This window comes from Hemicordylus capensis, chromosome 6 (genome assembly GCF_027244095.1).
Source record: "Hemicordylus capensis ecotype Gifberg chromosome 6, rHemCap1.1.pri, whole genome shotgun sequence".
Taxonomy (NCBI): domain Eukaryota; kingdom Metazoa; phylum Chordata; class Lepidosauria; order Squamata; family Cordylidae; genus Hemicordylus; species Hemicordylus capensis.
The window spans coordinates 28,919,012-29,020,464 of record NC_069662.1 but is presented as its reverse complement, the minus strand read 5'-3'; the positions used below and the strand labels follow the sequence as shown (position 1 = coordinate 29,020,464).

Below are 101,453 nucleotides of genomic sequence, written 5' to 3'. Positions count from 1 at the left end.
GTGACTCTTTCCCCCCTCCTTTGATATAATTCAGATTAACCACTGTTTACAGGTCAGAAGTGGCAAATTGTATCTGGACTTCTCAGTGTTACCATTTTGGGTTCCTTGACCTATCTCTTGGTAAAGAAAGGTGAGTGATGGTGATCTGAACCCATTCCAGCCCATGATTACTAAATTTTCAAAACAGCCTGAGAATTTAAGAACACGTGAAGATTTAAGCATTCAAGCTTTACTTCAAAATTGGGTTCACTTACATGTATGCGCATGTAGGCTGAGGACATCAGGCGGTCTCAAATCATTTGCCTGCTGTGTGGCAGCCATTTGTGTGGTCAGCATAGTATTAGTGACTATGCACATGGATGCGGCACATGAGTGGCGGCTATGTGCATGCTGCCACCACACTAGCTGCTGGGAACAGCAACACAGCCTCGTGCAGCCTTTTTGCACAGATAGCACTACAACAAGAACAGCAGTGGGGCAGTGCAGGAGCAGGTAGGATCTGCTTTCCTCATTCTAAAAGGTACTGCTTGCCCCACACCATCATGTTGTGGCTGCAGCCATCCAAATCATGTTGGCATCTCTCGAATGAGGCACAGAAACGATCTGGGCATCACCCTAATCCCAAACCAACTAGATTCCTTTGATATCCTGAGAAATCTTGCCTGTTGCCAAGTTCTTGCTTGCATCAGAACATCTGCCCTTCCTCTCCTTTCTGCTTTTCCCAAGTGCAATTTTCTGGTGGACAGGCATAGTTAATTTTATATCAAGCAGAAATGTACCCCCTACAAATTGCTGCCCAGAACTGGTCACCTACACTTGGTCAATGGTAAAGATTCTGGCAAGATGTTCATTTCCCAGGCAAATCTGAGTGTGCTGGAAGCTTGAACTACAGAACAACAGCATATGGAATATGATTTAGAAAACCTGATATCCTCAGACTATTACTCCAGTTTCCACCTACATAAGCATACATGTAAGAAAGGGGTAAAATAGGCCCCAGTGAGAGAATGAGCCCTTCTCATGATCATGTGAGAGGGCTCGTTTGCAGGCAGTGGGGAAGGCTGGGGAAGCCTGCCTTCTCCACAGACAATCTCTGAGGACTGTCTGGGCGTGGGGATCACACAGCCAGAAGGTCAGCTTCTACCCTAGGCAGCATGCAGGTGCAGTGGCCAGGACATGTCATCCCGGTCCTTAGAAATCCCACAATGCACCGTGTGAGTGCACATTGCATTGTGGGGATCCCCCCAGCGATGGCCAGAAGCCTGCTCCTGTGTCAGTGTCAGCTAGTGCAGACACACCAGCCTGGGTTCAGGGCATGTTTGTGCCCTTAACCTTGGCTAACCAGAGGGCTCTCTAGGTGGTTTTGGCACTGAGATGCCACTGGGAGCTGCGCAGCTCCCAGAGGTTCTCATGGGCAGCCATGCCTGGTCTTGGCTGCCTTAGCCTGGTCTTGGCTGCTCATGAGACGAGCCTCTTTAAAAGACAGGACTATGCAGGATGTGTGAGAGGGCTGCCAAGCTTCTAACCAGTAGGCTCCAGTGTGTATATGTTGCGGGGACCTTTCTGATAGTTATTTGACCACTGAAACACCTAAGTGAGCTTGTCAACATCTACTTGACATCCAGAGGAATCGAAATTAAATAGAATCTCCCGATCTCTCTTTGTTGCTTTGTGTCCCATCAAAATGCTTACATTCAGATTCTTGTAGATGCTCAGAAGAGTCTACTATTTTTTCTTAAACTGTTTACATCTCCAAATATTACTGTCTCATTTTGAAGCTCTTCATGCACTTTTAGGTACAGCATTTTGCATATCTTTGCCCCATTCCGTTTAGATGAAGATAGTCAGCTCTCATACTGTGGCTTCAAGCAAATATGAAAATGTTATCTAAAACCTATGTTGGACATCATGCTGGAGTAGATGAACAGAATTAGATTAGTTTAATAACACATAAATAATACCAATGATACTACTACTACTACTACTAGTAGTAGTAGTTGTAGATCAGGCTTGAACTCAGCTTTCTCTCTAGTATGGCCTTCTAGCCCAGGGTATCATGAAGCTTCCTTTTGGCTTTCTAAGGATAAGATCTAAAAAGCTACCCACAGTATCTGATGGATGACTGTATGTGTACTTAACTTCCTTGAAAAGCTGTAAGTTTAGGAAGCTCTTTCCCACACCATCTTAAATAGTGCTTTAGTTCTCTTTTTGAAAGACATAGGCAGCTCAAGATTTTCTTTCTTCTGTGTTACAGTTGCATCTCATCAGAGATCTCAAAGGGAGGAAGAAATGAATACTCAACCCATACCTTGCAGCTATGTGTAAGATTTGATTGTGAACTTTGCTGTTTATTCACTAGCAGGCTGATCTAAGACTAAATGATCAGTTCTTGGTTTAAATAGTTAAGGCTTAATTCTCCAGTTTAGTCATATGGCAAAGGCTGAACTGAAATTCTTCTAAAAGAACATTTCATTCAAATTCAGGAGCTTATAGAGGGGTCAAAAGGTTCGTTAACATTACCCCAGTTTTTGTAACTTTTTCACCACTGCTGTTTTTGTGGTGACAGAAGTGTTCCTCCTAACATCATGGCATAGTATCATTCTGAAGCCAATTGGATGAGGGCAGTGCTTCCTGCCATTGCTCCAAGGGGCCTTTGGGGAGAAATAATAGCTGCCAACTACTACAAAAAGTAGGTTTTACCCCTGTTTTGACTCCCCACCTCCCATATAAATAACCAGAATCATTTCCTCAATTGCATGCTCTGTGAATTGAGTGCAAAATGTGGGGAGCCATTTTGGTTTAGCCAAGGTTCTGGTAAGGAAATCTTTGTTCAAAGTGCCTTTTCCACACCAATCAGCTAATATTTGGAGAATGTGGGACTTCAAACAGGTATCCTGCATGGTAGGCTGCACCTGCCAAAATCCTCTTTTCTATTGCATCTGATTATCTTATTGTGCAGTATGTAACAATCTGACCTATTGTAGCAGACCCTTAGTTCCCAACAAACTGAGATCTGATCAAACGTGGCAAAGAAAACATAATGTATATGTAAAAGCTAAGTAGCAAATCCAGGCAAAAATAAATTCTTAGAACTGGGGCTGGTCTGGTTTGAACTCAAATGCGGTTGAACCGCAAATGAGGTTCAGTGTTGGCAAATGTAAAGTGATGCACATTGGGACAAAAAACCCCAACTTCAAGTATACGTTGATGCGAGCTGAGCTGTTGGTGACTGACCAGGAGAGGGATCTTGGGGTTGTGGTGGACAGCTCATTAAAAATGTCAATTCAATGTGCAGCAGCTGTGAAGAAGGCCAATTCCATGCTAGGGATCATTAGGAAGGGGATTGAAAATAAAACAGCTAATATTATAATGCCCTTATACAAAACGATGGTGCAGCCACACCTGGAGTACTGCGTACAATTCTGGTCACCACATCTAAAAAAGGACATTGTAGAACTGGAAAAGGTGCAAAAGAGGGCAACCAAGATGATCAGGGGCCTAGGGCACCTTTTCTTTGAGGCAAGGCTACAATACCTGGGGCTATTTAGTTTAGAAAAAAAAACTACTGTGGGGAGACATGAAAGAGGTCTATCAAATCATGCATGATGTGGAGAAAGTGGAAAGAGGGAAATTCTTCTCCCTCTCACATAACACTAGAACCAGGGATCATTCTATGAAATTGATTGCCAGGAAATTTAGGACCAGCAAATGGAAGTATTTTTTCGCAAAATGCATAATCAACTTGTGGAATTCTCTGCCACAAGATGTAGTGACAGCCAACAACCTGGATGGCTTTAAGAGGGGTTTAACTTCATGGAGGAGAGGTCTATCAACAGCTAGTAGGCAGAGGGCTATAGGCCTCAAAGGCAGGATGCCTCTGAGTACCCTGAGTTGCAGGGAAGTAACAGCAGGAGAGAGGGCATGTCCTCAACTCCTGCTTGTAGGGTTCTAGTGGCATCTGGTGGGCCACTGTGTGAAACAGGATGCTGGACTAGATGGGCCTTGTGCCAGATCCAGCAGGGCTGTTCTTATGTTCTACGTCTGACTGCCCAAACCAGACCATTCAATGTCAAGCCCGGCTCAAATAGAGCCAGCTCACACATGCTTAATGTGAATTGATTCTAAATGTTCCAGTATTTCTTTACTGGAAGGTAAGCACTAGTTAGGGAAGGAAATGGTTTAGACTGTCCAGAACAAGTTATTTTATATTAGGGCAAACTAACATGATATGGAAGTTCTTTGAGTCATCTGATGTTTTTATCTTTATTCTGTAGCAATTATGCTGCGAGGAAGGGAGATAATCAGAGAAGCAGTACTCAGAGGTAAACACTTTCTCCTCATGCTATTTTGCCATGCTATAGTCTTGAAGCTCTTGTTAGCTGTGGTTATTTATTTATTTTAATTGCAGGACACCATGATTTTTTTTGGTGTAGGCTAAGAGCAATAACGGGGAGGGAAATAGGTAATAAAACTGGATGGTGGGGAGAAGCTTAACCTCCGTTGCTTAGATCAAATCCCCACATGGCTCCTCTAAAGTAAAAAAATTCAAAAGCTTAGGTGATCCAATAACAAATCTCACTATCACAGGTTTGTAAATGTATGGATACAGAACTTGTTATCCAAGAAGGACTCTGAGCCCATTCTCACAACCAGCCCTACATCAGCTAGCCCAGTCCTAGCTAGGTAGGGCTGTTCATCTGGGGCCCTGGGATCATTCCCAATCCTCCCCTGCATAGCCCTTATTGGCTACCCAGGTTTAAAGTGAGGTCGGAGGACAAGTACATGCCTTCTACCTCACTCACTGATCGTCTGGGGCTTCGTGCTGCCAGCAACTGCTCCCAGGCTGCTGGCACCCATCTTAATGGGAGGCCAGCAGGAAGCTGGGGAAGCCAGGGGAAGGAGCAGCCAGGCAGCACAGTGCTTTCCCAGTGCACCACACTATTGTGGGATGCCTGGTGGCCCTGGTTTGTTCACCTCCCAGTTGCCACTGAGCTTTCCACTGCACCGCTCGTGTGGGCACACGGATGGCAGAGCCCTGGTAGGCAAATGGTCATCTGGGGAAAGGCAGGTAGGTTCCTGCCTCCCCGCCCCCCAAGTCCACAGGTTTGTGGTCATGTGAACAACCTCTCTGTTCTTTAGTTACAGAGGCTGTAAAGATGCACTAATGTAAATGCAATTGTTTCATGGTTTTTTCAGTGAAGAAGCTCCAGTCAATGATCCCAGCAACCTGGCCTCTGAAGAAAAAGTTCAGTGTAAGAGAATGTTCTCTGCTTTGGAATGAGGGCTGTGAAAAGATGGATCATAGAATATTATCTGTAGCAAAAATCTTGAAAGCATGTTCCTTTTTCTTGCTTTAAATAATTAAGTTGCTGGACCTCATGATTTTGAAGAAAACTCTGAAGATGTACTCACTTTCTGCTGAAAATGTAGGGTGAGTTAAGCTTCAGGTAATCAAGGAAACTGTGTTTGAAAACTCTGAGGCCAGGAGATTAGAATACTTCCTGCTTCTCAGATCTTTTATGCAAAATCTTCAAGAATTTTGTCATCAGTTATAATATATATATTTTATGAATACTCCTCCATTATAATTTTTCTATGAAAAATTAGGATATAGTGGGGCTATTCTCACGATCAGCAAAAATCGGGCTGGGAGAGCCTAGCCCGATTTTTGTTGATTTTGTAAACCACTGGGCTTGCAGGCGAGCCCGGTATCTTATAAGCAGCTAGCCCGCTTTTTTAGCCCTTCCCTAAGCCCAGGTTAGTGGAGCGAGTGCTCTACTAACCCGGGCTTCCCGATTGTGAGTAGCCACAGCGCGGCTCCATGGCATGGCTACTCATGAGTAGGCCCCCGGAGGGGAGGCAAAAAGCCACCTCCTGGCTCTGGGGGTCTCCCCAGTATGCCCTGTGCACTCACGCAGGGCATACTGGAGCTTTTGGGGGCCACGTGGCCCCTGAGCTCCCCAGCCCCCGCCGGTTCTGTCACAGAGCCAGCAGTCGTCTCACGGCTCTGTCACGGATCCAGCTGCCCAGGGCTCCCTCCCCGCTCATGTGTGGGGAGAGCAGGCTTAGCCCGCTCTCTCCGTGCACCCTGATAAATTGGGTCTCACCGATCGTGAGACCTGGCTCAGTATTATCTTAGTGCCACATGAGGAAAACCATATATTACAGCTAAAACCTTTTCTCCATTCTCTCCTGTGCATTAGATGTTTCCTTGGTTTTACTTCTGGGTACAATTGAAATAGACACATTTCATTGTCCATCACACAGAGAATTAGATCTTGGCATTATGTCAAGATGGAAAAGAGGGGATGAAAACCTAACTTTCATATGCTGAATCATAATTGAGGGTACTCAGACTGAAACTATGTTTCTGCTGTATGAAGGCTTCGTTGTACATCCAGATTCACAGCTCAACTTAGTTTTATCCCATGACAGAACCTAAATGGTCAGTGATACAGAAAACATAGGATGATCTGCAACTTTTACAGCTGGGTTCTGGAGTATGATCTATGGGCACATGATACAGCTACCTTACAGAAGCTTAGCAGGTCTTGGTGTGAATATTGCCTAGTGGAAAAGCCATGAATGTTATCTTTGAGGGTGGGGCCATAGCTCAGTAATAGAGCAAATGATTGGCATTCAGAAGGCCCCAGATTCACTCCCTGGCATCTCCAGGTATGTTTGGGAAAACTCCTGTCTGAAACCAGAGAAGCTGCTATCACTCATTGCAGACAATGAGGCTATTCCTAGGGGAGCCTAGATCGATTTTCGCCTGACCGTGAGAACCACCGGGGTTGCAGGCGAGCCTGGTGTCCTTCAGGCTCTTAACCCACCAAACTACCCCTCCCCTTAAACTGGGTTTGCAGAGCGAGCGCACCGCAAACCCATTTTTAAAAATCGTGAGTTGCCACAGCGTGGCTCCACGCTGCAACAACTCATGAGGAGACCCCTGGCTTGGGGGTCTCTCCAGCATGCCCTGCAAGCTTGCACAGGGCATGCTGGAGTTTCCAGGGGCTGTGCAGTCCCTGAACTCCCCAGCCCTCACCAGCTCTGTGACGGAGCCGGCAGTCGTTTGGGTGGCCACTGAGGCCACCCAGGGCTGCTGCCCTGCTCATCTGCAGGGAGAGTGGACTAAGCCTGCTCTCTCCGCTAAGCCCCTCATGGCTCTTCTCACTAATCGTGAGAAGAGCCTCTATAATGAGCTAGATGGACCTCTGTATAAGGCCGCTTCCCATGTTCTTATGTACACACCGGCATAATCACAGCTCAATTCTCAACCCACACACTGCATTAAATTACATGCATGAATTTCCAACACTGGGTTGGATAACTGGGTTGGATACCCTTATGGGGGAGCTGCTTGCATACCAGAACAACTAACACTACCATTTCTTTAGAAATGTACACCTCTCCATTATGATATGATATATAGGTTTGTAGAATTTCCCCATGAGAGCCTTAAAGATCCTTGATTGGCAAAAATTATCCCCTCTAATAAAAGCCTTGGTGTCCGTCCGTGGACAGACACCAAGGCGTGTGTTCGTGCCTCCCTGGCCTGTTCTGGGCATGCGCGGAGCGCATGCCCAGAACAGAGCAAGGGAGACACGACTGCCAGCACCCGGTGGCCATCTTGGGCAGCCAGAAGCCGGAGAAGCGGCGGAGCAGGGAGACCGGGGGGATGGAGCAGAGGCTGGCGGCGGCACGTAGGCCGATGGTGAAGGGCCCAGCCACGGAGGCCAGCCGTGGCCCGGCCGGAGACGGCCCGGCCAGAGACTGGGTCACGGGGGGGGACAGAGGTGGCGGCCGGCCCGGCCCGGCTGCGGAGGCCACAGGCGGCGGGCGGCCCAGAAAGGCAAGGCCGGCGGTGGTGGGGGGCCCTTGCCCGGCCAGGGAGACCGGCCACGGCATGGAGGCTGGAAGTGGTGGGAGGGGGAATGGCGGCGGCAGAGCCGCCGCCGAGGCCTGGCAGCGGCGCCGGAGCCAGCCAGGAGGGGAAAAAAACTGCTGCCGCGGCCGACACCACAAACCTATCACCCTCCCTCCAAACTGCCGAGTCCACCTTACCCCAGCCCGTGTCAGTCGGGCGAAGATAGTCCTTAATTTCAGAGGCAGAGAGGAGCTTGCAAATAGAGCTCCTCTCTGTGCAAAGGCTCTACCGGAACGGCCTCCGCTCCGCCCCCGGTCCCGGCCTCAGAAAGGTTACCCCCCCCCCCAAAAAAACCTATAAAGGCATGAGACAAGGCTAGCGCCCGTTATCATAACGGGCTTAAAAATACTAGTAGGTGATAATGTTTAACTTCATTTCATGAAAAGCTGGACCTGCTGATGACAAGAGATCAAGGTGCTGCTAAAGCAGTTTAACAATTTGAAAATTAAATTGTTGGTAGCAGACCAGATTGGTTGTCTGGTCAGTATGATATGCCAGTAACATGTTCTATGGTTTAACAATGTTATAAGAACCAAAATGGAGCTACACCTCTATGAGCCCAGATGCAAAACTATATAGATGTCCCCAGCTGAATCTTGTTTTTCTGCATCTTGCAGAAAAATCTGAATCTTGTTTTTCTAATGTGGTGAACCTTCTGTGTCATGCTTGCCTCCAAATAAAATAGACCATGATCTGGTAGAATGGACTTATTTAAAGAAATTGTGGGTTGTGAGAAGTAATGTTCTCACTATGTCTGCTGTGGTTCTTATGCCACATGACTTATTCAGGACACAATGACAACCACATCACTCTTTTGGAAAGTCCATCTACATGTAGACTTAGCGGAACAGCTGATAATTAATGTAATATGCACTCCTCCAGAGCTATTTTTATATGTCTTACTGATATAATTTCTCTCAACTGTTTGTGGTTTCCTCACTGAGCTTGTAATTCTCAAGAGTGCTTAATGCATTATTAGCTGATAATACTTCCACCCTTTCAGTGTTATGGGTGGAGTTAAAGATTCTAGTCTTGGTTAGAGCATTTTGGTCAGCAAATGTCCAAAAATATTGATAATTCTAGCTGAGTTTGGTCAATGACGATAAATATTGAGATAGTTTTCACTTGCATGTCCTTCCTCAAATTTGCCTGGAACTATCAACATTTACCTTACTTTTTTTTTTTTTTTTAATTGCAGTTTGAGTGTACAGCTAGAGATTTCTAATGAAATGACTAGCTCCTCATCAAACTTCAATTCTCAATGTTCTCTAGGGAAACACCAAAAGAGCCATGTAAATACTTATGGTTGCTTGAGCGTCTATGTGTGTTGTTGCTTGTGGTGGTCTTTTTCCCATAGTAGTTGTCATCTCCCTGTTTATGGCAAATGAGTCATGTGACAAGGCTATTTCATATTTGAGATACCTTCAAGGATCCCAAATGCTCTTTTCTTTGAAATCCATAATATCTTTTGAAGAGATCTGATTACCACATATAGTAATATCTTTCAGGTTTTTCCCCTTATAACTATTATATGGAGGGTGGGGTGAGTTGGTAATGTGATGTGCATATTGACTTGCAAACCAAGATTTCTTTATTTGCACAACAAATAAATTTAAATAAATTTGAAAATTGAAAAGCAAAGCAGTTTCAGTGTAAAAACACCATCTTCAGCTTCATAAGCTGTCATTTTTACACTGAAACTGTTAGCCTGTAACATCTTGTGATTTTATTTGTTGTGCAAATAAAGAGGTCTTGGTGGAAATCTATCTATCTATCTACACGCACACCACCAGGACATTTACTGAAAGATTAGACTAACTGTGAATTTTGTTCTCAGATGCCAGAATTGTAAAGCACCATGGAACTGAAGTGAGTAAATTTACCCAGGCAAATCCTGGGTATCTGTCTTCAGGATGCCTTGCTAGAGTTCAACATTTCACTTGGCCTATTTCTGAATGATGAAATGTGTCCCTAAGGAAGAGGGTAGTGAATTTTATGGCCTTTTAATCCACTCAGCAGAGGATCTAAAATAGGAACATAGGAAGCTGTCATATACTATAGGGGTGTGCAATTCGGGTTTTCGGTGATTCAGTTCGGACCCGAACCGAATCACCCCTGTTCTGTTCTGTGCCTGAACCGAATCACCCCTGTTCTGTTCTGTGCCCGAATATGGCCCATCCGAATCACCCCTGATTCGGTTCGGGTTCGGATTAAATCTGAATCCGAATCAATTCTGATTTAAAAACAAGTCCCAGGGGCAAAATAGTGGGGTGGGGTAGTAGTGGCCAATGGGTGGAGGCTACCACCCAAATTTCAGGGGGATTGGGCAAAGGGCTGATTTTTGGGGAATTTTTGAAGTTTTAGTGTCTTTGGGGCAGATCGGGGGCATAACGTGTGATCTGGGCCAAAAGAGAGGGGTGGGGTGGTAGTTCCTAATGGGTGGAGGCTACCACCCCAATTGCTGATGTTTGGTGCTGATGTTTGGTGAATTTCTGAAGTTGGTGAAGGGCTGATGTTTGGTGAATTTCTGAAGTTTACGCCTTTTAAAGGTTTTTCCCCATTAGGTAGAATGGGGGGTGTATCGCTTCACGTTGTGGGGAAAGGGGTGGACTAGAGTGGGGTGGGGTTGGTGGTAGTGCCGGGTAGGGGCAAGGAAGCTACCTGAATTTTTTCAAAGGATTTGGGCAGAAGGCAGATTTTTGGTGAATTGTTGAAGTTCACGCGTCTTTAAGGTTTAGATTCTATGATAGCAGATGAGAGTGGATTCATGGTGTGTCATTGAAAATCTCATTTACTATCACAGAATCCACACTCGGAACACCTCAGAAGCAACAAAACTCCAACAAATCAAATCACCAAAAATCAGCCCTCTGCCCAATCCCCCTGAAATTTGGGTGGTAGCCTCCACCCATTAGGCAATACCACCCCACCCCACTCTTCTGCCCCAGATCCCACTTTCTGCCCCAATCTGCCCCATAGACACTAAAACTCTCAGAAAATCACCAAAAATCATCCTTCTGCCCCAGATCCAACTTTCTGCCCCAATCTGCCCCATAGACACTAAAACTCTCAGAAAATCACCAAAAATCATCCTTCTGTCCCAGATCCAACTTTCTGCCACCAAGACACACACCAACACTTCAGGAATTCACCAAAGAGGTATCCACAGCAAGCATGATGATGTCACGCAGGTGCAGCAGTAGAGCAGAAGACGAGCTAGGCTGGACCTAAGTACAACAACAGTGCCCTGCCCTGACCCTCTTCCAAACTTTTTTGGTCCACCACAGTCAACAGAGAGGCACAGCCATCAACACGCATAGGATGAGGAGGATGCAAAACAACATTCTGCAAGCGGAGCAGCAAGGCTTGGCATGTTGCCCCCTCCTAGCGCCCACAAATCTTTGAAGAGTGATGCATGGATGATGATGGCAGACAACAATGGCAGCACGCATGTCTCGGCACATTTCTTTTCCGCAACCTGTGGCATGTGATCGCTGTGCAGTGCAGTTCACTGCACAACTATGTATAGGCAAGCAACCTTTAAATAAAATGCTGTCAACTCTCAAATATGACCCGATCTTCATTGAAGAAAAAAAAATCCCCCCCCCACACACAAACACAGTGAATTGCACCTGTCCTGTCCTTTGCCCGGCCCCACACCACACCACACCTGCAACAAAGCAAACTAGAATTGGCAGGCTTTTTCGGATTGCATTCCAATGCAGACTGGGGAGAAAGACTGTGCAATCACATGACACATTACTACTAGTATACCATTATTCCCTGTTTTTGCGGGTGTGCTTGCTCTGCGAGAGGGTTAGGGCTGAAAAATTGGCTGTTTCACCTCAGGTTGCAATGTGTGCTCTCTCTGTCTGCGTGAGACAGACATTTGTGTGAGGGCTGCACCAGCATCAAGCTCATCATTGGCGACACAGCTTTTCGGGTGGGGGGGGTGCATGTGTGTATGTGCTGCTGCTTCAGTCACAGTGCTCATCATGGGCAGAAAAAACAAGCAGCAGCAGAGCAGACAATGTCACTGACAACCTATAGTTAAGTAATCCAAGCCACATTTTTGAATTTGAACAGAGAAGAGCATGAAGATTAAGAACACCAGACCAGCAAACCAAAATCAGAAATAATCACATTACATTGAAAAATGCATCAGGCAGACATTTAGATTTCAGCTTCAATTCAATTGTTCATGGGAGGAAGCAATGAGAGTTTGAAGCAGGCAAGCAAGAGCTAGCAATTAGCAAACCCCCTCAGTGACAGTGTTCCCCCCCCACCCGTGTGTGGTTGTGTGTGTGTGTGTGTGTGTGTGTGTGTGTGTGTGTGTGAGAGAGAGAGAGAGAGAGAGAGAGAGAGAGAGAGAGAGATGTGATCCACAGGAGCGCACACCAATGCGCAGAGGTACTCTCCCCCAGGGATGTGTTCATCAATCCTGGTTGTGCCCCCCACACATGCACACGCAGCAGCAGCCTGTCTCTGAGGTGGTGGATGGATGGTGTGCTGCCTTCCGGTGCTCTTCAGGACTGGGCAAGTGGGTGCTCCTGCAAAAGGGAGGGGTCCACCACAGATTTCTTCTGCAGAGACAGCGACTACAGCTCCAATTGTTCCTAGTCTCGATGGTGGCCAGCCATCGCAACAGTGGGAAATGGGAGTTGTACTCTCTCTCTGCCACATCTGTGATAACCCCTCCCTGATGCAGGGAGCACTCACTTGCCCTAGCCCTGTGCCAGGACAGAAGCAGTCCACCATCCCAGGCTGACAGTGCAGCGGTGCCTGTGTGTGCATGCGTATCTGGATGTGCCAGCAGCACTAAGGGGCAGGGAGGGATGGACTGTGACACATCTTTTGGCTGGGGTGAACTGCCGTGGCATGGGAGGCACTGCGGGGGGGGGGTGACGTGAGTCACTCGCCCTCCATGGCCATCTTGGGGTAGCCCAGCAGGGGGAGGTTCGCCTTCAAGAAGACGAGCTGCTCGACCAACTCAGCATCCAGGTGTGAGCGCAGAGGAGTCACCACATCCCCTGCCATGGAGAACAACCTCTCGCTCGAGACACTGGTTGGCGGGCAAGAGAGGCACCGCACAGCAATGGTTGCCAAGTCCGGCCAGACTTTGTGACGCGTTGCCCAAAAGAGGAACGGCTCACTCTCCTCGTCTTCCGCCTCCTCCTCCAGGTACTGCAGAACAGTCTGCTCAGCACAGCTGGGGCGAGGGGCAGGCTCCTCCCGTCTCCACGGCAGGATACCAGAAAAGCCCCTGAACCACCAGGTGGTGGTTCGAGGTTGCACTGGCTGCTCTGCAGGTGCCACTGCCGGAGAAACCATGCCGCTGGACTGGGAAGAAGTGTGGGTGGTGGCAGTGCTGCTGCTGGAGATGGGATGCGCACTGCCAGGCTATGACCCATACCCCTCCTCCTGGCCGTCTGCTGCATCACCTAGCCCTAGCCTCCTATCCTCTTTATGCTTCACGTGTTCGACCAGGAGGCCCCTCCACTTGGGCAGCTCGCCAGGAGGCACAGTGTTGCCCTTCATCCTTGGGTCGCAGATGCATGCCAGGACATGCCATGCAGATGCACCCAAGGGCCTCTTGAGCCGCTCCACTACCCCAGTCCTCAACCGACCTGCCAGGGCAATCGCGACCCCAGTGGTCAGAGTGGTCTGGAGATCACTCATTGCCTTCTCCAGGAGAAGAGCAGCGGGCAAAGCCTGGCTCAGCATGGCGGTCTGAGTACACAAGTCGCTCATTGCGAATAGAACGGCTCGAGTACTGAGACCAGCTCGCGAATGATCTGCCAGTCATCATAGAGTGGCTTGCACATTTCCAAGCAACCATGCGTCCCCAGGCTGTGGAGAGCTCCCTCTTGCTCATGCATGCACCGGAGCAAGAGAAAAGTGGAGTTCCACCAGGTAGGAACATCCTGGGAGATTAGGTGTTCAGGCAGGCCCAGCTCAATCTGCCTGGCCTTGAGCTGGCACCTTGCCTTTTCACTCTGGTGGAAGTGGCCTGCTAACTTGCGGCAACGCTCCACAAGAGCAGCCACGGGAGCAGCAGGATCCTGAGCTGAACTAAGACCCTGCACACGCTGCCTGGGCTTCGACACCTCCTTGAGCCCAAGCGCATCCTGCACGGCCAGGTTCAAGGTGTGCGCAGCGCAAGCGATGTTCACACTGTAAACCTGCCTAGCTGCCTTGGTGATGTTAGCTGCGTTGTCTGTCACCATGAAGCCTCGGTGGAGGCTTGGCTCCCCAGCCAGCCAACCCCCCCACCTGTCGGTCCATGATGGCAGCCAACTCATCTGACGTGTGGCCTGTATCCATCGCCTCCACATGCCCAAGAAGGCGTGCATGCACGGGAGGAGCTGGATACAGCACCAGCAGAGCCAGATGTCCCCTCACCCCCATCCCCCCACCAATGGGCTGTCAGGGACATGAAGGCAGTGTGCAGCCCGCTGCGGCTAGTCCAGATATCCACAGTGAAATGCACACTGGTGCTGGGCCCAGCTGCACGCAACCGGGCCAACACAGCCTCCCTGCACGCACGGTACAAGGAGGGGACCACCCTCCTGCTGAAAGTGGACCTTGAGGGGATTTTGTAATCTGGAGAAAGCAGCTGGAGCAGATGGCGGAAGCCGACATTTTCAACAATGGAAAATGGTTGGTCATCCAAAGCAATCATCTCAGCAATGGCCCGAGTCATGAGATGAGGTTTTGGGCGATCAGACCGCTTCCCAAGAGATTGCACCCACTGTTGACGATCGGTCATTTTTTCCTGCCTGGGAGCCGGAGCCACTGGCCACTTGCTGCTGCTGTCACTACTAACACTGCTTCTGCTAGTTGAGGCACTGGGCCTACTGCCAGTTCCAGCAGAGGTCTCCACACCTGGGTGCTGCTGGCGCATGTGCGACCACGGACCCAAGGTAGTGAAGTGCATAGGGTCCTTGCCTCTGCTGACCAGTGCCTTGGAGGCAAATCAATGGAGGCAAAAAGGTGGGAAATTCAAAGAGACATTCCGAAAATGGAGGGAGAAGAAGAAGGCAAGGCTGCTGGCACCAAAATGGAGGCTGCTGGCACCAAAATGGAGGTCCGAATCACCCGAATTTTTTGGGTCCCAAACAGGGGTGATTCGGATTGGCCACGGAAAATATCGGGGGACATCGGGGGTGATTCGGCTCGGCGCAGAATCACCTGAAATTGCTCGTTTCGGGCACAGATTGATCTGTGCCCGAAATGTTTTGCACATCCCTAATATACTGTCAGTATATCTGCTCTTCTCAGTATCTGCTCTTCCTAGAGCAGCTCCATCCACTAAGTCTCCCATTCATATGCAACCAGGGTGGACCCTGCTTAGCTAAAGGGATAAATCATGCTTGCTACCACAAGACCAGCTCTCCTCTCCTAATTCCAGGCATGGAAGTGAGGGGTAATGCATAGTTAGAGAATGGACATCCTGGGGGTGAGAGGAAGTAGAGTCAGAAGAAAAATAATGGAAAGGACGGAAAGCCTGATCCCCAGACACTTTTGAAATGTTTGGTCATTTACCTGATTTATATAATTGGTGTCTTCCTCATGATTGTCTTCCATATGCTGCTATAATATTACTACTCATTAGGGATGTGTGAACTGGTCTGGTTCGAACCCTGCTGCAACCTGAACTTGGACAGTTCGAGTGGTCTGAGATTGAACTGGATGAGCCCCGCAAAAGGCAGGTGGAAGTCCAAGTTCAAACTGGACTGGCCCTGGTTTGAACTGGACCAGTTCAGGCATCCCACAACTCTAGCGGACCTGATACAATGCCCAGCCCTAATGGGGAAAGGCCCTCTTATCAGGGGTTTCCTTCTAACATTGAGTCTGTTCGCACATCCCAAAACTGGGTGGGACAAGTGTCCTACCCAGGTTTGAAAGTTGTGTTCTCTCCCAATTTTCAATTGTGTGGAAACAAACAATTAGGTAGGAGGAGTGAGAAGTGATTGTGTGGGAGGCAGGAGCTGGGTATGACAGCTTTTCTTCCTACCTTGGTCAAATACTGGGTATGGAAGCTTGGTAAGAAAACCCAGCTCCTGTCTCCAATCACTTGAATCAGTTTGAAGCAGACTCTGGGGAGAGGAGAAAGAGATCTGAGAAGATTGCAAACTTTTCTTTCCTTTCTTTTTTTAAAAAGAGCAATAAAAAACTTTTTCTTCAAACAAATAGGAAGAAGGGGAAATTTAATGGGTCTGGCATCTCTCTAGGGGAAAAGTACCAGGCTGTTCTTATGTTCCCTCCTCCTACCTAATTGTTTGCTCCCACACAAACAAAAATTGGGAGCACACGCATCTCCCAAACCTGGTTGCATTTTGGTTTGGGTTGCATTAACAACCTCATTGTATTTTGGAGGAGCAAGTCATCAGGGGAAGTTGTTCATGAAGTGGATCCAGAACTTGTAAAACATCCGTAAGATATTGCCTCATACTTGGTCAGAGCAATGATTTGACTACTTTGGTTGATTTCAGCTCTCCAGAATTTCAGGCATCTTTGTCAACTCTACTACTTGGGATATTTTACTGGGAGATGGCAAGATTTCATAGATACAAAACATGGTCATGCAGGTTTTGGTCATGCAGTTGCAGGGGAGCAACAGCAGGAGACAGGACAGGCCCTCACCTCTTGACTGTGGACTTCTTTGAAGGATCTGGTGGGTCACTGTTTGGAACAGAATGCTGGACTAGATGGGCCTTGAACCTGATCCAGCAGGACTGTTCTTAAGTTCTCTCTCACACACACATTAATCAAGAGTTCTTTAAGACCCACACAAAAAAACTTCAGTTACAGGAACTCGTTTCTTGATATCAACCTCTACGAGCAAGAAAAATCTGTCCATGAGTAATGGAACAGCTTGATATTGAGAGCAATCAGTAGCATAATCTCTTCCACAAACATTTCCTGCTGGTACCTCAGTCCAGGCCCATGTATTGCCCAACTTCCATCACAATCATCATAAACCCAACCCCATAAGCCTTGATGGCTGGGAATGTCAAGTATAGTTCTCATCAGTCAGCATTTCCCCCCAAATATTGAACTCATTTTACATCACTGAGGACCTGCCAGAAAACACTTGGGTGTGGAAGAGGATTCTGCAACATGTTCCAGGGCTTCTGTTCCATTTATACAAAACACTTATCTTTCCTGTTGCATTCTCTCTGTCATCACACTTTCCTGCAGTTGTACATTTTGAGGTAGATCAGTATTGGTGGGCTTCCTATAATGGAAGCTTGTTCAGTATATCTGCCCTTCTCACTGAGGAACCTCTGATAAGTTGCTAAGGATTTCAAGGGTTCCATGGGACACAGTTTGAAAACCTCTGCCATAAATGGTGAATATGGATTTCTGCTTCTCTGGATCAGGGCATTTGCTAGGTGGTGTTTGTAGGAATAATTAGCTGCAAATAATTCTTTTAAAAACCCTCAGGGTTAGCAGATAGGTGATCTTTCCTTTTTTCCCATTCTCAAGAGTGCACAAACACACTATGCAACCGTGACTCTACTGTAAAAGAAGCCTGCTTCAGATTTCAAACACAGCCTGATTCAGATGTCAAAAGCATGAAGATACAGGCTTCTCAGAATACGTGGTACTTGGGACTGCTGGAGGTAAATTTGGAGAGACACAAAAGGAGTTTGGACAATTTAAAGTCCTGGAAAGCTGAAGAAGACTATCTAAACTGATTCTCTTGTAATTTTGTTTAACAATTGAATAAATACACAGTGTACATTTTTTTTGTTAATTTTTGAATAACCATCCACTTATCTTAAAGGACTGAGTTGTGTTTGGTATGGAGAGCCCATTAAGACACAATTTTAATAGCACATCTGTCCTCTCATCATAAAGTCCATGACTACCTTCAATTTCCTTCAAAATTTTTTAGTAACAGAATGGCCTGGGTCATATGTAACACCAAACCAGAGTTAAACAGGGCAGAGGTTGCAACTGCAGTATGTCCAAACATGTGAAACCACAGTTTTATGGTAAAAACAACCTCATGCCACACTCCTCCTTGCAGATAAAAAACCTTCTACCACCTACAAGGTTGCCAAGTCTTGTGCAGCTGCTGTTAAAATCCATCAACAGCTAACCCCCAGCCCTTCTTTTTAGATGTTGTTACATGAGGCTTCTATGTTGATGTATTCCGTATGATTTATTTCTTATCTGAATGTAGTATCATCTCTTTGTATATATAACTGGTCATTGATCATAATAAAGCTATTCATTCAATCTCCTGTTTGCTTCCCAAACTCCCATTTGAACTTTCGGTTTGCACAAAGATTTGCTGTTGAGACCTGAGGTTTGGCAACTGATGCATTATGTCTGACTCCAGACACCACCATAACTGTGCTTTCATGCCAATTTCAAACTGCAATCATAGAGGTAGGCACAGACCCACCCAGGGATGTGACTCCTTTATGCACACTGTGGCTTTTGCACGCCACCTCTCAGAGACCCAGCCCCGCCTCTGCCATCCTACCCTTTGTCCCCCATTCTGCCTGGCAAGTGATGAACTTTAAAGAGTCATAACCCTCCAACTACTCCCAGCTGCAAGCCACTGTCAAGGGGGAATAGAGCCCCCCCCCCGCCAGATTCATGGAGGGTTAAAAGTTGGGGATGGTGTACAGTGGGGAAGCAGTATCACCTGCAGCTGCACATGTCTCACTGCCTCAGCCAAGCCGGCGGTCGTGTGTGCAGAGGCGTTCTTACCCTTGGACTTAGCAAGGCCCCAGGGAACAAGACTGAGAGGTACTTTTCCCACCTTCTCTTCTCTCCTTCCAAGCTTCCAACTCTCTCCTAAAATGCTGAAGAGACACACCAAAGAACAGAAACCCCTCCTCCCAAAAGAGAGGGAATCATCAACTCCCAATTTAAGTGGTTCCCTGTGGAAGACTGCAGCCAATCACAGGGTTTGGTGTATGGTCTGTCCCTAAAGTCGTCAACCCCGGCAACCAGGTTCAGACTCCATTAACCCCTTGATCACTACACTGCCTTGAAAAAAAAATTACACAGCATAAAAAATGTTATATACTGGACACTGGAAAATGTTAGAAGTTAGACATGATGGTCATTTTATATTTCAAATTTTTGTTGTGAAGTAAGAAAGGGTTGAAAGGAACAGAGAAGCATTGTCACATAGAGATATATAGGGTTGTACCCAAATAAACTGAATCCTGAATAAGCATTATTGAAATCAATGCAGACAACTTAGTAATGACTAATTTAAGTCCCATTTATTTTCAATGTGTCTTAAGAATCACATTCTTTGGATACAATTCATAGAATTGATCAGAAAGCAAAGGCAAAATGTGAATTAAGAAGTTATACTGTAGAAGGCGTATAAACACATGTTTTTTGTTTTTGTTTATCTAAGCAAGCTTCTTTCTGACCTTGCAGTTGTGTCCGTTAGATAGTAGGGATATGCAAAATGGTTCAACTTTGAGCTGGTTTGCTGACATTGACCTGGCCCAGCTCGAGAGCTCATGCAGTTGAGCCAAATCCACCCCCCTCCACCGACAAGGCTTGGGACCAATTTGGGGTTTCTATGAAATATTTTTTTTTTTTACTTACCACCTCCAGTGGCCTATGATGGTGCTATTGCAGCCATAGGGGGTCTCTGGCAGTTCCACCTCCCTCCGCCAGCCTCCCCCGTCTTAAAAGGACCAAGGCTGATTCGGCATCAGGTCGAGCCCCAAACCCTGGGCTGATCCAGGGCCAGTTCAATTTTTTAAAATAGCAGACATACCACCTCCAATGCTTCATGGGAGTGCTGCAGCAGCAATGGGGGGTCTCCAGTGGTTCCCCCTCCCCACTGGCCTTCCCCCATTTCCCATGGGCCATTCCATCCTCTCTGAGCTCCTGACAACCATTTTGGAGGCTGCTGCATGTACGCATGGGCCATTTGTGTGGCTGGGTCATGACCTGGCCATGCAAATGGCCCGTGTGCATGTGCGGCAGCCTCCAATATGGCCACAGTAAGCTTAGAGAAAGCTAGAATTGCCCAAACATGGGCCAGAATGGCCCATGGGAGACTGAGGGAAGCCAATAGGGGGAGGGGGAACTGCCGGAGACCCCTCCATGGCTGCAGCAGTCCTCCCAAGGCCTCAGAGGTGGTAAATCTGTCATTAAAAAACACACCATCCCTGGCACCCCCGAACAGGGCCTGAACTGGTTCAAATTTGAGCCAAACTTGGCCCCTCATTCAGGTTGCAAAAACCAAACATGCCTGGTTAAGTTTGAGCCCCATTCAGACTTAAACCTAACTGGGCAAACCAGTTTTGTGCACACCCCTATTAGATAAACTGGTTTTGTGCACACCCCTATTAGGAACGGCAACCCCACTCTTCTGGAGTTGCTGGAAATTGGAGTTCCCCTCTCCCACGATTGCCCACGCCAGCAGATCTGCATATGCTGCAATGCTGGGCCAGACCCAGGAATTTTGAATGCCTTTAAAAGTCCATCCACACACCTGGTGTTTTCCTGGTTTGTGTACGTGGCCAGGCTCTGACACATGAATTGTCAAAATCTCCTCAGGGTTTGTGCAAGGCTTCAAAGGGAAGTGGGGAGGGTTTCAGAGATTCTATTCTATCTTTTACCATAGGGATTTGGGGGGTCCACTCAAATGGGGCCCCCTTTGTTTGATTAGCAGAACTCATGCACTCCAAAGGGAGATCTAGGTCTCATAGCCCATGGCCCTCCTTAGTAGGACCCTCTTATGTGGGGACAAGCCCAATGACAGCAAGCTGCCAGTGGAGCGCCTCCCCTCCAGATCCTTTGCCTCCCTCATCTACATATCCCCTCCTAGGAAGTCATCATGTTCCCTTACATTTCCTAAACAGGGAAAAAGTGCCCCCTAGGCCACCCCCGCCCGATATCATCCTTGTGTGGGACTGCTTTGGTGCAGGAATCTTTGGGGGGCAATGGTGCCATTGCTGTCAGAAGAAGCATTGGCGTGGCATGGCATTTAAAGGGATTTAAATGCCCTTTCCATGCTGAGGGTGGGCATAGCACTCCCGAAATGCACTATTGTGCTTGGCATGCCTCCTTCGAGCTTTGTGGCCAATCATGACCACTTTACTGACATGCTGATGCTTTGCTCACTGTCTGGCCATGGAGTTTGCTCAGATAAGCCTCAGCAGCTGGGCAGCAGGGAGGGGCTCCTCTCTTCGGGAAGTGGGGGTTGCTGCACCATGGTTGGATGAACATATATGGTGTGATTTACAGTTTGAAACTGAAACCGCAGGTTCTCCAACCTCCAGTTTCATGTTATGTCTGAACCCAGCCAGCCAGTAGCCATTACGTACTACTAGTTATTGATAGTCTTGTCATCCATTAATTTGTCTAAGCCCCACTTAAAGCTACTCAAGCTGGTAGCCATCACTACATTCCTTGGAGTATGCTTGGTCCAGCCAGAAGTAGAGGCCCCTGGTGTTAAAGGAGATGCCTATACTGACCAAAATATCACTATGTTCCTTCCAGGTCCAGGAATGGTGCAGGATTGCTGAGAGCTAAATGTCAGGGAAGCAGATATCCCAAAATGTGGCCTAGAAATCTTGTACTCCTTCTCACCCAGCTATTCACTGTTCTCAGAATATTGCTGGAGAAATGGTAGAGGAGATCTCTTAGTGAGATGGTGTGAAACCTCAGTACTCCAAAGTCCATGAGTACTGCAACCCTCCTAGGAATTAAACAGCATGGTTGTGGTATATGGACTAGATGCCTCCCCGCTTCACGTGAACTTCCTCTTCAGTAGTTGCTCTTTGCACATTCTAATCTCGTAGTAGCTAAAGTTCAACTCAGAAATGTTATGAAAGGGTGCGGCCTTTGGGCAGTCACCCTGGACAGCTTCCATGAACTGCTAGTTTCCTTCTGAAGAGGTTTGAAATCAGCCCCTCCCCTCTGAACACAGTTGAAGCAAACATAGTTCTCACATCAATTCAAGCAGCCCCCGCCCCCACTCACTCCAACAGAATGAGTAAGCTCAGGCCTCATTCACACATCTCCTTATCCACGAGGAGAATGTGAGAGAGCAATTTTTCACAAAGAGCAATACATGCAGTTCACATTTCATGGTTCACTGTTTCCCTCCTACATGGCTTCATTTTCAGTTAATCATTAAGTGGTAAAACCAGCAGTAAGAATATTCTACCTTCCTCTCACTCTCAGAGATACCAGCCAGGATACAAAGCCACCTCACGCATGAAAATGAGAGTTGCCCCACCGTTCAGTGGTACGATTTCCCTCGATTTACATATTTGTTTGTTGTTGTTGTTGTTGTTTTTAAAAAACAGGATCATGTCAAAGAAAATAATTAAAGGGGTGGGGAAAACTTTATCAAAAGTATATGAAGGAACAATGAGTGACACAAAAGTAACTTTTGTGGTAGAGGGACCAGAATCTTAATTTGCCCTAACACATTTTCCATAGAAATTGTGCCTATAGAGTTGTAGATATTCAGTGTTGATGCACAGGTGCTTATTTCCTGCACAGGTATTTTCTCCTACTCACAGAAGACTGCCATTCACTTGTTGCCATTTCTGCTAATGATGACTTACTCAGCAGCAGGTAAGTGCTCTGTTTTTAGTTCCCTTCTAATTGCTTGGGAGATGGGATTCCCCCCCCCCGGACTGGTACCTTTAATCGGTTTAGTAGGCGCACTAACTAATTAAAGATCTAATTGAGAAATCAAAGAGGCTAGTTTCAGTCAGTGAGGCCTGCACTTTAAGGGCATGCTTGCTTCTATTTTCAGAGTTTTAAAAATTAAAATGTATGATGATAGATAAAGAAAATATTTAAAATGGCCCTCCCATTGAACTAATGCAAGTTTTTGCTCATGAAAACTGTTTCATACTTCCTTCAGTATCTCAAAAAGGCACCCGTGCTGAGGTTTTGACATTATACAAATATGCTGAAATTTAACCAGCTAGTTAGTCCATTCTTTGTTTAGCCATTTAGAATGTGTTTATTTGTTTTATTTTTTTTAAATTTTATCCTGTTGTATGCTCGTACTTAATCACCTATTTCTGTGCATGCAGTTTTTTTGAGCATGATCGGAACTGATTGCTTTTTCTGATAATTGCTACTTCCACTGTCCTTCAGAAGGCATGCACTGTCCTTCAGATGTGAGGTTGAGGGCACAACCCACTTGCGGGGCTTGATCCACCAGATCAATCCTGAATGTAACTTCAAATTTAGCCAGTCAGTACAATTTATGCAAATTGGCATTGGGGCACAATACATCTTGGCGTTTGTACTTTACACTGAGTTCATTTCCTCTGTCCCCAGGGAGCAGAAGAGGACCTTTGATTGTGCTTGATGGATATGAAGACAGTGCGATCAAACTCATCTGCACATCTGGAGAGAGTCAATCTCCTGAGTTCCAGCTATCATGGATGGATGGCAAAGGACAGGAACTTCCTGCTACTCCAGCCACCCTGGAAAGTGCCAGCATGGCAAGTTCTGTTCTTCTAAATTCAGGTTCTGGAAATGCTGTCTCCTGTAGAGTCATCAATAAATCCACAAGTACATCAATGGGAGCAACTTATCTTGTTGTTGCAGGTAAATGAAAAACGACATTAGAAAGAAAGAAACTGACCTCAGATATGCAGAATGTACAGAGGTTGCCAAACCTCCACATCCAAATGCAGGGAACTCCAGTTCCATAAGGAGAGCGACCGAAGGTTTGCTTTTCAAAACTCCAATTTGAACCCTTGGGTTGTAGTAAGTTTTGTTGCCATAGCCAGAGGTCGAACACTGCCTGTGTTACATCCAAATGCAGAACTGCAAGCTGCGTTCCTTGTAACTGGATTTGGGGGAGGAAGTTCCTCCCTCTCTCCAGCCGTGATTTGCTGTGCAGGTTGTCCTTCATGCAGTAAGGAAGCCTGCACAGCCAGTTCACCCTCCTCTCTGCAGTCTCCCTAACTGCAGGCTCCCTGCTCACCATTATTATGTCCAAATTCAGACAGGAGAGCAGGGCGCAGTGTCTGGAGCAGCTCCATGTTATGTGCAAATTCAGCCTTGTTCTGAAAAAAGAGCACTTTTCCCTGTATATTTATAAATTATATCAATTTAAATAAACTTCTCATGTCACTGGATTTGTTGCACAGAACACTTACCATCCCTCCATGCATGTCAATTTGAGTATGATCCAAATGTGGTTGAACTAGTCTGTGAATCCGAGAGATTTGGAATATCCCCTCTGATGGTGATTACAGCTTCTCTACAACATCTCACAGAACCTTTTTGGAGTTCTGTGCCCCTTATTGCGCCTTTACTGCCATTTAAACCTTGTAATAACCATATTAAAAGAATTATGTTCATGCAGCATTTTAAAAATGGCAGTCCTATAGAAGACAACAGGGCACTTCCTTATATCTTCCTAAGAATAAGAGGTGCAGAAAAGTGAGGGCCATGATGGATCGGCGAGGTGAGGGAAGGGCACTGAGCTATGTGTAAAGCAGAGACTGGAGGATTGGACCAGTGGCCAAAGATCATGAGGCAGAGCAAGCTCCAAACTTGAAACTCAAAGGTCTGAATCTAAATCCTGCCCCCTAAGCAGTGATTTTCTTGTTCTCCATCTCTTTTCTCCAAAATCTTGCAGTCTCTTTCTTTCCGTTCTTTAGCATCAATATGTAAAACAGGAAAAGGGACTATTATGTTATCTTTGATTTATTTACAGATATCTTCTTCCCTTCTGTCTCTGCACTGATGGTTTCTTTCTTCATGATTGCCATACTTAGCATCGCTCTCACCATTGCCACCATTTATAAAATAAAAAGTAAGTGTCATCACTTAAATGTGTTCTAGAAACACATACATGTGTGTTAAATGGATCCATTTTTATTGACATTCTCCTCCTGACTTTCAACATGCTAATTTTTCAATGACTGGATATGTGTTAGTGTATGCAAATGACCACAGGTAGAATAAGGCAATAAAGAATTTGAGGATATGCTAGAACTGTTCCAATTTTCTATTATCTACAGTGGCAGCTTCATGCACTAACTGTACCCCTAAGATGTTTTAAGTACACCACCTAAAAATGTGGAAATGAGATAAAACACATGTATCATAAAGGTAAACTCTTCAGAGAGCCAGAATTGGCTGATTTTCCTGTCAAGTATGTGTTCGGAAAAATAGTGGTTTGCCAGCAGGGTATACAATATGGATTATAGATCATTTGGCTATGCCCTTTAACTACAATTTTTTTTGGAGAAAGATTTATTGCTAATCATTTAAAAAAAAAAAAAGACAGGATTCACTTTGACATGATCCTAAAATAATTCTGTGTGTGTGTGTGTGTGTGTGACACACACACACACACACACACACACACACACACACACACGAAGAAGTATTGAAGGATGATTTAGAGATAGTTATTTATTGCCTAATTGCAGCAAAAGTATAAATAGCCATCACACAGAAAAAAACGAGGCTCCCAGCAGGCCCGAATTTAGGGTGGGGCGACCGGGGTGCTAGCCCTGAGGCCTGCGTTTGGAGGGGCCCTGCTGTGCCAGCAAGTGGCGGGCAGCCTCACAGACTGCCCGCATGCCTGGCTCCTGGCAGCGGCCACTGTGGCTGCCTGCCACCACCATGTGTGCTAGCCTGGGGGGCGGGGGGGGGGAAGCAAACCCCTCACCCCCTGCACCTGATGCAGGGCGTGCGACTTTGCTCTAAAATAGGGTGTGTGGCCCCATTTCAGAGTGAGGCCACACCCCCTGTTGCATCTGATGTCAGATGCTGCTGATGTCAGATGCAGGGGGTAGGCCCATTCTCCCCGAGTCCCACACCCGCCAAGGGACAGCTCTGGCTCCCAGGAAGGATAGTTTGGCTAAATTATATCTGGAAAATTATATTTATGATCACACATATATCACAAGAACTCCAAGGGAAATAAAACAGTGACAAAATCAATTATATTTATTCAGTATTGGAATAGGGCGGGGGGACACTACAAGATTGTTTGTATCCATATGAATTATTTTCTGTGATAGAATGTGTGTCATAGTTATGATTCAATAATTATTATGAGTATCTATGCATCTAATCTTCTTTAAAATATATATCCTTAAAATGAGTTTTGCTGCAGGGGCATAGCAAGGTTGAAGTGGGCCTGGGACAAGAAATGAAGATAGGCCCCTGTACCCCCTGGTTTATTCTTTTCTCTCTTCCCCCAGTGTCTATACTGCAGAAGGACTATATGGACATGGTGAAAACCAAAAGGTTCTCAGCATATCCATTCTCTAGCTCCTATGCAAATAATATCACACACTTCTACACTCAGATCAGGAGCCAGCAGCTTGCCAATGAGTCGGGGAGGTGGGAGGGGAGAGTTAGCTGTTTCTAAGGCAACAGGCCCCCATCCCTCATGAGCCCTTGGACATTTGTTTAATTCGACACCCCTGATTTGCTGCCACATGATGCTTGAGATGGTCACATATTGTTCCCTTATACACAAAACCTACAAACAGAAAGTGTATTAATACAATGCTCCTTTTATTATTTCAGAAGATCGTCAGAAGGTAGCTCACACAGGTTAGTTACAGTATCATCTTAGGGGATGTCTTATGGGGTGACATAAGTGAGGAGTATAAGAAGCCGCAGCAGCTAGGGAAAAGTGTGCCATGATATGGTATAGGACAGACTACAGCTGTTCAGTTCTTAACTGTGCTGGGGATCTTAGAAGGATAGCATATTTATAAAGTGTTAAGTGGCTTTAGGCATGACATAATCTGTGCTGGCCCTATCCAACCCCAGCATAGCATCCCTCCCGTGGCTGTTGTTGGTGGCTTTCTGATGTTTCTTTTTTAGACTGTGAGCTCTTTGGGGACAGGCAGCCATTTAATTAATTAATTAATTAATTAATTTCTGTACGTAAACTGTTTTGGGAACTTTGGTTGAAAAGCGGTATATAAATACTCATCATATTCGTATTCATATAACAGAATATAGTACATTATCTTATGGTTGCTAATATGCAAAAATGTGCATGCTAATCTGTACCTTTCTATGTGCAGATAATGATTATAAAGTCATAGAAGAAGGTATGGATGGATGTTTCTTTTTGACTGTATCAAAATTACATGTAAAAAAAACTTGAATCCCTTTACTGCACAGATTTCTAGACCTGTACCCTGTTCCACTAATGATCTTCAGTGCATGTATACAGGAAGTATAGACCAATTATGTAGCATCTAATAATTAGAAGAAAAACATATCCTCTTTGTGTGAACTATTTTCTGTGCATGTATACAGCATGTATACATCTTTCAGTGCATATATACAGGAAGTATAGACCAGTTATGTAGCATCTAATAATTAGAAGAAAAGCATATCCTCTTTGTGTGAACTATTTTCTGGTGTCTGTCATGGAGATCTCCCTCATGCCAGTTCCTTTATTTCAGCTTGCAGTGAGGCTGTTCACACGCACAGTTAAGAGCAGGCTAAGGCAGCCAAGCCTGCTCTGGCTGCTCAAGTCATTTAAGAGGCGTGAAATCTCTTAAATGAGGTTAAATCCATTTCCCTGCTCATGTGCAGTGCCGGGCACACACCCGTCATTGCTAGTATAGCCATAATGCACTGCACATTCATGCAGTGCATTATAGGAGTTCTGAGGGCCAGAAGGATGTATCCCATCCCCCTACCCTCTGTGCTGCCAGGGGCTGCTGGTGACCATCGGAGGGGGGTGATCCACCCACCCAGGGAGCAACGAGGGATCATCTGCATGAAAGGTAAGTTTGAGCAGCCTTCCCCACCCCTCTCCACCAAGCCCTTCTCACTGATCATGAGAAAGGGTTCAGCATCTATTGAGCTTCTGTTCTCACACAGGATGTCCTGCCCTAGTTCCTGGGTATCAGCCTTCTTGCCTCAACATGATGTTTAGTCATAAAGTATTAGCCAGCCTAGAATAGTGATATCTAGGACCCAAGGATATGAATGTGAAAGTTTAGCACCTACTTACATCTCCCTCGTATTCATTAAATCAATGAATGTGATTTAAAATGCTAACTTTGGGGTTTATTGTGCCATTAAGTGTATAATTGGTTTATTTTTAATCACTAAAACATGGCCGGTGGGCTGACAGCCAGATTATGTTACCCATGTGTAATTCAATAGAAATTAATGGGGCAATATAGTCATGACCAGCTTGTCCCATTAATTTCAATTGAACTGCTTATGAGTAATTTAGTTTGAATCAGCCATAGTCTATTTTCCTAATATACTCTCTTATCTGTGTACCTTCTTACACCATATAAACAATGTAAATCTTATTTCTTGCAGAAAATGCACACCTTCAAAATACTTTAGGTAAGACTGGCTTTCAGTTGCTCCAGATATAATGATCCATTAGTTAGAGTTAGTTTGACTCCATATGAATTGAAAGGCATGGAATTCTCAGAAACAGAGGTATCACTGTCATTTTCACAACTATAGTTGCTATCTTAAAGGGGTCATATTCACACATAGTTCTTTGAATGAAATACAATTCAATCACCAGATGGTGTTGTGGCTAATTCTACCATTTGTTTTCTCTTTCAGACAAAGAAAAAACTGAATCTGATAATGGTAATTCCATAGTCCTAGCTGGGATAAAGACAAATTAAAGTTAGTGGGGTTTTTTAGATCCTACCCTGAGCTATTGCTACTTTGGTTCAAACCTGAGTTTGTGTTGTAATACAGGAACAGATATACTGTAGTTGGCTAATCACTAAGCAAAAGAGAATAGGGATGTGCATGGACCACAGGTGCCATTTGTGTGGTCAGCAACACCATGCTGATCACATAAATGGTGCCCGCACATGTGTGGATGCCATGTGTGTGCTGGAGCTGCATGGACGTTATTGGGACATGCGATGCCCCAGCACCAAGTTGCATAGGGCAGCAGAGAGCATCCTTTTTCTTAAAGTCCCCGGTCCCCCTGCCCAAAAAGTGCTCAAACTGCAGTTTGAACCATGGTTTGTACAAATCCCTAGAAGAGAAAAAATTAATTAAGTGACCTACCCCAGCAGCCAGGAGATAGGAAGGGGGGGAAACCTTGGTTACCGCTCCTGTTCAATGCAGGGTTATAATAGGAAGTCCAAGTCCTTAGAATGAGTGGAGAATATTTTGATACCTTCAAAGCAAGTCTGCCCTAAGATCTGCTTGTTTAATCTCTACCCAGTTATATAATTCTGCCAGCTTTACATTTTATCATGCAAACCCCGCCACCTCGAAAAACACCTTTATTCTCCAAAGTTCTGAAGTGCAAATTGTAAGGGGAGGGGGGACCATTAACTGCTTGTATTTTCTATATTGATTAATTTTGTTCATTTGCAGCTTTCATAGAAAAACAGACAAATTTAGGTAAGGGAATGATTTTTGGTATAATATTCAGCTCTGGATGAGTGATTGGGGTAATATTGACTAATTCTTGGGTTCATCTTGCAGATGTTTTCACACATGCAACAAATTGGCTCATTTTTCAGTCAGTTAATACTGCCAAGACTATACTGGCTACAGAGTGCTTTTGCTTTCTGCTACAAACTCAGTCCCACGTGTGCATTTTCACATGTGATGCATGACATGTGAAAGAGGGAATCTATTTTTTAGAATCATAGAAAAAGCCCTAAGGTTATGTCCAAACTAGATGTTTTTCCTAAGGGATGTCTGATAGCTGGTGCAGTCTGCCCCTCATTCCCAGCAGTGTCCTTGACAAGGGGTCTACTTCCACCTTGTTTTTGCAAGCAAGAATATAGCAAGCAGCAAGAATTATGTCTGGACAATTACCACAAGAAATATTGCTTCCTTCCCTCATCCGCAAGGCTTATCGAAGGAACTACTTTTGAGAAAGCACCTCACTAGGGCATTTACTTGCAAGACACTAGTGTAACAAAATTGCTAAAAGACTGAGCTAGAATCAGGAATTCATTTTGAATCTCACTTCTGCCATAAATTCACTAGATGGCCATGGGCAAGCCACTCCTCAGCGCACACACACACACACACACACACACACACACACACACACACACACACACACACACAACTGTAATACTGGGATAATAACCTTGTTTACTTTGCAGGACTCTTGTAAGAGTTACCGCAAGCTAATACATGTGAACCATTTTGAATACACACACACCAGCAAGGAAATCTAGATTCTGGATCAATCCAGGAACAGTAAAGTCATAGCTTTCTACTTCACAGGCTACATTATTTCATAGGAACATAGGAAGCTGCCATCTCTCAGCCCTGTCTTAGAGATGCCAGGGTGGGAACTTGGAACCTTCTGCATGGCATCTCCAAGATAGGGCTGAGAAAGACTCTTGCCTGCAATCTTGGAGAAGCCACTGCCAGTCTATTTAGACAATATGAGCTATATGGACCAATGGTCTGACTCAGTATATGAAAGCTACCCATGTGGATGAAATAATGTAGCCTGTGAAGATTATTTCCTATGAAATAATGTAGCCTGCGAAGAAGAAAGCTGTGTCTTTACAATTCCTGGATTGATCCAGAATGTAGATTTCCGTGTGTGCGTGCAGTCATTCTTACAAGAGTCCTGTAAAGTAAACAAAGATTATTAACCCAGTATTACAGTTGCTGTGTGTGTGTGTGTGTGTGTGTGTGTGTGTGGTGTGTTAGGGTGTGCATGGAACTGGCTGGCCCAGTTGGGTTTGAGTCCGAGCTAGACCCATACCAGACCGGGCCCCAGATGAAACTGGAGTTCCAGTTTCCAGCACTGAAGCAGCTAAAACCTTCCTAGTTGATTTGCACCTTTTTCGTCCTGAGAACTGTCACATTTGTAGAGATAGTCCCAATTCTCTAGAGGTGGCACCAACTCTTCATGCTAATATGAAAAATCCTACGAAACACACTAGACTCACTGAAGTTATCCCTCAGTTTTCAGAAATGCTGACGTAAAAACTCCCTGATACACCCAGTCAGAGTGACAGTTGAACAACTGTTCAACTGTCACTCAAGCTTGAAAATCCCACCTTCTGGGCTCCTCTCTTTGCATACAACTTTCCAAAGATGACTTACTTACAGAGCACACATAAATGCACAGTGCATCAAAGGAACTACTTTTGAGAAACCACCTCACTATGGCATTTACTTGCAAGACACTGGTGTAACAAAATTGATAAAAGACTGAGCTACGAATCAGAAATTGATTTGAATCTCACTTCTGCAATAAATTTATTAGATAGCCATGGCCGGCCACTCCTCAGCACACATACACACACACACGATGTGCGAGCAGGTTTGGAACCGAACTGGTTAGAAGTCACACTGGTTCAGTTTGAAGGCTTGGGGTTGAGTCAAACTTGACCCTGGACCAACACTCCACCCCTGGCCTGTTCTGGATGGGTGGGTTGAGGACCTTTTTTTTAAAACTTACCCCCTTGGGGGGCTTCTCCAAGGCAGCAGGGGTGTTGTCCATGGAGGTTTCCCCTCCCACTGCCGGCCTTCCTTCTCTCAAAAATGGCCCCATTTGGGCATTCTTTGGCCTTTCTCCCAGTGTGGTGGCCATTTTGGATGCTGCTGCGCCTGCGCAATGAGCCTCTATGTGGCCTGGGCATGTAGCCAGGTGATTCAGACACTCCCACCCCTGATATGGGGAAGGCACTCTGGCATATCAGGAGTGGGGAGGAAGGATATGCACAGTCATAGCACATAATTGTCTGTGATGGGCCACACAAAGTATCTTCTGACCCTTGGTCAGTATCACACCATTCACATGTAATTTGCTGCCATACCATTTCATCAGAAGTCTTCTGTATAAAAATTAATGACAAAATAATGTCTTCCATTTCAGAGAAAGACACAGCTGAACTGGGTGAGTTACATAGCCCCATTAGGAATCAAGCAGGTTGCATACTTCACAAGTTAACTGCTAATACAATGAGAATATCATGATTATCTGTTCTTTTACATTGCAGACTTCAGACGGGCATCTTCCAACCCAGGTATGGTTAATCTGTGAATATAGCACTTCTAGTAGCTGTCACTTTAAAGACTCTCAACCCAATTCAGGACTTCATAATTAATTAATTAATTAATTAATTAATTAATTAATATATTTGTATACCTCCCAAAACACAAGTCTCTGGGCGATTCACAACAAAACAATAAAAACAAATTAAAAATAATCAAACTATTAAAACAGTATCTAATTAAAAGCCTGGGTGAACAAATGTGTCTTGACTGCCCTTTTAAAAGTTGTAAGAGATGGGGAGGCTCTTATTTCAGCAGGGGGCGCATTCCAAAGTCTTGGGGCAGCAGTGAAGAAGGCCCGTCCCCGAATAGCCACCAGACGAGCTGGTGGCAACTGCAGAAGAACCTCTCCTGATGCATTCCAATATATGCATTCCAATAGGCACATGGAGCTTATGCAGAGATGACTTTCCCATTCACTGTAAATCAGTGAGGGTGTGGAGCTTCCTTTCAGTGGAAAGAGAATGTCCTTATAGTTCAGGGACATCTGTATGTTACCCACTAACAACACATCAAATAGTCTGGTCAGAGTGTTACTTCAGTAGCAGATGCTGGGTTTAGGCAGCTGTTTTCATGTGAGCCTCCACACTGCAGTAGTGGGGCTGCTAGCACTGTGCATGTGTGTGTGTGTGTGTTTAACATTATGTACACACCGTTAGTGAGGAAGTCTGCCTCTGTCTCCATATGGTGCTCACATTATATCGAATTCCAAAAATAGCTCCCCGCCTTCTGATCATGGAAGCAACTATCATGGAAGCAACTGTCATCACACTTACATCTGACTCTTTAGACAAACTCCATAACCATGGAGGGCATGGCAGCATGAGGCTTCTTGGTGCACAGTTGGGATGCTCTACATGAGTATAGCAACCTTCCTCCCATTTTGCACCCTTCCTCCCCTCCTCTGAAGAGGTCTGATGTGGTGGGCTGTTCGAGTGCAGTGGTTCATCAGGTGAATTTTGCCATACCACTCAAGGGAACATACATTAGTCATTCAGTGGGATAATGAAAATGGGCCAGTTAGAATGGTGGCAATAGTCACCATGTGGAACAATGACAGAAGATACCTCTATGTGGATGTTAGAATATGCAGGCTTGCTCTTATTTATGTTCAGTTTCTCCATTCCTTTTCAAAGTTATTGTTAGTTTGAATACTATGATGTCCCCTCTTCCAATGTCAATATTGTTTCTGTCTGCTCTTTAGTCCATGTCACTCTAGATCTTAACTGCAAACATGCCAAACTCGACATCAAAGATGAATGCAAAATCAGACTGAACCCAGCACACTCAAGAAAGAAGGATCTCAAAGAAACTCTGATTGTAGTGGCAAAGGAGGGATACTCTTCTGGAAAGCGGTACTGGGAGGTGGAAGTGGGAGACAAACCTGAATGGGAGATTGGCGTTCTTACCGAGGCTGCAAAGAACAAACTAACCATGGAGAAACTGGAAAAGCCATTAGAGGAGGAGTTTGTGGGTATGCGATGGTACCAGAATCAGTACCACTGTATTGGAGGGAACAGCCTTACTGACAATCAGAATGAACAATGTAAAGTTGTAGGTGTTTTTCTGGACTTGCAAGAGGAAATGCTCTCTTTTTATAATGTCCAGCTGATGTTCCCTATTAGGTCAATCCCTATAGAGTTCTCTAAGAAAATGTATCCATTCTTCAATCCAGGTTATGATGAGAAATACTTGGGGGTCTGCCAAGTAAAATACCTCTGAAAATAGTATTTGATTTCTACCGCAGAAGTAAAAAACTCTCTCTCTCTCTCTCTCTCTCACACACACGGCTTGCCTGAAAGTTCTTAAAGCTGCCACACAAGTAAGACATTATATTCACACAGAATGTGGAAGAAAAGTTATGTCACATCCGAGACTCTCAGGGGAAGTGACCTAACACCAAAGAATCTTCTGGTTTCACTTTTAAAAAGCAAGTACAATTACTTTCTAAATACTTAAAATAATTTAAAAATGCATGGGCATGCAGACAGAAGGTGGCTTTATAAGAAGGTGGATTTTAAAAACTCAGCCATGATTGGGGGTGGGGGAAAACAAATTTCCACCACCATTTGGAGCTTCAAAATGCTCTGATGTTTTCCAAACTGGTTCAGAAAAGTCCAACCTGAAGTGGATTGTGCAAGATTGGGGTTCGGACTCTCTCCAAACCACTTCAATTTGGATAAAATTGGGCCATGTCTAATTTCACTGATCCGATTTTCCACAGGCCTAACCAGTAGCGTTCAGTTTCTGATGTTCCATTTTCACTTGCATGTCCTCATCTGATGTTCCAGCAATTGAGTGGTGAACATTCATGAGGGAACAAGCCCTAAGTGACTGATGATGAGACAAGGATCCTGGAAATAGAAATCAGAGTGGGCAAATGCCGTTGCCGGGTTTAAGATTTGAGGCAGAAGAAGGCAGAGAAAATCAAAAGGATAGAGAACTCAAGGCAAAACTGATTTTGTTTAATCCACACAAGTTGATAACAGGATAGGGTCAGAAACTGTGGCCCTCCAGCTGTTGTCGGTCTACAAGTTTCACCATCCCCAGTCACAGTAGATAGTACCCAGCGATGTTGCAAGTTAATGTTGCAATAAGCAGTACATGCCAAAGACTCAAAAACCCAGGGGACAAGAAGGTTCCTGAAGTAATGCAGTTCATGAACACAGTCTAGGACCACTGATGTGCATGTTTCCAATTATCTTTATCATAAAAGAGATTTTAGCACATTACATGAAATGTGAAATGACCCAATTAGTATTTTTCACTCTTGGAGAATAGATCTCTATTTCTATCTGTGGAGTCTCTGAATTATGGAGCATGGATTTACTTGCTTCTACTCTCCATTTTGACATCTGCCTAACTTTCCCAGATCATAGTAATACTATATAACTGTGATCTTTGCTATTTTTCAAAAAGGGGCTAATTGCAGCAGGTGGGGGGGGAGTTTCAATGAGAGAGCTATTTCTAGTGTGCTGACCTCTACACAGTACTGGTCTTTTGTTAATGCTGAGGGGGGTCCATTAAGAGAGAAGGAGGCCTCTCTTAGGAGCTCTGTGGGGAAAGTGCTGGGAAGGGCTACACTTCCCAGCACTCTCTGAATGCCTTCTGATATGGTGCAAGGAGTCAAGAGGACTGGCACTGGACTAAGAACAATATTAAATGATGGGAATGGTCACTTCTGTGTGGTGCCAGGGGGGCTGTGCAGAATATTCAGCTGAAGCTGAAGCTGAAGCTTTGCACAGGCCCAATAAACAATTAGGGAACTTCACTTAGGATAGATGGGAGCAGTCACTGGCTCCCAGGCCTAACAATGAAGGACACTGCTGTATAGTCAAAAATCTGGATGGGCCTTGTAGGCCATCTAATTCAATTCACTTGTTGCACTGTTGTTTCATTGGAATGTAATAGGTAGAATTTGGAGTTTAAAAATGGCAGCTATAAAAACTGAATACCACGATGGGTATATATATTTCTTCTTTCAATAAAGTGTTTTTGTATACTTTTTCTTCTGATTGCAATGTTTTCCCCCACCCCCTCAGTGATACTATTATCAGAAAGAATGTTTACCACATATAGCGACCCTGGGGCAGCTATACCACTGGTGGCAGGGAATCGATGAAGATATGGCCAATGGGCCATAACAGGTGAAGGGAATTCAGAAATATAATTATTGTTGACCCTTCCAGCAGCCCTACCTACTCTTTGACCTTGGAGAGCAATGCCAACCACCCAGAGGTGCTCTAAGGACCGGACCTCGGGGATCTGGCCCAGTCCTATTGGGGGAGCCTCCAAACCCCCAGCAACTGTGCACGCCGCTGCCACACACTGTGCATTGTGGCGGCGGTGGCCATCTGCGCAGACAGGCCACCGCCGCCACAGTGTGGGGCTGGGCTGGGCCGGGTGCCAGCCACCTCTCAGCAGCTGAGGGGGTGGGTGGCTGCCGGGGGGGGTAGTGCATTCCTTCTCCCCCAGAGGGAGCTTCATGCTGGGCCTGTGCTCGGCCCAGCATCTCTTTCTAACTGAGAGACGTGCCTGCACAGTTAGAAACAGATCTTCGCAAGCCTGTAATGTCACAGGCTTGCAACAATTTCTTTCTAACTGCACAGGCACACCTCGCAGTTAGAAAGAGATGCTGGGCTGAGCACAGGCCCAGAAGAGAAGAGAAGAAACTTTATTACAATCATAGACCAGACAATACAACAAAAAATGTAACATAAGACTCAAACATGTAATACAAACAATGTAGCAAAACCTAGCCACATTGAAAGTGATCTCTTTGCAAAAGTTAGATAATAAAAACTCAGCGTGAAGCTTTGACAGCTGCCACTGCTGCCAGGTGGGGGGAGAAGGACTGTGCTACCCCCCCCCCAGCAGCCACCCCCTCAACAGCAGCTGTAATTTTAAAAAATGGTCTATAAGAACACCATCTCCTATACCAGGATCCCTGTCAGGGATTTGGCCTATATTGAATGTGTGTACCTAAGTCTAGGAACCAGGAATAGACTGGGACTTCTGCTGCTGAACCAATCACCCCACTGCCCAGTGGAGTCCCAAACTGAGCTGATGGAACTGGTTGCATTGGGGTGGCCCAGGCTGTTGGTGGTGGGGGAATTCAATGTTCATTTTTGGACCGGGTTGTTGGGAGCAGTTCAAGAGTTCATAGCAGCCATGACGACTGTGGGCCTATCACAATTGGTCTCTGGACCGACATATGATGCTGGTCACATCCTTGATTTGGTCTTTTGCTCTGATCAGGGTGGTGTTCCATGGGTGGGGACTCATGTCATCTCCCTGTTGTCATGGACGGATCACTATATGGTTAAGGTAGAATTTACAGCCATGACCCACTTCTGCAGGGGTGAAGAACCTATTAGATTGGTCCTCCCAAGGAGGTTATTGGATCCAATAGGATTCCAAGAAGCCTTGGAAGGTTTTAGGGTTGGCTCTGCTAGTGATTCTGTCAGTGCTCTGGTGCAAACATGGAATAATGAACTCACTAGAACAGTAGACACAATCACTCCTCAGCATCCTTTCAGAATTGCTTTAAAGACAGCCCCATGGTATTCGGATGAACTACGGGAGCTGAAGTGGCGAGTTAGATGACTAGAGCACAAATGGAAGAAGACTCGGCACAAGTCTGATCAGGAACAACACAGAGCACATTTGAAGATCTATGCTATAGCAGTGCAGGTGGAAAAGAAGCAGTTCTTTTCTGCCCACATTGCTTCCACAAATTCACATCCAGCTGAGTTGTCTAGGATTGTGAGGAGGCTACTATGTATCGCCTCCCTTTGGAATTTAAATTTGGAACCATCGGTCACTCACTGTGACATTTTTAATGACTTTTGTGGATAAAATCTCTCATATTCAGGCTGAGCTGGATTCCACAGTTACTGCAGAGTCCACTGTGGAGGTGTCCAGCAACTCCTCTTATGGGATTAGAGTGGAACATTTTCAGTTTGTGACTCCTGAGAAAGTGGACAAAGCTTCGGACTGTGTGTCCTGCAACATGTTCTCTTGATCTTTGCCCAACTTGGCTTATCTCATTCGATAATCATATTATCAGAGATGGTCTGGTAAATATTATAAATGCTTCTCTGAGGGGAAGGGCAGGATGCTTCCTTGTCTTAAGGAGGCTATTATTAGACCACTTTTGAAGAAAGCTGCACTGGATCCCATGGAGTTAGCTAATTACAGACCTGCTTCTAATATTCCATTTTTGGGGAAGGTGACTGAGCAGATGGTGGCCTCCAAGCTCCAGGCAATTTTGGATAATGCAGATTATCTAGACCCATTTTAAACTGGCTTTCGTGTGGGCTATGGGGTCGAGACTGCCTTGGTCAGCCTGTAGGATGATCTCCAACTGGTTATTTACAGAGGGAGTGTGGCTTTGCTGATCCTTCTGGATTTCCTGCGGCCTTAGATACCATCGACCATGGTAACCTTCTGGACTGCGTCAGGGAGGTGGGATTGAGTAGCACTGTTTTACAGTGGTTCCGTTCCTACCTCTCGGGTAGATTCCAGATGGTATTGCTCTCAGGTAGATTCCAGATGTTGTTGCAGATTGTTGTATTGCAAGGCAAAAACTAAAGTGTGGAGTTCCACAAGGCTCCATACTGTCTCCAGTGCTCTTTAACACCTACAAGAAACTGCTGGGAGAGATCATCAGGAGGTTTGGTGCAGGGTGTAATCAATATTCTGATGACCCCCAGATCTACTTCTCCATGTCGACCTCATCAGGAAATGGCTTATCTTCCCTAAATGCCTACCTGGAGGTGATAATGTGATGGATGAGGGATAAAAAAACTGAAGTTGAATCCAAATAAGACGGAGGTAATGACTGTGGGGAATCGGGACCCGAAAGATGGTTTAGTTCTGGATGGGGTTACACTCCTCCTAAAAGATCAGGTACATAGCTTGGGAGGGCTCCTGAACCCAAAGCTCTCCCTGGTTTCTCAGGTTGAGGCATTGTCCAGGAGCGCTTTTTATCTGCTTCGGCTGATACATCACCGACGTCCATTTCGAGAGGTAAATGACCTTAAAACAGTGGTAAATATGCTAGTAACCTCCAGGCTTGGCTATGGTATTGCACTCTATATGGGGCTGCCTTTGTATGTAGTCCAGAAACGACAATTGGTACAGAATGTGGCAGCCAAATTGGTCTCTGGGGCAACATTAAGGGACTACACACCAGTTTTAAAAGAACTGCACTAGCTGACGATATGTTTCCGGGTGAAATGCAAAGTGCTGGTTATTACCTATAAATTCTGTAATGGCTTGGGTCTGGTGTATTTAAGAGAGTGCCTCCTTTGTCATAAACCCTGCTACCTGTTACAATCTTCTGGAGAGGTCTGGTTACAGTTGCCACCAGCTTGTTTGGTGACGACCCAGGACCGGGCTTTCTCTGTGGCTGCCCCAGGGCTTTGGAATATGATCCCAGCTGAAATAAGAGCATCTCCTTCTCTGTTTGTTTTCAGGAAGACCCTCAAGACCCTCCTGTTTTTGCAGGCTTTTAATTATAGTTTTAATAATTTAATAATTTGTTTTAATAACTTTTATACTATTGTTTTTATTGTGTCTCATGTATTTTAATCTGTGACTTTTAAATATTATTTTAAATTTTGTACACTGCCTAGCTATGTACATATCAGGTGGTATAAAAATATGATGGATAGATAGATAGATAGATAGATAGATAGATAGATAGATAGATAGATAAACTGACTTGGAGTTGATGTATCGGGGTTGCCTTGACCCAATAAGGAGGTTCGTTCCTGGGCAGATGGAGTCAATAATCAGCCCAGATGAGAGGACTTATAATCAAAGCTTTATTTACTCTTAAGTAGTAAAGGTATTGTTTGGCTCATGCACAAAACAAGACAAAGGACCATTACAAAAAGCAATGCATTTATATTCTCAGAAAAACAGCTGCGTAGCAAACCTGTCACCATGACTGGCTGAGATTTCTGCCGTATCTGCCTCTCTGCTATCTTTCTCCTTCAACACTCGCAGGTTGCTTTGACTCTAAGGGAAGGGAAAGTTTCCCAACAGCATTATTAACTGCTGACAGGGACCTTCTACAAAATCCTTGAGACCAGTTAAGCAGGCTGGCATTATATCAAGCTATGCACTTCTGTGTTTGATTTGCTATACATCAGAGTTAAACTTCAGGTTAGAATTAACAAGGGGCTTCCGCAAATACAGCAGCCCTATGTCAAGCATTAACATACTTCCACTACACAGTGCTTCCTATTGGGCTGTCATTTCACATACTCAAGTAATCATGATAGTTTTGGAAGGGGAAGCCCTTCCCAAACTAGCATGATTGCTGGAGTATGTGAAATGCCAGGCCAATGGGAAGCACTGTGTAGTGGAAGCATGTTAATGGTTGTAGTGCGGTATCCCCCAGCTGGGCAATATCTCATGAAAATATATTGCCATTAGGGTCACACTAAACATTTTTGTGGATTCTTTGTGCAACTTTTCCCTGTCTTTTTTTTTAAAAAACAAGTCCTCATAGCTTTGCTTCCACAGGAAGAGAATCAGCTGGAAATGGTTGAATGTTAAAAAAAAAAACATTCTAAAGAGCATTTATGGGATTTCTATATTGCCTTAGATACCATGCAGCATTCCACTCTTCCATCAGCAATGCATGCACACTGGGTCCATGAGAGAAGAGAGCCTGCCGATGCTGTTTGCAAAAATAGAGAGCCTTCCTGGCTTTTAAGAATCACATCCGCACTGTAGGACACATCTCCCATAGTTTCCGATTGTGGATGTTGTGATTCTTAAAGCTAAATCACCTCATTTAAGAATGGTGTGATTCTTAAAGCCTGGTTAAGGAGAGATCTCTTCTCTTTGCCCCCCACATTTGCAAGAAGCATCAGCCGGCTCTCCTCACGCATGAAATCAGTGCGCACACTCCACTGATGGAAGAGCAATATGCTGCATTGTATCTTAGCCATTGTTTACATCTGTGAGAGTTCACCTCAGAATGTCTATCAGCTCTCTCACTGTTTCCCCCATTTTCTTGAATGCGGAACAGCAAATAAAAGAATTTGTGGGATTTAAAAGCTCCTCTCTTATTTCCGAATGGCTTTTATGCCTGTCCCAAAGTTCTTCTCTGAGCCTGGCTTTACAGAACTATAGTGATAAATATACAGGGTTCGCAACAAGAGGAAACATGTAAACAAAAATAACAAGTGGTGACCAATGACCATTTGCAGAATTAGTTTCTTTATATATTTGGCCTATGCCCACCTGACAATGTGTCCACTGTCATACAAAACAGTTGCACATTCACAAAAAACCTGGTCATAGAGAAAGTTTACTCATCTGTATTGCAGCTGGTGAAGAAATGGGTGAGGAGATTGTAATGAAGCTGGTGAGGAATTTTTTTTCTGGTAGCAACATAGACGCACATAAATGACCAAATGACAAAACATTTGTACATAAAAAATGACCAAACGAGCAAGCAAATATACAATAAAATATCTCATTAAAGAAAGAGCAACCCCAGTTTCAGTCAGGCACAGTCCTCATTCAAGCAGGTCATGACTCAAAGTGGAACTTGTAACTGCCTTCACGGTAGCATATTTTTCCTCCCTGTCCCCCTTTCCCCTCAAAGCTGGGGAAAAAAAATCTTACTTTAAGGGAGTGGATAGCAGGTGGTAGAGGACTTGCCACAGAGGCCTCTCCTTACAAGGACATGCAGAGCATCATTTCCTCTGGAGGTGGGGATCATACAGCTTGAGAACCCTGAAAGCTTTTGAGTGTGATGTAAACACTCATAAAGCCTACCTATTTTCAGACTGAGCAGTGGAATCCATGTGCATCCCTATTCCCTATCAGGATTGAGATTGTGCTATAAAATGTCTGTCTGTAAGGATGATTTTAAAACAATGTAAATAATGGAATCAAAAAAGGGGAAAAAACAGTTAAATATTTGAAGTATGTTTAGTATCTATTTTATTGTCACCTTGTGTATCCTGGGATTCAATATTCTGTCCACTTTTCTTTGGTGAAAAAACAAAACAAAACTCACAATGATTCTTTCTACCTAAAATTATTGGAACGGACAATGACACTGACAGGAACGATCTCCAGTACACTCTGATCTTTGTCTTCTGCAGCTTTGCCAAAGCTGAAAAATGGGAATAATTTCTCTTCCGACTGAATGGGGATAGAATTCATATGGAACATTAACTCTGCATTATAAAACGAGATAGTTCTTGCATCCTGTTGGTCCAAGAACATGCCAATCACTAGACAGGATACGTCCTTCTTTTCAATCTTATCCTTGCCTGAAAATAAGCCTCCTCTGCAGCTTCTCAGAGTCCAGAATTCTTCTCCAAGGGAATCCACAGACATTTCCTTTTTGGCTTTGTCCCTAGCAGCCTGAGTCAGCACTCCCAGCTCCCAGTCCAACCTGTCACCCACCTTCACCTCCCAGTAGTGTTTCCCAGCAGCATAACCCTCCTTCCCCATCACAAAAGGAGCAGTTACAGGTTGCCCTGCTGTAGGTGGCTTAAGTTGGGCTACCCTATTATTTTCACTGATGGTGACTTCAGGATGTTTATAATCTGGATCCAAAATGACAGAAGCTATTGGGAAGCAGAGGGAGAAAACAACAACAATCAAGGATTAGTGCTTTTCTAACACATTCAAGGCCATTCATCACCGGCAAAATCCTCCTATGACTAAGAGACCACTGCTAAATATAGTAGAAGAAATTGAAAAGGATGGGGTAAAATAATTACTGTAGTATGGATGTATAGTAATTTGCTTTTCAGATTTTCTGTTTGCATCACAACAATGCTTTCAAAAGAATGGATGATTATAGGCAATACATCTATGCAAGCAATTCACATCATTTTCATTCACTGGGAGTCACAGTTTTGCCTCAGTAGTGTGGCAAGGGATAGGACATTGGCATAAACTCAAGCAATAAATTTGCCAGATGACATCCACAGAATTGTAGATCTTTTCTGTTGAATCAACTCTTATTTTCCAAAATAAGTTGAGGTTGAGCTTTCAAACCAGATAGAGGCTGACCCCCATGCAAGAGTGCATCACCCCAGTAGTGTTGCATGCATGTAAACTGCACAAAGAATGTTACACAAGAGTGCACCCATTGGAAATAATGAGCTTACTCTTGTGCAACATCATTTATACAATTTTTGCATTTTCAAATTTGTGTGTACTCAACTTTACTGGACTGATATATCCTTTTGTGGCATGTGAATCTGCATTCATTGGCTACAAGTGTTAGAAGCAGAGTTTGAAAAAGAAAAAAGAAAAAGTAAGTCCAACCTTGTTTCACATCTGAAAGAATTGAAAATGGGTTCAAACATGGGCATTCACCACTCAGCCACTGCACTATCAAGTGTTGCTTGCATGAGTGAAAAACTACCACTGATTAAAACCTGTAGACTGAAGATTTCATATCCCTTGGCATGAACTCAAATGCTACACATTTCCACGGGGACCATTCTCATATCCAGCTTCTTCTCAGCAATCCTAGACACAATTCCCTGGGAGTTGGTCCCACTGAAGTCAATGGGACTCAGAAGTATAGACATGTATAGGTCAACAATGACATACTGAGCAAATTACACGCATGTGCAAAAGTGCATTAGACCTAATCAGCCCTAGTAGCCTATTGAGAAATGGCATTGCCTAACTCCTTACCTGCAAGACTCTGAGCTCTTCTAAAATCTACAAAAAGAAAAGAAAATCTATCAGGTGCAGAGAAAAGTAAAATAGACAAACATATATCAAACCACAAAGAGATCACAATTTTAATGAATTGATTGGATTCATTTCAACCCAATAATGCAGATAAAACTGTCCCCCCACTCCAGTACAGAAAAATATTTATCTCATCAAAAGCAGTGGGGCTTACCCAGCTCATCTGTGAGTCGAGCTGAAATGGAAGAATATTTCATTTAAGTAAGTATAGTATAACTGCATTATAGCATGGGTTCTGAAACCTGGGTGCTCAGATGTTGCTGGATTACAGCTCCTAACTTGCCCAGTGTTGAGCCTGCCTTCCCGCAACGCCAGCTTACCTCAAAGGAGGAAGTGAGGGCAAGAGCATGGGGAGGTCAGGCAGGAGGCTGAACAGGAGGCCAGGTGAGGCAGGTGGCATTCCTGGGCTGGCCAGAGAAAGAGTGGGCAGCCAGGAGGCCCAGGTGGCACCTGGTGATGGTGTCAGCAGCATGACCCAGCTGATGGAGGCTGGAGTTGCCAATGGGAAGGACCCAGGATCGGGAGAGGGAAATGAGAAGGAGACTGAACTGGGGGACTTAATAACATCTATGACAAGTGAAAACAGGAAGGGAGGGGCTGGAATGCTAGGCTTGCAAAGAAGCCGTAAAAGGAGCCAGCCCATGATGAGGGGCAGAGGAAAAGAGTGGGCTGTAGTCTCCCAGTAGCCAGCCCCTGACATAAGTTGCCAAAGGAGGAGGAGGAGGAGATGGGTGCCAATAACCCCCTCCCCTTTTCACTGCGGTTTGGCTTGGTATTGTATGGCTTGGTATTGTATGCCAACATACAATAGTTACAATAGTTTTTCACCAAGACATTTAAAAACATATTCAAGTTCTCAACCACATGCCCTTGTGCCAAGTATTGTACTCTCATTGCTAGAACTATACATCAGGCCCTCAGTATCCACAGATTCCGTATCTGCAATTTCACATATCTGTGATTGGATCTTAGAGACCGGGTTTCATTATGTGTGGGTAGAAAAAAAAGAAAAAAAGCATTATGGGTTTTTTGAGGGGGTGGCATTGCTGGAGAGCTGGAGAATAAGGTTTTGTCCTTTTCTTCTCTTATTTCTGCCCCCTTGCTTTTTCAGCCCCTTTTTTGGTTAGGAATCTAACCGAATTCCCATCGACTCAAGGTTTCATTATTTTCAGTTTTCATATTTGCACCTATAGGCATGAACGGAACCCCTGCAAATAATGAGGCACACCTGTATGTGCATGCCTTCTAATCTTTGTCTCCAACCCTTGCTCCCTGATCTAAATCCATATATAAAATCTTGTCTTACCAGAACGTTTTTGCAGATCAGCAACAGCTATAAAACAATGATTTGAATTAGCAAAATGAAAAATTAAGAAAAAATATAAGAAATTAATTACGAGGTGCAGACTAGGGATGTGCAAAATATTTCGAGAATGAAACATTGCAACTCAAAATGGGCTATTTGAAGTGTTTCATGCTCAAAAGTAAATGCCCTCTAAATAAAGGGCCCGTTTTGAGCTCGGGACCATTTCAAACCAAAGGATACATTTCAATCAAAACATTTTGATGTTTCAATGGCCATTTTGGAGGCCTGTTCCCTCCTTGTTGATTGGTTTTCTGGCAATGGCTTCTGATTGGATTGCAATCTACTTGCTTCTTGGTTGGACTGTTATACAAATCCAGTGTTGTCACATGCCACTCTGCCTCCATTGACTTGGCGGGAGGTAGGAGGAACACAAAAGGAGGGAATTTCAAAATGTTTTCAAAGGACCCTTATATTACGTCTCTTTTGAACCAGGAGAGGAAGAAGGGAGGTTTGATTTTGTGGTTTTCTTTTCTCAGCACTGAGTGTAATATGCTGTGATATTGCTGCTATAACTATCTGGTTTTGCTGGAACTCAGATTGACAAAGGCAGAACTTGGTTCCTGCCTTTCTTGAGTTGTGGTTTATTTCGTTTGTGAGAATAGTGTGGTGGTATGAAATGGACAGTGGCAGCTCTGTATATGTAGTGTAATATTTCTTGGTGACTGTTCTGATGGGCTTCTTGTCTGGCCTTGAGACTAAGTTGTGCTTCACTCACTATAGGGATGTGTGAGCTACTCCAGTCTCAAGGTCGAGCCCACTCAGCTTGAAGGCCCACCCTCAAACCAAACTGGAGGGGGTCCAGTCTAAGGGGAAATCGTGCCAAGTCTGGCTTGAAAACTTGCCTCCCAAGCCAGCTCATGGGCTCGACATGTATACTTGTAAAGGAGAATCCAGCAAGGATTTCCCTTTACAAGTAAAGGGCTAAATGTGGGGTGGGGGGGCGTGAGGAAAAAGGTAGTCTTTCTTTAACCTTTAAAAACAAGTCATCGGGGGGGGGGCAACAGTTGTGGTGGGGCTCCTTTCACACAGCCCCTTTGGCCTCCCAAATGACCGGCCAGCCACGTGGCCCATTTTGGGCCTCTGTGCATATGCAACCACTATTACAGTGACCTGCTCATGCAAAGCAACCATCTGCATCACCACACAAATTATGTGGTGATACAAATGGCCTCTGTGCATGTGCTGAGGTCAGTGTAATGGTGGCCATGTGTGTACAAGGCCTGAAACAGGCCACAGCATGGCCATCTTGTCATTTGAGAGGTCAGCAGGAAGGTGAAAGGAAACCCCACTAATGGCTCCTTTGTTGCCACAGCCACCAGCGGTGGCTTGTTTTTAAAGGTAAAAGAAAGACTAAGACTACCTTTTTCCTTGCCCGCCCCCCTGCATTTAGCCTTTGACTTGTAAAAGGGAATCCATGCCGGCATTTGGACTGGACCGGGACTTGGATCGATCAAGATTTACTTGATCAATCAGACTGGACCGATCAAGCCTAAGCTGCCTGAAGTGGCTCAAATCCAGTCCAGATTTGAGTTAAACCAGGCAAACCAGTTCTGTGCACATGCCTAACTCACTGCTCTGGTCTGCCCTGCAATCTTCATTGCAAGCTGTACTCAGTCAAAAAGTGGCTGAAGCTGCTGTAGTTGAGCTAATGGCTATGCTTGCTGCTAAGCTAAGGGTGCTGCTTTGGCAGCTGCTGCAATGCTAGGAAGTAAGGAGTCATAATTGTGTGAGAGAGATCAACATGTGCCAATGATGATACTGCAGTGCAAGCACTGTGGATTCTGGCAGTGGATTCTGGGTCAGTGGTTTTTTTGTTTTGTTTTTGCCATTTTTAGACTGTGTTTGAAATGTGTGTTCTGTGTTGGGAGGGACAGATTCCCATTACTGTGTGCTTGTGCTTCTGCAGTGTTTCTCAAGGCAGGGTAGCAAAATACATTGTAAACTGCAATACAAAGCTTCTGTGTGCACTCTGTGAGTGCAGCTTAATCCAGCTATAGAGAACAATCAGAAAACACGGAACAGCCCTTTGTTCCCTATGGGTAGCTCCAAAGGACACCAAAGTGAGTTGTGTGGTAGGGCATGATGGTGCTACCTACCACCCAAACAACAAAAGAAATGGGCAAGTGGGTGATTTTTAACAACCTTTCCCCCAAATCTCCATAGAGGGGTTTTGAGGAAAGGTTAACAATTTGATAAATATTGCCTGCTTGCTCATTTTTTTGTGTGTTGGGTGGTAGGTAGTACCATCAATCATGCCCTACCATCCAACACACTTTGGTGTCCTTAGGACCTATCCATGGGGAACAATGGGGTGTTTCATGTTTCCCCATATTTCCCTATGGCTGAAATACTTGAAACATTTCGAGTTTCTTTTGTCAAAACAGACAGTTCAACTGCTGTTTCAACCATTTTGTGTTTTTTTTCAAGCTTGAAAACAAACACAAAATCCATTTCATGCACATCCCCAGTGCGGACTTGGGGAAGTGTGGGGGGCAACTGACAGGAAATCAGGCTTGACCATGCGGGGCTACACTCCACTACACACTCCAGTTGGTCCCAGGCATCTGATTTCCCAAGTACATGGATCATCTTGCTTTCAGTCTATGATGAGGAAATGTTTTTCATGTTGCTGTTTTGTGCACGGAAAACCAGTCTGGCCATATGGCAGACCTAAGGACACTATTGAATTTTGCCAGAGCTGGGCTTTGTCAGCAAATGAATTGGATGCTCTGGCCATGGCAAAATGGGGCTATTTTCCTAAATATCAGAATTTATTGTGTTGTCAACTGTTACCCATGCAATACATATGGGGGGGAGGGGAACTGTGCTTTAACTGTTAAGGTTCTACTTTTTAAAAGTATTTAAAGTTAGCTGAAAAGTACAATCCTGGAAAGAGACTGAAAACTCACCCTATGGGATTCATCCAACTTTGCTACCAGGTAATGAGGAGGTTGCAGCTCTGATTTGGGAGGGATAATGTTGGGGTGTGGAATTGAGGAACTCAATGTGAGGTAGTGGCAGCTCTGATATGGGCAGATACTGGAGTGGGGCTGGGTTTCTCTACTACCATCTCTAGTTATCCTGGGGGTTAGGGTTGGAGTTTTGTGGGGGAGTAGAAGGCAAGGAACAGACAGCTTCTTTGCAAGGGAGTGTTTAATTAGTTACACTGAAAGACTAAGGAAGCTGTGATTCTCGAGTCTCTCCCATGTTTCTAAAAGGAAAATACGCTGAGCTGGGAGTGCCAAGAAGATGAAGATAGGAACAGAGCAGGAGTGGGCTGGCTAACAAGTGAGCAGAGGGCCAAGTGCCTTTTACTTCTTTGGTGCTGGGACTTTGATCATATGGTACTGCAGCTCAAGAGAGATCAGGCAGGTCTGTAGCACCATTTAAATAAAGGCAGATGTACCACCCCACAACTACCACCACCCACTACACCTGCCAAGAAAGATTCCATCTGCCTTGGAGTCCCTGCTCTTTAATCCTGGGTGTGCGGAGGGTAGGGATGTGCATGGAACCATCCAGCCCAGTTTGGTTTGAATCTAGATTGGATATGAGCTGTCCCCAGGTGGCTTGGTTTGGCCTCGAACAAGCCCAGGCCCAATCCTGTCTGGCTGTAGAACCGGCTCGGGCTTGACAGCCATACTTGTAAGGAAGATTCCCCCTTTAAAGGTAAAGGTATGTGGGGAGGGGATAATTCACCCTTTTACCTTTCAAAACACAGTGCTGTGAGGCGGGATGGGGGCGGGGACAGCCGAAGAGGCTGGGGGATGGGGCAGTGAGGGTGGTGAGAGCTCCTTCCAGATCCCCTCCTGTCTCACAAATGACATCACGGATTGGTCTGCAGCCCATTTTTGGCCTTTCTCCGCACTTGCACATGCACAAAGAAGCCCAAACTGACTGCAGACTGGCCTGTGCTGTCATTGTGGAGGCAAAAGAGGAGCTGGAAAGAGCTCTTGCTGCACTCGCTGCCCACATCCGCAGCCTCTTTGGTCATTCCCACCTCCATCCCGCCGTGCAGCATGGTGTTTTGAAAGGCAGATGGGGGAACGTTCCCCTTGCCCCTTCATCACAGTCCTCGCTGTTCTCCCTAAAACTGCTTAGGCCGCTGCCCCCATCTTGCCATGCAGCAGCGTGTTTTTGAAGGTGAAAGGGGGAACTTTCCACTACCCACCACTGCACAGCCCTTTACTTGTAAAGAGGAATCCTTGCCGGATTCCCCTTTATAAGTATGGCCCTCAAGCCAGCAAGCAAGCGGGGGGCTTGGCTTGGCTTGCCCCCATACTGAGCCCCACCCCTGGTTCGGCTCAAGGGTGAGCCTTTGAGCCCAGCTTGCTCAAGTGCAAACCAGCTCAAGGGTGAGCTGGTTCACACATCCCTAGCAGAGGGAGGACACTCTGCACTTAGTAGTAATGCAAGAAACACAGTTTGGCGGTTAATGGTGGAAGAAAGGAAAAGGCAAAGAATAACGAACAATGGTGCCAACACATGTGCAGAATACCCTTTTCTTTCTACCAATATCAACTGCAGACTGTGTTTCTAGCATTGCTGTTCACTGCAGAGTGTCCTCCCTCCATACATCCAGGGTTATCAAGCAGGGACTCCAAGGCAGATGGAATCTTTCTTGGCAAGAGTGATGGCTGGTGGGGTGCTTATATGCCTATCTTAATTTAAGTGATGCCACAGATCTGCCTAATATTTCAGGAGCTGAAGTACCATTAAATCAGGGTCCCACCACCAACAACAATAAAAGGCACTTTATGTGCACTTGTTAGCCAGTCCCCCCCCCCGCTTCCTTTTCTTGGTCCTCCCAGCTATTTTCCCTTTACAAACATGGGAGAGACTCAGGAAACACAGCTCCCTTGGCCTTTCAGGCAGAGGTGAATATTATCTATGGGCGGCATTCACCTTATATTTCTCAGTCAGCCATCTTGTATCTGCCTCCATTTGGTGTGCCTACTGCCTCCCTCTGTTGTTCCTTTCTGCTCTTACCCAGAGCCTGCTGCTGCTTCAAGAGTTGTGAGGATGGGCAACAGTAGCACAGAACAAATGAAAAGCCCCAGATCTTTCAAAATATTAATAAGGCAAGAGCTAATAAGCATGTAAACTTTTGTTTTTGCAAAGTAGGTGGGCCTAGTTCTTGCCTATAAAACAATCAGAGAGGGACTAGGCTGATTGACTCCTCAGGCAGCCAATCAGAATGCCGAGAGGGTGGGGAAGTCAGCTACTCAGAAGAATCACCACTTTGTTTAGAGAGCAGGTAGGCTGGCTAACTGATGGTAAGTCTGATCTTTTGCTGGCTTTTCTGTTTGTGCTAGTTTCGAGGGGAGGAATGCAACCTCTGCTTTCTCTCCCTTGCTCTCTGATCTGATCTGTATGCAAAGCAATATGGCCTATTCTGAAAGACTAGGCTAATTAGATTAGAAACTGGCATAAGAAGCCAGAAAGTTATTTTAAGGCAGATGCATGGACTTCTGAGTCCAAATTGCTTATCAAATAATTGAAGAAGTGGCTTTCCATGGGGATGTGGTGTATATAGAAAAGAAACAGATTTCTATAGGAAGGAAAATAATTTTAAAAATCCATTTGCTATGCAGAAAGCTATCCAGATTTTTCCTCTGGATTGTGGCCAGTATCTGTAACATTAATATTTCCACTGGGGGAATTAAGGAAGTGATCTCTATACAAAACATGTGTTGCTCACCAGGATGAACACCCAGGCTATGTGGTGGGCACCCAAAATGGGCAGAGAGTTGCACGCAGCTGTTCAGCAGGCATGGACTAGGGAGAGGAGGTCCCCGTGCATCTTTGACTCCCATGGTGTCCTCTAAGTTATAAGTTATGTTATAGGAGATGGTTCATAACTGCAGTAAGCATCAGTGGAAAAACATGTGGTTTTTCTATTAATGATGTCTGCATTTTTTAAATAGGCAGGCAGAGCTGCCCTTGTAACTTCACAATGCATTTGTTCTCCATAATTGCAGCTGGTCACTGCTTTACCTGTGGCTTATATAGATTTTTTTATTTTTACAATTTATAGCTTGTGCTTCCTCTAAGAAGTCCAAAGTGGTGCACATGGTTACATTTATCCTCCCAACAGCCTTCTGAGGAAGGTTATGCTGAGAGATAAGTGACTGTCCCAGAGTCAGCCAGTGAGTTCCATGGCTGAATGGGGATTTGAACTTGAATTGATATGTTTCTGGGCAAAATACAAGGTGTTGGTTATAACCTATAAAGCCCTAAACAGCTTGGGCCCTGGGTTTTTAAGAGAATGTCTTCTTCGTCATGAACCCCACCGCCCACTGAGATCATCTGGAGAGGTCCGTCTGCATTTGCCCCCGTCTCATCTGGTGGACACACAGGGATGAGCCTTCTCCATTGCTGCCCCAAGGCTTTGGAATGAGCTCCCTAGTGAAATAAGAGCCTCCCCATCTCTGACAGCTTTAAAAAAGTATTTAAAGACGCATCTGTTCACCCAGGTTTTTAATTTATATTGTTTTAATGCTTTTTTTAAAAATAGGGGCTTAGCTGCCCTAGCCAGGTCATGGCTGCTCATGAGAACAGCCTTGCTGTCTGTTCCTTGCCTTTTGCTGCCTCCACACTTCAACCCCACCCCCAGCATCACTAGAGACACTGGTAGAGAAAGAGTTCCTCAGCCACCCTCCAGTATCTCCCCAAATCAGAGCTGCCACTGCCTCACACACCAAAGTATCAGTATCAGAGAAAGAAAGAGTACCTCAGTTCTCCTACCCCAGCAGTATCCCACTCTAATCAGAGCTGCAACCTCATTACTCAGTAGTAAAGTTAGAGGAATCTCTCTCTCTCTCTCTCTCTCTCTCTCACACACACACACACACACACACACACACACACACACACACATCATGATTTTGGGGCCTGTTAGTTGGCAGCAAAAACAGCTGAGGAAACTCAGCAGAATCTGTTGCAGTATCTCAACCACAGAGCAGAAAAAATGTGATGTTATCATCACATGAGTCAACGAGGTGCATTATCAATCTCCACTGTCGCTAGGCTAACTTTTAGGTATATTTTCTTGAAAGATTTTGTTTCACTACCTAAAATTATGTGACTGAATGCAGTTATGGGACTGATACAGAAATCTGAGAGTTAGGGGTGGGGAAACCCATTGTTCCAAATGTGCCAGGGCTTTGCCAGTTATTTTTTGTGAGAGTTTTCTAAGACAAAGTATGACATCATGATGATGATTTGTTGATAGTCATGCTACCCTTAATATGCCTTATTACACTGACATTTATGAGACCCTGTGAAGAAAGGCCTGTTTTAGATATAAGAATCTCTTCCTTTGATAACCAGTACTACTGACAGCATGTTAACAGTTTACAGTGACTGCTAATTTAACAGGCCAGTTTGCCTGTGGCATCTTTGACTAGCATATTAATAACCCAGAAACCTTGGAATAGGTAATGCCATATTTAGCATGGACAGATGGAGTTTTCTCTGTAAATATAGGAAACACTCACACTTTTCCTCTGATCTTTTAAATTTGTGTTAGCCAACTCATATCTAGTACAAGTTCAAGGGAGATCATAGCTACATATGCTAAACATGTAGGTTTCCCCCTATGTATGTAAAATCTACCTCAGAAGTATGTTTAAGTATGTTAAAAACTAATGTAAAGTAGTAGGTTATAATTCAGCCAAAATATCTGAATTTTGTAGCTAATTATTCTAATAAAGGATACACACCTGTTTGGGATGTTGTTCTCCCTATATCTACAATAATAAATATACAAGAAGAAAACTATGTATCAGAATTATTAGCATTCCCTCACATATATTTAAACTTTCTGGAATAGATTGTTACCACAATCTGTTAATAGGAAACATTGTACCACCCTCTAGTGAACTTCAATGGCCTGGTCTGTTTCCAGAGATAGCAGAGAGACTGAAATGCGTAAATCATTCAAAACAATTATACATTACTTGCACATGATGTGCAAACTGGCATAAGGTCAAGCCCGTTTGCCATTGAACCACGATGACTTGAGGGTTCGCCCTCGAGCCAGATTGGGCTCGGTTTGGCACAGATCTGGTCTGGGGTTCGAAAAGTTTTTTTAAAGAAGTTATATTTCACTGCTGGGCCCAGTGTAATTTTGCCACCTCTGAAGGGTGCTGCCACAGCTGTGGGGGGATTTCTGAAGCTCCTCCTCCCCCCACCGGCCTCCCCTCAGTCTTCTGGGCCAATTTGCCCTATTTGGGGGCCTTTCCAGCCCTCTCCAGGCTCATTGTGGCCATTTTGAAAGCCAGCACACATGCACATGGGCTATTTGCATGCCCAGGTCATGACCTGGGCATTCAAAGTGCCCATGCACATGCACGGTGTCCCTCAAAATGGCCACCACAAGCCGGGAGAGGGCCAGAAAGGCCCAAATATGGGCCAAATCAGCCCAGAAAAGACCGGTGGAGGCTGGCATGGAGAGTGGGGAGTTTCAGAGATCTGCCAATGGCTGCAGCAGCACCACTCGGAGGTGGCAAAATTACTCTGGGTCCGGCCGTGAGATATAAAAAATTTTTTAGAAAACTTTTCGAACCCCACACCTGCTTGAACTCAAACTGAACCAGGTGTGGGGATGCACAAAATTGAACCTGCCTGGTCTAATTCAAGTCCGGTCTGGACTCAAACCAAACCAGGCAAGCCGGTTTTGTTAACACCCCTACCTTTTAGTATGTTTGTAACTATTGCAAGTGATCTAGTCATGTAAGCAATGCAAGATATCAGCTGGAAGGTTGTGCGGTTCATCTGTGAAGCAATTTTCATTACTGGAGTTTGCTGTATCTTAAATCTGTGAAGAAAACTTAGCATTCAAGGGGACAGGTTCATGTGTGGATTGGTAACTGGTTGAAGGACACTAAACAGAGGGTAACAATAAACTGACAGTTCTCTAAATGGAGGAAAGTAAGAAATGGGGTCCCCCAGGAATCTGTCCTGGCACCGGTACTTTTTAATTTATTTATGAATAATCTAGAAGTTAGGGGTAAGCTGTGAGATGGCCAAATTTGAAGATGACACCAAACTATTTAGGGTAGTGAAAGCCAAAACAGATTTTGAGGAGCTCCAAAAGGATCTCCCTAAACTGGGAGAGTGGGCAACAAGATGGCAAATGTGGTTCAGTGTAAGCAAGTGTTTAGTGATGCATATTGGGGCAAAAAACCCAACTTCACATATATGGTGATGGGATCTGAGCTGTCTGTGACTGACCAGGAGAAAGTCATGGTGGACAGCTAGTTGATAGTGTCAGCTCAGTGAACAGCAGCTGTGAAGAAGGCTAATTCTATGTTAGGGATCATAGGAAGGGGATTGAAAATTAAAAAGGCTAATATTATAATACCCTTATAGAAATCTATGGTGCAGCCACATTTGGAGTACTATGTGCAGTTCTGGTCAGTACATGTAATCACCTCTTTTTCAAAGTAAAGAGCCCCAAATGCTGTAGCCTTGCCTCATAAGGAAGGTGCTTTAGTCCCTGATTATCTTGGTTGCCCACTTCTGTACCTTTTCCAGTTCTAAAATAACCTTCTTGAGATACGGTGACCAAAACTGTATGCAGTACTCCAAATGTGGTTGCACCATAGATTTGTATATGGGCATTATGAAATTAACATTTTATTTTCAGCCCCTTTCCTAATGATCCCTAGCATGGAATTTGCCTTTTTCACAGCTGCCGTGCACTGAGTCAACACTTTCAATGAGTTGTCCACCACGACCCCAAGATCTCTCTCCTTGTCAGTCACTGACAGCTCAGACCCCATCAGTGTATATGTGAAGTGGGGGGTTGTCCCAGTATGCATCTCTTTAACTTGCTTACATTGAACTGCATCTGCCATCTTATTGCCCACTCCCCCAGTTTGGAGAGATCTTTTTGCAGCTTCTTACAATGTCTTATGGATTTCACTACCATAAATAGTTTAGTGTCATCTGCACATTTGGCCACTTTGCTGCTTACCCCAACTTTTAGATCATTTATGAACAATTGAAAGAGCACTGATCCCAGTACATATCCCTGGATAACGCCACTTCCTAATTCCCTCCATTGTGAAAATTATTCCAACCCTCTGTTTCCTCTCCTTCAGCCAGTTACTAAACCACACATGAACCTGGCTCCTTTATCCCATGACTGCCAAGCTTACTCAAGAGCCTTTGATGGGGAACTTTGTCAAAAGGTTTTTGGAAGTACAAGTAAACTATGTTAACCCAGATCACCTTTATCCACATGTCTGTTGACACTCTCAAAGAACTCCAAAAGATTAGTGAAGCAAAACTTGCCCTTGCAGAAGCCATACTGTTTCTCCTTCAGCAAGGCCTTTTCTTCTTTAACAATTTTGTCCTTAAGTATGCTTTCCATCGATTTACCTAGTACTGAAGTTAAGCTAACCGGCCTGTAATTTCCCAGACCCCCCACCTCCAGATCCCTTTTTGAAAATCAGAGTTACACTGGCTGCTTGTTCAGTCCTCTGGTACAGAACCTGATTGTAGGAACAAGTTATATATTTTGCTAGGAGATCAGCAATTTGACATCTGAGTTCCTTCAGAACTCTTGGGTGGATGCCATCTGGACCTTGCTATTTGTTAATTTTTAGTTTTTCAAGACAGTTTAGAACATCTTCCCTTGTCACCTCAAATTGGCCCAGTTCTTCAGCCTCTAAACCTCAATTCCAGAGAGGATATATGGTCAGTATCCTCTGCCGTGAAGATAGATGCAAAGAACTCAATCAGTTTCTCTGCAATCTCCTTATCCTCCTTAATAATCCCTTTCATGCCCTCATTATCTAAGGGGCCAACTGAATCACCACTTTAAAAAGGTGCTCAGTCAGAAAGAGTAGAATATAATATATAAATATATATATTTATATTCAGAATGTATTCGTTATGTTCTTAACATTCTAACTATTCTTCTAACCTCCCTACTAGAATGTCAAACATGTCATAAATTACCAGTTAAAACTGTATGCAAGAACAATTTGGCATAGTAAAATGAAAAGCCTGCACTGGCTGACATAAGGCTCCAGGAGCCATGCACCGAAGAGGCATTGCCATCATGCACCCAAGAGGGATGCCGGCTCAGGGGCTCAGTCACTCACAGCAACCTATCTGTGCTTTGAGCAATGGCAGGGGAGGCTCCATTCCAATGACACTGCACATTATTGCTGGAAATGATGAGAGACAGGCACTGCAACGATGATGCACAGCAGAGCCAGAGAGCTCACATCCCTCTTGAGTGTGTGGCTTGTGCAGTATGCCAGCCACTGTTAAGAATTTGATGCATGTCTTCAGCAGAAAATTGTACTTGCAAATTCTTGCAAATGTAGAAGAAACTCGTGCATGTATATAATTGAAAAGATGTGGTGAAGAGGGAAATAATTTCATCTTACCTATTGCATGGTTTAGGTGTTCTTGTTCTGAAAACAGGTATAGTGAAATGTTATCAGGCAGAATTATATAGCAATAAGTAGTCCTACAGTTGATCACCCTTGCCCTATATATATATATATACATAAGTGTGATGGATCTAAAAGTGACCTGCTCAAAAATAGCATCAACAGTATTCTATGCATGGCAAGGAAAAAAATCCATCCTGCCACTCTGCCTGGCAGCTATAATCCTATGATTAAGCATTAGTACGAAATATGCAACACATATCATTGCATTGATATAACTGGCTGTATGGAGGATGAATGGTCTTTAGGTTTCTCAAGGTGATTTGTTCCTTGCCATACACCATCATAGCCCAATTCTGCTCTTCTGAGCTACAGCTTTAGATGTAGTCTGGTAACCTTACCGGTTGTCAAAGCTGGTATATCCACATCATCAAATTATGGCAATACCTTTTGTCCACAACACTAATGATATGTAGGGACTCTTCTGCAACAATTCCACTGATGGTTCAATAAAAAAATAGAGATCTCTGCTGTGTGCACAATCCAATGGAGCATCCGGAATTTTTTAAAATTCTGGATTTTCCAGCAATCTCCACTTAACAAAGCACCAACCTGACATGAAACTGAGATTCTGCAATCCATGAGCTGAAGTTGGTTTGTTAATCTCAGCTTCATGTTGGATTGGTACTTTGCCAAATGGAGATCACTGAAAAACCCAGAGCTCACATGACATACTCTATGGCAGTGTTTCTCAAACTTTTTGGAGTCAAGGACCGCTAAATTCTTCGTGCAGAGTTTCAAGGACCGCTACATTCTTCATGCGCAGTTTCCCGGACCAGCAGTTAGTAAAGGGGTTTCAAGTCTGTCTATCTATCTATCTGACTTCTATACTGCCCAAAACTTGCATCTCTGGGCTGTTTAGAATGAAAATAATATAAGCATTAAAATAATTAAATTTGGAATCTTTTGCAAACATGGAATATTAGGGATTCTTAACCTTGGGTCCCTCAGTTAAAACTCCCATAACCCCCAACAACAATGGCATTTGGCCATTATGGCTGGGGATTATGGGAGTAGAAGTCCACCAACGTCTGGGTACCCAAGGTTGAGAACCCCTGAATCTAAAAGCCTGGGTGAACAAATTTGTCTCCAGTATGTCTTCAGTATGTGCGGGGTGGTGGTGGAGGTGCTTCTGCTTACTCAGTGGAGACGGGATGTTGGGCCATTAGAATAATTCAAAAGCTACATGGGTCCAATGAAAACAACATACAAGCAAGCCCCACTGATGCAAGAGGGAAACAGTGTTCCCTCTCAAGGCGCCTCGACCACAACAGGCAGCTGGGTTTCAATCAACCAACCTTTGGCTGCAAACAATGAGCATGCAAGAACCAGCAGCCCTTCAAGTGGCGCCCACTGCCATACCTTTTCCTCCATGCCCCCGCACCGCATACAGTTTGAAGCTGTAAAGATAGGGAATAAGATAGCTGTAGGAAGATCTCAGCAGCACGTGGAGGCAAGGCACAAGAAGGGTCCCATGCCTCTGTGATACTCTTCCTCTTCCGTGCCATGTGCAAAATTGAGGAAGTGAGTGCCTTGATTTCAGTTGGGGGGGGGGTTGACTCCCAGTCAGGGACCGGCACTCAACCCTTCGGGGACCGGCAGCGGTCCAGGGACCGGTGGTTGAGAAACACTGCTCTATGGGAGCATGGAGGTGCAGGGATCTCTGGTTTGTTTGTTTGTGCCAAACCAACTTTGAAGTCCTTGTGTGAAGAGCCCCTCATTTATTTTAAAATTTCTCTCCAACATCCAAATCCGCAAGGTGCTCTAACATAGCAGATTGGGTGCCTCCTCATATTTTAGGTTAAGTGGCTTGTGGAACTGCCATATTGATATATATTTCTCTTAGGCTTACCAGTCGCTAATCCCAAGTGTGGCAGCTCTTGCAAGAGTTTGCACGCAGCTGCCGGATGGCAATGGGGATGGGCGGAGGGGGAGAAAATGGCAGTGGTGGCAGACTGCCAGCTGGCGGGTGGGCAGGCAAGATAATGGTGGAGGGAGGGGGGAGAAAACTGCAGCAGTGGCGGGAGGGAGGGAGGATGAGAAAACAGCAGTGGGGTGGGCGGGGGGAGAACTAGAGGCACAGATGTTCTGCACCTGGCCCAGCTAGTATTGTTTTAAAATCCAAACAATTACTCCAATATATTCTAATTTAATCCATTTGGCCATATTTGAATTAATAGCTGTTGAGGATCTACACACAATCTGTGTGTAGAGCTAAGTAGGGGTCTGCAGGGAGAGTGGACCTAGCCCACTCTCCTTGCAGACAATCAATCATTCAGCCCTGGGTGGCCGGATCGGCCACCCACACGACTACCGGCTCCATCATGGAGCCAGTGGGGGCTGCAGGGAGAGGGGGCCATGCAGCCCCCAGAAGTCCCAGGATGCCCCACACGAGTGTGTAGGGCATCCTGGGGAAGCTCCCGAGACTGGGAGGCTTGTTTTAGCCTCCAGGCAGGGGTCTCCTCATGTTTCACTGTGCCACGAAGCCGCCCTGCGGCGGCACACAATCAACTAAATGGGGTTAGCGGAGTGCTCGCTCCGCCAACCCTGTTTAAGGGGAGGGCTTCTTTGGCAGCCTAGCCACCAGAGAACCTCCAGGCTTGCCTGCAAGCCCAGTGGTTCTCACAATGGGGGGAAACTGGGCTGGGCTTCTTCAGCCCGGTTTTCCCCCATCGTGAGAATAGCCTCTATATCTAGGCACACCATTTTCACTATTAATTATTGTGATTTTAAAAGAACCCCAAACCATCTGGAACTGGAACATAAGCCTTCTCACTCACCTGGCAAGCCATGGGAGAAAAGAAAATTGCCAATTCTTGCATAACAAGTAGGATGCAAGCATGAAAAGGAGTATCCTACCAAGGGGCTCAAAAGCACTTCTAGGTAGATAGTCCAACCTATCTGAACTCAAACTGGTTTTCTTGGATTTCACAGAATCATAGAAATTCAGAGTCAACTGAGGGCTGACTGGATGGGTGAGCTCCAGGGATGTGCAATTTGATTCTCGTGAATTGATTCATACCAAATCAGGGCAGTTTGCTGATAAAACCATGGATCAAATTGCCCCGTAAATGAATGGTCTGATTTAATGTCAAATCAAATCATTTTGCAGCCATCTTGCTGGACGGTTTGTTTGATTAGTTGATTAGTTTTCTGGCACTGGCTTCTGATTCACTTGAGATCTCTTTGCTTCTTGGTTGGCTTGTTGTCATTTAAATCAAGTGTTGGCATGGGCTGGAGGGAGAGAGAGGAGAGAAGGGGGAACACCAGTGGAGGGAATTTCAAAATGTATTCAAAGGGACTGGGAGGCAGAGAGTGAGCCCTTATGAAGAAGAGGATACATCAGGACAGAAAGAAGGAAGGTTTGATTCTGTGGTTTTCTTTTCTCAGCACTGAGTATATGCTGTGCTACCTATTGCTGCTACAACTATCTGGTTTTGCTGGATCTCTAATTGACAAAGGCGGACCAAAAAGGGAGGCAATTTCAAAATATATTCAAGGGGACTAGGAGGAAGAGAGAGCCAAAATATATTCAAGGGGGAAGGAGGAAGAAATCAATGATGTTTCAATTTTGTGGTTTCTTTTCTTTTCTCAGCGCTGAGTATAATGCTGTGCTATTGCCTGCTGCTGGACTTGAATTGCCCCATTGCTCCCCATGGGTAAGTCCTAGAGACACCAAAGTGTGTTGGGTGATACGGCATGGTGGATGCTACCTACCACCCAACCCACAAAAGAAATGTGCAAATAGGCGGTTTAAAATATTTTTTAACCTTAACCCCCATGGGATCCTATGGTTTTGGGGGGAAAGTTTAAAAAATATATTAATCACCCACATGCCCATTTCTTTTGTCTGTTGGGTGTTAGGTAGCACCCACCATGCCCTACCACCCAACCCACTTTGGAGTCCTTAGGACCTACCAATGGGGAAGAATGTGGTGATTCGAGTTCCCATTGTTGCCTGTGGGTGTATCATGAATTTTTTGGGAATTTATTGTTTGCTTGGTCGAACTGGCTGGCAATGGCCAGCTGGTTCAATTACTTGATTAGAGGTTTTGTGATTCAATTTGAGGTCATATCGAATCACAAAAATCAATTTCTGCATACTTCTAGTCAGCTTTCTGTTCTTTTCCTAAGTGTTTGCACCATCTTTCCACTCCTTTGATCTATCGCCTCTGTCCCCTGCCTCATTTGTCCCATCACTCAGGCCTATGGCTCCTTCCCTGCTTCCTTTCAGTCCTGTACAGTTTTTTTTAATTGCTGTGCCCATGTTAGTGAGAACTGCATAGTTCCTATCTATAGCACTCCATTCAGGATGCTGTTTCTTAGACATTTCTTCCTCATTTATGCTTGAGAGTTAAGAGGGAGAAGACTGAAGTATTGGTTTCTGGTTTCACAACTGTCCAAAGATGCACATATGACTTAGAATTTGCAAAATGTTTTTTTGGTTGTTGATGTCATGATTCTCATACACTGACTATTGAGAGTTTGTTTCTTAAGCCTATGCCTCCCTCTGACGTGGTAAATCTATGTCTGAACAGTACCATGTTTGGCTTCCGTGGGAAGGGATGCTCACAAACCACCTTTCTACATGATGGGAAATTTTTGTATATAGGAGCCCCCACCTGCTGCCTGAAATGGTACAGCTCAGACACAGGCTGTCAACCTTAGTGAGAACTAGGCCTTACTGTATGGGGCTGTCTCACACTGGTAAAAGGTTCTAGGTCACCCAACCCAAACACAGGAGGTTACTTCCCAATCTTCTCAGCTCTCTGACATTACCTCTCCTGCCTGCACTGGTGAAATGGTCAGCTCAGGAGGAATAATACAGATCTGTGCACAGCTTCAACATTATTATAACATAATATAAAAACACATTTACCCGCTTTTATTGCATTCTTCTTCTCTACTGCAAAGAAAAAATGAATTCCAATTTTATTCATTGCTTTACTGAAAATATTAGGTTGATAAAACATGTTCTATCAAATGTGCTACCTTCGAAAACAGCTACTGCACATTTAATGCCTCACCCCCCTCAAAAATATCTAGGGCAGTTTATTCATCTCTGATGGTTCACAACATTGTGTATTTCCCTGGCTCTTGGTAGAGAAGCTGGTAGTTGTGAGATGGTGGCAAAGCAACACACAGCTCTGCAACATCAAGATACATGATACAGTAAATACTCTCCACCTTAGATTTTAATCTTCTTTTCTTCAATGTTAGTGTTATAAACCCAGAAAATTCATAGCCAGTCATGAGCCCAATGATTTTTCCTGACATATCTAGTTTATACCACTCTATTACCAATAGCATACATTTCTAAGGTAAGCTAGAGTTACATACTGAACTAGACTAGTCTGGAGTAGGGATGTGCAGAATGTTTCACAGTCAAAATGTTCTGACTTGAAACAAGCTGTTTCAAGTGTTTTGAGCTTGAAACAGAATGCCCTTCAAATAATGGGCCTGATTCAAGCTTGGAACAGAATGACCTTTGCTGCTGCTGTGTGCCTGGATTGAATCACATCAGTTATTTTATTTTATTTTATTGCATAGCCTGGTGTTCTCTCTGATGCCCAGCCTGACAAGATCTCTCTGTTTCCCTCCTCTCCCTCCCCCAGCTTTGACTTTTTTTTATTTTTGGGGTGTCTGGGTTCCCACCTGGCACTGGGGTGTGTGCACAAAACCGGTTGCCTGGTTCGTTTCGAGTTCAGACCTTACTCAAACCAGACATATTTGGTTTTGTGCACCCCCAAACACCCTGTTTCAGTATGGGGAAGGGAGGCGTATTTAAAAAACAAACAAAACCTTTTTTGGTAATAAAACTCACCAACTCCTGTTCTGGCGGCTTCTCTGTGGCTGGCGGGGGGGGGGTCCCCCTCCCCCTGCCAGCCTCCATTTAGTTACAAATAGCCCAGTTCAGGTGGTTTTGGACTGTTCTAGGCCTCACCTCCATGGCACATGCCCAATGGGCCTCTGCATGGCCAGGTCATTTTTTTAAAAAGAACCCCATGAACCCAGGGTTGTTTGGTCTGAGATTGGGCTGAACAAGGGCCAGTTGGGGGGTGGTTCAATATGGAACCATTGAACTGGCCATGTTCAATGTCAAATGGGTTCGAATTTGAACCAGTTTGCACATCCCTACTTGACAGCCACCTGCTGTATCCCTCACTCCATCACAGTGTCTGCTCGGCCCAAGTGCTCTTGAGAGCAGCACCGGGCCAAACTCCAGCAGAAGATGCCGGAAGGTAAGCAGACCACTCCCCACTTCAGTCAGGTTAGAGTTCTTTAAATAGGGACCTGTTTGCAGAAATTAGGTACTAGGACTGGATTAGGATTAGGTAGGACTGTAGGACAGGAGGGGTGGGTAAACCTAGGAGATGCCACAGTAATCCCCTTTCCCTTCCCTTCCCTTTGACCTACCCCATTGTTCCTCACTCCCCACCAACCTCCCAAACCCGGCCACCAAAAAAATAAAGACTGCTTCTTTATTTGGGGGCATTTAATTTGCTGTTACATCCCTCAGGATCCTATGGGGGTTTGGGGAAAAGGTTAGCAATGTGTTTAAAATCATCCACTTGAGCATTTCTTTTGTGGGTTGGGTGGTAGTTAGCACCCATCATGCCCTACCATACAATCCACTTTGGTGTCCTTAGGAGCTACCCATGAAGAACAATAGGGTTTTTCATGTTCCCCGTTCTTCCCTACGGCCAGAACACTCAAAACATTTTGAGTTTGTTCCATCAAAGCTGGCTGTTTCGGTGGAACAAACTCAAAACACTTCAGCCATCTACGGTTGATGTGAGGTCAAAACAAAATGTGAAATCTGTTTTCTGCACATCCCTAGTCTGGAGTAGTGGTATCTGCTTGAAAGGAAGGATGCCTTCTTTACAATTGCCATTTTAAGTAGGGTTGTGCAATTTGGATTTTCGGTGATTCGGTTCGGGACCCGAACCGAATCACCCCTGTTCTGTTTTGTGCCTGAATATGGGCCACCCGAATCACCCTTGATTCGGTTCGGATTTGGATTTAACCCGAATCTGAATCGATTCGGGGGGAAAGGGCCCAGGGACAAAATTTTGTGGTGGGGTGGTAGTGCTCGATGGGTGGAAGCTACCACCCCAATTTCAGGGGGATTGGGCAAAGGGCTGATTTTTGGGGAATATTATGAAGTTTTAGTGACTTTGGGGCAGTTTGGTGGCATAGCATGGGATCTGGGCAAAAAGAGTGGGGTGTGGTATAGTGCCTAATGGGTGCAGACTACCACCCCAATTTCAGGGGGATTGGGCAAAGGGGTGATTTTTGGGGAATTTCTGAAGTTTTCATTACTTAGGCAGAAAGTGGGGCCTGGGGCAGAAGAGTGGGGTGGGGTGGTAGTGCCTAATGGGTGGAGGCTACCACCCCAATTTAAGGGGGATTGGACAAAGGGGTGATTTTTTGGGAATTTTTAAAATTTTGGTGTCTTTGGGGCAGATTGGGGGCAGAAAGTGGATCTGCCCCAAAAGAGTGGGATGGGCTGGCAGATAGTGCCTAATGGGTGGAGGCTACCACCCGTCCCCAATTTCAGAGAGATTGGCCAGAGGGCTGGATTTTGTTGATTTTCTGAGGTTTTTCTTCATAAAGTGCAGTGTGGTAGATTGATTCATTCAATATTCATAGTAAGTGAGAGTGTGAAAAAGTGAAAGTGGGATCATGAGAGTTCTTTAATTGAAAAAAATCTCATTTGCTATCATTGAATGAGAATTCACACCTCAGAAATTTTTCTGAAGGGATGTTATTCCCTTATTTTCTGAGGTGTGAATTCTCATTCAATGATAGCAAATGAGATTTTTTTCAATTAAAGAACTCTCATGACCCCACTTTCACTTTTTCACACTCTCACTTACTATGAATATGATGAATGAATCAATCTACCACACTGCACTTTATGAAGAAAAACCTCAGAAAATCAACAAAATCCAGTCCTCTGGCCAATCACTCTGAAATTGGGGATGGGTGGTAGCCTCCACCCATTAGGCACTATCTACCAGCCCACCCCACTCTTTTGGGGCAGATCCACTTTCTGCCCCCAATCTGCCCCAAAGACACCAAAACTTCAAAAATTCCCAAAAAATCAGCCCTCTGCCCAATCCCCATTAAATTGGGGTGTTAGCTGCCACCCAATAGGCACTTCAACTCCACCCCACCCTTTTGGGGCAGATACACTTTCTGCCCCCAAACTGCCCCAAAGACACAAAAACTTCAAAATTTTCCCCAAAATCACCCCTTTGTCCAATCCCCCTTAAACTGGGGTGGTAGCCTCCACCCATTAGGCATTACCACCCCACCCCACTCTTCTGCCCCAGGTCCCACTTTCTGCCCCAAAATGCCCCAAAGACACAAAAACTTCAGAAATTCCCCCCAAATCACCCCTTTGCCCAATCCCCCTGAAATTGGGGTGGTGGCCTGCACCCATTAGGCACTACCACCCCACCCCACTCCTGTTGCCCAGATCCCATTCTATGCCCCCAAACTGCCCCAAAGTCACTAAAACTTCAAAAAAAAAACACCCCAAATCGGCCATGAGCCGAATCACCCGAATTTTTCAGCCCTGAAATTCGGGTGATTTGGCTTGGCCCCGAAAAATATCGGGGGACATCGGGGGTGATTCTGTTCGGCCCCGAATCACCCGAAATTGCTCATTTCGGGCACAGATTGATCTGTGCCCGAAATATTTTGCACATCCCTAATTTTCAGTGTATGTTCAAGAGAGAAACACCTTTCTCCTGCATGGTGCAATTCACAACTCTTTCCCCCATTCCCTGGGATGTCTCAGCGTACCCCAGGTTAGCAGATTCTGGAAGCTTAAGGTCTTCTGCTTTTTCCTTGTGCCAGAAGCCTTGCTGTCTTGGCCTCCACCCTGCAGCAAAAGGCCTTTGCCTCCATCCTAAAGAAGGGCATCAGCAACCTCACTCTCCTCACACACCAGCTTCACAGACCTGCCCAGGAGAGCCATATGATTGTGATTCTATCCCTTTTACTCTCTTATCCTTCATCTCTGTCCTCTGCTTCTTTATACTAGGATCCTCTCAAGTTTGTATCCATTGGCATTTGGTACTATAAGGACCAGCATCCTGTAGTTGGGATCTCTGTAATTAGTTCTCTGACCCAAGTACCACTATTGACTTGTAAAATTCTGTTCTTTAATAAACCTAGCCCCTGTTTCCCAAATAAAAACTGCCCTGATTCCATTTCTCCCTTCTGGGTACCCTAAGATTGAAACTGTCTTTACCCATAGTCAGCATTATTCCCAATGACCATATCGTTGCGCTACTGCATTTGTGCACTTGAGCAAGAGTGCTCGCGCACAACTGCACAACATGCTATGATGCACACATAATGTTGTGCAGTAAGTCAGCCATGGCTGATCTATCAGGGAATTGGTTTTTGACCCTTTATACCTCTCCTGTGATGTGACATCCTTTTTGTAACATCCTGATGTTATAAATCAACCTGTGATGTTATATCCTTTCCCTTGAACCTAATTTCATGTATAAAATATCATTTTCAATTACTCACCAGATTGAGACACTGTTTGATAGCTCTCTGAAACAAAGTACAGCGAATTATGAAAAATAAGACTAGCCTCAATAGTTTACAATAATTATCAGAATTTAGCTACGACTAAAATTCAATGATTATTCTTGTCAAGGACTCTTGAGTTGGAACCAAGAACTTTATGGCTTGTGGCTTCTTCAGGCACCAAAGATAATGGGTAAATGGAACATCAGCTCCTGCAGTTGGCAGACAGTATGAAATCTTTGGATTCGTCAGGTCTGGTATGGAACAGGACCTTCTTCTACTATGCTATGTGGTCCACATTAAGCCACTTAATATGAGAAGCTTATTCAATTTGATTTCCATGACTTCTCAGCTACATATTAGGGTAATTCTCTGATTATCTGGGTGTGTTTTTTTAAGTATTTAAGTTCAAGACGATCATGTTGTTTAAGTTTCTCTATCATTTCATGTTGACAGTTTTCTAAGTTTACAAAAATAACATATTTAGCATACTTACGTATTAGTGCATACACCAAAAAAGCAGTAAGAGACAGGCTATGCAATAAAATTATTATGAAGGGAGGAAGCCAAGGGGAAGTAGAAGGATAAAAATCATCTGAAATGAGACATGAAAACTCAGTTACATTTTCTTATTTCTGCAGAAAAAAATCTTCAAACTGAAGCACAAATTTAACCAGAGCTACCTCACATTTGCAGGAGCTGCCTCAGGGGCGTATCTAGGGGTAAGGCAGGCAGGGCACGTGCCCCAGGCGCCACTTGAAGGGGGTGCCATTTTGTAAAATTAAAAAAAATTTTTTTAAAAAGCTGCTGGAAACAAAATGGCCACCGTGCATGCTCAAATGGCCTCTGTGAGGCCCTAGGTCATGCCAGGCTTTGCAGAGGCCATTTGAGCATGCGCGGTGGCCATTTTGTTTTCAGTGGCAATTTTAAAAAAAGATTATTTTTTAAAATGGCCACTGCACATGCTCAAATGGTCCCTGCGAGGCCCTTGAGGCCAGCGGGGTGAGAGGGAACCTCTGCATCCCCCAGCCTTTAGGAAGCCCCCCAAAGGGGCTACGGGTTTTATATACAATTCAAACGAATACCATAAAACCAACACAGACTCAGGGTGGCAGAGGATTAAATGGACACAACACTCTGCCCAGGTAGTTAATGACTGGTGTAACTCAGACTCAGGGATGAGGATACGTGATTTTTTTAATGGGACATCTGGAAATTGTGGAATGTCCCCCAGGCAAATCTGTAGGCTACACACTAGTAGACTACTCAGGGATGATCTCTAATTATGAATCTCTAACTTTCCATCTCAAGCCCTTATTGGCGAAACAGAGTGTGAGGAGTGTGGACAGGCAGGCAAAAAATAACAAGAAATGGTTTGACCAGGAGTGCATTCTTGCTAAAAGAGCCTTAGTCCAACTTTCAAAATGCCTTAAATATAACTTTTCATCACATTTAAAGCAATAAATGGCACAGTGTAAAAGAGAATATAAATCTCTCTTAAGATCTAAACACGAAGCAGCCATGAAAGAGTGCTGGGCAGCAGTTATAAATGCTGTTAAAAACGACTCGGCTGGCTTTTGGCGGTTAACCATGCCACATGCTTACCCTTACAGACACATTCCCATCTCGGCTGATTAGTGGGAGAACCATTTTGCGGCACTGTATAGTGAACCAATACCTTCCCTGCCATTGGACATCTCTTTGTCTTCCTTGTCACATTGGCCCTCGGTCACAACTCATGAAGTTAAATGTTTAATCACACAATTAAAGAGAGGGAAATCACCGGGTAATGATTTCATTTCCCCAGATTTTTTGTTATCTAATATAGATTGGTGGGCCCCAATTTTGGCAGCCTTGTTCACATACATAGACCACACGGCCCATATCCCTAAAGATTGGGGGCTTGCGGTTGTCGTCCCGATACATAAAAAAGGAGCATGGGACGACCCTATGAACTATAGACCTATAAGTCTGCTTAGCGTAATTAGCAAACTTTACGCAAAACATCTGTGTGTCAAACTTTGTGAATGGATGGACCAAGAGGGCATCTTAGAACAGGAACAAGCAGGATTTAGACCAGGTAGGTCGGTGATGGACCACTGCATTGTGCTGCAACATTTAATCGAAAAATATGTGCATAAAAGGAAAACTCCACTTTATGCTGCTTTCATTGATTTTCAGATGGCTTTTGACTCTGTTTCAAGAAACATCCTCTGGGCAAAATTACTCCAAACATCAATTGATAGGAGGGTATTGTTATTAATCCACAGACTTCATGAAAATTCAACTCTCTATGTACGCCTTGACAATATGGGTCATCTCTCAAAGGAAATATCCACAAAAAAGGGAGTTAGACAGGGCTGCATATTAGCTCCTTTTTTATTTAATTTTTATGTGAATGACTTAATCCAGTGACTACAAGTTACGGATATACATGCTCCCAAACTGGCTGATAAATATCTATCAATTCTTATGTACGCCGATGATGCGGTGATCCTGTCCCAAACCAGAATAGGTTTAAAGAAAGCTTTGGGAGTGTTGGCCGATTACTGTAAAGAAGTAAAGATAGCAATAAATTACAACAAAACAAAGATTCTTCATTTCAGCACAAGAAATCATAGCTTCAACTGGTCAATTGATGGCCGTAGGATAGACCAGGTAAAGCAATTTAAATACCTAGGGGTAGTTTTCCAGTTTAATGGCCATAAAACTGCCCATATGAGATCTGCTGTAGATAAGGCCAAACGAAGTATCACAGCTATACTAAGATTTTATCGGTCTTAAGGGGGTTATTACATCCCAGCTGCTATCAAACTTTACATGGCTAAAGTAGTCCCCCAACTTCTTTATGGGACACAATTGGGGTCATATTCCAATTTTGACAAACTCGAGAAAATCCAAAAAGGTTTTCTGAGAATGCTATTTGGCGTACCCAATTGTGTGCCCAACGTGGCAGTTCACCGGGAGGCGGGTCTACTCAAATTGGAATCCAGGGCATGGCTAGTAAGAATATTTTATTGGATTAAACTCCACCTTTATCCAATGGGACTAATCCCTAAATTCTTATCGGCTGAGGTACAATCATCCTGGAGTAGGGACATAACAGATAAACTTAGTCAAAGCGGACTATCTCCCGTCCTACTGCTGGAGGCCGGCGAAAATACAGCGTAGACTGGTGAGACAGAGACTGATAGATATAGATATACAAACTGAGAAGGCCAATTTACCGTTTTTCTATAAATCAATTTATGCCAAGGCGGACCTTACTCCTGCAATATATTTATTCACAATCACCTTAAGAAAATTTAGATGGGCCTTCTCTAGGGCCAGGTTTAATGTTTTCCTATCGGCTTTACTCTATGGGAAATATGAAAAACTACCTTTTGAAGAAAGGAAATGTCCTTGCGACCAAGCGGTTGAAACATTGGCCCATATTTTATTGAAATGCCCTATATATCAGGACATAAGGCACCAACTAATTGGCCCATTACTAAAAGATCTGAATGGAAAAGATGATGACCAGATGGTAATGTTTCTATTAAATGACAAGGATACAGCAATCTCGGCCGCAGTAGCTAAGTTTTGTTATGTGGCCTTAAGATTACGGCCCTTAAAGAAATAGAGTTTTTGAGGCTTTGGAGAAACTATAATATATATATAAGTACTCCATTATAAATGATTAATTGGTTTTATATTTTAATGTTTTATATTTGCTGAAAGTGTGTTTTAGTTTTTCATGTAAATGTATTGTACTATTTGGTCAAAGACCGTAAATAAATAAATACAAATACACTGTACACATATTCAGATTGGCACTATGTACAGAGAATCAGGGCTTGTGAATACTGAGCTGACACTTATGAGCTAGGATTGTATTCATTTGCTCTTACTTTGCTTCTTGTGATAAGTAAGTTAAATGTGATGTCTTAATAATATGGCTATTAATGGTGAGCTTGTCTTTGAATCAGTGTGAAATCCTTAATATTAAGGCCCACTGGGAGTTTCTTGCTCTCTTTCTCTCATTTTAACTGTCTTTCTGAAAGACTAGAATATATTCCAAACAGTGACACAGTTTACTCTGCATATCCTTTAATTATTTACAGAGTATCTGGGAAAATTCAAATTCTCCATTGATTTTAAAAACTTATGTAATGATGATGTTACAATGCATAGTAGAGAATTAGACAGGCACCTCTGTTTAGTTTTCCAAGTACACCTCCACATAGTATTTGGGTATTTCATGAGCCCCAGCATACTGAAATTTGTAGTTTTCCAGCATTTTTTGGTCTGGCTAAGTCCACTGCTAAATAGTTTTTGAAATATTAAAAGATTAACGAGCTTGACTTGTATTTTTAGACTGATATTATGGTAAAGTTATCTGAAAGATGGGTGTCAGATGCTTGGACAGGGGGCGCAATTTCAGTGTTTGCCCTAGGCGCTATTTTCCCTAGATACGCCTCTGCCTTCCCCTCACACCAATCACTGCACACACACCACTTCCTGAATGCACTGGCTGTCAAACTCCTGCAGTATCCCACATGTGGTATAATGGTTCATGTGTGCAGTTGCACAGGAGTGCTGTTGTCCAAATGCTGGGAATGGTGCTGACACAGTATGAGGGTATATCACTGGAAATAATGGCCTGCCATTACATGACTGCATATGCACAATTTCCTGCATTTGGACAGCACTGCTCTTGTGCAACTGTATGCACATCATGTTACATTGCAGGCTGCATACTGCACAGTATCTCAGCCAGTGACCTGGGGGGACTCCAGCAGGAATGAGCAGAAGTGAGAAGAATTGCACTGCTCCAACTATGTCCTCCTACTTTTTAGATGAGCAATGGATATGGTGCAGGGGTCAGAAGAGACATGTCCAGAGTACTCTAGCCATGCCTCCTACTAATGACTGCCTTGATGAGGTGCTTCTGGGCAGAGCTAAAATCTGGGTAAACCCTTCAGCCAAGAAGTCTCTTCCAAAGTACCAAAATGGACAGACCCTGAAAGCATCTCTCCATAGCAGCGGTCCCCAACCTTAGTTCCCCAGATGTTGGACTACATCACCCATCATCCCCAGTCACAATCCACTGCGGCTGGGGATGATGCAAGTTGTAGTCCAACAACATTTGGGGAAATAAGGTTGGGAATCCCTGCTTTAGAGCACTTATTCTCAAAGCATAATGAGGCGTCAGAAACACTTCTCGGCAATCATTCTCTGTCTTTACCTGTTGAACAGATTTCCCATGTATACTAAAGGCACATATACTGAGGGTTGGATTGATCTAGCATCCTGGAAAGTATAATTATTACAGCCAAGCTATGAAAACAAGCAAAGCTTTAAAAACTTTATTGCTAGTTGGATGCAACACTTTGTCCCATTTCTACTCACCAGAGATCAAGATTCTGGATTCACTCTCGGTCTGCAATATACTGTTGATGATTTTACAAGAGACTTCATTGTCAGCTCCTTGCTCTGTCGTAAAGGAACTGGAAACACTGAAGGTCCCTCCCGGTTCCTGCTGTATGTTTGTAGCCTCTGCTTTCTCAGTTTGGGGTTTCCCTTTGCTGTCCAGCCAGAGAACTTGCGGCTTGGGATACCAACCACTAGAACTGCAGGTGAGACCAATTCCCTGGCCCTTATACAGTTCCAAGGCAATAGCAGGCTCTGCTCCATTAGCTGCACAAGAACAACAATTTGGTATTCATTGTCCCAGGTAAAACAGAACTCGTCTGGGGTATCCCAGCTTAAACTACATCACTGGCAGGGGCGTAAAGAGGCTGGAGTGGGCCCAGAGACATAATTTTAAAATGGGCCCCTCACTGATACACACACACTCACTTCATATGTGACTTGCCTCTGGGGGGCCCCTAGAGGCGTGGGGGCCCCCAGGCAGCCGCCTCCCCTTGCCTAATGGTAGTTATGCCCCTGATCACTGGAAACAAAACATCATCTGTTGATTCTTACAGGACACCTTATGCACTGAGGTGGAGTTTAAAAGCTGGCTTCTATATTGCATTTAAAAAAATACAGCAACATGGTTTCTCTGAGCACCATCTATGCTAAGGTATACTAGACATATCTTTCTACTGCGTAGTAAATCTTATATCTATTTCCAACAACATAATCACAATCCTTATGGATCGAGAACCCAGATACCTGTGGACAAGTGGGAAGTCGCAGCAGACTCATGGTGACCTGCAGATACATCGGTTTCACAAACATCTGAAGAAGAAGAAACCCTAATGGGGCCAAGCCCCCACTGCTCCTATATTAGTAAATGAGACAGAATGCTCATGAGCTCAGACAGTTGACAAGCAGGTGGGCTGAGCGAAAGGAACTTAGTGGCGAGAAGAGAGGAAATGAGGGCTTCATTCCCTGGCTGAGAAGCCTACTATTCAGAGAGTCTTAAAACCATTAGAATTATATAGCATTGACTCTTAGCACCACATTAACCTCTTTTGACTACCAGAGACGTGAGAAGTCTTCCAAGGCAGTCAAGAGTTGTAGCATTCAGATGTAATGACAAACTGGAGTTAAACGTGGCTGATGTTGAAACTCTGTTATGTCCAAATGTGCAAAACTGCAGTTATGGTCTAAAAGCGACCTCTGGTTTGCCTCACCAAATTCCCAATTGACCCTTTTGTTATCTCTAAGGTTCACTGCTGAGACCTGAGGTTTTGCTGCTGAAGCATTATGTTCGACTCCACATGCAGGCACAACTGCAGTTTTGCTCCGATTTTCAAACTAAAACCATGGAGGCCTGTGGCACAGAAACGCCCGAGAATGTGTGCTTTTGGCACTCCTCGCTGGTAACCTCTTGGAAAACTAGCCCTGCCCCCCCCCATAAGCTATGCAGCTAAGGAGCTGCCTGTCAACAAGGACGCCACCATGCCCCATCCCAGACTTGTCAGCCTATCAAGCTGCACAGTTCTTGGTGTCATCCACTATTCCCACTCTGCCCTTTTCTCACCCATCCACCCCGGCAAGTGGTAGGACAAGGGCACAGGATGGGCACGAAGTGCTTTGTTCCCTGGGAAGGGAGCAACAGTGGCGTATGTTCACAATCACAAACACTGCAAGTGGCAACATAGGCAGGGCACCCGATCATAGTTCCGTTAGGGGAGCAAAAGGTGGTTGTTGGTGGTGGTTGGTGGTGGTGAGCTCCCCAGGGTCAGGTATAAAAGGCAGACCCAAGCAGGTAACCTCTAGCAGCAAAGTTCTATTTTTTTCATATAGGATGGGAATAGGGGCCTTGCCACTTTCCTGGGTGGGGATATTTGCTCCCTTGTCTTGCTCATGAGAAGAACCATCTGTGAAGACTAAGTGCAAATGCATTGGATGGCCATCACCATACTGGCGACCTAGCCCATTATCACATGGACTCTCTTATGAGAGTGGCAGACTAAGGGGAGCGAGGGAGGATGCTCTACACAGGAAAGCCACGGGAACAGGTACTTGGGTGAGCGCTGTCCTGATCTTGGTGACTGCCACAAATCTGCTGTCAAACCCTGCACCCTGCCAGCCCACATGCCCATGAGGGGATGTGAGCCCCTGTCTGCAGCTCCAAGAGCAAGCCCAATGTCCAGGGCCCATTGGGAACCAAGGCTCTCCTCTTCTGGGATTAGCCACTCTGGTAGATCTGCATACATCACCATGCCAGATCCAGCCCAGGAACTTTGAATGGTTTTAAGGTCTGTGCCCAACCCTTGTGTCTACAACATCCATGTAAGTGTGTATGCCCAGGAAAAGGGCCCCATTATTGCAGGGATTGCCACCATGAGCAGGGCACCCCCTCTCTGGCCATGGAGCAAATATTGGGGGACACACTATGTAGGTTTGAGAGGCTGCTGAAGGGCTGCTACAAGCAAGGATTTTGGAGCAGCCAAGTTCTATCTTTTCCACAGAAAGTTTGGGGAAGGGGGCACTAGCCCCCCCCCCTTGGGGGAAAGTGTGTGGTCCCTAGGCTTACTCAAGAGCAAGGCTGGGCAGCTGGATCAGCAATGCTCTACCTTTTAAAAGGAGTCTTCCTTTGTGATGAGGTTGGTTACAGACCCAGGGTGAACAGCGCCCGCTAAGGAGAGTGCCAGGCCATGGGGACACCATCACACAAATCACGAGAAGAACCATCAGAGGGGAAGGGAGAAAGAACTGCTGAACACAATCACCAATATTATGTGATGACAAAACATCCCCTTTTCTCATGGACATGAGAGTGTCAGGCTAGGGATGTGCACAAAACTAATTTGCCTGATTTGGTTTGAGTCCAAACTTGATTCAAACAGAATCAGGCATGTTCCATTTTGCCCTACCCCACCCCCAAACAGACCCACCGGCTTTGCTCAAATTCAAGCTGGTTTGGGGGTTCTCACCACCTTTGCGAGCGCTGCCATGGTGGGAAGTTTTCTGGCAGTTCCCTTCCCGCCCCCTGGCCTACCCTGGACTCAAAATATCCTGGCTCAGACCATTTTCATCCCATCCTGGGCCTCTCTGCACTGGTGGTGGACATTTTGGAGGCTGCTGCACATGAACACTGGCCATCTGCATGACCTCCAAAATGGCCGCTGCCAGTGCAGAGAGGCCCAGAACAGGCTGAAAATGGACCAAACTGGTCCATTTTGAAATTTGAGTAGTCTGGCTGGGGGAGGGGAACCACCAGAGATCCCACATAGCTGCAGCAGTGCCCCAAGGGGTGGTGAGTGCTTAAAAACATTTTTTTAAAAAAATTAGAACCCCCAAGCTGACCCTGAGCTGGCTGGGCAGGGATCTGGCTCAACCTTGAGCTGAACCGGGCCCTGTCTGACTCCATCAGGGCCCTCAAGCTGGACCTGTTTGATGGTGAACCAGCTCAAGGTTGATCCGGTTTGCACATCCCTATGTCAGGCCATTGGGTCTCTAAATAGAGCACACTTGCTTTGTGTATGGCAACCATCAAGAGGAGTGCCCCTGAGACAGCTTTCCATGTTTTGGGTGCCATGGCCAAGCTGCTGCAAAAGCCAGCCAGGGGCGTAGCTAGGGGAGAAGGGGCCTGTGTTCATCCCTCTCTCTGGGGGCCCCCCACAGTGAGGGAGATAATGAAGAAAATAGGCAGGGATGGAGCTAGAGGGCCCTCAGGAGCTGGGGCCCCATGTTCTTTGAACCCTTGCACTCAATTATAGCTATGCCCCTGCAGCCAGCCCTCCAGCCCATGTGGAGATTTGCACCCCTTCCTGCTTCTCCTCTGCCAAGGGCAGCTGGAAGCTGGGGCTTCCCTCTCCCGCTGATCTCTGTGCTGGGAGATCTACATACGGCACCACATTGGGCCAGACCGGACCCAGAAACTTTGAAAGGTTTTTAAGCTCCATGCCGTCCATGCAAATCTTTTTCTTTTCCCGGGGGTGGTGGCGGCGGCGGCGGAGTGGGTCTATTTTCAGGATTTGAAAGGCAGTCTGCAGTTGGTCAGTAGAGGTAACCTGAAATCATTCTTCAAGGATTTGGCCACCCGACACACTGGCCAGGCATGAGAGTGAAAGGCCATAAGGATATCTCCCAGATAACTCATAAGAAGTAGGGATGTGCTTTTCATTTCGGATACAAAATGTTTTGTGCACAAAACAGGCCGTTTCGGCTGTTTTGTAGCCAAAACAAAACACCCAATGCTCAAAACAGAAAATTTTGTAGCCAAAACAAAACGTCCCTGTTTCGGATACAAAACGTTTTGTTGTTTCAGCTGTTTTGGAATTCCATTTTGCAATCGCAAAAAGTCTTTCTCCTTCAGTCTCCATTTTGAGTTTTGACATCTGTTTGAATTTCCAGCCCTTCCAGCCCGCAGATTGGCCAGCAAAAGCATGGGCTGATCTGCTGGCAAATGCCTCCTTATTCCTTTTAAGCAAATTTAAGGTTGAATTTTACCCTCATTGGCTAGTGGGGCAGTGTGCATTTACCCTCATTGCCCAGTGGAGCAGTGTGCATTTCATTGTTGTTGTTTCACACTGTTGTGTGTAGATCAGTTGCATTTTGGGCGGGAGGGATGAGGATGTGCATGACCTTTGGAAATCTGCCTGATTTTTTCCAAAGCTCTGCTGTTGTTGATGTGTGATGTTGATGTTATTTGGGGTGGATTCGGGGCAGAAAGGGGGCTTTGGGGGCAGAAGAGTGGTTCAGGTGGTAGTGCCCCAATGGGTGCCTGCTACCACCCAGATTCCAAAGGAATTGGGAAAAGGGCTGATTTTTAAAGAATTTCTGAAGTTGACATGTCTTTGGGGCAGATTCGGGGCAGAAAGGGGGCCTGAGGGGCAAAACAGTGGGTTGAGTGGCAGTGCCCCAAGGGGTGCCTGCCACAACCCAGATTCCAAAGGAATAGGGCAAAGGGCTGATTTCTTAGGAATTGTTGAAGTTAATGCTTTAAGGTCCCCCCCCCAGGGAATAAAGGAGGTTTCCTTTTTCCTGTGTGTATTGCACACAGGGTGCCAACCACCCCCATGGGCTGCTGACCCATGGGGTGCTGGGTTCTGTTGTTTCTGAGGTGTTCTGAGTATAGATTCTCTGGAAGCATGAGATTTTCAATGGCAAACCATGAATCCACTCTCACATGCTACCAGAGAATCTGAATCTACACTCAAACATCTCAGAAACAACAGAACCCAGTACCCCATGGGTTAGCAACTCATGGGGGTGGTTGGCACCCTATGTGCTCTACACCACCACTTGCTCTGGGCCACCCTGGTGCCCCCCCAAGTGCAGTTATGGGGCAGGAATTATGGAGGTCCATCATTCCATATGGGGAAGAACTTTACAGACGAGCAAACTCCATTACATCTTTAAAAATCAGCCCTCTGCCCAATTCCTTTGAAATAATTCTGGCAGCTTCCCTGCCCCCACTGGGCACTACCACCCACCCTACTCTGCTCTGGGCCACCCCTTCTCCCCAACATGAAGCTATGCTTTGGCTGAAACCTCCATTCTTCCCTATGGGTAAAATCCTATACTTCAAAAATTCACCAAAAACCAGCCCTTTGCCCAATTCCCCTAAAATGTGGGTAGTAGTTTCCACCCATTGGGCACTACCACCCCCACCCACTAGTTTTTCCCCAGGGCCATTTTTCAAAATCCAAAACGTTTTGGATTCGGATTTTGCAATTTCGAACAAAGAACAAAATTAGGGTGTTTCGGATTGGCTGATTTCGAACAAAGAACAAAATGGGGGTGTTTCAGATTCGGACCAAAACAAAACAGGGGGAAAAACAAAATGCACAACCCTAATAAGAAGGACCATCAGAGGGCAGGAGAGAGAATTGCCTGGAGAAATCAGAACTGATGTCAGATGGCAAAACATCTCCTAAACACTTCCTTGAGAGTGTCAGGCCTTCCTTGAGAGTGTCAGGCCACGGGGACGCGAAATAGAGCCAGGTTGTTGTGTGCAGGGGAGCCGCAGGAAGAGGTACCCTGGAGACTGTTTTACTTGTCTAGAGGTACTGCAAACAAGCTGCTGTGAAACCATGCCCCCTGCCTGACCACTTGCCCATGTGTACATGTGCACCCTTGCCAATGCCCCAGAACAGCCACCCTGCTGCCCAGGGATGGCTAGAGAACGTGGACTTCCTTCTCCTGTGATTCTCTGTGCCCACAGATCTGCATACAGTGTGGCACTGGACCAGGACCTTGGATTCTGAATGGTTTTAAAGGTCCATACCTCTCTCCTCCACACACACTTCCGGCCAATGACACGTGGAATGTCTAGATGTCCTTTGGGTGCACAAAAGTCTCCACAGGGAATGAGGGTGGGGAGGTTTAGGTGAATCTGTCCACAGGGAATAAAGTTGGGGATGTTTAGGGGGATCTGTTCTATTGTTTACATAGAGGGTTGAGGGCCCCACTCAAGTAAGGCCCCCATTGGGTGCACTGGTGGGTGTGGGCTGGCTCTACTGAGTTCACAGTCTGTGGGTGTGGAATCTCCCTTTGATGGGCGCAGCCTTTCCCCAGTAGACTGGCCATCTCATGAGAGGGCTAGCCCACTTGACAATATGCCAGAAAGCCGGTTTTGGTTGGTTCTGTATGGACTGCTTTGCTGGGGTTACCCCTTGTGACGTCTTCCCTGGTTATGATGGGAAAGACCCCTCCCCCAGCATCATTTGCCCTCCCTCATCTACATTCCATACAAGTAAGTGTGAATGTTCCCCTCCCCTCCCTTAAAGAAAGTTGAAACCTACCCCCCCGCAGCAACAAAACTACCCAAAAATGCATGCATGCATACATGGTAATTTCAGGAGTGGCACTACTTTGGGGTGTAGCAGTGCCATCGATGGCAGAAGAAGAGCTGGCATTGCAGGCATTTAAAAGGGTTGAAATGCCCTTTCTTTGCCAAGGGTCTGCAGAGAACTCCGAAAATGTGATCGCACTAGATATACCCCCTTCAAGATTGTGACCAATTGCAGCCGCTGATGTGGTGATGCTTTACTCTCAGTCTGGCTGTGGAGCTCAATGGAATCTGCCTTGGAGGCTGAGCAGAAGGGAGGGTCTCCCCTCTCCTGCAACTGGAGTTTGGCAGGCTGCAGTTAGGCGAACATTGCAGCACGATCTGGAGTTAAGAACTGAAACCTTGGTCACATTTAACTCTGGTTTTCTGTTATCTGAATGCAGCCAGACAGTTAAATTAGTCAGTCATTGAAGACTAGTGCCTGTTTGGGTATGTTGTTCTATCTCTCTCTCTCTCTCAGTATGTGATGGACTAGTTTATTAATAAGTCTTTATTGGGTTTTTTAACTCAACCTAGTGTCTTCAATAATATCTTGTGCTAAATGTCTTTACCACCAGAGCATACTCTGCTGTGTGAGGATTTTAATATTTCTCCTCACATCCTTCAACAAAAATCAATACACACTATAGTGCAAAAGTACTCTGGTGCTTAGGCTGGAGGTGGTGATATAATTTGGGAAGGGGAATTAATCCCTCTCTCCATGCTATAATAATCATGTTAGGACTGCCCCCACTCTCCTCTCCCCCACATTGTAACATTTTGTGGGAAGATGACTGTTGAGCCCCTGAGTCTTTGTAGGCCTCTGACATGTTGCTCTCACACTGCTGGATTAATTTAAGGATAGCAGAAAGTCAGCTCACCTGTCAAATTCAGCTCAACAACCGCCTCATCATACCAGTCTCCAAGAGAGACCATGCAGATGTATTTTCCTTGGTCAGAGATCTGGCTGTTCTTCAGCTTCAGGGACATGTTCCCTCTATTAAGCTCATTATAGAAGAGGTCTGCTCGATCCTGATATCTCCCATCTTGCATATCCTCCTTGTTTTTTCCACCATAGGACTTCACACTGATTTTTTCTGATGATTTCATAAACATCCAGTGGATATCTATGCTGATGCTTTCAGATATAGTCTTAGTTGTTAGTTGGCATGGTAGGATTACTTCTTCTCCAAGGAATCCAATGGTGGGGTTTTGGGGTGGGATGATTGAAAACTGACCTATAAGGAGTAGCAATTCATTTCATGTGATGAAGACTCATGACCTCTGCAGAGTTAACTGATTTGTAGCTAACGTCCTCCTTAAGTTTCCAATTTACAAGGTTGTTGTTTTTTAATTGCCAGTCGGGAACAATGGTTCTTAATGTGGGGTCCAACAGATGTTTCTGAACTACAACTTTCAGCATCCCCTACCACAATTTACTGTGGCTGAGGATGAAACAGCCACAATACGAACCACTTCTCTAGAAGAGTTTTGGTGATGGCAGTAAAATAAGAGGAAGAAAATAGGGACAACTACAGGTGAAACTCGGAAAATTAGAATATCGTGCAAAAGTCCATTAATTTCAGTAATGCAAATTAAAAGGTGAAACTGATATATGAGACAGACGCATTACATGCAAAGCGAGATAAGTCAAGCCTTAATTTGTTATAATTGTGATGATCATGGCGTACAGCTCATGAAAACCCCAAATCCACAATCCCAGAAAATTAGAATACTACATGGAACCAAGAAGACAAGGATTGTAGAATAGAACAATATCGGACCTCCAAAAAGTATACAGTGTACTGTGCTTGATTGGCCAGCAAACTCGCCTGACCTGACCCCATAGATAATCTATGGGGCATTGCCAAGAGAAGGATGAGAGACATGAGACCAAACAATGCAGAAGAGCTGAAGGCCGCTAATGAAGCATCCTGGTCTTCCATAATACCTCATCAGTGCCACAGGCTGATAGCATCCATGCCACGCCGCATTGAGGCAGTAATTGCTGGAAAAGGGGCCCAAACCAAGTACTGAATACATATGCATGCTTATACTTTTCAGAGGTCCGATATTGTTCTATTCTACAATCCTTGTCTTCTTGGTTCCATGTAATATTCTAATTTTCTGGGATTGTGGATTTGGGGTTTTCATGAGCTGTACGCCATGATCATCACAATTATAACAAATTAAGGCTTGACTTATCTCGCTTTGCATGTAATGTGTCTGTTTCATATATCAGTTTCACCTTTTAATTTGCATTACTGAAATTAATGGACTTTTGCACGATATTCTAATTTTCCGAGTTTCACCTGTAGATTTGGCCCAAGCACTGAACACTGGTGTGCAGATATCTGAAGGTTTGCTTGAGTTTAATTATGCAAATCTTTATTGTCCTGGATCCAAGATTGTATTTGCAACTTGCCATAAAGCCATCATTCACCTTTTTCCACAGGCTGAAATCTCCACTATCTGAGAAAGGTTTTTGAGGGGTGGGCGTGGGTAAAGCAATAAATATAAAACAACGCTGCAAAGTAACAACTGGGATGCAGGATTCTAATAAATAAGCTCTCTGCATACATAGAGAAAGGGTTACCATAATGGGTAGAAGCCTCTCTGATATTTTTCAAGCTCACCCGATAAGCCAGTGGATGAGCAATAATAACTAGGCAAATATTTAAATTGTATAGCATCTACAAATATGTAAGACTTATTTTCTTCCCTGCTTTAAGGAATTTCTCTGTTCTCCCTACTAAACTACTAGAGATGGAGCCAGTTGATGGGCGGGGGGGCGGTGGACATCCTAACCAAGGAAGTGCTGCTGCAGCAGGGTGGCATTCCAGAATAAGGCTGAACTGGCAGAGGGGGAATGCTCTCCCCTTCCTTCTGTAGCTGCCTACACTACCTTAAAATACATCCCTGAGGCTCAAGGACATATTTTCAGGTGGTGCAAGCAGCTACAGAAGGAAGGGGAAATCATCCTCCATGTGAACTGACATAGCCTTAGTCTTGAAAGCAAGACTTGCTGCACCAGCACTTAATCAGAATGTTGGCCAAGGAATTCCAGTCTTTTACACAAACAGACTTTAAAAGATGGATTGCCTCACTTTGCTGGGTTCTCACAAATATGTTACCTTAGAATTGCTCAAGGTCATGGGTTGCCTATAGTAGCATACCTGCATGTACCACATGAAACATCTGCAGCACCATCAAGATCCAAACAGCAGTTGATGAGGAGCACATGGGTCAAGGGGTCAGAAGATCAGGGATACACTAGCAGAACTGCAATAAGGAAGAAGAAAACATGCCACAATACAAGATCAGTTGGTTACCATGTGGCAACTATTCTAATGGTGATATTATCTTGGTATAAGCAACTACTGGTGTTTTTGTGTATTAATCTTCATGTAATGCTGCTTGTGTGTTGTTTCTGTTATTAGTACTTTCAGGCAACAACTTATGTTGAGTTCTTAAATGATTCCAGAAGCAACAGTAAAGTCATACCTTTATTAAGACCAACTTAATTATCACGAAATATTGAGCAAGCTTTCAAGATCTCCAGAATTCTTCAGGCATGATGTTAAGCAAAAAAGTGAGAAAATATGTCCTTGGGCATGGAGAAAAGTCCCAGGTCTGTAATTGTAAGATGGAGTCAAGGAGGTCTTAAGAAGAATTACCATAAGTTAGTTTGTGTTGGCTGCAAAAAAGATTTAAGGCTGCATCAAAGGCTACTTGAAGAAAAAAACCAATAGACTTTCTCATTTTGAAAATGTAAATGGCAGGAGTTATGGCAGCTCTCTCTTTATAGTGTTAATTGGGAAGTCCTTTCTAAGAAATAGGGTAGCAGTAAAGAAAAATATAGTAGTCCTTGTATTAGAAATGCTGAAGTTTGATTTTAGGTAGTCCATGACAAGATAATTGAAATTTTTAGTCTTTAGTGCTCCCCGCCCCGCCCCCCCACCGCCAAGGGAAAAAAAAATTAGATCCACTGAAATTTACAGGGGATACTGTGATATTTTCAGGTCACCGTACATCACCTTAGTGCATAAGAAACTGACCAGTCACATGTCTACTGATATTTGGTTCATTCATTTTTTTCTTTTGTAGCCCACTGGAGGAGATGCATAAGCACTGCCAAACTCAAGATTGCCCTGACATTTGTAGAGAGCCTGAGATTCTGTCAAACAACAAAAGGTATTATCTCAAACATTCTAAAATCTAAATGGTATTCCAATTACTTTTGAGGGGAAAGGCTGACATCCTGACTAAAGGTACTAGAGAAAGTCCTATTGAAATTTAGTAATCATTTTGTCAGGAAGTCAACCAAAGATTATGGGGATTCCATGGAATTTCTAATTACAACTCTTCTCAGAATAAAATATGAAGAATTGTGCTAGGTGTCTCAAACTGTAGGTTTTGTTATATGAGGACTGAAACAGGAATGCCTGTAGTTAATATGAGGATGCATTTGTCATTCTTCAATTACTGTGTTAAACTAAATGATTATACATTCCTGGAGCTTGTGTACTCAGGAGCATCTAAACTGACTTCTTGGCACCAGAAGGTTGTTCACATAATTTTCTGAAGCCTGTTTCAATCAAATGACAAGAGCAACTGTTTCTCAGGGGTTTAAAACTAGACCAAAAATATGTGATTTACCAATGGAATTTGGCATCCTTGAATGGAATGAAGATTTCTCCTTTGTACAGCATGATGGAATATATCAAAATGAACTGGAAGAAGACTACTTATTTATTATTTATATGATGGACATATTTTTATACTGCCCCAAATTTACCTCTCTGGGCAGTTTACAATAAAACACTACAACAATTTATTTTAAAATAATGTTAAAACTATTAAAATAGAATTTAATTAAAAGCCTGGGTGAACAACTGCATCTTTAAAGACTTTTTAGAAGTTTCCAGAGATGGGGAGGTTCTTATTTCAGCAGGAAGCAAATGCAGATGGAACTCTCCTGATGATCTCAGTGGGCAGTGGGGTTCATGACGAAGAAGATGTTCTCTTAAATTTCCAGGGCCCAAGCTGTTTAGGGCTTTATAGGTTATAACTAACACCTTGTATTTTGCCCAGAAACATATAGGCAGCCAGTGTAGCCCCTTCAATATGGGAATAATATGGTCTCTCCTAGATGACTCAGAGACCAACCTGGCTGCCACATTTTGGACCAACTGCAGTTTCCGGACTACATACAAGGGCAGCCCCACATAGAGTGCATTGCAGCAATCCAGTCTGGAGGTTACCAGAAGATGTACCGCTGTTTTGAGGTTGTTCATTTCAAGAAATGGACGCAGCTGGCGTAAAAGCCGAAGCTGATAGAAGGCACCTCTGGCCACTGCCTCAACCTGGGAGACCAGGGAGATGCTTGGATCCAGAAGCACCCCCAGATTGCATACCTGTTCCTTCTGGGGAAGTCTGACCCCATCCAGAACAGGCAGATGAAACTCATCTCCCAAGTTCTGACCCACACAATGAGTAGCTCCATCTTATATGGATTAAGTCCCAGTTTGTTATCCCTCATCCAGCCCTTTATTGTCTCCAGGCAGGCATTCAGGGAGGTTATGCCTTCTCCCGATGATGTTGGCATGGAGAAATAGACTTGGTTGTCATCAGCATACTGATAGCACCCTATGCCAAATCCCCAGTTTCATGTAGATGTTAAACAACATTGGAGACAATATGGAGCCCTGAGGGACACCATACAGAAGTTCAGATTTTGAAGAACAACAGTCTCCAAGGGACACCATCTGGAACCTGCCCAAGAGGTAGTAGCAGAACCACTGCAAAGCAGTTCCTCCCACTCCCAACCCCCTCAGATGCTCCAGAAGGATACTATGATCGATAGTATCAAAAGTCACTGAGAGGTCCAAAAGGACCAACAGAGCCATCCTCTTTCAATTCCCAATTGGAGATCATCAATCAGGCCAACCAAGGCAATCTCCAACCCATAGCACTCCTGAAAGCCAGTCTGAAATGGGTCTAGATCAGGGTTTCTCAACGTGTGGGTCCCCAGATGTTACTGGACTTCAACTCCCATAATCCCCAGCCCAGTGGCCTTTGGTTGGGAATTATGGGAGTTGAAGTCCAATTACATCTGGGGACCCACACGTTGAGAATCCCTGGTCTAGATAATCAGTTTCCTCCAAGACTGTCTGGAGCTGGAAGGCCATCACCCTCTCAATTACCTTGACCAGCCACGGAAGGTTGGAGATAGACCTGTAGTTGCTGAACTCTGAGGGATCCAAGGCAGGCTTCTTCAAAAGAGGTCTAATAATGCCTCCTTATGACAAGGAGGCATCTTGCCCTCCCTCAAAGAAGCATTTATAATCTCTACCAGGCCTTCTACAACAACCCTCAGCCATTAAACTGCCCTGAGCCAATTTTGGAAGGGCAGTATATAAATCAAATAAATAAATAATAAACCCCCATGCCAGATAGTATAAGCCATGTTGGGCAAGGGTCAAGAGAACAGGTGGTAGGCCGCATCTTTCCAAACAGCTCATCCACATCCATAGGAGTCACAAACTGGATTTGATACAACCTAACTACACAAGAGGAGTCTCTGGACACCTCCACATCAGACAGTGCAGTAATTGTGGAGACTGAGTCTAAATCAGCCCGAATATGACAGATTTTCCCCACAAAGAATTTGTTAAATGCATCACAGCAGGTAATTGTTCCAGATTCTGATAAAGGGAGGAGGGGAACATACAGGTGAAACTTGGAAAATTAGAATATCATGCAAAAGTCCATTAATTTCAGTAATGCAAATTAAAAGGTGAAACTGATATATGAGACAGACGCATTACATGCAAAGCGAGATAAGTCAAGCCTTAATTTGTTATAATTGTGATGATCATGGCGTACAGCTCATGAAAACCCCAAATCCACAATCCCAGAAAATTAGAATATTACATGGAACCAAGAAGACAAGGATTGTAGAATAGAACAATATCGGACCTCTGAAAAGTATAAGCATGCATATGTATTCAGTACTTGGTTTGGGCCCCTTTTGCAGCAATTACTGCCTCAATGCAGCGTGGCATGGATGCTATCAGCCTGTGGCACTGATGAGGTATTATGGAAGACCAGGATGCTTCATTAGCGGCCTTCAGCTCTTCTGCATTGTTTGGTCTCATGTCTCTCATCCTTCTCTCGGCAATGCCCCATAGATTCTCTATAGGGTCAGGTCAGGCGGGTTTGCTGGCCAATCAAGCACAGTACACTGCATACTTTTCAGAGGTCCGATATTGTTCTATTCTACAATCCTTGTCTTCTTGGTTCCATGTAGTATTCTAATTTTCTGGGATTGTGGATTTGGGGTTTTCATGAGCTGTACGCCATGATCATCACAATTATAACAAATTAAAGCTTGACTTATCTCGCTTTGCATGTAATGCGTCTGTCTCATATATCAGTTTCACCTTTTAATTTGCATTACTGAAATTAATGGACTTTTGCACGATATTCTAATTTTCCGAGTTTCACCTGTACTACCCCTCTCACAATCCTGAACGACTCCATCCGATGTGTACTTGCAGATGCAATATGGGCAGAAAGGAATCACTTCTTTGCCACACATGTTGCTGAAGCATAGATCTTCAGATGTGCTCCCTTTTGCAATCTGTCAGATTCGAGCTGAGTCTTTCTCCACTTGTGCTCCAGTCATGTACCTTGCCACTTCAGTGCCCATAATTCTTCTGTATACCAATTTTGAAGTGGGTCAGAGAAGATGCTTAGGAGCAATCATGTCTTCTGCCCTGGTGAGTCTGCTGTTCCAATTCCCCACTAGGGCATCAACTGGATCACCAGCAGAGCCAACGCTAAATCCCTCCAAGGCTTCTTGGAATCCTATTGGATCCAATAAACTTCTTAGGCGGATCATCCTAATAGGCCCCTGACTCCTGGGAAGGTGGGAAGTGATTGTGAGTCTAACCTTAACCAGGTGGTGGTCCATCCATGACAATAGGGAAATCACAGGAGTCCCCACCCACAGAACACCACCCTGATCAGAGTGAACAACCAAATCAAGCATGTGACCAGCAATGTGCATTGGTCCCAAATCTCTTGGGATAGGGCCATAGTTGTCATGGCCACTATGAACTCCTGAGCCACCCCAGACAGATTGATCCTGAAATGAACATTGAAATCCACCACTAATACACGCCTGAGGGACTCCAAGTTGTCCAACACCAAGCCCAAGACCAAGTCTTTCAGCTCAGTTAGGGACTCTGTTGGGTAGCGGGGCAATCGGTACACCAACAGAAGTCCCAGTCTATCCCTGGTCCCCAAAATTAAGTACATGCATTCGATATAGTCTGACACTTCAACAGGGATCCCAGTAAGGGAGATGTTATTCCTATAGTCCACAGCCACTCAACCTCCCGGCCCATGGTCCCTAACCCACTACTCCTCAACAGAGTACCTAGGAGGGAGAAGCTGGGACCAAACCTGGCCACCAGCCTCCCCCAACCAGGTGGGAAGTGATTGTGAGTCCAACCTGGTAATACATACCCGGTCAGCTCCTTCATCCAGAATCAATGGTTGGTTTCTGATTTGTTTGGGAGCAACCTGGCATTACAAAGGAGCAAGGTAAGGTTCCAATGGTGGTGGTAACTGCTCCTCAAAGAACTGGAAGGGGAAACAGCTATTAGATTTGTGATTCCCCTTCCCCTGTAATGGCCTGCTGACCAGCCAACATTACTTCTTCTGTGCCCCACCACCACCGGAATTGTTGCCCCATAATTAATGGATATGCCCCGTCTCCCCATCTCCATACAACTATAGACACATTAAATGTGTCTCACCCAAGGGATGATTAAAACAGAAGCTGAAGTATTATATACGTACCCACTCACCCACACAAGGTTCTTGGGCCAGGAAACCTGGCCCTCGATAGCCCCAAAGTGGCTCCTCCAAAGGGGTGATGCCCCTTTGGTGTCACTCCGCTGGTGGTGACCCCACCACCACAAGCAGTATGCTTTTATATGCCCAGAGATGGCCACTCTGGGGAAATGGTATGCAGGGATTCTAAGTCATGCCTGGGCCCCAATCCTGCACAGATTCCCCACAGAGCAGCCACAGCCAGAGGCCCCAGTCCCACAGGTCAAGAAGGGGCTGGCAGTTGGTCTCTCCCTCTCCTTCTCCTGCAGGCAACAGAGAGCCAATACCAGTCTCTCACCCTGGGGGCTGTCCAGGAAACAGGTGGTCTCTCCTTCTGAAGCAGGGCTACTTAATCAAAATGGGTAAACTCCATTTGAGGAAAACCTTTAATTTTTGCAGATTTCTGTAAGGACTACTTCTCAGCTTAAACATCCACATCCTGGAACATGCAATGAATAAAATCTATTGTTTTCTGTAGATAGGAATATAGCAATTACTTAGCTCATGAAGACTGTGCTAAACCTTTTTTTTTTTAAAGTACGCACATGGCCAGCATACATTCTCATTTGTAAACTTATTACATAACTATACAGTGCAACATATAGACCTCCTCACAGCTAATGGTCAGAACAAATCAGCTGAAACTGAACCAAACAAAAACACCATTTCTAACATAAAATGGAAACTGTAAGGTGCTACCATTTTATACTTGTTAGGAGCATAGCAAAATTAGAGGGGGCTCTGAGACAAGAAGCAAAGATGGGCCCCTTGCCTTCCTCTCCCCCACGCTCCCAGTGCCTTTGCTGCAAAGGAACTGTAAGGCCAGGGTGAAAAACAGAGCTCTTGGCATTCCCTTTCTCTCACTCGTATGCAAATGGTATCACACATTCTGCAAGCACTCAGTCATATTCACACACATACACTTGCATGCACACATCCCCCTGGTTCAGAAATATTTGTTTAACATATATACCTACTACAATATCCTCATATATTCATACAACACTAACAATGAAGAACAAGCTGTCAGCCAGTTGGTGGGGCCCCCACCTCAGGGACACAGTGACTTTATCCCCCACCATTCAATTATGGCTACACCCCTGGCAATCAGAGCTGCAATAATCAGTAACTAAGCCTGAGCTGTTATGAATGACCTCTGTTATATTTCCCTCAGTGAATTAGGATTAATAATATACATTTATTAGGAAAGCCATTCCTGAAATCTAGTATCAAAGCATGTTTGCAGTTGTGGCTTGATTACTTCCACGTTGGTACAAAGTAATTATGTTTTCTGAATGGAGGAATGGGGGCATTCTCCTTTAATCAAACCACAAATTCAAGTAAATTTTTCCTTATATGGAAAAAAGACCTCTAACCGGCTTTATATATCTATATATCTATCTATATATCTATATTTATAGCTCCTTACCTGCTCGGAAAGTTCTGATACTTTAGCTGCTGCTGCTGCTGCTTCCTCTGTCCTCTGAGAGACCTTTGTCCTTTTACAAGAATATACAGCAGGTTAGGTTTGTACTTTCATTTTCCATCTCTCCATAGAGAGATCGGCAGGAGTCTGCAGGATGCTCTGGAGCTCATTGCTGTGCAGTTCCACATCTTTGACTCTGAAGAACAAAAGTGTGTCTCACACACCCATTTTGTTTGTGCTCTAAATATATTCTCCAGGTTGGTGCAGCATTATAGCTAAGGAATGGTTCACATATGGCCTAAGTACATAGATTATCAGTGTGGTCTATTACATGAGTAATCCCAAAATTCATGACTTTGCCCTCTATGTGCATATAAAATTTAATGAGACCAGGACCTATACAAGTAGGTCTTACTTGCATGATCACTGAAAAATGATTTACAGTGCAAAAGCATATACACACATTCCCTGGTCCTCATTACAGTTTACATGCTTAGTAGGAGAGGATACATGAACCATCAGTGAAGGCTTGTAGTTTGCAAACATATGTTATAATATCTTGTTGTGACTCTAATCTTTTTCTAGCTCTATGAGGTATAATTCCCTATGGATATCAATGGGGGAGTTTTTCCTGTGTTTTCTGGGACATTAATGAATTGTTCTAGAGTTCTGGCTTTTTTAGGTAGTCTGGGCAAGGTCTGAAACCTACCTGCAAAAATAGCATGCTTCTACCTTTCTTGGTTTGGTCTGGGAGATTCATGTCAGTGAATTAGTGGGGGCTTGCAGTTTGCAAGCATATTAACATCTTATCTCTCTGTCACTCTGGTCTTGCTATCTCTATGTGGTCTCGTTCCCCATGCTTTCCAATGGGTGCATTTTCCCAGAATTTCCAGGAAAGTAATGAATTTATCTGGGATTTGCCCCCCCCCCCTTTTTTGGTCATCTGCGCAAAGTCTGGAATCTACCTACAAAAATGGCATGTTTCTATATTTTGTGGTTTGGTCTGGGAGTTTCTTCTCAATGAGTGAGTCAGTTAGTCAGTGAGGCCCAAGCAGGTTTATATTGTAGATGTGCTTAAGTGTTTCTACTCCACCTTCTCATTTGTCAGTTCTCAAGGCAACCTTAATCTGTCATCTGCAATATATTGATAATGCCTGTCTGCTGTGCATGGATGTCATAAATATTCCTGATCTAATACATGAAAAGTCAACTGAACACTTTAAAAATCACTTTATTTTTTGGAGGAGTTAGACTTTCTTTATCTGCAGGTGATTTTATCTAGGACAACATGGGTTATTTTTCTGAGACTTACTAGTCAAGAGCACAATATATGTGCCTTATTCAGACATTACTATCTGTGTTCAGTTGTCTGTACACATGCACATGTTTTTGTGAAAATGTCTATATATGCATTCATTTTATAAGTAAATCTGGGTGCAGGTCCCTCAGTTGCATGGTACAGATAGTAAACAACAACAAATATTTATATACCACTTTTCAACAAAAGCTTCCAAAACAGTTTACACAGAGAAATAATAAATAAATAATTTTGAAAAAAACTGCTGTACCTGTGTTCAACAGAAGTGTGAATTACTGTACATGCATACAGATCTGGTGTGCACACTGTGTGGTGTTTTTGGTTAATCCATTCCTCGATCCAGGCCAGCTTTTAAATGGGCTTTAGTTACTTGTATTCCAGTCCTGGAGTTGAGGCAGGGCTAATTAACAGCCAGCCGTAAGAGCACTGAAGTAAGACTGCAGTTGCCTCTCTGTACCTAATATCTATTTCATTAAACTGTTAATATTCGTGATTCAACCACTGCCTTGACCTTGTACACCACAACTCTTTCCCTTGAATTCTACACACTGTACACAGCTTGTATGTGTGTTGAACGTAACATGAATCGGGCTACTGCTTGTGAACTAAAATGCATTCTCCCACCTCAGTAAACTGGCCCATGAAGGGTTGCTCTCACCATCATTACATAAGGCCACAGTGGTCAATGAAAGCAACCTTCATGCAGTCACCATTCTGAGAAGCAGCAGGTTATGGAAAAAATGGGACATTATACAGAGGGAGGGCCTTATTCCCCAATAAAACTATAGAATAACTGTGTACTGTTAGTACAAGGAAGTAGGCAACGTTTTGCCGAAAGAAAGACTCTGTGCCAGAAAGTCAAGTAGGAAGGCGGGCCAATGTAGTATATTAATTTGAACTAAAGAATCAACCATTGACAGAAGATCTCTAATCATGTGGGTGTGACACCCTCTGTGTAGCAGATTCATAAAGTGTAGGGACACAAAGGAACTGAAGGTCTTACTAAAGCAATTATCTCAGTATTTTGTCATCATACATTCTATCCAAACAGCTCACATTATCCATGCTACAATTTGTCCCACATAGAAAGAATGAAAAAGTTATCCAGAGGTGTTTTTTTAGGAAAAGAAGAAACATATCTCACGGATATATCCTCTGTGATAAGGCAGTTAGGAATGAGTTAACTGAAAAAATTCCCTCCCGACAGCAAGTTGCTAAGCAACAATTGTCAATGATTAACTGTCTGGGCTGATCAAGGAGAGAGCAGGAACTTTTTTAAAAATTTATGATTTTATTGCAAGCCATAAGGCTTCAGATATACCAAAGAGAGAGAGAGTGCTGATACCGTGGAGATAACAAAGAGCCTGAACACCATGTTGCGCTGAAACAGAAAATAAATTTTATTTACACTTCCAAACCTTTCCCCTTTCCCCACACAGTGCCATATACTGAACTCCTGTATATACAAATATTAACACATCACCCTTTCTAAGAAAATGGGATAGCAATTCAACAAAGCTTCCTAAACTTACTTTTCCCCATTTGAATGAAAATAAAAAATACTCTAAAGTCGTGTGAGAACAAGGTAGACTATCTGAAACCTCGGCTTCCTGTCAGGAATTATTCTGCCCTATTGAGAGTTTGTCACTAAGCCTGAGTATCCCGTGGGCTTCCAGATAGTCTTTTAGAAATCCTGGAGGTTGACTCTTCCTGTCTGGATACCTGCTCATAAAGGAAGGGACTGAAGCATCAGCTGGGGGTATGTCCTGGGTAATATTGTCTGCAGACTGTGCTTCAGTGATGTCTTCTGGAATCACTATTGAATCTCCTGTCAATAGGGAAGTGCAAAACAATTCTGGTACAAAATGATTTGTACCTGAATCTGGCCGATTTGGGTGATTTGTAGACAAAACAAATCACCCCTGTCCTCAATTGCCCAGATTTGGGTACCAAAAAAAATCACCCCTGATTCGGACCCTCAAAAATTGGAGATTTGGACCTAAATTTCGTGGCCAAAATAGGTTAGGTGGTAGTGCCCAATGGCTGGAAGCTACCTCCCAAATTTCAAAGAAATAGGGCAAAGGGGTGATGTTTAAAGAATTTTTGAAGTTGGTGCATCTTTAAGCTTTTTCCCATAGGGAATAATGGATATTTCAGCAGCCTTATTTATAACTATAGTTTGTCATTGAATCCTACCATTTCCTACCAAAGAATCTACTCTCAGAACACCTCAGAAACAACAAAACCCAGGGCCCCGTGGACTCATATTGGGGGTGGTTGGCACCCTATGTGCACTAAACCACAACCCTCTCTGGGCCACCCTGGTGTCCCCCAAGTGTAGTTATGGGGCTGCTGAAATCCCCATTATTCCCTATGGGGGAAAAGCTTAAAGATGCACAAACTTTAGAAATACTTTAAATATCACCCCTTTCACCAATTTATTTGAAATCTGGGTAGTAGCAGGCACCCATTGGGGTACTACCACCTGACCCACTCTTCTGCCCCTGAAACCCCTTTTCTGCCCCAAATCTGCCCCAAAGACATGTCAACTTCAATTATTCTTTAAAAATCACCCCTTTGCCCAATTCCTTTGAAATCTGTGTGGTAGCTTCCTTGCACCCATTGGGCACTACTATTCACTACAACCCACTCTGAGCCACCCTGGTGCCCCCCCCCGGGAGTAATAACTAAGGTTGCTGAAATCCCCATACCCACGATACACACCCAGAGGATTGGGGTAAGGGAAGCGCATGCTCCTCTAACCTTTTTTAATGGGGGGGGGCATTTAAGCAGGCTGGCTGCCGGGAACTGCATGGCTCCAGTTGCAGCACATAACCTGCCGAAGCCAGGCTAGGTCATGAGAATAGCCTTAAACTATCGTCCAAACTGACTCTTAGTCAGTAGCACACAATTCACATAAAATTTGCTGCCATACGATTTCATCAGAAGACTTCTGTATAAGTGTCATGATTCCTACCCAAGCGAGAGGAGCAGTGAGGGGGAGTTCACTGGGGTGAATCTTTGGCTGCAAGTGATTCTCAGTAGGCTGCTACCATCTAGTTTATTTTGATGTCGGATGAAGCACTCTTTCCACATAAGATTCCTGGGGGAGGTTAAAATGGCAAAACCCTTCCAAAAAAGGCATCCAAAGGTGTGTGACTAAGGCAGACCCAAAATGAAGAGTAGCACTGTAGCAAATAGCGAATGGCAGATTCAAGCCCAGCCTTTGTCTCAGAGCAAGTCTACATGAGGAAAAGAAAAATGCTGATTAATTCCCTCCATGTTTGCTCAACTAAGACTGTTCCTTTAAAACTTAACTATTTCTTGGTAATCGCTGCCACCACACCCTAATTACAGAGTTTAACTCCTCCCTGGATTTGGGTGAGTGTCCAAGGAGACTCAAAATACAAAAACCTCCCACTTGCAGCCTACACGTGGTGAGAAAACTTGGTGGGTTGCTGAACAATTAACCTTGAGGCATGTCTGCACCCGAGTAAAACTGGTTTTCCTGAGTTAAAAATCTACTCAGAGGCAGGTGAAATTACAAAGAATAAGAAGAGAAAACTTTATTCAAAAGACTACAGACTGCATCAGTCTGAGGCTCTAGCTGCTTCAGTTACAGGTAACAGAGACACTCAGTACTTGCAAGAATACTTCAAAAAGCACTCCAGTTGACAGTGGGAGTGGTACACTTTAAAATCATGGTTACCCAGTTGCAAAGATAATTCAAGGAGCATCCCCAATTGTAAGGACTCTTTATAGGGAACAGACACTTCTACAGATCCCTAGTTGGAAGAAAGGGCTCAGGCTAGCATTGTTCTTAGTTTGTTACATTACAGATAAAAGCACAATAAGCCACATGTAAGGATTTGCAGTAGCACCAAAAAAGAAAAGAAAAGAAATCTAACGTGAGTAAGCTAACAAACTGTTCCCTCGCTAAACCCTTCAGAAGCCCAGAAGCCCTGGCTTCCTTCCCCCTTGAAACTCACCCCAAGCTCCAGGAGAGAATTCAAGCTTCCTGCAATCCTATGTCCCAAGGATCTGCAGATGTCCTTCCATGAGATAGTTCTTCAGGCTAGCTTTTGCCATGAGGCACAAACTCCATTGCTCCCCACTAAGCCTTCCGCCCATTCTCCCTCATCTCCTGCCTCGCTCCAACTCAGAACAAATAACTCCTTCACTTCCTGCCACAAGACCCTCTATGTCCTGGTCACTGTGTGCTGAGTGGCTGATCCCTAGAGGTCACTGCCTGATGGACAGGACAGGGTTCACATCTAGTTCACTCTTTAGGGGGAAAGGAAAGCTGTTCCTGACTGATCACAACAAGCACACCTCAGTAACAGGGATTTATTATGAAATCAAAAGAAAAAGGTATGCAATAAGAACAATTGCCTTTTCGTAAAACTGATTGTAAGAGAGAGTTTTCATTAAATTAGGCAACTCAGATTCCAAGTAATACAGGGCAGGGGGAACTTTCCTAATGAATCTAACTGTACTGATCCTTATTACTCACAGGCTGCGGCCTTCTGAAATCCCCAGCAGCTGACTGCTGCTTCCTCAGGGCCCTCCATGGACAGACTAACAGACAAGCCAAAGCTTCTGCTGATGGCTGAGCCTGAAATCCCCACCCAATCCTCTAGATTGCTCCATTGGAGTTGAACTTCCCGGGCTTTTTTCCTGTTTAGGAGAGGCCCACCCTTCCAGCAGTTGCTCTAAGCCTAGTCCTCCCCCCAATCATTATTATCACTACAATAATAATTGACAGAATAATGTCTTCCATTTCAGAGAAAGACACAGATGAACTGGCTGAGTCACAAAGCTCCATTTAGAATTAAGGAGGCTGCATTCTTCAAAAGTAAACTGCTAAACCACTGAGAATCTCATGATCATCTATTGTTTTACTCTGCAGACTTCAGGTGGGCATTTTCCAACCCAGGTATGGTTAATTTGTGAATGTAGCACATCTAGCAGCTGTCACATTATAGACTCTCACTACAGTCCAGGACTTCATATGCATTCCAGTAAGCACATGGAGCTTACGTGGAGATGACTTCCCCATTCACTGTAAATCAGGGAGGGTGTGGAGCTGTCTTCCAGTGGAAAGAGAATGTCCTTGTAGTTGGGGGACATCTGTATGCTCCCCACCAACACAGCAAATAGTTTGGTCAGAGTAACCCAATAGCACATATTGGTTTTAGGCAGCTGTTTTCATGTAGGCATCTATGAGGCAGTAGTGGGCCTGCCATCACTGTACATGTGTTGTTGTTTTTCCAGTTTATGTTCACACCATTAGTTGGGATGTCTGCCACTGTCTCCATATGATGCTCATTTTAAATTGAATTCCACATAATGGCAGCTAACCGTAGCCCTCTTCAGACATGCAAAAACAAAGAAAAAGAGAAAAAAAGCATGCTGTACTCATGTACAGTGTCCTAAGAGTGCTGCAGCAATGCCCACCCAGGTGCTGACACACTGAAAAGCCTCGGCTGTCATGCATCCATGCTTATAGAGTTTTTCTGAAAAGGCAAATATTGTAACTGTGATGGCAGTGGCTTCCTTGATCAGAAGCCTGGGTCTCTCAGCCTTCTGATCAAGGAAGCAACTGTCAACTGATCAAGGAAGCAACTGTCAACTGATCAAGGAAGCAACTGTCACCACACTTACAGTGCTCGACTCTTCAGACAAACTCTGTTTGGACACTACAGGAATTTGCATTACAATGCCACTGAAGAAGGCCTGATGTAGGCTGAAACGTGTTTGGCAAAAGCGAATACATTTGTGGGCTATTATGAATGCCAGTGTTCTATAAGACTCAGAACCTGTTGGACCATCAAATTCAAGTACCATTGGATCTTTCTTATATCTACACTGAGCTTATATCTACTTATATCTACTTATATCTACACTTATTTATTGAGAAACTTGTCATATGAAAGAGTGATTTGCAAGTTCCCAATTGTTTTATATTGATATTGGTGGTTCTGATGGTAAAAATTTGTGTTATTTCATAGATATGTGTTTTTATTAGGTGATATGTATTGTTAATATTTATGGGTCGTAAGAGTATATATATTTATTAAATATCCATTTGTTCCATCCCATGTTTTTATGAATACTAGATATTTTTACTATTTGTAGCTTTGATAGTTTTCACCATCTTCCATGAATATATATATTTTTAAATTGTAGTTTTTAGGTTCTTTGATAGTGGTGGGTTCTTCTGGTTGGTTTTGTGTTTTTGGTTGGACTCACCTTGGTTCTTTTCATTCCTTTGAAGAAAAATAATGTCACTTCCGAGAATCTAAGCAGAAGTGATGTAACACCAAAGAATATTCCACTTCTGCTTTTAATAGTAAGTAAAATTATTCACTAAATACTTTTAAACACAATTTTTAAAATGCACCCCTAGAGGTTCTCATGGCAAGCAGAGGGAAGTCAGAAAGTGGCTTTTTAAAAACTCAGCCCCGATCAGGGGCGGGGCTGGGGAAAAGCAGATTTCCACCAGAATTTGGAGATTCATAGTGCTCTGACATTTTCCGAACTGGTTCAGAGAAGTCTGACCTGAACTGGGCTGTGCAATTTTGGGTTCGGACTCTCTCCAACCCCCTCCAATTTGGATAAAATTGAACCATGTCCAGTTTCACTGATCCAAATTTCCACTGGCCTGATCAGTAGGACTTGATGGCACCTAATCAATCAATCAATCAATCAATCAATCAATCAATCAATCAGTAGTGTTTGGTTTCTGATGTCCCATTTACACTTGCATGTCATCATCTGATGTTCCAGCAATCAAGTGGTGAACATGCATGAGGGAACAAGCCCTAAGTGACAGATGATGAGACAAGGATCCTGCAAATAGAAATCAGAGTGGGCAAATGCTGGGATTATAGGATATGAGGCAGAAGAAGACAGAGAAAGTCAAAAGCATAGAGAAACTGAGACAAAACTGAATTTGTTTCAGCTACAGAAGTTGATAAGAGGATGGGGTTTGAAATGTGGTCATCCAGCTGTTGTTGGACTACAAGACTCACCAACCCCAGTCACAAAAGACAGTAGCAAGGGACGTTGGAAGTTGTAGGCCAACATCTGCAGGAAGGTGCTGTGGCTGGCCACCCTGACTAAACTTGGCTTGTCACTGCAAGCCCAAAGGGCAAAACTCAGACAACTGTCTAACTCTGCCATATTGATAGATCAATTGATGCCAGGACTGTGAATGAATCATGCTGAGTACAAGCAAGGCTCTAGGTCTTGGGAGAAACAATGGGGGATAAGTTTGTCCACCCTTGTCCTGGCTTTGCAATGTTTATGCATCTCTTCCTTGCCAAATGTAATCATGATATTTGCTTTTGAAACTGCATTTGCCAAGAGTAAGCCTATTAAGGTCTTAGAAATAACACACATAGATAATAGCACTAGGGGTGTGCAATTTGGGTTTTCGGTGATTCGGTTCAGAAATCACCCCCGTTCTGTTCTGTGCCTGGATATGGGCTACACGAATCACCCCTGATTCGGTTCAGATTCAGATTAAATCTGAATCTGAATTGATTCGGGTTAGAAAAATGGGTCCCAGGGGCAAAATAGTGGGGTGGGGTGGTAGTGCCCAATGGGTGGAGGCTTCCACCCAAATTTCAGGGGCATTGGGCAAAGGGCTGATTTTTGGGGAATTTTTGAAGTTTTAGTGTCTTTGGGGCAGTTCAGGGGCATAGCGTGGGATCTGGGCCAAAAGAGTGGGGTGGAGTGGTAGTGCCTAATGGATGGAGGCTACCACCCCAATTTCAGAGTGATTGGGCAGAGGGCTGATTTTTGGGGAATTGTTGACGTTTATGCGTCTTTAAGGTTTTTCTCCATAAAGAAGCATGGAGGTGTCAGCAAATGTATAGCTTCACGCGGGGGGCAAAGGGGTGGCCTAGAGCAGTGTGGGGTTGGTGGTAGTGCCAGGTAGGGGCAAGGAAGCTACCTGAATTTTTTCAAAGGATTTGGGCAGAGGGCTGATTTTTGGTAAATTGTTGAAGATTACGCGTCTTTAAGCTTTTTCCTCATAAGGTATACATGGAGCTTTCAGCAGCCCCATAAGTGCACTTGTGGGGTGCTGGGGTGGCCCAGAGCGAGTGGTGGTGTAGTGCACATAGGGTGCCAAACACCCCCATGGGTTTCTAACCCATGGGGTACAGGGTTCTGTTGTTTCTGAGGTATTCTGAGTGTGGATTCTATGATAGCAAATTAGAGTGGATTCATGGTGTTTCATTGAAACTCACTCTGGGCCACCCCAGCACCCTCCAAGTGCACTTATGGGGCTGCTGAAAGCTCCATTATTATACCTTATGAGGAAAAACCTTAAAGACGCGTAAACATTAACAATTCCCCCAAAATCAGACCTCTGCCCAAATCCTTTGAAAAAATTCAGGTAGCTTCCTTGCCCCTACCTGGCACTACCACCAACCCCACACTGCTCTAGGCCACCCCTTTGCCCCTGACATGAAGCTATACATTTGCTGACACCTCCATGCTTCTTTATGGAGAAAAACCTTAAAGACGCTAAAACTTCAACAATTCCCCAAAAATTGATATCACTATACTGATAACAGTTCAAAGTTTGGAACATTTCAGAGAAGATTGGAAACTTTATTCGTTGTATTTAAATAATTGTTCCTCTAATATAGATCTTACAGCTGATTTTGGAGTTGGAAGAGCAGGGGAGGCAGGTTTATGGTTTGCTTTTAAAGTTTTAAGATAAACTTTAGATTTGTTATTTCATGAAGGAGATGAGCAGGAAGTCCATTCTTGTGGTTGTGTTTGTTATGGTTGTTATTAGTGTTAAAAATTAATAAAAATTAAATGTAAAAAAAAAACAAAAAACAATTCCCCAAAAATCGGCCCTCTGCCCAATCACTCTGAAATTGGGGTGGTAGCCTCCTCCCATTAGGCACTACCAAACCACACCACTCTTTTTGCCCAGATCCCACGCTATGCCCCGATCTGCCCCAAAGACACTAAAACTTCAAAAATTTCCCCAAAATCAGCCCTTTGCCCAATTCCCTTGCAATTGGGGTGATAGCCTCCACCCATTAGGCACTACCACCCCACCCTGCTATTTTGCCCCTGGGACCCAAAATTCGAGCTGACATCACATCAGACCTTTTTGCATTCAAATCAATGGAGGCAAAAGGCGGGAAATTCAAAGAGACGTCATCCCGAATCACCCAAATTTTTCGGGCACGAATCAGAGGTGATTCAGCTCGGGCACGAAAAATATCGGGGGGCATCGGGGCTGATTCGATTCGGCCACGAATCACCCGAAATTGCTCATTTCAGGCACAGATCAATCTGTGCCTGAAACATTTTGCACATCCCTAAATAGCACCTACACAATTTGGGGGTGCATTTCACACACATAGAATTTAAGGCTGATTTCCTTGCATCTTATCTGACTGATAATTTTCTGGGACCAAAAACGCACCTCAAGACTTACACAGCTGACTACAAAACTGTCACCCTCAGGGAGACAGGAATATTTTGAGTACATTGAAGGAGAAACAGTTCCGCTTGATAGCCATAAACAGTATCAGACACAACCCTCAACCCCGGATCCTCGAGCCTTAATTGGCATGAGAGAGATCTTGTGATGGGCTATTGTTGACACTCCCTGGAGACACGAGGAGGATGGTGGCCGTGTCTCCCTGAGAGATGAAACCCGGATCGTGGAGTTATCCAGGAATAAAAAGGGGAGTCCCCCAGAGACATGGGCCAGTAGGTGGTTAGAATGGTAGCATAGCCACATGGTTTTAAAAAACAATTCTGTCTTTTTCCCCATTCAAAAGTGGGGTGGTTTTTGTTTTTTTCATTTTTAAAAAACAAAAGCCTGTCCTCCAGCCCTCTGTGCCCATAATATATCAGTATTAATATTCTCTGCCCAGCAGCCTACAGGCTCTGAGTGGGCAGGAAGGCACAGTCTTTAGCCTCCTCCCTGTGCCCATTCACCCCCACCCCAAACTCAACTGCAACTTTCTGAGGCCATGGCAAAAATTAACCCCAAACCCACTAACCCTTTCACAGAGCACACACGGACAGGTATACTATGCTTTCCCCCAACATAATCTCAAGTCCAACAGTATATATATTATGTAATTCAAATGCCTTGGATGGTTTGTTGTTGTGCCTGTATTTTGGAGACCTCATGGATGGGCACAGGAAAGGTTCTCTTTCTCTGTGTGTGTGGACTTCTTTGCAATGAAGTTTGGGTCATATTGTGACTTGTAGAATCATCAGTATTTTTATTCAAATTCAAGTGCTTGCATCTACAATAGGTTGTGCTGGTGTCACAGGCTCCGATTTGTTGCAGAAATGTGAAACAATGTGCCAAAAAATTGTGTGCCATTCTTGTCATCATCACTCTTTTACTTGTTTAGGTAGGAGTGGGGCCAAACCTCACTGTTCCACTAGCAGAATGTTGTTTTGCACCCTTCCTTACTAACCCTGCTTCTATTATTTCTTGTTTACACAGTCAGACAGGTGTTATTGACTGGTTTGTTTTATCCAGACATCGAGTCCTTCCCAAGGACCTGGGATGGCTGAATTTTATCATCAATACTGTTGGTTATTATAGATATCGTCGCAAAATATAGGCTGTTCCCAGTAAAGTTGCTTTTTGTAATTGGCTGATGGTGATTTCTGTGGCCCCTATGGTGTTGAGGTGCTCTTCTAGTTGTTTTGGAATTGGACCTAGGGTGCCAATTACCATTGGGATTATTTTTGTCTTTTTCTGCCACAGCCTTATTATTATTATTATTATTATTATTATTTTTATTTTATTTTATTTTATTTTTTACATTTATATCCCACTCTTCTTCCAAGGAGCCCAGAGCGGTGTACTACATACTTGAGTTTCTCTTTCACAACAACCCTGTGAAGTAGGTTAGGCTGAGAGAGAAGTGACTGGCCCAGAGCCACCCAGCAAGTATCATGGCTGAATGGGGATTTGAACTCGGGTCTCCCCGGTCCTAGTCCAGCACTCTAACCACTATACCATGCTGGCCGGGTGCCACAGATGAAGTGTGTCTGTTGCTTGTGGATGAAAAATGCTTGGGGGAGGGAGGGCAGGGCACATTTGATGCAGTTGTTGGCCCTAGTCTGCTGCCCTAGTCTGCTACATCTGTGATATCACAGGCTTGCTTGCTTGTTTGTTGGTGGCTGCTACTGTTACCCTGCTTTGGGAGGGGGCACATGGAGCAGTGCATTTCATTGTTGTTGTTTCACACTGTTGTCTGTAGATCAATTGCATTTCTGGAGGGGGGGACACAATGGATGTGGTAAGTGACACAGTGGATGTGCATGACCTTTGGGAAACCATGTTCTTTGCAAAGTTCTGCTGTTGTTGTTGATGGTGTGTGCTGCATCCACCCTATGGGACAATGGGGACAGACAGTGCCCATTTCTGCCTGTGGGTGCCTCCTAGGAGTGCCACAGTGGGCACAGCGGTAGTGCCCCAATGGGTTCCTGCTGCTATCCAGGTTTCAGAGTGATTGGGCAAAGGGTTGATTTTTAAAGAATTTCTGAAGTTTGCATGTCTTTGGGGCAGATTCTGAGCAGAAAGTGACTTCAGAGGCAGAAGATAGGGTTGGGTGGTAGTGTCCCAATGGGTGCCTGCTACCATCCAGATTCCAAAGGAATTGGGCAAAGGGCTGATTTTGAACGAATTTCTGAAGTTTGTGCATCTTTAACCTTTCCCCCCATAGGGAATAATGGGGATTTCAGCAGTTCCATAACTCCACTTGTGGGGCACTGGGTTGTCCCAGAGCGAGTGGTAGTGTAGTGCACATAGGGTGCCAACCACCCCATACCCACAAGCCCATGGGGTACTGGGTTTTGTTTCTGAGGTGTTCTGAGTGTAGATTCTCTGGTAGCAAATGAGAGTGGATTCTCTCATTTGTGGGAGGTGAGTGGTAGTGCCCAATGAGTGTAAGCTACAACCCAAATTTTAAATAAATTGGGCAAAGGGGTGATTAAAAGAAATGAA

At 44.5% G+C, this 101,453-nt stretch overlaps 2 protein-coding genes and 2 long non-coding RNA genes across 4 annotated transcripts; 3 read left to right on the top strand and 1 right to left on the bottom strand.

Moving 5' to 3' along the window:
• Nucleotides 1–2,278: 2,278 nt before the first annotated feature.
• LOC128330191 (uncharacterized) lies at nt 2,279–11,417 on the top strand. The gene is made up of 5 exons (XR_008309997.1): nt 2,279–2,321; nt 4,275–4,322; nt 5,197–5,252; nt 9,765–9,796; nt 11,215–11,417. It is a non-coding gene; the product is annotated as an uncharacterized LOC128330191 (long non-coding RNA).
• A 10,707-nt stretch (nt 11,418–22,124) lies between these two features.
• LOC128330195 (uncharacterized) lies at nt 22,125–23,419 on the top strand. Its single transcript, XR_008310003.1, has 3 exons — nt 22,125–22,178; nt 22,439–22,513; nt 23,234–23,419. It is a non-coding gene; the product is annotated as an uncharacterized LOC128330195 (long non-coding RNA).
• Nucleotides 23,420–23,455: 36 nt separating this feature from the next.
• On the top strand, nt 23,456–35,432 carry LOC128330185 (erythroid membrane-associated protein-like). The gene is made up of 10 exons (XM_053262633.1): nt 23,456–23,506; nt 24,627–24,725; nt 26,459–26,485; nt 26,968–26,994; nt 28,232–28,258; nt 28,490–28,516; nt 29,267–29,293; nt 31,749–31,769; nt 31,873–31,899; nt 33,132–35,432. The coding sequence occupies exons 1-10, from the start codon at nt 23,479–23,481 to the stop codon at nt 33,647–33,649; spliced, it is 828 nt and encodes a 275-aa protein (XP_053118608.1). The 5' UTR covers nt 23,456–23,478; the 3' UTR covers nt 33,650–35,432.
• Nucleotides 35,433–39,733: 4,301 nt separating this feature from the next.
• LOC128330178 (butyrophilin subfamily 3 member A2-like) lies at nt 39,734–81,071 on the bottom strand. Its single transcript, XM_053262605.1, has 12 exons — nt 80,966–81,071; nt 78,671–79,027; nt 70,967–71,254; nt 66,072–66,170; nt 65,573–65,599; nt 60,900–60,926; nt 55,955–55,981; nt 52,271–52,297; nt 44,487–44,513; nt 43,335–43,355; nt 43,121–43,147; nt 39,734–42,033 (listed from the first exon to the last, which is right to left on the bottom strand). Exons 1-12 carry the CDS (start codon nt 81,030–81,032, stop codon nt 41,486–41,488), a joined length of 1,542 nt encoding a protein of 513 aa, XP_053118580.1. The 5' UTR covers nt 81,033–81,071; the 3' UTR covers nt 39,734–41,485.
• Nucleotides 81,072–101,453: the final 20,382 nt, after the last annotated feature.

Excerpts from the sequence above, each read along its gene's own strand:
- LOC128330185 (XM_053262633.1), top strand. The coding sequence starts at position 23,479 with ATGGGAGCAACTTATCTTGTTGTTGCAG. Across the intron at positions 26,486-26,967 it reads TCAGAAGGTAGCTCACACAG|ATAATGATTATAAAGTCATA; the intron begins GTTAGTTACAGT and ends TTCTATGTGCAG. Across the intron at positions 26,995-28,231 it reads TTATAAAGTCATAGAAGAAG|AAAATGCACACCTTCAAAAT; the intron begins GTATGGATGGAT and ends TATTTCTTGCAG.
- LOC128330178 (XM_053262605.1), bottom strand. The coding sequence starts at position 81,032 with ATGTGCTCCTCATCAACTGCTGTTTGGATCTTGATGGTGCTGCAGATG. Across the intron at positions 60,927-65,572 it reads TCAAACAGTGTCTCAATCTG|TAGAGAAGAAGAATGCAATA; the intron begins GTGAGTAATTGA and ends TTTTCTTTGCAG. Across the intron at positions 43,148-43,334 it reads TCGACTCACAGATGAGCTGG|ATTTTAGAAGAGCTCAGAGT; the intron begins GTAAGCCCCACT and ends TTCTTTTTGTAG.